Consider the following 142,005-nt stretch of genomic DNA (forward strand, 5'->3'; position numbering starts at 1 on the left):
ACCGTCTATGTACTGAATTTCTAAACTCCACAAGAATCAATACAAACAAAGTTTCGTAGCTGGATCTGCAAAATGTACCACCAAATCTCTTTCAAACCTTTTAACTTCTATACTCACAACTGTCAAAGAGGGTCTACAGTCCTACCACAATACTTGTAACTCCCATAGTGGTATTAATTCAATATGGATCCTGAAAAATTCGAAAGATCTTTTGGAGACAAGCAGTTCAAGGTTATTATCTGAATATAATAGCATTAAAACCTATGATTTTTCAACACTGTATCCTTCTATTCTCCATACTCAGTTAAAATCCTGACTTAAAAACATTATACATCGTTGTTTTTCCAAAAAAGATGGTACACCTAGATACAAATATATAGTTCTTGGTAGAGATTCCTCATACTTTGTAGGAAATAATTCCAAATCGTCTTCCAGATATACAGAGGAAGATGTTTACAAAATGCTGGAATTTTTAATCGACAACATATTTATCCAGTGTGGTGGACATGTTTTTTTTTCAACAAACGGTCGGCATTCCAATGGGAACAAATTGTGTTCCTTTACTTGCTGACCTATTTCTTCACTCCGATGAGGCTGACTTTATAGATGATTTGATCCGAAAGAAAGAATATCGTTTAGCTAGATCCTTTAATCTCAGTTTCTGCTATATAGATGACGTATTATCTTTAAACAATCCTAATTTCGGGGATTTGGTACATCGCATCTACCCCCAAAGAATTTGAGATAAAGGATATTACAGACACTGTGAATTCAGCCTCATATCTTGACCTACACTTAGAAATCGATGGTAAAGGAAAACTGTTGACCAAACTTTACGACAAACGTGATGACTTTTCATTCAAAATTGTCAACTTTTCTTTCATCTGTGGCAACATCCCTTCAGCACCTGCGTATGGAGTGTTCATATCACAAGTCATACGTTATGCCAGAGCTTGCCGAAACTACGCAGACCTTTTGTATCGCGCTAAAACTCTAACAAATAGGCTTCTGGAACAGGGTTATGTTGCTTTAAGATTGAAGTCATCACTACAGAAGTTTTATGGTCGTCATCATGAACTCGTGGATCGTTATGGTGTATCCATCTGCACCATGAAAACTGATTTATTCAACGGGTCATAGTTTTCCTTTTCTCGTTTGTCTACCCCGGACTTGACTTTTTATAAGCAACTCGGCGGGAAAAACAGAGGACGCTCACTCTACCGGTGCACCCGGTCCATGCTCCCAGTTTGAGTCCGAGTTGCTCATTTGCTTTTGTTACTTTGTATGTATGATTTTAGTTACTTTATGTTCTTTGTTTTGTATGTCTGTTTTCCATATCTGGTCTTTGTCCCTAGATTTTGATTTTCCCTACAATCTTGGTTTCCTTGATTACTCTTAGGATATAAATGTAGGTAAAACTGCACTAGCGTTTGTCACAGAACGTTGATTAGTTAGTTGTATCGATTGTTATGTACTTAACATAGTGAAGGAAACATTGCTACAACCTTGGTTCCCTTGAATACTCTTTCAATTCATGGTTGAGATATCTGTTTAACAGTTTTACAAATCTATGCCCATGTAGTACCGAATGGTCATTTTTGCGGGTGTAAAATTTTGGGATTTTGAGGAAAATGGTATACGAAAAATTTTGTCGTTTCTTATCTTGGCAGAACTTATAAATGCATTGAGTACAGAAGCCCAGAGTAAATATTTTGCAGAATTTATTTGATGTTTTTAGATAGACCAATAAAATACACCAAAATTAGTACCCTACAAAAATTTTCAAGCCATATGATATCGATCTGAATTAGATATCTGTATCCTAAAACAATATAAGTATATCTGCTGAAATAATGAAATAATGAAATAATGATTTTATGCTTTGCATAATGGTAATTGTTTTTTCATAAAGGGAGTTAAAATTCCCATTTTATGGAACAACCATTATACATGGTGGCCTAATCAAACTATGTAATATTTGGTGTTCGTTATCATTCATGTCGGCCATTGCAGACCTTATTGGACATTCTCTTTACGCTAAAAATATTTTTTGTGACACCAGTCACAACTCATTGTGTATGACGTATGGCATGAAATAAATCAACAAAACGCTTTTGAAATATTTACACATACGTATATATTTATTCTTGCAAGGCACAGCATTATCGCAAAAATATATAAACATCAGATAATCTTTATAAATGTCTATATTATGTGTAATATCGACAAACAAAATCCTAAAGCATCAGCAGCGGGTTAATTCAAATATGTAAAAATCCAAAATCATGGCCTAAACGTAAACACAGGAAACAAGGACGATCACATAAACAATGTAGCAAACTGAATAAAATAGATAACATTTGAAAACTGAAGATTACAAAAACAAGACGTCACACGAAAAAAATTTAACCACAAGCAATATGAACTCTCACAAAAAACTAAGAGTGATATCAGGTACTCTGGAAGGTAAGCATGTCATGGTCCGACGGCGACACCTGTCATATTGCATGTGAGAAAATTGTTGTAAGTATCTAGCTTCAATAATGCAGCAAACAAAGAGGTCCCGTCTAAATTACACACTAGGGCGAAGTCTTTCAATTCAACCAAGTATGATGTTAACATTGTAAATAATGTAGAAAGAGTAATCAAGGAAACAAGATTCTAGCGGAAATCAAAAGAATGTAATCCAGGGACAAATACCAGACATGAAAAATAAGACAAACACAACAAAGAGCAAAAAGTAACGAAAGTAATACAAAGTAACAAAAGTAAATGAGCAACTCGGGCTCCACTAAAATTGGGAGCATGGACCGGGTGCACCGGTAGGGTAAGCGTTCTCTGCTTTTCCAGATACCCCCACCCGTCGAGTTGCTCATGTTCTCATCAAGTCTATGACACGTTGAACAAATCAATTTTCATGGTGCAAATTGATACACGGTAACAATCCACGAGTTCATGATGACGACCATAAAACTTCTTATAGCAGCATAACCCTGTTTCAGAACCCTAATTGTAAGAAGTCTAGCGCGATACAAAAATCTGTGTTACAGCAAGCTCTGAAATAACGTATGTGATATGAAAACTTCATACACAGGTGATGAAGGAATGTTGCCACAGATGAAAGAAAAGTTGGCAATACAGAATGAAAAGTCATCACGTTTGTCGTGAAGTTTGGTCAATAGTTTTCCTTTCCCTTTAATCTCTAAGTGTAAGTCACGATATGAGACTGATTGGGTCAGATTGTAGTGACCCTTAGATATAAATAACCAAGTGATTCTGTCACAAGATTAAATGGAAAGGAACCTTGGAACCTCTCCGTAATATCACAATACTGTCGATCATTAAAAAAGATCTGCATCATTCAGACATATTTTAGACATTTAAATAAGATAAAAAGCCTAAACTTTTACAATATCAGGATATTGTAATAATCTAAAACACGAGTTAATGCATGTGAAAACAAAATATTATTCAAGATAGTTTCGACTCATTGGGTTTTATCTGAATAATCAAACTACTATTGTTAAAGTGATAAATTAAGCAATTAGAAATTTTTAAAATGTAGATTACGTCAAAAAAAACTTTTAATAAACCATGATCTACAAACAGTTTATTTGTTATTACACCATCAGGAAATGTAACGGCAATGGATCATCTCATCTCTTCTTTGAATTGTACATTGTATAGGAAGAATGCTCATGAATTAGCAATCAACAATTGATTATGTAAATTCGGTACCAATGTATTTCTCACAAGGTTTGATATTCATTATTATCTTTCATTTTTAAATTTTAATGTATACAGTGTTGTTGTGTGTTGGTGGCTTAAAAACCACAGGGTAGTGATATGCGTCTAGTGCAGTAGTGATCGAACGTCCCTAGATCGCTACTGACGCTGGCTAGTCTACTTGTAGACGAAAAGGGGAGCAGCGTAAGCAGAAGCCTTCCTCTGCCAGTACATAGCCTCTACACTACCAAGACTCCTTCAATTTGCCTCCCCGAGGTAACACACGGTAACTTGGGTCTAGTACTCAAGGCAAACATGAAGGGGATCTCGGAGTAACAAGGACCCTAGAGGTGCGGAGTGCAGGCCCACCGGCGCGTCGAACACGCCCTGGCTCTCACCAACCTTGCCCCACCTATGGGTTAAATAGATCGCTGCCTTGTGATGGACTGTTGAGTCAAAGGCTACGGGAGACAACCCAGACAGAAAACGATGGTCAGACTGGGATCAAACCTTTGGAAGGGAACCTGTCTAGGAGAGGAAACTCTGATGTAAAACCCGGCTAGAAAGGAGTCGTCACCCATGGTAGGGAACCTATCTAGGAGAGCAAACTCTGATACAAAAGCATGTGAGGGACTTGCTGACCACTACATTAAAATAAAGCTGAAGCTAGAGGGCCAACCCCCCACTAGTGGATACAAATGGTTACAGAAACGAATGTATACAGGTGGATATACATTGAAGGTCTTTATTATTGGTTCATTACTTATTTCACATCATGATGACGTCAACAAACTTTCATTTACACGTACAAGAACAATTGCAAGTATTTTTTTTCTGATCGCTACATTGTGTATGTAGATCGTCTTTGTCCCCACGTTTTTCATTCTAGGCCATGTACTTGGATTTTGATGTATCAGAGTAACCCTATTATTGACGCTTTGTTTGTTTTGCCAATATCCACACGTATCTTAAATACTAACACATTTGAATGGCAGATCAGTCCACCTTATATTTATTCCATTTCGTTGGGGTGTTCCGTTTCGTTCCATCTTCACCATGAACATTGATTTGTTCATTTGATTTGTCATAGTTTTCCTTCCCTATTTCGTCTACCCTAGAATTGACTTTCTATGAGCAACTCAGCGGATGTTTTTAGAAAAGCAAAGGACGCTTCTTCCCTTCCGCCGCACATTGTCCATGCTCCCATTTTTCAGCGGAGTCCGAGTTGCTCATTTACTTTTGTTACTTTATATGTATTATTTTAGTTACTTTATGTTCTTTGTTGTGTTTGTCTGTTTTCCATGTTTGGTCTTTGTCCTTGGATTACATTCTTTGGATTTCCGCTGGAATCTTAGTTCCCTTGATTACTCTAGATATTTTTATTTATGCATACAGACATTATTTAGCTTCAATATCTGTCTCGCAAATTTTTGTCAACCTTAATACACGAATGTTTTACAACATTCGTGTATTAAGACCAAACCTCTTTCAAAACTTTTATCTTCTATACTCACAACTGTCAAAGAGGGTCTACAGTCCTACCACAACACATGTTACTCCCGTAGTGGTATTAATTCAATGTGGATCCTGAAAAATTCGAAAGATCTTTTGGATACAATCAGTTCAAGACTATTATCTGAATATAATAGCATTAAAACCTATGATTTTTCAACACTGTATACTTCTATTCCCCATACTCAGTTAAAATCCCGACTTAAAAACATTATACATCGTTGTTTTTCCAAAAAAGATGGTACACCTAGATACAAATATATAGTTCTTGGTAGAGATTCCTCATACTTTGTAAGAAATAATTCCAAATCGTCTTCCAAATACACAGAGGAAGATGTTTACAAAATGCTGGAATTTTTAATCGACAACATATTTATCCAGTGTGGTGGACGTGTTTTTCAACAAACGGTCGGCATTCCAATGGGAACAAATTGTGCTCCTTTACTGGCTGACCTATTTCTTCACTCTTATGAGGCTGACTTTATAGCTGATCTGATCAGAAAAAAAGAATATTGTTTGGCTAGATCCTTCAATCTCAGTTTCCGCTATATAGATGACGTATTATCTTTAAACAATCCTAATTTCGGGATTTTGGTACATCGCATCTACCCCCAAAGAATTTGAGATAAAGGATACTACAGACACTGTGAATTCAGCCTCATATCTTGACCTACACTTAGAAATCGATGGTAAAGGAAAACTATTGACCAAACTTTACGACAAACGTGATGACTTTTCATTCAAAATTGTCAACTTTTCTTTCATCTGTGGCAACATCCTTTTGGCTCCTGCGTATGGAGTGTTCATATCACAACTTTTACTTTATGCCAGAGCCTGCCGAAACTACGCAGACCTTTTGTATCGCGCTAAAACTCTAACAAATAGGCTTCTGGAACAGGGTTATGTTGTTACAAGATTGAAGTCATCACTACAGAAGTTTTATGGTCGTCATCATGAACTCGTGGATCGTTATGGTGTATCCATCTGCACCATGAAAACTGATTTATTCAACGGGTCATAGATTTCCTGTCCTCGTTTGTCTACCCTGGACTTGACTTTTTATGAGCAACTCGGCGGGTGTTTCTAGAGAAGCAGAGGACGCTTACCCTACCGGTGCACCTGGTCCATGCTCCCAGTTGTTAGTGGTGTCCGAGTTGCTCATTTACTTTTGTTACGTTGTATGTATAATTTTAGTTACTTTATGTTCTTTGTTGTGTATGTCTGTTTTCCATGTCCGGTCTTTGTCCCTGGATTACATTCTTTTGATTTCCGCTATAACCTTGGTTCCCGTGATTACTCTGACAATCATTTCAGACTTTTTAAGAGACTCGTCTGTTGTCACATTCAAATTTGACATAGAAATTCGATTTTTTTTGCCATTCTGAGTTCTACCGTTTTAGAAACCTTTAAATTTAGCCATATTTGAACCATACAACATCGAATGACAACCCGATAATAATCTTAATAAGATATTGATTATTATTTAATGAAAAGCCTTTCAGAACAACTTCTCTGCAAAAAATAACAAAGACATTTCTAGCGCATGTGTGAAATAGAGTTCATAGTTGTCAATATAAACAAGGTATCTGAATATCCAATGAAGACCTACAGTAATTGTACCGGTCACATATATATTTAAAACAAATTTGTTAATAGCAAGTGGAAAGCCTTGTTTTTTTCGCGGTTCTAAGTCTCCTCCGTATTTCATTTTTTTGTCAAGTCTGTGCAAAGTTAATGTCTATATCCAACCAAACCACCCAGTCATCATTTCGCTTATCAAGCCCAGAATTCTTTAGGTTGCACCATACAAATGGGATTGAGGTGCACTGTTTCGTACACAAAACTGACCCGGTTTAATTTTTTTAAACTTAAAAATAATGGTAGAAACATTGACTGTGGGTAGTAGAACGTTCGTACATCAATAGATGCAATACTTCTGAAGGTAAAGAGGTGTAAAATGCATGCTTTAAGCTATCCGAAAGATTCAGTTCCTCACTGGATTGGGTTCTCTTACCTGCACCAACTTGCTGTTTTTCAAAAATGCAAAATTTTACACGAACTTTAAGAATAAAATCATGAACAAATGAGCAGAAAAAGGTACACTTTTAATTTGTTTTTTTTTTTAAATGATACCATGCCCGTTTACTTTTTCGGGCAGTTTTGAAGTGCCTGATATTTTAGAAAACCTGTTTTTTGACAAATGATTTTGGGAAAGCACCCCCCAAATTTGTTATGAAAACTAATATTTTTGATTATGTTACCATGGCTACAGATTTTCATGACAAAATAGAAAATAACATTTTTTTATGGATTTTCATAATGCAAGGTTTTGAAAAATATATACTTTTTACCGGACAAAAATGTGGGTTTGCTTGTTTAAGTGACTCAATTTAGCTTTATTTCCACAAATTGTCATAAAGTTATCTGCAGTGACCTATCTATATAGTGGAACCTTAAGTTTATGTGTTAGTCTTATACAAGGTGTATTTAAGGTGTTTGTCTATTGGTTTAGCTTTTGTCCATTGAATATAAAGATCATGCTCTTCGTTAAAATCGTATCCTTTCCTTTACTTCAAAATGTTAAAAAAAAGGGGGGGATCCAGGATTCTCGTTTTTCGGGCGTAATTTTAATAAAAAGCAGAGCGGATCGACGCAAGACCATTTAGAGGGAATAGTATTTGAAAATCAAGACTTTATCCATAACAATGTTTTCCACTATTTGAACAGATAATCTTTTCATGTCATCTGTTTCGGTATACCTACAACGCACGATTCCTCTAAAATAATCTATCAAAGTGTTTATGGGTATTTTAACCTGCCTCTAATAAATGCAGAATATCAGAAAACTCTACCGTATTTCACTTAGATTTCACTTTGATGAAGAAGATATTTGAAAATTGATTTAATTTATCTCTCAATTGACATATGATATAGCAGTATACACTCTAGGTCCATTTAAGGCAAAAACTGTCCTCAGCACTTTATGTATCATATAACATTTATCCAAACTTGCTGTGGAACAAAATTTGAAACTCCTAAAGTACTTAGGTTATATCATTTAAACTTCCTAATGCTTTGCTTCTAATGCTGATGAGAGGTTACCTTGAAACATGGGTACAGTATATCGAATTTTGCAATATTTGCATGATTGGTATTGCTCAATTCATACGATTGTAAAGTTCTGTCAAATGACTTCTTGATGATGTTTTTAAATTCTACATTGGAATAACACAAGAACCAGATCAACTGTGTGGATGTGATGTAGTCAATGGATCTAGCAAAGTTGATATTGTAGCCACTTGTCTAGAATTCATTGTTGGGAGGTTTGTCAAACTGGCTTTGATAAATTCGAGAGTTAACTCTTACATTCATCCGGGTGAAGTGGAAATATATGCCTACGTATGAAATTGATTTAGGAATATACCGTATGAACTATCTTGACAGCATATCGCACAAAAATCTGTATTGTTTAGTTTTGAATATGTATTAATAGGAGAATAATTTGACAGATGAAAATAATCGAAATAAGATCATAAGTGCTGTTGTTTGTTTGTTGGGGTTTAACGTCCGAGCAGCAATATTTCAGCTATATTCAGACAATGAACATGAAATTGGTGATAAAATGAACATAAAATGATGACGAAATGAAAAAGGGATGGGTAGGGTCGGGCAATTTAACCTCCTGTGGCGGAGCCCTATGGTTCCTACTCCGGGAGAATACCACAGTAGGGTTCTTTAACGTGCGAGGAACGTGGCATCTTTCCCAACACGGTGCACCACTATGGTTTGCGGTCAGGTTTTCTGTATTATAGCCTGACAACCCCAGCATGTAAGACGCCAGGGGTACCCCATTCAACCACCTGGGGCACACATCCCAGTTGCTCTGTGGGCAAAGCGCCCTAGCCCCCAGCTAGGATTCTGAGCACTATTTAGTCGCCTTTTGCGACAAGCTTAGCGCTGCTGCAGGCCTATTCTTTTAACACCCGGACCTGCACGGGAAGAACGCCTAGATTTTACGTGTGTGCAGAACTTGTTCCGTGAGCGAGTTAAAGTTTAAAGCGATCTTGGCACGAGTGATTATATCTTGGTTATTCACGATACTTGATTATCAGATTTATTTGATATCTTTTTTTTTCAAAATTTATTGATATTTTCGATATAAATTTTAAATGTTGTTGTCGGTGGATTTAAATTCGTGTTGTGACGTTTTTGCGAATGAATGTCCGAGAGTTAAGTTACGGAATTTATTTCACAGAGTGAATCATCGAAACTTTTTTTTACAAAGGGAACATTCAATTAATCACTGCCATCCATGTGATAAAAGTGTATATTTACTGGCACCTGTTGGTTTATAGACATAGAGAAATAAATAATTGTTGTGGTGATTTGTTTTTCTTTCTGCAGTAGATATATCTGAATTTAATGTTGGCAATGCTAAATTATATGACAAAGAATATCATATTCCCATTCTTATAGAAAATGACCCAAAGCTATAAAAAAAAAAAATAATAATAAAAAAATAAAAAAAATAAAATTATCATTTTCCTTCTTTATTTTTTTTTGGTGTAACAATATGAAAAACAAAATACATGTTCCAACAGCAGACTGCTAGTATTATAATACATTTTGATACATTAAGTATAAGTGTTTGTAAGAATCAGGCGAAATGGATGGAAGAAATAAGAAACATGCAAGTCAAAAAACCAACCGATCGGACAATGAAATATCACCCAATGATACTTTCTCTATTTGAAAAGACCATTATTTAATTTCTGCATCACAGGCTTTGCTAATAAATTTTTCAATAGAATGTTAGAAAAAATGATGTTTATGTTATCTGCCCATGAAATGTTAATTTTTAGCGCATTTCAATGAAATGATAACTCAATGCGCCAACAAGATATGGAATTATCTTATTATCTTATTATCAAATAATTTGAAAATGAAGATTTGAGGAATAACTGGGGATTGGAGGAAAATCGCAACTTATGATTTTTTTTAACGACAATAAAGATATTTTATTAAATTTGTGTTAAGTACCCAAGAGAATAATTCATGTTGTAGGCAAATCGTACTTATTGACTTCAGTTCCAATGTGCAGACTGGCTTATTCTGTGTGTGTTGTGGTTTGTTCTTCTTCTGTTGTCTTATGGATGTTCCCGGTTTTGTTTTACCCACAGTTTTCTTCCGAGCTCTGCGAAGCGGCAGACGTTCATTTCCTCTATTTCAAACGATAAAACAAAATAAACCTGTATGTCGACTGTTATTTTCACTTGATTATTTGACACTTTGACCCCTAAGAGTTCCTTTTTCGTTTGCTTTTGGTCACTGGTTTGATTTTGTGTAAACGAATAAAGGGGTTTGTTTTGTTTTATTCTCAGAAAAAAACAAGTTGTTAGTTCTGGAATGAATTAAAATAAAATAAAAATTGCAACCCGTTTTCCTCTTTAATATACATACATATAAAAATATATGATGTGCGCAATAAATCTGATCTCCGTTTAATGTTTATAACGGTGATGAAATATACATGCTGTACACATTGTCTACTTGCTGTGTTCAATAACTTTGCAAGAGATAGCGTAGATTATTAACGTCAGAAGACAAACAATAGGTCCCAGAGCGAATCGTTTCAATCGAATACGTATAAGCATCATTGCACTTGATTCATGTACAGTTATGCCTTTTAGGGATATTTGAATATGAAAGAAAATAGCCATAATATCTTTGGGTTTTACTTTTGTTCAAATTCATTAAAACAGTTGTATAGGATCTTTTGATAGCTCTGACAATAATTTTTCCATTAGAAAAAAATAGATTTTTGTTTTTACTTGTTGGTATTGAATTAACATTTTGTAATATCTTCACACAAAAAAAGAAGGAAAAACAAATGAAAAATTTACACGAAGAAGCACTGAATGATTAACAGACTTTTTATTTTGTAATCAGAATTTTTGGCTGATTAATGATTACAATGATTACTTGAAGAAATGTAATCAATTACAGCTGATTAACGAATAAAATTATAATTATCCCATCTCTGCAACAAAGGGACATACTCTTAGAAAAAGGACAAATGGAGCGTCTAATGTCATTGCAGTTTTTGGAAATGTGGGATTTCAAATGTGTAAGAAAAGATGTAGCAAATACTACGGTTGTGTTGAAATTAACTTTAGACGGGAAAATTTATATTGTGAATTGGTGAAAGACTTAACATCATTGAACTTTGTTGAAGACCAACATTTCGTATTTTCTGAAGTTAACACCTTTGAAATAGTAAGATTTGATAGCCCAGTATCTGTTTATTGACTTTTTAATCAAGAGAACAAAGATTCTAGCGGAAATGAAAAAGAGAGTAATCAAGGGACAAAGATCAGACATAGAAAACAGACAAACACAATAAAGAACATAATGTATCTAAAATATTACATACAAAGTAAAAAAAGTAAAGGAGTAACTCGGACTCCACTAATATTGTGCATCGGTAGCGTAAGCGTCCTCTGCTTTTTTTTAAAAGAAACATCCGCCGTGTAGCTCATAGAAAGTCAAGTCCGGGGTAGACGAAAGAGGAAAGAAAAGTATGACACGTTGAACAAATCAGTTTTCATGATGGAGATGGATATATCGTAAGGATCCATGAGTTCATAAAAAATAGCAAAAAAGTACAGTTCTGATGTATTGATTCAGCTCAATGAAAGGATTAGACCTTGGGTAGACTGTTCTCTGGTTTTTAGTCATTGAAACTCACTTATGTGTTTGTATATTTGTTAATTTGCAATAAGCTGTTTATTGTTAAGTAAGTTGGAAACCCTTCATATTTATATATATATATATATATATATATATATATATATATATATATTTTTTAATGCTGCAGTAAACAGAAATTAACATTTGGTTTTTCATAATACCTTTGAACTTAGGAGATAAAAATTAAAGAAGGTACCGTAGAATTCAAAATTCAGGGAGACAACTCTGTAAATGGCACTAAAATACAATAGAAACTGTTGGATTTTCATCATGGATTATCTTAAGGGCTGGCAGATTGGAATGAATAATTATATATTATTTTCTAAAAGCACTTTTGATTTTTCAGGGAAAAAGTATTTGTTGCCGAACCCTTGCTCTGATGAACAAAATTGCATCGAAACTAGATCTGGAAAGCATATATGTGAACAACACCTTCAGTAAAGCGTGAATGTGTGCACACCTGTAAAATTCAAATTTCCTACCTTTACATGTAAATAAAAAAAAAACATGTTATAGAGAATAATGACTTGAAGTGGTAATATTGTCAATTTTGAACAAGAATACACAAATATGACTCAAATTAATGAAATATTCAATATATGTCAAATTCCAATTAGGTATCAATGACTGCCTTGAGAAAAAAATCGGTGAATCCGTTGTAAAGGTAATTGTTATCACAATAGTTGTTTAATTGTGAGCAGCACAGCATTATAACACTACGCACCTCTACTCTTTATTTAGACCTTAATTACATCGTATTTAATTTTAGTTTTTATACAAAGTGGATACTCTGTCAACTCAGGTGCATGTTTTGCATAGTTTGCATACCAGTGTCAACGTAACAGAGATATAATATAAACAAATAATATAACTGTAACAATTGACAGAGAATCGGAATAATGAATGTTCAATAACGAAGAACGTTGATAGATTAAACCATCAAAAAAAGTTTAAATAGAAAAAATACATGAATGCGAAATTCACAACACTCTCTGTGCCATTCGTACCAATAGAAATATGGCGTTCCCCTCTCTGTTTTCTATGCTCATTGTGTGACCTATCGATTGAAATATAATGTTACTCTCTTTGAATCCTGTGCTCTGTGTGTGATGGATACCAATTGAAATAAGCGTTACTCTCTTTGATTCCTATGCTCCCTGTGTGACTGCTAGCAATTAAAATGTAGCATTCCTCTCTTTGGTTCCTATGCTTTATGTGTGTTAATGTTATCAATTGAAATATGGTGTTCCTCTCTTTGTCTACAATGCTCTTTTTGTGATGGCTTTTAATTTCAATAAGGTGTTTCTACTCTTTGTTTTAATAACTACTTCACTTATTTCGATATTGTTTTACTATGATATACTACCAATTTTATATTTCTTATGAATCATGGACTTATACAAGAATGGCTTAATAAACGTTGCACGTGGTAAGTTGGCATTCCAATATCTCGACGATGTAACCCATCAATATTAACTTCCAGCAGAATATGCCATTGATGGGAACCTGAATACCAATTCAATTCAATACGATGCGATAACTCACTTTCAAGGGGTGTACTGGGTAGTAGATCTGTTTGATTATTATATATCTAGAGGGTAGAACTATTCAACATGCATAATGGTATGCAATATTTTATGTAGCGTACTTGAAAAAGAAAACATATATGATGAAACGCAACAAATATACCATCATATACTTTAATTTCTTTTATGAATTAATCACTGATAGATAATTTACAATAGAAATAAATTTTCCTGGATATTTTTCTGCAATTATCGTACATTATTCGAATATTGTCTGTTAATGTGATACAAGTTCCTCTTCCATATTTGTCTCTTCATTTGAATGTTTCAATGTTGCTTTGTACGGAATTGATCTCAATGAGCATGGCGGTAGTCTCGCAAGAAGCAGGAAGGAACTACTCACCCTTCAGGAGCACTTGAATTCTCACCAAGTTTTTATTGGCGTTTGTGCTGTTTGTTTTCTGTGTGTATTTCTAAGTTCTTTATATATTTATATCATAAGTTTGCTGAAATATTTATTCTGAGAGGCATATTATTTATCTTGATAAATATCTAAAACATCACTACAAGATGGAAACTAATACGTATATTAATTAACAATGCAGAAACAATTATAAGTTCTTTATCGAATATTTAACTCACCTTTCATACATTGCATTTCAATCTTCAGTACTTACTCTTAAGTGAAAAAAAGTATGTATTTGTATTATTACGGAGTTTTTTTCTTTTAAAGGCTATGTAGTTCATACTCTTGGACACTAATGTGATTATGTAGGGCTCGGAGATTATAAACTCCACTTAGTCACAACTTGACCTGATGTCATGGTAGGGAAGTTTGTTGGGTTTGACAAAACTAGGACTAGATAGTTTAATTCATCCATCTGAGGTGGAGGTCTTTGCATACGTTTAAAGAAAATAGAACTCATAAGAACATTTCAGTTATTCGTATTTTGACAGAAATTTTTACTCTCATGGGGTGTAGTACTCGTGCAAATAGATATATACATCTATTCGAAATGGTGATATTCACCCAGTTCATACATATAACGGGAAAAATACGTTCTTCTGTAGATTGAAGTATATCATAATATTGATGAAACCTTTTGGATATTTATCTTTTAATGTTTTGTATAGGACTGTCTGTTATTTAGAAAAGAACATTATATTCCCATAGTAAGGAACAACCTATATTTATGTAGATCTGTTCAAGCTTTTGGATATCTGGCTTTTAATCTTATTCATGTCTTCAATTACACGTAAGTACAAAGCTTGTTATCACGGCAAATTAGATGTCAGAAAATGTGACTTAATAAGAACATACCATATCTTTCACATGAATTTGTTTTTGGTCATCTCGCTTCAGTTTTGATCCCACCGATATTACGATAAGATCACAGATTTGTATTCATGTAAGTTAATAAAGAATTGTCGTTTAATGCCATAATAAGCGAACTATACCTAAAACGTTTTCATACGCGACAAAAGAGAGACAAATTAGGTATATTATATGGATCATTCTCAAAATATGTGCAATGCCGGGGGTGGTGTTTTGAAAAAAATTGCAGAAACGAATAGTTCTTTGTTTTTTTTTTTTTGTTACGGATTCCAAATATTTATCATCCAAAATATCTCCACAGTAAGAAGAGTACAAATCCGCCAAAAGTTAAAAGATGTTTATTTATATTCATCAGCAAATGTCTTTGGTATAACACAGTTTGTTTTAGTTTAGTCATTATAAGAAAGGAATATGTCATAAAGACCATTTTTAAATATTTGGCAGTTTGCAATATGGGTTCAAAACTTTGAAAAAAAACTACATTTAAGCTTCATGATTTTTTGCTATTGGAATTTTTCATATCCAGGTCCGAAATGTAGTCAAAATCAACCACATAAAATCTAATGAATAATGCTTTATTTCAAAATATTATTTAAATTTCTGTTATGGCACCATAATGTAAGTGTGCAGCATCAATACAGTAACAATCATTTTAAAAAGAAATGTTTCATCATGCAATTATAGAACATTTTTTCTGTATGTTATACATTGGACTTGGATGTTACACCAAAGATAATTTTCAAGAATATTAACCGCCTATCAAACACTGTAGAAACTTCAATACCATTCAATTTAGATAGGGAAAGCAAAAACCAAAACACACACTGAAAACCAAATATATCTAGAAATGAAAAATAATTGCATCATTCATTCATAAATGTCCATGGGATAACATAATAAATGTCTTTTGTGTAACAACACTCGTCTTTGATATAGCATAAATATTGTAAAACCCCTTTCCTTTTCATATATTTTTTCCCATCTTTAGGCCAAAACACATCAGAAAACATAAATTTAATTTATTTAATAAATAATTTCCATCAACCAGCTTACATGGACAACACCAATGACCCATATATGTTTGCAGCGGTGTGAGCTCTACGGTTATTATATGCACTATTTAAATTTCCCTTAAGGTTCCCCAATATACTTACAAAAAAAGTCTTGTCCAGGAAGTAAAAAAAAAGTGACTGTCCTAACGGACAAAATAAATTCCTCGCTTCCTTAAACCAAAGAAATAAAATACATAGATTAAGATTACGTTACAGTAAAATATAAATTCATTTTTTCTTATAGTTTTTGAGTCTTTCTCTATTTTTTCACTAATTAGAAGAAGTGAATATGATGTTTTTAAAAAGTTCGCGTATTTTCTCTGTTCCACTGTAGCTGTTGCCAAATCGAAGCATAGCTTTTCTAAAATAGAAAAGGCAATCATGTTCTTGTCTGGAATTTGCAGCTATCGTCTGAATTTTGTTTACGTCACATGATATGTGTAAAATATTCCCACCATCCGTGGCGAACTGTAATATTTCCAGTATCTGTACAGATTGATCTGACTGGCCAAAAACGTACTAGAGATGTCCTTAAGAGATAAAATATGTAAAGTATTGCGAAGTGATATAAAGTTATCGACCATTCTGAGATCGAGGGGAAAAAAAAGGGGGGTATGAGGTTGGAATTTTGGAAAAACTTTTTTTCTCAAGTTATTCATTTATTGAAAAAAACTCCCCTATTATTTCACAAGGCAGATTTTCAAATAAAAATATCGATTTCGCTTGCTGCTTAAGTATAAATGAAATATTGCATTTGCGGAACAAAACATTTCATCCAGGTTGACCCCCTCTTTGTATTTTTACGAGTCGCACACAGACGGTACATATATGGTAAAGTTCATGGTGCTCGCTGATTTAGGCAATGCATACCCCATATTATTAATAGTGTGAGAAAAGTATATAACGTCATTATATAATGATTCTCTATTAAGCAAAATATAACGAGAATACGTAAGGTGATTTGTCAAAGAGACAACAACGGCACCGGGATGAAAATGTCAGCCCAAGGCCAACCACTGGTGTTTAATGAACGACGAAGAAATCCTCATACCATAGGGCAGGCTGCAGCTGGTCCCAAATCATCATTACACGCATGCACAGCAAAAAAGTTGATCCTATATACTCAAGTAACATAAAAAAATAAACTAAAGGTAAAAAAGTTTATATTCGCGCGTTCCTTTCAACAACATCAGCATCATTCCGGCCAGGTATTATGTTTTTAAGCCTAACCTAAGCGTTATTCTCATCAGGAACCCCCAAATAAAGCAAAACTTTCATTTCCGCCATTTATCACGTATTGACCATGAAGCATTATTTATGTAGGACATTAGACATGAATGTGCCTTGTTTATATACGACCTATACACATAAATTACGGAATAAAAGTGGCATAACTACATTAACAAATAAGGATCAACTCTAAGCTGCTAGAATAGTGTGAGTATTACCTGATTTTTTACCAAAACAGTCTTTGTTTAGAGAGAAATTTTCCTAATTGTTCGACTGAGCAAAACACTTTTCGTCTGTAAGATAATTTTATAAAACTATTCTGTTTCCGTCTTAACACACAAGACATTCCACAATGCTTGATTCCTTCGATGCATTGTATAACACATTGTTGATTTTTTCTTTTACAAGTTTTAATATTCAATCAAAGGATCAATCAATCAATATCTTTGTTCTGTGTGTGACATAACATGTCCGTGTTCTGTATTCGGAATAATTTCATGTTATATTGGTTTATTTACCTTCAATCCTGTTTTTGGAGAAATCCTCTCTAAACTTAAATCCCCATTTCCCAATGCAATGGGCTTCATCAAACACTATATGGAGTTTTTTTTTTGGAAAATATCATTTCCCAGAAATTTGAAGAGTGGTTTGTCCAAGAAGTTTTCTGGATGACCAATGAGTAATGTGAAATTTCCATTAAGAAACTGAGTTATACTTTAACCATTTTTACTTTATTCATATATTCCCAGATGTTTATTTCAGTATATATACTTACAATGTTTTAGAAAAAAAGTTGTATTCCCCATTATTACTGTTGTTGTAATAAATGACTCCATTAGGAAATGTTTACCTTTGTCAAATCTATTTGTACTTTCTGCAAATTAACTATGTATGAGAGTAATCAATGGAGCCATGGTTCGAGCCGGAATCATAAGAATATATTCCAAGGATAAAGACTGGACAGGGAAACTAAGCACACCCAACGAATATCAGAAAAATAACCAAAATAACACGTACAAAGAAAGAAAAGTAAATGAGCAACCCGGATCCACTATTAACTAGGAACATGAACCAGGTGCATCGGTAGAGTAAGTGTTCTCTGCTTTTTAAACATAAAATACATGAAAGTCATTAGGGCATATTGCGTAACGAAAAGCACACATCTCTTTTTGGTTTCGGACATTATGCATGCAGGAACATTTTTTATTTATGTGTGGCATCATGTGAGCGTGGTCAAGGTGATGTATGTCAAGTAGCCAATATTGACTTGGTACTTATATTTTTTTATGAAAATGATGTATTTTAAAATTTTGATATTTTTAAAGTATATTGTGTTAAATATTATATTCGTACGTGACACTCAAATATATAAAATATTGAGGTTTTCGTATGCATATCAATGGGATTCTCCTTTTCGTCGGCCAAATTTCGTGTCTTGGTCTACCCCGAAAACCACGAAAAATTGGTACCCCACGAACAACATTACTTTCACATTTATGTATATCACTGACTACACCTGCATATGATATGAATGGTATTCGAGTGTAAAACAACTAATACCATTCTCGTTATAATCATATGATAAAACCCCAGAAAGTTCGTCAAAATCTCGACTCTGTAAGAGTAATCAAGGGAACCAAGGTTATAGCGTTAATCAAGAGAATGTAATCCAGGGACAAAGACCAGACATGGAAAACAGATATACACAACAAAGAACATAAAGTAACTAAAATCATACATAGAAAGGTAACAAAAGCAAATGAACAACTCGGACTCCACTAAAAACTGGGAGCATGGACCTTGGCCACATGTTTTGATGAAACAAATGCAGTTTTCATCCTTTATAGTCTCCCGGAAGAATGAAAAAAATCGTTTACAGTTTATATACTTAAACTACAACTCAAAAGTATACATTTCCATTTATAAACATATACTTTAGACATTGTATTCATACTGTTCCCGGTTATACAGAAAAGATCTTACTGTTGGTGCCTACAATATAAAATTTTCCTGATAGCTATATTTGTCATACTATATGTCTATTTAAATTGTCTACATGAATCCATATACAATGATAAAAATCTGTTAACATGAATATTGTTATGCCTACTGAATAATTCTAGTTGTTCGTTTAAAAAAAACAGATAAATTATAAATGCATCAGTCGCAACATATATGTACCTTAATTTGATTGACTAGAAACCTAACGCTTTCATCAATACCGTGAAAATTATCGACAAATTCTATTGTTAAGCGTTAACGTTAATGCTGTTTCAATTTTTGAAAAGGTTGAAAATTATTTTCCATCAACAAATGATCGTCGAAAGTAAAAATTCTGATGGGTCAGCTGTAAACACAAATACTCAATACTATTATGACGGTGTGGCTAAACTGTAAAACAAACAATATAAACAACAACAAACAAATAAAACAAAACAAATGCGTCCTGCACGTCTAAAATGGCACCTGTTTTCTTAAATAATAAAAACAAAAACAAACAAACAAACAAAAACAAAAAAATAAAAAATAATAAAGCAAGAAAAAAAAAAAAAAAACACTGGAAAAAACAGAAATTTGCTGTTGGTCGCCATTACAAGGACAGGAATAATTCCAAGGAGTCCTTAACAGGATTAGGATTTATGTGTCGTGTAAATTATATATCGCCCGTTTTTTTTTTAAATAAGTTACCCTCTCCAAAAAAGTAAAGAGAGTAATAAACTCGAAGAAGTAAATTTTTTTTCCGTAAAAATTAGATTGAATAATGGCAAAATGAAATGAGGAACGATTAACGTTTTGTTCCACTTTAATTAAATAAGATGACTAACAGATTTAGAGTTTCAGAGCTATAAAGGTTCTGTCAGGGACCTTAGTTTTCAGTTTTCGTCCAAGTGCATCATGTAATACACAATGATGAGATTGACCAGTCAAATGGATATATTGTCTTGTACTTACAATATTTCCTGGCAGTTAAGAATCAACACACAAGCTCATTTCAATGACTCCCAACAGACCAGTTGTCACACTGTACACTATATACAGGGCAATCAGCAGTTTTATATGATGCGACAAGAAAAAAATATGTACCTTCAAAACTTGATATCAAATTACTATTATGTTTCATAGATTAATTCATAATTTAGTACATTTTGATTAATTCTTTTCATCTTTCTTATTAATAGCAAAATTACTCTATACAATTGATAGATAGAAAATATAGATTTGTCTGCGGTAAAACGAAACTATTGTATACACTATAGCAAGTATGTTCATCTTAAAAACATTAAAATCAGTAATGTGGTAAGACCTTTTTTGTGCTCGCGGGTGTTTCTAGAAAAGGGGAGGACGCTTACCCTACAGATGAACCTGGTCTCAGTTTTTAGTGGAGTCCGAGTTGCTCATTTACTTTTGTTGCTATGTATGTATTGTTTTAGTTACTTTATGTTCTTTGTTGTGTTTGTCTGTTTTCCATGTCTGGTCTTTGTCACCGGATTACTTTCTTCTGATTTCTACTAGTATTGGTTCCCTTGATTACTCTTTGTGCAGAATCTTTTATTGCCGAAATGCATTGCATTCAAACACTCTCTTGAGACAAATGTTATCACTTTGGCAGTCTGGTAATGAGAGAAAAATATGTACTAAGTATATAGAAAATTAAACAATGGAGAAACATTATGCTTTCATTTTATAATGTATTAGAATTGTTTTAATGGATATCGAATACATTTAAACAATCAAATAAAATCATTTTTGTACATCACTGTAACTACTGTAAATTTAATCATAGCAAAAATTGTGACGGTCTCAAAATCAAAGTAACAAAAATTTGCATTGAGGAACTGTTGACAATTCGTGAAAAATTATCTCAAAATCGAAAAAAAAATTGAATATTCAACTTAAATGACGAATTCGCAATAAATAATGCACATAATATTATTTTCAATTTACTGTTTAAGATCGGTATGATTCTTACATAGACATGTACTATATTTGAAACTGGGTTTTCTTTCTTTATTTTTAATATATGTATGTTTTTTTTCTTTTAATATAAAGAGAATAAGTATTGCGAATATATCAAAGAGACAATAATCCCACCGGGATAAAATTGTCAGCCCAGAGCCACACATTGGTCTTTTTAGTTTATTTTGACGTTTTATACAATATCTACAAGTTACTACACAATATAATTTGTTCAAAATATTACGTTTGCCAAAAGATACAATTATTTTCGACAGTTTTATCAATAAGATTTGCACGATAAGTTAAGCATGGTTGGCCCTGATTAACATATTTTTGTGACGATAAGAAAAACAGAATCATTTTTAAATGTCAAAACTTTTATTATACATAAAAATGATATTACAATTTAGTAAGTGGGAGGATACAATATGTCCTATATATGAACGGGGATAATTTCTTATACTTAATCGGTCCCTGAAGCGAAAAAAAAATATTGCCAAATAAAGACCGTGCTATACCCTGAAGATTAAAAAAGAAACTAAAATTGAAAATCACAAAAAAGTTCAACGAAGGGTAGAGGGTCATGACTTAGAATAAAAGATGCAGTGGACTAAAACTATTTTGACGTATCCAATCCTCCACCTAATTGTTGAGGAAAAAAAGAGAATATATCCTAAAGCCATTTTATTTTCAATTGAGAGACGGAAATAAGCAGAAACTCATTACAATTCTATGTTAAAAACAAAAACAAAATCAAAAACAGAAACCAAAAAAAAAAAAAAAAAAACATAAAAAAAAACAAAACAAAACAAAACATATGGATATCAGAGGAATAGGTCAGTTCAATTTTTGAAAAGCAGTGGACGCTTACCCTACTGGTGCACCTGGTCCATGCTACCAGTTATTTTATGTTCTTTGTTGCGTGTGTCTGTTTTCCTTGTCTGGTCTTCGTCCCAGGATTACATTCTTTTGATTTCCGCTAGAATCTTGGTTCCCTTGACCACTCTTTCAGAACGTTCAACGTTATTCGATACCAAAGTCAACTGAAGGTTAGTCACCGTTTTCCACATGACTGTCAACAAATTTCCCTTGAAAATTATTCAGAACTTGTGCTTATAAAAATGCAATACAATAGATATGATGCAATTATCGCTTTGTCTCTGTTTCGTAATACCTGCAAAATATACTGAAGCCCCAAACCAGGAGGACAATGTAGAGGCATAAAAATAAAAGTACATTGCCCAAACTAGGAAACAGAGACGATCTACATACACAATGTAAAAAAAAACAAAATCAAATTACAATTTAAAAAAATAAGAAGATAACAAAAATTACACAGCACACATACAAATCTTACACACTTCCTAAATGAAAACCAGGAAAAACACCAGGTAAACAAGACTTAACACAAAAAACTAAAACACACGCAATAGAAAAACTGGGGTGAAATCAGGTGCTCCGGAAGGGCAAGCATGTCCCGATCTGTCAAGGGTACCCGTCAAATTGCAACTGAGTAAAGGTATATCGTACTTACAGGCATCAGATCTATTCTATTTTCATTGTTTTGTTGCGACTTGTTTTTCTTTTGTTGTCTTTTGGTTTTCACGGTTAAGTTTTGTCCACGGATTTCCTCTTATTTGAACATTCGATGGATCTTAATAAAATCATGATTTAATTTGCTAATATGACGATATCAATGTTTCATGCAATTCCATTTAGTGATGTTTTTTTTTTTAAACATTGTTTATATTATTTTCTTATTTGATTCTCTTTGTTATTCTTTCATTCTTTGTTTTGCCTTTGTTCCTTGACTTGATTTCTCTTACGTTCAATGTTTACAGATTGTAACGGGTATAAAATTCACAATGTGTTTGATAAATATATTTCCCATTAAATATTAAATACGGTAATAAAATGCACATGGTCTAATTGCTGTGCACAGTAAATTTTATTCATTACTAGCATACAGTTAAATTGTTACATTGAAAAATATCTGTAAAGCAAATCGTTTCAGGCATATCATCTATCGAGGGTGATAAGAGACAAAGTAGGTGGAATGAAACCTTATCAAAGAATTGCATTATTTTGCAGCCTACTTAGTTGGTTCTTCATGAATATCACAAAGGGACAGGCTCTAAGAAAAAGGACAAATGGAACTTCTAATATCATTGCAGTTTTTGGAAATGTAGGATTTAAAATGTGTCAAAGGAGATGTAGCAAATACTCTGACTGTGATGGTATTAACTTTAGTCGGAAAAATTTATATTGTGAATTGGTAAAAGAAACATTAGCAAACTTGGTCAAGGATGAACAATTCGTATTTTCTGAAGCTAGCACATTTAAATTAGTAAGTTGTATCAACTGCAATATCGATGTCATACTTTTTAATTGATCAAAATTGCAATTAACCTTAAAAAAAGCTCAATGAAATTATCTATAATGGGTAGACTATTCTAACGGAAATAATCATACCATGGTTCTACGATGGGTGAACTATTCTAACAGAAATAATCGCACCATGGTTCTATAATGGGTAGACTATTCTAACGGAAATAATCGCACCATGGTTATATAATGGGTAGACTATTCTAACGGAAATAATCGCACCACGGTTCTACGATGGGTGAACTATTCTAACGGGAATAATCGCACCATGATTCTACGAAGGATGAACTATTCTTACGGAAATAACCGCAACATGGTTCAAAATGGGTAGACTATTCTAACGTTGACCTTGGTTCCTGCTTTTATAATTAGCCCCGCATATGCCTATTTATCTGTTAGATATTATTTGTTGTTCTCGTCTTGCTTCTGATATCTGATTTTCTGCCTTCAATTCACAAGCTCTTCTCTGAATGGTCACACTTTCCTTTCGTTATCGTTTGAAAAATGACATTATAACGATATTTAAAAAAAAAAACCAAATACATGTATACAAAAGAGAAAAAAATTGCGAAATGACGATAACCGAAAAGGTCTTTAACTTATAGTAAGATAAACAATAAATATTAAGCCTGGCCGGATGAAAAGATCATAAAACCTTTTAATTATCATTAACTGGTATAGTTGATTGAATTTTTAAAAGCACTCATGTTTTTTCAGGAAAACAGTGTCTGCTGGCCTAGTCCTTGTTCTGATGAAGAAAAGTGTATTGAAGCTAAGTCTGGAAAGTATATATGTACACAAAAACGTAAGTACACGATTATGTGAATACCAGGAAAATTCAAATTATAAAGAATTTAAAAATATTGTATAGAATTTAAATACAGAAAAAAATGACTTCAGTAAGTCATGTAGCTAATATTGAAGAAGGATACAGAAACACAAAATATTTATAAAATATCAAGAATATGTAAAACTCAATTTAGTTTGTGAGAGAATTTAAAAACAGTTCTCTTCTGGTTGTGCTTTGTTGTTTTTAATTCAGTGTTTCAAGATTCTAGCGGAAATCAAATGAATTTAATCCAGGAACAAAGACCAGACAGGGAAAACAGACACACACAACAAAATTCATAAAATAACCAAAATGATACGTACAAATCAACAAAAGTAAGAGAGCAAATCGACTCCACACTAAACACAGGGAGCATGGACCAGGTGCACTGGTAAGGGTAAGACGAATACGGTAGCGGTAAGTGGAGAATAGTTCAAGATGATGACACATGACGATAATTCTCTTTTATCCTATAGAATATATGTTATAGCAAAGTGATGTTAAAATACTCATCACTTCAGAAAGTTCGTATTCTAGGAAAAATTTACCATCTGACGAACAGTCCCGTGCTAAGTAAAAACTACCGTAGGAAAAGAGAGGAGTACTGGATACGCAGACTGGGTACTGCAATACCTTACGGATGCAATGACAACATCAAAAATATATGAAACCTTTCAAGCCAATATAACAACAGCATAAATTTGATGAATTTATTTGACAAAAATCCAAGACGTGAAAGGAGCCATGGCCATCGCCACTATACGTCACCTACGTTACATGATGTCTCCATAGATGGTCTTCTTCCTTTCATACAAAAACCTCTTGTACTTCATCACATTCGAACCAAACTCTATTCTATACCTCTCACTCTACAACACTCCTTTTACAAAACAAATCTTGACACTCCTGTTTCCGAGCCTACCACACCATTATACAGACACCATCATTTTGGATATTGGTTTCCACAGACGCTTTAAACCAGTATGTTTGAAAAGTCAAGTTGAAGAATAACGATCATTTCTTACACTATCCTTTGTCAACAAAGGTATAGATGCAATGAATTTGGCTAACATCCTCCATCACAAAAACGCAACCAACAAAACTCCCACATATTTCAAAGACAAATCAATACCGATTATTTCATATTCCTATACTTCACCCATTGCATCCAAAAATTTTCAATTATAAAATGCTATTGCAGAATCTCAAGATTGAGAACTTCAAGGCTAAACTGTTCTTGCAAAAAACTCCATCCAAATACGGTCCTTTCGGTGACGTCGTTACGGGAGATTTAACCATAACCGAAAACGAATCTCTGCATAGTATCCTTTGTAAAGGTCCCAAGTACCGTGAACCACGCTCCATAAATTGGAATTATAACTTTAAAGTTCTTATTGATGCCGTGGAGGACTACGCAAGAAAATGAATAAAACGAAAACAAGATGTCTTTAGTTCTGTCTTTAATGTCTGAGTGGTTAAAGGCCGTGAGGTCTTTAATTTTGAAACAAATGAAAGTTTTAGGTAGGTCATTGAGTGCCAATGCTACATCAATTTTCAAAGACCCTGATAAGAAAAAACATTGTCTACTATACATGACAAATATTTTGTCGTACGAGCAGACAAAGCCTAAAAACAACATTGTTTTTTTTTCTGCAAAACGTTTTACATGCAATGTTTATTGTCAGAGGTAGATGTAGAAAATAATAACTGTAATTAGACCTATACTGCTACCACAGTATCCAAAGAAGAAATTGTGGAAAACCATAAATCTGTGCTATCCCCTTTTGGTCTCTGTACCAAAGACGATGATTGTGATCTACCGTCTATGTACTGGATTCCTAAACTCCACAAGAATCCATACTAACAACGTTACATAGCTGGATCTGCAAAATGTACCACCCAAAACCCCTTTCAAAACTTTTAACTTCTATACTAACAGCTGTCAAAGAGGGTCTGCAGTCCTATCACAACACTTGTTTCTTCCGTAGTGGTATTAATTCAATGTGGATCCTAGAAAATTCGAAAGAGCTTCTGGAAACCTTCAGTTCAAGACCATTATCAGAATATAATAGCATTAAAACCTATGATTTTTTAACACTGTGTACTTCTATTCCCCATACTCAGTTAAAATCCCGACTTAAAAATTATACATCGTTGTTTTTCCAAAAAGATGGTACACCTAGATACAAATATATAGTTCTTGGTAGAGATTCCTCATACTTTTTAAGAAATAATTCAAAATCATCTTCCAAATATACAGAAGAAGATGTTTACAAAATCCTGGAATTTTTAAACGACAACATATCTGTCCAGTGTGGTAGACGCGTTTTTCAACAAACGGTCGGCATTCCAATTGGAACAAATTATGCTCCTCTACTTGCTAACATATGCCTTCACTCTTATGAGACTGATTTTATAGCTGATCTGATCCGAAAGAAAGAAAAATATCGTTTGGCTAGATCATTTAATTTTAGTTTTCTAGAGGACGCTTACCCTACCGGTTCACCTGGTCCATGCTCCCGGTTTTTAGTGGAGTCCGAGTTAAAATTTGCTTTTGTTACCTTGTATGTATGATTTTAGTAACTCTGTGTTCTTTGTTGTGTATGTCTGTTTTCCATGTCTGGTTTTTGTCCCTGGATTACATTCTTTTGATTACCGCTATAACCTTGGTTCCCTTGATTACTCTTCCGCTATATAGACGACGTATTATCTTCAAACAATCCCAATTTTGTGGATTTGATACATCGCATCTACCCCAAAGAATTTGAGATAAAGGATACTACAGACACTGTGAAGTCAGCCTCATATCTTGACCTACACTTTGACATCGATAGTAAGGGAAAGCTATTGACCAAACTTTACGACAAACGTGATAACTTTTCATTCAGAATTTTCCACTTTCCTTTCACCTGGGGAAACATTCCTTCAGCTCCTGCGTATAGAATGTTCATATCACAACTCATTCGTTATGACAGCTTGCCGAAAAGATTTCATATTCTTGTTAGAAGTAGGCTTCTGGAACAGGGTTACGTTGCTACAAGATTGAAGTCATCACTACAGAAGTTTTATGGTTGACATCATGAACTCGTGGATTGTTACCATGTATCTATCTGCGCTATTAAAACTGATTTGTTTAACGTGTCATTGTTTTACTTTCCACCTTCGACTACCCCAGACTTGGCTTTTTAAGAGCAACTCGGTGGGCGTTTCTAGAAAAGCAGAGGACACTTACCCTACCGGTGCACCTGGTCCATGCTCCCAGTTATAGTCCGAGTTGCTCATTTGTTTTTTTGCTTTGTATTATTTTAGTTACTTTATGTTCTTTGTTGTGTATGTCTGTTTTCCATATCTGGTCTTTGCCCCTGGATTACATTCTTTTGATTACCGTTTGAAAGGTTTACTGGTGCACCTGGTCCTTGTTCCCAGTTTTTAGTGGAGTCCGAGTAGCTAATTTACTTTTGTTACTTTATATTATTTTATTTATTATATGTTCTTTGTTGTGTTTGTCTGTTTTCGATTCTTTTGATTTCCGTTAGAATCTTGATTACTCTTAAGATGTTACCTCTTTGATTTTTAAACCTCGTCGCCTTAAATGTTGTTGGACTTTGATTTACATTCGATTTTATACTTTTACAGGCTTACTGAACGTTGCACGTGGGAAGTTGGCATTCCAATACCCAGAAGATTTAAACTACAGCTTTCATTATCCAGCGGGAAATGCTATTGATGGGAACCTGGAGACCAGATCTCATTCAAGTCATGTTGATAATACAACTCACACTAAAGGGATGTACTGGATGGTAGATCTATTGGGTTTTTATATAATTCAAAGGGTCGAACTATTCAACATGGCAAATGGTATGCAATATTTTTGTAGGATATTCAGTATCCTTTTATAGATTAATCACTGATAGTATCTATCTGCGCTATGAAAACTGATTTGTTTAACGTTTCATTGTTTTACTTTCCACCTTCGACTACCCCAGACTTGACTTTTTATGAGCAACTCGGCGGGTGTTTCTAGAAAAGCAGAGGACGCTTACCCTATCGATGCACCTGGTCCATGCTCCCAGTTTTTAGTGGAGTCCGAGTTGCTCATTTACTTTTGTTACTTTGTATGTATGATTTTAGTTTCTTTATGTTCTTTGTCGTGTATGTCTGTTTTCCATGTCTGGTCTTCGTCCCTGGATTACCTTCTTTTGATTACCGCTATAACCTTGGTTCCCTTGATTATTCTTAGATACCAAGAAAAAAAAATTATATTTCCCATTTCCTTTCTGCAGTAATCCTACATTAATTAGATGATTGTTTGTAAACATGTTACAATTCCCTCTTGAAAATTTATTACTTCATTTGAATGTTTACCTTCAACGGGCAGCAGACCGGGTATGTTGCAAGATGCAGGAACCACGCATATTTCCAGAGCACATGAGTTTACCACCAGTGTTAGTGACATTTATTCTGTTCATTTTTTGGTGTGTATTTCTTGTGTTTTTTGTGCTGTACTATTTCCCCACCTATGCAATTGAAACTTCTTTTAGATATATCTTTTTGTTATTATATCAATATCGGCATAAACAATACCGAAGCGTCAGCAGTGGGATGATTCAAATACGTAAAAATCCCTAAAACATGGCCTAAACATGAACGCATGAAACCGAGATAATTCACATAGAGAACCAAAAAAAAAAAAAGAAAAAGATGGCACATACAAAATAAAAAAAAGGGAAACAAGACGTCAGACAAAAAAAATAAAGCACTAGCGATATGAACTCACACAAAAAGACGTTAGTGACATCAAGAACTCCAGTAGGTTAAGCAGCGGTACGCGTCATATTTAAAGCGAATGTAGTCCGGTAATAATCTAGCAACAACCCCGACAAGTATCAAACCCACTATTCACACTAGTGCGAAATCATTCATTTCAATTAAGTATCATGATGTAAATGTAGCCAATATGTAGCTTAGAAGTAGTGGAAACGTATCAGATATTGACAAAATTAGATAATTATTTATAACAAGATATCAAAGCTATTGCATAAATAGTTAATCTGATGGTATATTATTAGTATAGATAAACAGTTGCTCATACAAACGTGAGAGAGCCGATTACTTTATTTTACTGAAACACAAATAATATCATATATATTACGTGTCCTTAATAAAAATATAGAAACAATTACGAATTCTTGAGTGCATTTTGACCAAACATGTATTAAAAATTCATATTTCCTACATTAAACTGAAATCTTTAACAGTTACAGTTGAATAAAACTTTGCTTTATTAGTCTTGTATAATTACAGAGTTTTTTTTATTTTTAAGGTGATAGAGTTCGAGATCTTGACATAACTATTGGAAATACCCATGAACCGAATCAGTTGTGTGGACATTATGTAGGACCCGGAGATTATAAGCTCCACTTAGTCACAACCTGCCCTGAAGTCATGGTGGGAAGGTTCGTTAAACTAAGTTTGACAAACCTAAATCAATATAGTTTAATTCATCCATCTGAAGTAGAAGTATATGCCTACGTATAAAAAGAATAAAAAGACAACACGTAAAAATATCAGATATCTGTTAATTGAAAATAAATTTCACTTAAGGCTAAATTCTGTAATAAGTAAGCAAATAGGTGCATAAATCTACTCTTATTGGTGGTGTTTAAACTCTCAAAAATGGTACTGATGCATTTCAAAAAAAAATGCACTCTATAGCTTGAAGTATATACTGGTTACGATGAAACATTCTGAAATGATATCATATTTTGTTTTGCATTTATATGTATGGTTTTTTTTTAAATAAATGATTCATATTTTGAGTTTTATTCATGTCCGTCCATTTGGACATCAGACATAAATGTACCTCGTATGTAACGACCAATATGCATCAATTATTGAAGTGGTATAATGAACATTAACAGATCTAAATCGACTCAAAGCAACAAGAATTATGTCGATTGGTTTTACCCTTCTTTTTTTTTTTTTTTATCTAGACTGACTTTGTCTATAGAGAAATTGCTCCATTTAGCAATCAAAGGAAAACACTGTCCTCCTGTAATATTATTTAATGAACCGATTTTTGTCTCAAGCATTTCTGTTTTAACACAGTAGAAACCCAATATTCCTTCGATACATTGTATAGCCCGTTCGTAAAATTTAGAATTACTTTAACATTCTTTTTAAAACTTTACTTGTATTTCCTGATGTTTATTTCAGTACGTATGCTACAAAATATTTAAGGTAAAAATATTGTATTTCTCATGACCACTATTATTGTAACAAATATTAACGTGATGACTACATCAGGAATTTTAACGCTTACCCTACCGGTACACGCGGTTCATAGTCCAGGTTTTAACTGTACTGCCAAGGCTGCTCACTTTTGTTTATATGTCGTGTTCTTTTTGTTATTTCATGTTCTTTGTTGCCATAATTATTGTAACAAATATCAAAGTAGAAGATTTAATCAGCAAGTTTTACTTGTTTGGGTACAATTTGTACTTATTGTAAAATATGTTTAAACTAGATATAAAGGTTACAAGGTCATAATGTTACATTCAAAGCACACATCTCTATATATGTCAGGCATCATGCATGCAGGATCAAATTTAATTCACGTCGGGTATCAGCAGGGGTAGAAATTAACCCAAAATTTCAATTAACCAGCAGGACCAGTACACTAAAAAATCTACTGGTTCTACAGAAAATATACTGGTCCTGCAGAAACTGGATATATGATGAAAATGATAATTTATTACCATTAGTATGTATCTACTTAACAATCAATAACAATTAAAAAAAAATGCAACAGCGAACGGCTCGCATATCTGGACTAGCGTTAGCTTGACTGGCGTCCTTTTTGCGCCGTGATTTTGTGTGCTGATCTGAAATTTCAGTGAAACTAGTTGAAAGTTTGATGATCTTGTTACAAAGATTGCCTTGCTTATAATATCAGTTCTGCCCACACTGTTCTCTTCATTGTTTTCAGGACAATATTCCAGCCATTTGCGTTTTTTGCCATAAAGTTTGGAATTTTATGTTATTACCAATACGAATTCTATAATGTGATCCCTGTGTGGCGCCCCCTGTATGGGCAGAATAATATAGATGACGTAGACAGGTGTAATTTTTTTAATCTGTTTGCAAGTGATTGGAATGCGACAGATTGTGCTACTTATTTACAAATAACTGATTCATTTTGCAACAAAGATATGTATAGTGGTTAACAAATAATAACTAGTGAAACATTATTTTGCTTTAGACTCAAAATTTTGTCCCTTTGTTTCCTCGCTTCAAAGTTTGGCTGGTTTTATTAAGTGTGTCGAATTGTGTGTTAAATCACAATCAATGGCGGTCGGACATGTAAACATTCAATCAGTGGGCGTGGCTTAAAGTGATAATATCACATGGGTATATTAAAGTTTAATGAATACACAGTCAATATGTTTTACTTGCGCAAATAGGGAGATTGCAGTATGGAAATAAATTATTAGAAGGGACATATTCGGAGAACAAATCTTTTTAGCCACATATTATTTATTCTAGCTAGCAAGATAAAATTTTATGTAAATGAAACCTTATCATAGAGTTGCGTTACTTTGCTGCCTACAGATGTTTTTTTTTCATGAATACAACAAAAAGGACAGACTCTTAGAAAAAAAACAAAAGGAACTTCTAATGTCATTGCAGTTTTGGGAAATGTAGGATGTTAAATGTGTCAGATGTAGAAATACTGTGACGAAATCGACTTTACATGGCAGAATTTGTGAGTCGGTAAAAGGTACATCATCATCGAATTTTGTCAAAGACGAAAAATTCATATTTTCTGGAACTAAAACCTTTGAATATTCAGTATTTATTTCAAAGATTCACCTATGTCGACACAACGTACACAGTGCGAAGATGTATTCAGCCAAAGCATCGTGAATCAAGAATAAAGCTGTATCCACGTAAAGATTACAAAACTTTATTCCAGCTAGGTATCAAGTTTAAAGCACACTTTTTACTCTTTATCAGCCAGACGAAATGTTTGAAACGTAACCTGCTAAACAAAGGGCTTAAAACCTAACATAAGTCTAATTTTCGCCTGGCATCAAATTTGAATCACATACTTATTACAAAAATCAACTTACGCTGGACATGAGGAATGCAATCTATGTCGGACTTCAATAATGCAGGAGAAAGCTACTTTATGTTTGGCACAAAAAATCATGATTAAGCTTAATTTATATCAGGAATACAAGATAAGCTATCGAACAATTTCTTAACTGTAAAATAATAAAAAATGTTAATATCTCTTTGTGGAAGGAAGATGGAGAGTGCTCTATTAACAAAGGGGTTGGTTCACTAAGTACCAAATTTGGCCCAAGCTCAGTTTTTGACAAATGCTTTACAGATGGATACATATTGATGAAATAAATATATAAAAATATATAAATGTCTGAATATCAATTCTGCATTTCCATGGCAACCGATTTAATCTATCAGAGGAAAATCACAATTTGTTTCATTAAAATGCCATATTTGGTCATTTTATTCATCTTTGGTAATGACTTTCCTTATAACTTTGTACGAGACTTTGTAGTAGAATGAATGGTATATAATGCAAAATGAACAATAATCACAACAAAAACTAATGTTAATTGTATGTTTCCATGGAAACCAATCAAGTTTTAACAACAGTATCACCATTTCTTACTTCTAAACCAGCACAATGATGACTCATCTATTTTAATATGTTGTCCTTAAAGAACTTCATTATTAATTACTTTCAGAGAAGCTTTATAGTAGTGAAAATTTTCTAAAATTTATTAAAACAATTTGCAAACTTGCCACTGTCATTTATGAGCAGGGTTAATGTTAGACGTGATGAAGTGTCAAACAATCAAATTAACGTCAGTGGAAATGAACTATCAATTCTTTATTATAATTTCTTTTAAAAACAACATTTGTTTCATTAAAAATATTTTTATCTGCCATACAAATTACTACCGTTTTTTCATTCAGCTGGTCAACATATACAACTGGTTTAATTCATAATACCTGAGGAATAATTTAGATAAAACAATATTTTACAAATGAACTCAAAATGATGTTAACAACAAAAATTTAAAACAATAACAATTTCAAATTTATTGTAAGTAAGAAGAAAGCTCTCTTAAATACATAAATTATGAACAATAGATTACCACAATTCACTTTTCACTCCTCTATCACATTAGCTACACTTTCAGTCTCAGATTCTGAGGAATCAATAGCTGGTGGCAAATCACTTGCATCAGACAAATAAACACACCAATCACGTTCACCAAATGTTTGTCTTGTTCTCTCGCAACACTCAAAAACCATACAACAGCAGCTACATGCGCACATACACCAACTACACGACATCCAGCACGACAAGTGCAGTACCATGACTGAACATCATTAACAGAAATCCTTATCCACACTAAATATTTTGTTGCAGAAATATGTCTACTTTGAATTTTGATTCTGATCAAGTTTTGTTCTTCTTTATGAATAAATATGGAAGACTTCCCATCAATGTACTCCTGAATGTAGTAAGGAGAGAGTCTAAGCTGGTATACCCCAAGGTTTCAACTTCGAAGCTGTTCTTCATTCAGTTGAGGAGACGTGATGTCACTCTCCTCAATTGCAACCCAATTGGCTGACCTTCTTTCCAAATGATTTATCTTCACATATTCTTTAAGGTATTGACCTACAACATAAGATTGTCATAAATAATCTGAATACATGTATTGGTAAACAAAATTGTGGGAGGGGAATTGTGACCATTGCTGGTCATACTGTTACTTGACAGTCAGAAAAGCTTGTGACATTAAATGAGGCTCCAATTTTCAACATACAAAATGAACACTTGTATTATGTGTCCACTTGTCGGTTTAAAATATAATGTAACTTGATATAAAATCAGTAAATCCACTAACATTTATCAAAATATTACCTCAGAAGCTCTTTGGAGCATGTCTTGAGCTAGTTCTTCCTCCTGCTCTGTAATCAATGGACTGCTCAGTGGTGGAAAATACTTATTGGAAATTGCACAAACAATTTTGACATAGTCTCCAATAAATGGAATCTAGCTGGTTGGAAGAACACGATCAAGGTATTTGAAGTTCTTAATCCTGGCATTGGCTGATTCAACTACCCATCTGATCTTAAATATAAAATGACAGAATGATGCATAAGTTGTTATAATAACATGATTTCGAGCAACTGATTTCGAGCAACTGAACTTCTGTGCTAATAATTGCAATTACAAAAATAATTTTTAAAACGTTGTTAAAATATCATCAATTCCATCCATTTTATGTGATACTATCATAAGATTATTACATTCATTTCTGCCTTGTTAATAATAAATTGTATTTCTAATCAATATCATACATGTACTTTGGTAAACACAAAGTAAACATTACTGTACATCAAACTGTCAGTAAAGTCCTGTGAAATATATTCACCAAAGCTCATGCAATAACTATAATGATTGTCTAATGATAGTCTTATTTTTTTTTTGTTATGTAGTATACTTTTAATAATCAATGAAAGCAGATGTGTGTCAGGTTATAAAATTGTAAATAGTACCACAAACAATTTTAAGAATAAGACAAAATTACCTTAGTGATCCATTCTGCTTGTATTGGCATCATTGTCTGACATTTGTTTCTCTCTTTTTTACATAAATGCTGGTATTTCTGTCTGGATACCTAAATCTTCTAACAATGACAAAGAGTCACTAAACCCACGATCTACTACAAAAATATCGTCTTCATTTATGAATTCTTTAATATCATTGATATTTCTTTGCAGCATATCAGTCAAGGTCGAAGCATCATTGTTTTTGCTAGGTATGGACCAAGTATTGCAACAAAGTGTCAAGTTGTTGTTACTACAACCATTGGTTTCACAAGTGGTCTTGTCTTACGGAGACTGAAAGATCTTCTCTGGAATGAAAAGTTATTGCTCTTTTGTATATATATATAAAGAAATAGTTGGGCCGAATATCTTGAAAAGTGAACCAACCCCTTTCAATATTTCATCTTCAGTACACTTATGATCAAGGTATTAATTCGCATACACTATATAATGTTTACACGAATCATCTATTGGTGTCTATAAGAAAATACGGTCAAGTGAAAAAAACGCCGTTCTTTAAATTAAGAAGTCACGTGTCATCTATTGTAACTCTATTGCCACGTGCAATTTGTCGAAGCTCGAGGCATTGTCACGTATCTTCTGTCGTTGTTCGAGATGTTACCTGTTTTTCAGACTTGTAACATTAGATTGTTTTTCCCAACAAGCGTTGATACTATGTAAACGAAACTTGTGTACAGAACGGTCAAAGTTTGTTATTAGATTTAGTGTTAAAAGCTCCAACGAGCTTTGCTTAAAGCTGACTTGAGCTCATCGACGAACTAATATTTCTTTTTTATGCATATTCTTATTTAAAAACAAAGACACTATTTACCCTATTTGTTCAAAATTATTGAAGGACGTGGAAAATAAGCGGAACAAAGGGAAAACATCCCTTGCCATGCCTTCAATTATGTGGCCAAGCGATGGCAGCCATATTATTGTATGGCATTTTACAAAGTTGTACCAAGTGTCGACACAAAGGCTTTAATACGGAAACCCATTAGTGCCTGGTGTTCACTTATATTTAAGTCATTATAACGACTTAATATCTCGTTCAAACAACTTAGCTAACTCGTTTAAACGACTTAGTTTCTCGTTATAACGAGATAACTGACGTTGTTAGCTATGTCGTTAAAATGAGATACTAAGTCGTTTAAACAAGTAAGCCTTTTTGTTAAAACGAGATACTAAGTCGTTTAAACAAGTTAGCTTTCTTGTTAAAACGAGATACTAAGTCGTGTAAACAATATCCTAAGCGACATCACGCGAGAAGTAACGGGAGTGATTAATCACATTCACTTCTCGAACTGCTTTCGACGACGACAGATCGTCTTATATGTCCTATCTTCATTATAGAGTTTTCGCGCCGCATGTGGACTTCATTTCATGAATTTAAATTCGTGTCTCTTAAGGTAAGGTAAGTTATTTTATTTCTTTTGTTGTATAAACCGAGGAGGGTTATTTTGCAATTTGTTTAATTGTTTAAAACCCGAAGAGGGTTGTTTCCTTTCTTAATTTTTCAACCCGAGGAGGGTTAGTGTTTCATTAATATTTATGCTTTAATCCGTTTGTTTGTTTGTTGCTTTAACCCGAGGAGGGTTAGTATTTCGTTAGTGTATATTATAACCCGAGGAGGGTTAGTATTTCGTTAGTGTATATTTTAACCCGATGAGGGTTAGTATTTCGTTAGGGTATATTATAACCCGAGGAGGGTTAGTATTTCGTTAGGGTATATTTTAATCCGAGGAGGGTTAGTATTTCGTTAGTGTATATTTTAACCCGAGGAGGGTTAGTATTTCGTTAGGGTATATTTTAATCCGATGAGGGTTAGTATTTCGTTAGGGAATATTTTAACCCGAGGAGGGTTAGTGTTTCATTAATTTTTATGCTTTAACCCGAGTAGGGTTAGTATTTCGTTAGTGTATATTATAACCCGAGGAGGGTTAGTATTTCGTTAGTGTATATTTTAACCAAAGGAGGGTTATTTTTTTCGTTAATACTTCATTTTACTCGAGGAGGGTTGGTTTTCATGTTTTTTAGCCCGAGGAGGGTTGGTTTTCATGTTTTTAAGCCTGAGGAGGGTTGGTTTTCATATGTTTCTTTAGCCCGAGGATGGTTGGTTTTCATGTTTTTAAGCCCGAGGAGGGTTGGTTTCATATGTTTTAAGCCCGAGGAGGGCTGGTTTTATATGTTTTTAAGCCCGAGGAGGGTTTGTTTTATGTTTTTAAGCCTGAGGAGGGTTGGTTTTATATGTTTTAAGCCCGAGAGGAGGGTTGGTTTTGATATGTTTTTAAGCCCGAGGTGGGTTGTTTTGATATGTTTTTAAGCCCGAGGTGGGTTGTTTTGATATGTTTTTAAGCCCGAGGAGGGTTGGTTTTTATGTTTTAAGCCCGAGGAGAGTTGGTTTTATATGTTTTAAGCCCGAGGAGGGTTGGTTTTATATGTTTTTAAGCCCGAGAAGGGTTGGTTTTGATATGTTTTAAACCCGTGGAGGGTTAGTTTTATATGTTTTTAAGCCCGAGGAGGGTTGGTTTGATATGTTTTTAATCCCGATGAGGGTTGGTTTTTATGTTTTAAGCCCGAGGTGGGTTGGTTTTTATATGTTTTAAGCACGTGGAAGGTTGGTTTTATATGTTTTTAAGCCCGATGAGGGTTGGTTTTATATGTTTTAAGCCCGAGGAGGGTTGGTTTTATATGTTTTTAAGCCCGAGGAGGGTAGGTTTTGATATGGTTTAAACCCGTGGAGGGTTAGTTTTATGTTTTTAAGCCTGAGGAGGGTTGGTTTTATATGTTTTAAGCCCGAGAGGAGGGTTGGTTTTGATATGTTTTTAAGCCCTAGGTGGGTTGTTTTGATATGTTTTTAAACCTGAGGAGGGTTGGTTTTTATGTTTTAAGCCCGAGGAGGGTTGGTTTTATATGTTTTAAGCCCGAGGAGGGTTGGTTTTATATGTTTTTTGGCCCGAGCAGGGTTGGTTTTATATGTTTTTAAGCCCGAGAAGGGTTGGTTTTGATATGTTTTAAACCCGTGGAGGGTTAGTTTTATATGTTTTTAAGCCCGAGGAGGGTTGGTTTGATATGTTTTAATCCCGATGAGGGTTGGTTTTTATGTTTTAAGCCCGAGGAGGGTTGGTTTTATATGTTTTTAAGCCCGAGGAGGGTTGGTTTTTATATGTTTTAAGCACGTGGAAGGTTGGTTTTATATGTTTTTAAGCCCGAGGAGGGTTGGTTTTATATGTTTTAAGCCCGAGGAGGGTTGGTTTTATATGTTTTAAGCCCGAGGAGGGTTGGTTTTATATGTTTTAAACCCGTGGAGGGTTAGTTTTATGTTTTTAAGCCTGAGGAGGGTTGGTTTTATATGTTTTAAGCCCGAGAGGAGGGTTGGTTTTGATATGTTTTTAAGCCCTAGGTGGGTTGTTTTGATATGTTTTTAAACCTGAGGAGGGTTGGTTTTTATGTTTTAAGCCCGAGGAGGGTTGGTTTTATATGTTTTTAAGCCCGAGGAGGGTTGGTTGTATATGTTTTAAGCCCGAGGAGGGTTGGTTTTATATGTTTTTAAGCCCGAGGAGGGTTGGTTTTGATATGTTTTAAACCCGTGGAGGATTAGTTTTATATGTTTTTAAGCCCGAGGAGGGTTGGTTTGATATGTTTTTAATCCCGATGAGGGTTGGTTTTTTATGTTTTAAGCCCGAGGAAGGTTAGTTTTATATGTTTTTAAGCCCGAGGAGGGTTGGTTTTTATATGTTTTAAGCCCGAGGAGGGTTGGTTTTATATGTTTTTAAGCCCGAGGAGGGTTGGTTTTATATGTTTTAAGCCCGAGGAGGGTTGGTTTTATATGTTTTTAAGCTCGAGGAGGGTTGGTTTTGATATGTTTTAAACCCGTGGAGGGTTAGTTTTATATGTTTTTAAGCCCGAGGAGGGTTGGTTTGATATGTTTTTAATCCCGATGAGGGTTGTTTTTATGATTTAAGCCCGAGGAGGGTTGGTTTTATATGTTTTTTAGCCCGAGGAGGGTTGGTTTTATATGTTTTGAAGCCCGAGGAGGGTTGGTTTTTATATGTTTTAAGCCCGTGGAAGGTTGGTTTTATATGTTTTTAAGCCTGAGGAGGGTTGGTTTTATATGTTTTAAGCCCGAGGAGGGTTGGTTTTGATATGTTTTTAAGCCCGAGGTGGGTTGGTTTGATATATTTTTAAGCCCGAGGAGGGTTGGTTTTTATGTTTTAAGCCCGAGGAGGGTTGGTTTTGATATGTTTTTAAGCCCGAGCAGGGTTGGTTTTATATGTTTTTAAGCCCCAGGAGGGTTGGTTTTTATATGTTTTAAGCCCCAGGAGGGTTGGTTTTTATATGTTTTAAGCCCGAGGAGGGTTGGTTTTATATGTTTTTAAGCCCGAGGAGGGTTGGTTTTATATGTTTTAAGCCCGAGGAGGGTTGGTTTTATATGTTTTTAAGCCCGAGGAGGGTTGGTTTTGATATGTTTTAAACCCGTGGAGGGTTAGTTTTATATGTTTTAAGCCCGAGGAGGGTTGGTTTGATATGTTTTTATTCCCGATGAGGGTTGGTTTTTATGATTTAAGCCCGAGGAGGGTTAGTTTTATATGTTTTAAGCCCGAGGAGGGTTGGTTTTGATATGTTTTTAAGCCCGAGGTGAATTGGTTTGATATGTTTTTAATCCCGATGAGGGTTGGTTTTTATGTTTTAAGCCCGAGGAGGGTTGGTTTTATATGTTTTTAAGCCCGAGGAGGGTTGGTTTTATATGTTTTTAAGCCCGAGGAGGGTTGGTTTTTATATGTTTTAAGCCCGTGGAGGGTTGGTTTTATATGTTTTTAAGCTCGAGGAGGGTTTGTTTTATGTTTTTAAGGCTGAGGAGGGTTAGTTTTATATGTTTTAAGCCCGAGGAGGGTTGGTTTTGATATGTTTTTAAGCCCGAGCAGGGTTGGTTTTATGTTTTTAAGCCCGAGGAGGGTTGGTTTTGATATGTTTTTAAGCCCGAGCAGGGTTGGTTTTATATGTTTTTAAGCCCGAGGAGGGTTGGTTTTTATATGTTTTAAGCCCGTGGAGGGTTGGTTTTATATGTTTTTAAGCTCGAGGAGGGTTTGTTTTATGTTTTTAAGCCCGAGGAGGGTTAGTTTTATATGTTTTAAGCCCGGGGAGGGTTGGTTTTGATATGTTTTTAAGCCCGAGCAGGGTTGGTTTTATATGTTTTTAAGCCCGAGGAGGGTTGGTTTTTATATGTTTTAAGCCCGTGGAGGGTTGGTTTTATATGTTTTTAAGCTCGAGGAGGGTTTGTTTTATGTTTTTAAGGCTGAGGAGGGTTGGTTTTATATGTTTTTAAGGCCGAGGAAGGTTGGTTTTATATGTTTTTATTTAGTTTACCGGAGAGATTGATTTTGATTGTATACCTTAGACTGTAAATGTTTTCCATCTCTCTTTTCTTTAAATGGTTATTTAAGATAAAAAAAAATTTATTTGGATTCGGTATTAACTATATTTAATATTTTATTCAACTCGGTAGTTTTATTTTGTGCTCTGTTAAATGATTTACAGTGCCTTGTTGATTGTTTGGATTCAATCGATAATGTCAAATATCAGTTCAATTTTGTCATGATAGGGACAGGTTAAGTAGGACATCTTGATAACATGTTTTAGAGAATGTTAATTATTTGAATGAATAGTGCGGAAGTGCGCATTTTACAGGTTGATTTGTCGGTGTGTCGACATGTAGTTTTTCGTCAATAAGGAGACCAAAGGTCATCCAGAGGCAAATGTTTTGCCGGATCAGCGAAATCCGCCCTATTTTTATCCTCCTTTTTATCCGCCGATGCCGTTTGCCCAATGTTATCAAGGTCCAAATTTTCCTCCGTTTATGGGACCCCGCATACCAGGCTTCGGACCTAGATTTAAGCGTGCAAGGGGTGCATGTTTTTTTCTGTAAAGAAACTACACACTTTTTAATAACTGCCCGAAAATGAAGAGGAAATAGACTGCTATTTGTATATGTTATAAATTGTGTATACTGAGTTTTTATGTTCCATTTTTTTTTTGTCAGATCGAATCCGTTTTCTTTCATATTTATGCATATTTTCTTACTTTCATTTCAAAAGGGTCTAATCCTTTAGTGGCTTTTGTCACGTGGAATGAAGGTTTGAAATCTTTTCTCTGTAATAGTTAAATTTTGTTTTTATTTTTTTGTAGGAAGGCCCAGTGAAGAGATTTAAATTTAATCTAGTCGTTCCTGATCGGAAAGTAGATTTGAAATTTTGATCTTTTAGAGATTATTGATGACAAAATGATGAAAATTGGGTTAATTACAGAGGAAGTGTTCTCAAACCTCCGTTTAATGTTGCTTCCGCTGAAGAGGTAGTCACCGGGAATCAATTGATTTTGAAAAATTTCGGGACCATTTACCTTGCTAAATTATGGAATAAATGTGATTTTCTGACAGAAGGTAGCGAATCCCATCAGGAAGCCGGCCTTGAAATCTTAAGTTTAGGGGTGAGTTTTGGGGATGGATGAGTTTTGGGATTTGTTGATTTTAGGATTCGCTGGTTATGCACCCAAGTTCATTCATTGCGGAACCAAAATTTAATGCCCAAACTAAATCAGCATTCAGTTACTTGGAATGCGGTGGCACTTAGGATAGTGTCATATCCTAAGCGACATCACGCGAGAGGTAACGAGAATGATTAATCACATTTACTTCTGGAACTGCTTTGGATGAAGAGAGGGGTATTTCAACTGATTGTAATGTTACTTGACACAGTTTAGGCATTTGCTGCAAATTCGCTTCCGATTGGAAGGTATTTATTTCCATCCTTGATAATTGACTTTTAACACCTGGTTTTGTCAAGCATTTAGACACTGTATGTCAGGAAAGTTTCATTTTACCCACCCACCCCCGCCCGTCTTCTCTAGTTTGTACACCTATGTTACTGAATGCTCCCCAAAATGTTATGCCCAAATTAAATCAGCATTCGCTTACTTTGAGTGTGGTGGCACTTAGGATAGTGTTAGATGCTAAGTCGTTTAAACGAGATACGAAGTCGTTTAAACGAGTTAGCTATGTCGTTTAAATGAGATACCAAGTCGTTATAACGAGATACTAAGTCGTTATAATGACTTAGAAATAAGTGAACATGGGCACTAATGGGCTTTAAAAATAAATTTCGATTTTTTATTCAAATTTTAGATAATGATCGATATAGTATGACCATCCATACCTTGAGATAAGGTTTGTTCACAATGTCGCAGTTTCCCTCTGTTGGTAGAACACACATGATTCTGCATCTTGTGAGCACCCAAGCGGGTTATAACAATAAGGAGAAGGCGCATACCTGGTGCACCTCGTTAAAGAACTCCAAGTTTTTGCTACAGTCCCAGATGCCAATTTATTCTTCAGTTTCTGAATGTATATATTTGTTAATTTGGGTTATAGGGTGTTTTGTCTTTGCCCCGAGATTACGGATTTACTGTTTCTCGTTCTAATCATGATATATTTGCTTTTATTCCCTCTTATATACTCTCCCAAAAAAGAAACGCAACATGCAACTTTTTTTTTTCAAAATATGAATTTAAAAAAAAAAGAAGTTGCTTGATACTGATTTGAAAATTTTCACATGTTAAATGTAAAATGCCCGACAGTTGAATTTAAACTTCTCATAGTGGCCCTTGATCATCTGTGACCTTTCCGGGTAAACGTAGGTAACGCTCCAAGAAGAAGGGGCACGGGAATAAAAAGGGCAGTCAATTACCCGTGCGAATAATGGCAGGTCTAGTGGGTATAAAGGACACCTACCCGTTTAAATGAATTCAGCCATTAAATTGTAACCCTTCTAAGATATGCCAAGACTATACACAATTTATCCAGAACATCACATCAGCAGACCACGATCCCTACATCCGGGAACCTCCCCTGAGAAATCGTACAGTGAAAAGAACAGAAACATCATGACGTCCCGTATCCCCGACAAATATCGACATATTCAGCCAGAAAATGTTTCCGGGAAAACGACGTACGTGTCTAGACATACTTAGTTTGGCGCAATACAGAGACGCAAGCATTAGACTGGTTCCCGATCGCAATATTCAGTATGTTACACATATACAAATTGAGTTACCCCCCTGGGAGTAGTTGTCGTAATTTTCAAATGTTATTTTATTAAAGAAGGGAACATGCTTACATGTATGTGTAGAATACTGTACATAGAAGAATTTAGGCTTTTAACTAGTTTCAAACTTATTTCCAAAATCTTTAAATGTTATATTTTTATTAAAAAGGGGAATGTTGCTTACATGTATGTGTAGAATACTGAGCATAGAAGAGTTTAGGCTTTTAACATAGTTTGAGGGACATGCATGTGATATTTGCATTATTGTAATTAAATATTACAATCTATGATAATCATGACTAAAAAGTATCTTGACAGGTAATGTTCTATATTATAACTTTAGCTTGCGATATCAAAATTTTGAAAAATGGAGTTTTTTCTTATAAAATACATGAAATATTTCCACTTTTAGTAACTAAAGCTGGCTCGTTCTCAACAAGGTCGTTAGGGGTGCGAGATTCAAGGCCGTGCGCATTTATCATTTGTAGCTAAAAATATTCAAATTATCACTCAAATCAAAATAAACACTCGAAAGCAAAACTGCAATTTCACTGAGTTATTTTTTGACACAAGTCTCAAGAATTTAGAACATTTGTTACCCTGAAACGGCTTTCCATCCACTTACTTCCGGTCCATTTTGAACATTGAAAATAACCCCGTACCGGGACCTCGTGAGAGAGTATTGCTAGTAGCTAATACCTGGAACGTAGTCCCGGGAACCAGGATACGCAAGCATCGACTTGCAAAGGTCTGATGGCGCAACAAAGTAAAGGGCTGGGAGCTGCAAAGTTGGAGGCGAGTCAGGTGTAGCGATGATTCAAGATTCATTTGGAAAGAAGAAATGGCCGCACACTTGCCTACAGACGCCGGAATGAGAGATTCGCAAGGAACTCCGTCCTTGAGGTCAACAAATCCGGCGAAGGAAGTTTAATGATGTGGGATGCCATTTCCTACGCCAGAAAAACTCAACTGGTATACATTTCTGGCAACCTTAACGCCACTTGATACAGAGATGAGGTTTTGAAACCACACATGCTGCCTGCAATGAACCTCCGTAGGAAAGTTTTTCAGCACGGCAACGCTCGCCAGTTCACAGCTCGTGCTGCTGTTGAATTAATAACTAACCAGAACGTAACAGTGCTCTAAATCGTCTAAATCACCAGATTTAAACCAAATAGAACATTTGTTTGATGATTTAAATCGACATGTGCGCACTCGCCAACCATAACCGCAATCTCTACAATAACTTCAGTAGGCTCTTAAGCAAGAATGGGGGAAATTCCGCAAGACCGTATTTGTCATCTGGTCCAGTCTATGAAGAGACGGGTCAATCCGTGATGTATTTCAGGCAAAGTGTGGGAATAACGGATATTGACTTTTGAAGAGATGAACGCTATGGACTTGAATTGATTAGTTTTGAAAAATATGAAGGTCTGAACAACATGTGCGCCAAATTTCAGTGTAATGTTATGCTTATTACTTGAAATGGTATTGAAAATTTCGAGTAAATTTATTTCGTGACATGTTTCTTTTTTGGGAAAGTATACAATTTCTTCATGCTCCCAGTTTTCATTGGAGTCCGAGTTGCTCATTTACTTTTTTTGCTTTGTACGTATCATTTTCGTTATTTTATGTTCTTTGTTGTGTGTGTGTGTGTTTTCCATGTCTGGTCTTTGTCCCCGGATGATATTATTTTGATTTCCGCTTGAATCTTGGTTCCCTTGATTACTCTTCCAATCATCACCCAGGTATGTTTGTTAACGTCATTGTAATGAAAACAGAATTATCTGGATTGTTATTTTGCTAATTCATTATCTTTTGTTCTGTCATAAAGAACTGAAAACAGAGTAATTGGAAAGGTTTATGTTTCAATTAATAATTTAATATTTCAGTTAAGAACAGCTTCGACAGATCTATGCAAATGCTCTCTTCCACCACGTTGTTGAGGTACTTTCATCAATATTTCATGATACCAAAGAATTCAAAATGAGTAGTTTTACGATATATGTAACCATTAGTGAATTTTATCGGGCTGTTCTTTTTTTTTTTTAAATATTATTAATAAAATACCAAGCGTCAATAATGGGACATTGCAGTTTCATCGTGTACGTGAAATGAGAGAACAGAAACTATCTGCATACATGATGTAGCGAACGCAATAAAATGCAATTGCATCACATAAAAAAAAACCAGCAATACGATCTCCAACCAAAAAAGGGAGTAACATCAGTTGCTCTGGAAGGATCAGAATGTCTTGCTTCGCCATCTACCCCGGTATCGGTATACTGCAAGTAAATAAAATCAAGTAAGAGTGTAGCTACCAAATCATTTACTCTATAAAAGCAACAATATACTGTATTGTTGTCAATGGATGGTATGCATTTTCTTAATTGTCATTTGAGCAATGGTTTAGTATATGAACGTAACAGTTATCTATTATTACCAGTTTTTTTAATACGGTTAAGTGAAGAATCATAGCAACAAAATGTTGAGATGTTTCATTCAAAACAATTCTTTTTCATGATTCAGTGATGTTTTCGGCTTACTTTTTCAAAATTTTGTTTTCAGTACTTCTTGTATGCAACTAAACATTGCAGCATGATTTTCATACATATTTGATTCTAAGGCTGCTGACAAGAGGTATTTTTGTATTAAAAAAAACACTGCGTCAGTGACAAAATGCCGTTAGACCAAAGGTCCCTCAGGGTATTCACCAACCCAGTAGTCAGACTTGTCTGAGCCCGAATTATTTCAGATTTTATTCACCACATTTATCAAATTTTGCAGTATTACAAATTTCGAAATACTTTAAACTCTGAGGCTTCATTCCTTGAAGTACACATGATGGAACCTCTCGGTGATGGAAACGGCTTTCTTTTCCGATGGTTTTTGTCTTGAGTACTTCCAACTAAGTTTTGAATTATGATCTTACTGCATATTTGATTCTAATACTGTTGATGAGAGATTACTCCTTGAAACTAGTGTTCAGCATATCGAAATTTATTATTTATGATTGTATTCTGTATTTACAACCAAAACTTTTGAAAATAAGAAAACAATTCACTTCCTTGGATGCTTAAAAGTAAGTAGGGGAAAGGGATATACACGTACAAAGAATTGAATATAGAGATTAAAAACTATAGATTAACATTTATTCCCAGTTGCACAACAAAGTTCAATGTACTTTCATGTCAGTCACATACAAATTGCAAAAATATTTCGTCTTCGTTAATTGCAGGAAAATGATTTGGACCAGGGGCATCCCAAAGCATCTTTACAGCGTCTCCATAATCATCACCATATCCCCTAGGGGTTTGAGTCGTTATTTTCAATGCCCCATCACATCGTTTGTATACTCCTGTGTTATTTCTACAATATGGCTGACACACTGTTCCGCACGGCGCATATGCCGTGATGACAACGTCCGTGTAACGTAGTTGAGGACTTTTAACAGCCATATACATAATTGACGAATCGAACGCTTGTCTAGCATCAAGTACGGCGAAATCGCGATAGCTCCCGTGATAGTTAAGGCCATCACTGTGTACAGCCACTTTTGTGAAGATGCTATCCATCTCTATGCATGTTCTAGGTTGTAGTTTAAAGGGAAACAACTCCCTAAGCCCGCTGTATCCATGGGGATCGTATATATCAAGCTTTGTTTGTAGCTGACCTTGGCGAATTTGAAACGAATTAAATTGGATCTGTTCTGGTTGTCGTTTATATATTATTTTCAATGGGATATACACCCAAACACGAGTATCCGATATTCCATTCATTAAATAATTGTTCTGTATTACGTTGTAGGATGTTGTTGCTGGACAAATGTCGTTCACTGGGCTTATCATTAAGTCTGTGTAAAAAGGACCATTATAGTTATCGGATTTTTCTATGTCAGAAATATTCATAGTCAGGTTAAATGTTGCTTGCCTTCTAGGACGACGGTTTCTTCGGTTGACAACACGACTTTGGCGCCTTCTTTGTCGACGGCCGATAACTTCTACAGACACACAGCGGGGTTGACCAAATCGCGTATCGCATCGAAGATATCGTGAGCCACAGTCCGTGTTCGTATATGAACACGTTGGAGACGGTTGATATGTGAATATTCTGGAGGAATACATATTGCTCATACCGTGAATATTTCGTAATCTGCCTAGTCTCATTGGTCGGTTTGGACCTTGAGATTCCGGTCCGTAATCGGAGGGATAATCAGTTTCCGGGTTGACACCAAGCCTCATTTGATTCCGACGGAAAAGTTCCCATATATAATCGACAAAGCAATGATGTAGGTAAAATATTGGGTCGAATCCGGCAGTTTCAGCTGGCTCCATTAAACCACCTATCCACTGATGGACATCTCCATGTCTTATTTCAAAATCAAATGGCGGGACTGCATTTGGTTCGGCTATTTCATGAAGGCGACTTCTGGTTAGCAAAGCACGCACAGTACCGTGATCGAAAAGGTCTCCATTTTGCCCTCCATTACGAACTAATGGTCCTGCTGGAGTATCCCAATTACGGAATGGACCACTTCTAACACGACCAGTAACTGAACCCATGAATGAGTTAGACCATATGATAGATCGTGTAGGGTCCCGAAGTGGCTTGTCCAGTCTTGAGTCCCAGTATGGGACCACGAGATTCGGAACTTTTTGACGAAGAGCATTTTCAAATCTGCAAAATAATTACTAAATAATAACTATGTCAATGTATGTAAGCACTTTAAGGAAATTTAGATAAGAACTCGACCCACAGACAAATCGTCAAATTCTACTAGGATCTTATGATAAATTCCATAATTTTTGACAAGGCATCTAGCTTTTAATTTCGTCATTTAAAACCTTCCTCAAATTAAACATGTGACATTACAAAAATGTATGCTTCATAAAACCTACAGTGTTGAATCTGGTACCTGTTACCAATCACCATTGATTTCCCGTAATTATTGGTATTTTATACCTTATAGATATTCTTTCAAATAAATCAATCATAAAAATTACATGATTATGTAGTTATGCTTTTAATTGTTGCTCTGCTTCGTTTATAGATATGATAAAATATAATAAACTCAGAGCGATTGTCATAAAATAATTATAGTTTACATATACTACATTTATCATAACAAATTATGATTTAACAATCGATAGAAAGCTCATATAGCCATCAACATGACTTACGAGACAATAAAATAATACATTCAGTAATTATATTTAATAAATAAAACTCGTATTTTAAACGAGATTATTTAGATAATATTCATTAGTCCGTTCAGGTTTAGAATGAAGAACAAATTAAAATGATTATCAAAAATAATATAAATATAATAAAAAATATTAATATAATTATAACATACAACTAAATGATAACTGTTAAATCTGTTAACTGTAAGAGGGTTGAATAATATATCACGAGATCAGGTATGGTGTATATGTCAAAGAGACAATAACCCCAACGGGATGAAAATGTTAGTCCAAGACTACCCATTGTCTTCAATGACCGACGATGAAACCCTCATACCACAGGTACAAACTAGTAATGAAACATAAATGGTTCAAATGGAAGAGACCAAAAAATGGAGCAACCCAGACCCAGCTTCTTTTCAAGTTTTTTTTTTTCCAAAACTGGGTCATCTCTTTTTTCAGTTGACAAAATATTATGTGTGGTGAGCCTTGCGTTGGACCGAATGATCGAAAAATAAAATGCTTGTCTGGATTATAAAGATTATAAGATTATAACCTAAATATGAAAGTATATATAATGACACTTACACTACAAGCATGACTCTATGAAATGGTAAGAAAGCGGCCCCGTGATGTACGTCATCAACCAGTCGTTGATGTAACAATCCTAAGGCGTCAAATCTGTTAGGCCTCACAGACTGAAAATTAAAAAGATCTATTTCGTTAAAAAAAAAACTCAGACTCATCTCCTTAAATTGTACTTTGTAAAGTCTATTTGGGTTCCCGTTTCGATTTTTTTTGTTTTGAATGAACTATTTTTGCGTATTTAGTTCTACTGATGCTGGTTACTCTGTGTACAGTATATATGAATTCGCAATATTACTATGTGTGGTATTTTCCGACTTTTTTCCTGAATTGCATAAAATTATTTGCTTAATAAAAATCAATTATGAAGAAACTCATAAAAGATGAGTAGAATAGAATAAAATGTTCGCCATATTTTTGCACAACACAATTGCAGTATCAGTTTTTGCAGCAAGGTTTTATTCTTACTTCACTACCATTATCAAAATGAACACACTATTTAATTATTTATTTCGTTAAAAGTTATTTATTTAATTATATTCCAAAATTTTCCAAAATGGGTTAGTATTTCTACCAATTCAACAGACCCTTATCCAGTAGCACGTCTTGATCTAAGACGTTTCTTTATTATTTTTTTCTTTGTCAACATTTTCTTTTTTTTGTGTGTGTGTGGAGTAAGATTTTATTCAATTTAGCTGCATTGTTTTACTTTCGTTTTTGTATTTTATAGTTAAATACTTCTCTACTATGTATGATTTAAGATATCCAATTTAGAAATCTATGTATTTCTATAATTCATTTATATCAGTTTGCTTTAAGTGTTAGTATTTGTAAGAATCAGGCCAAATAGGCAAAATCAGAAACATCCATTTTAAAACCCAACCGATCTGACAATGTAATATCACTCCAGAATGCTTTGTCTATTTCAAAAGACCTGTATTAGATCTCTGCATCATTGGATTTGCTCATAATTTTTTCAATAAAATCTTAGAAAAATGAGGTTTTTGACAGATTATCTGCCCTTGAAATTTTCATTTTCAGTGCATTTTAATGAAATTGTAACTCAATGGTCCAGCATGATATGGAAAATCTTGTCTTGTTTTCTTTGATTCTGATGGTGCAAATAGTCAAATTATACTTTCAAAATGATTGGTTTTTTTTTCATACCATGTTTCAACTACTTCCTGATTCTTACAGAGATTGACTCTTAACTCACAGTGTCTTCCTTTAAAAGATTGATAGCCCTATGGAAAGCAAAGCGTTCTCGATCGGACAAAAGTCGATATTCCCTCCGAGTCCTCAACGGTCTTCTTCGTCTTCCACTTCTATTGACCTGCCTTTTGAGCCTCAGACCTACAATTTCATATTCTGACATGCGCAGTAGCTCATCAATCCAATTTTCTGTTTCTACAGAAATGTTTGACCATGCTGTCCGGAGCATATGCCAATTATTTTTCTGTACACAATAAGCATGTCCATTGTCCCAGTGGGGATCAGAATGGTTTGTCTGAAACCTTTTCTGCTCAAAGCATCGTTTGAGATCGATAGGTGTGCTGATTTCATAGATTTTACAAAAACCTTGGATCGTTAGCAGTGCCAACGCCAGAAAAGCCAAAATAGCAGTCGTCATCTGAAAAAAAAAAGGCTTAGATATTGCGATTGTATACATATCAGTTTTACATACTTTTAAGAGTCAAAATCAGCCTTTAAATACCAATCTTAAATTTATACCGATAATAATTGTTGATAATACAATCCATTTAAAATTAAATCGACTTTATGAAAAGGTTTCGAAGAATCTTCCATAAAAGTGAAGTTGTTTGCATTCATTTAATGTTTTTTAATGTTTTAATGTATCCATCAGCACCATGAAAACTGATATATTCAACGGGTCATAGTTTTCCTTTCCTCATTTGTCTACCCTGGACTTGACTTTTTATGAGCAACTCGGCGGGTGTTTCTAGAAAAGCAGAGGACGCTTACCCTACCGGTGCACCTGGTCCATGCTCCCAGTTTTTAGTGGAGTCCGAGTTGCTCATTTACTTTTGTTACTTTGTATGTATGATTTAGTTACTTTATGTTCTTTGTTGTGAAGGTCTGTTTTCCATGTCTGGTCTTTGTCCCTGGATTACCTTCTTTTGATTACCGCTATAACCTTGGATCCCTTGATTACTTTTTCACATGTATTAGTGCTTGTTTTTTGTTTGTTTGGGATTTTTGATGTACAGCAGTTCCAAACTGTATCTCTAGGAATAATCTTGATTTCTTTGAACCTAAGAATACAACACTATGAAGAAGTAAATCAAGGGAACCAAAGTTATAACAGTAATCAAAAGAATGTAACCCAGGGACAAAGACCGGACATGGAAAATAGACATACACAACAAAGAACACAAAATAACTAAAATCATGAATACAAAGTAACAAAAGCAAATGAGCAACTCGGACTCCACTAAAACTGGGATCATGGACCAGGTAAACCGGTAGACTAAGCGTCCTCTGCTTTTCTAGAGAGACCCGCGGAGTTGCTCATAAAAAGTCAAGTCTGGGGTAGACAAAAGAGGAAAGGAAAACTATGACCTGTTGAATAAATCAATTTTCATGGTGCAGATGGATACACCATAACGATCCACGAGTTCATGATGACGACCATAAAACCTCTGTAGTGATGACTTCAATCTTGTAGAATAACCTTGTTCCAGAAGCCTATTTGTCAGAGTTCTAGCGCGATACAAAAAGTCCGCGTAGTTTCGGCATGTTCTGGCATAACGTATGAGTTGTGATATGAACACTCCATACGCAGGTGCTGAAGGGATGTTGCAACAGATGAAAGGAAAGTTGACAATTCTGTATGAAAAGTCATCACGTTTGTCGTAAAGTTTGGTCAATAGTTTTCCTTTATCATCGATTTCTAAGTGTAGGTCTAAGATATGAGGCTGGCTTCACAGTGTCTGTAGTATCCTTTATCTCAAGTTCTTTGGGGGTAGATGCGATGTATCAAATCCCCGAAAATAGGATTGTTTAAAGATAATACGGCATCTATATAGCGGAAACTGAGATTGAAGGATCTAGTCAAACGAAATTTTTTTCTTTCAGATCAGATCAGCTATAAAGTCAGCCTCACAAGAGTGAAGGAACAGGTCAGCAAATAAATGAGCACAATTTGTTCCAATTGGATGCCGACCGTTTGTTGAAAAACACGTCCACCACAATGGACAAATATGTTGTCGGTTAAAAATTTCAGCATTTTGTAAACATCTTCCTCTGTATATTTGGAAGACGATTTGGAATTATTTCTTACAAAGTATGAGGAATCTCTACCAAGAACTATATATTTGTATCTAGTTGTACCATCTTAATTTTTTGCTTGTGTAACTCTAATTTGGTTTTTTTTTCGTTTTATATTTCGGGTTTAAGACGTAGTCTATTAAATTTTGCGTCGCTGGCTTTGGTCTATTAATAGCATGTAACGGTATAAATATATTTATGTGAGTGATTTTGAACTACTTGCATGATTAAACATGATATAAAAGTAGTTTTGAGAAAGAGAAACGAATCTATTCAAATAACAAATATTATAAACTGAAAGTTAATAACGTCATTAGATATTGAATTTCTTACCACATTTATTGTGAAGATTCACTTAAGATAGTCCTCCATAGAAGATTTTGAAACAACTGCTGAATAGTTAATTACGCGAAACCACACGCGAACATTTTTCCGATGCTTTGTGTTAATCTAAAATATGATTAATTTTAGACGTTTGTAATGATGAACAAAGAAAGTCCCACAAATGTCATTAATTAGACAGGTATTGATGAATTTTAATTAAAAGTGAAATATATATTAATGTTCTGGAATTCCAACTGAAAAATATATTTTCACATTTTCTTTCTGTTTGTTTATGTATTTCTGATCTCAAGAATTTTTAATCTACAGATAAGTCCATGCACCTCAGCAGCTACGTCGTCATTGGAAGAGTGCAAATGTCGACAACTAATATATTGGACAATTGAGGCATCTAAACACCAAATATATTTTATTTCTACTTCAATATAGCACTACTAAATATTTTTATATTACGTGTTAACAAAAGGATGCATACAAATACGAATGAAATACTGTGAAAGTTCTTTAATTCGTGCGTACCAACTTTCGTTATTGAAGGAACAACTTCAAGTTCGTAGATTATTGAATTCATGGATTTGATCATACAAACAAATGGGCAATATCCTATTCGTTGGGAACGAAATTTCGTGTTTACCTCACGAATAATAATTCTTTCACAAAAGTAGGTTTTGACTAAAATCACCGGTTTCAATATTTCATTTTTTACAAGATGTTGCACCCCTGCGTCGTGCTAAGATTCTGTCATTTTTTTTGACATTTTAGAACTTATTCTATATGTATACAAGTTGTAACAGGAAGGAGACAAGCAAGGAACTTTTCAAAGGGGAGACAAGTCATCATTTAAAAATCAATATCACAAATATCTAAGCATTGCCTCCAAAGAAAGCTAATTAATCCGTTATGAAAAAAATTCGTTATGCATCACCTAAAAATACTAAGTCGGTACGGTAAATAGGAAGAGCAAGTAGCCTGGAAAGGGAAGACACAATCAAAGTCATCATGTAAAAGCAATATACCAAAAATCTAATTGACAATGGAAGCTGAGAAATCTGTTACGAAAATTTTCATTATGCCTCATCTAAAAGATTCAAAGATAAACAGTAAGTAGACGAGCGAGGAACATGGAAAGGGGAGACAAAGTACAAGTCATCATTGAAAAGCAATTAACAAATATGTGAGCATTCCCTCCAGTAAAAGCTGCGAAATATGTTACAGAAAAAGTATAACGGGTAGACGGATGAGCAAGGTGATAGTAATATAACCCCCATTCTAATGTAGATATCCTCCGTCTTCTTTCATTCAGTATTTGTTAATTCTATGATTATGTTATAAAACTTCATGATAAGCCTATTCAGAGTTATTAACACACATTTATTAATTGTCACATGTGCTTATGAATTTTGCTTTTGGATACTTCAAAAGTATTTAGTGTTTTTATCCTTTAATATGATAGTACATAAGAAGTATTTCATTACTCACTATCGTAGGCGGTTATTTCTAATAGCATGATAGAAATGTCTTCATTTTCGAAAAAAGGACAAATTAAAAAAAATGTTTTTTTAGAAATAAATACAAAAAAATGACAAATCTAAAAAAATAACATTTCAAAACTTACCATTGGTCAATTAAAGCCTTACAAGAAACAACTTTTCACATCCTATCTGAGTATTGAAAAGAATTAGTTATTTCCATACAATTATAATTAAAAATCTATCAATGATGTTTTCCCATATATCAATAACCTCAACTGATTTATATATTTCTTGTTAAAATTCAGAATTACAAATTTATTACTGTTGTATGACACACCAAATACGAGATAGGAGGTTGAAAAAAGGATCCTCGATCATTTAAGTAAAAAAATCTTTTCAAATTCAAAAGGCAAATTATAACGAATTGACAAGTTTTTGTATAGTGTAAATATACATTTTAGTTGATGCGAAAACACACACACACACACACACACACATACACACACACACACACACACACACACAAACGAACAAAAAAAAAAGAACTGCAAATAGAAAAGTTGTTCAGCTGTACTAACAATTAAAACAAATCATAATGATATTTAGATCCTTGTAGTTACACTTACGCAATATTTTTTCTATCGATATACGAATAACCCCGTGGTCTTTTTTCTCAGGGCAATTATTTTGAGGCACATTTTTTCGATCTTGTATACTGGTTTTATTTATATAAACAATAAATATCACTTTTTAAACAATATGTTTGTTGTCATATATACACCGCTTGGACTGAAGTGAGGATCGTCCATTGCTGCAACAGTGTGAACTCTTGAATCATGTTCATTCTTCACTCGGGGATCCTTCGGTGCTTAGTCTGTAAAATCACTTAATATTATTTGAAAGTTATATTTGTGTCACTCTTGGTCGATCTGTTTCTACACTCGTATGAAGCCAGAAAAAAAAAAGAATAGCGAGGAGCCAAGTCCTTCAATTTCACTTTCCGATGTAAAGATGATGTATTAACATTGAATAATCCCGGTTTCAAAGAATACTTACACCTAATCTCCCCAAATTGACTTAAAATTAAAGAAACAACTGATTCGCCTTCTTGTGCCTAAAACAAAGACATAAACTTCTTCACCAGAGGTACGTTCAGCCTTTGTCAATATCATCAACTACTGAAGTGTTACTGTCGTCATCACAATTTGATTAAGCTATATGAAGTTACTATCTCACAAATGTGACAAGATATGTTTTACTATATGTTTCTAGAAAATTAAAGGAAGCTTTCCCTACCGGTGCACCTGGTCCATGCTTCCATGGAGTTAGTGGAGTTCGAGTTGCTCATTTGCTTTTGTTACTTTGTATGTATGATTTTAGTTACTTTATGTTCTTTGTTGTGTATGTCTGTTTTCCATATCTGGTCTTTGTCCCTGGATTACATTCTTTTGATTACAGCTATAACCTTGATTACTCTTCCACGTCTCCCCGGAGTGACAATCCACCGAACTTTACACTTACTATCTGCAGTGGTGTAGCACATTTGACATATCGAAAGAAGTCTAAGGTGCTCGGTCATATGATTCACTACGGCATTTTTCAATGTCAGTTACATGTAGTAATCTCAAAACCGTCATGTGATGATGTTGAAATTACACAAATAACCTTTCATCTTCGTTTACATTTTCTATTAAAGAGTAATCAAGGGAACCAAGGTTCAAAAAGAATCAAAAAGCGGTAATCAAAAGAATATAATCCAGGGACAAAGACCAGACATGGAAAACAGACACACACAACAAAGAACATACGGTAACTAAAACCATACATACAAAGTAACAGAAGTAAATCAGCAACTCGGACTCCACTAAAAACTGGGAGCATGGATCAGGTGCACCGGTAGGGTAAGCGTCCTCTGCTTTTCTAGAAACACCCGCCGAGTTGCTCATAAAAAGTCAAGTCCGGGGTAGACAAACGAGGAAAGGCAAACTATGACCTGTTGAATAAATCAGTTTTCATGATGCTGATGGATACATCATAACGATCCACGAGTTCATGATGACGACCATAAAACTTCTGTAGTGATGACTTCAATCTTGTAGCAACATAACCCTGTTCCAGAAACCTATTTGTTAGAGTTCTAGCGCGATACAAAAAGTCTGCGTAGTTTCGGCAAGCTCTGGCATAACGTATGAGTTGTGATATGAACACTCCATACGCAGGAGCCGAGGGGATTTTGCCACAGATAAAAGGAAAGTTGACAATTTTGAATGAAAAGTCATCACGTTTGTCGTAAAGTTTGGTCAATAGTTTTCCTTTACCATCGATTTCTAAGTGTAGGTCAAGATATGAGGCTGACTTCACAGTGTCTGTAGTATCCTTTATCTCAAGTTCTTTTGGGTAGATGCGATGTATCAAATCCCCGAAATTAGGATTGTTTAAAGATAATACGTCATCTATATAGCGGAAACTGAGATTGAAGGATATAGCCAAACGATATTCTTTCTTTCTGATCAAATCAGATATAAAGTCAGCCTCATAAGAGTGAAGAAATAGGTCAGCAAGTAAAGGGGCACAATTTGTTCCCATTGGAATGCCGACCGTTTGTTGAAAAGCACGTCCACCATTCTTGATATGTTTTACTTTTTTCACATGATTTATTGATTTGTTTAATCAAGTTCAAGATCAAATGATGTTCAGAATAAAAATATAAAAACACATAACCAGTCCTACTTTGTCATTGGATGGTGGCAACTTTGAGGTAAACCACTTTATAATTTAAATGAAATTGACACGTTGCGAGATTTATCGTAAATGAATGGTATTTCTGATTTTTATACAGAGGGTTGTAGTTGTATAAATAATGTAGACAGAACTGAGTCGTTTGATTGTTTGTTTCTGCACTTTGTATCACATCTACCATTTGAAGAGCCCGTGCGGGTCCGTGTGTCAAAAGAATAGGGCCATGGCAGCACTAAGCTTGTCGTAAAAGGCTACTAAATAGTGCTCAGAACAGAGCAACTTGGTTGTGTGCCCCAGGTGGTAGAATAAGGTACCCCTGGGATGTTACATGCCGGGGTCGTCAGGCCATAATACGGATAACCTGACCGCAAACCATAGTGGTGCTACGTGTTTCCACGTTCCTTGCACGTTAAAGAACCCTGCTGTAGTATTCTGTGGGAGTATGAACCTTTGCGCTCCGCCACAAGAGGCAGAATTGCTCGACCCTATCTACCTCTCCCTATTTCGAGTGGGAATCAAAATTTGGCGACCCTATGTTCCTTGCGTCCCGTCCCATTTTTATGTCACCTGGCCGAAGGCCAGTTGAGCTATTGCCATCACTTGGCATCCGTCGCCGTCGTCGTCGTTAACAATTTTTCAAAACTCTTCTCTGACACTATTTGACCAACTGAAACCAAACTTGGTATGAATGTTCCTAGGGGTATGTTACATAGAACATATGCGGGGATTTTTGTTCCATCGGAAAACATGGCCGCCGTTACTGAAAATAGAACATAGGAGTCAGACAGTAGTTTTTCGCATCTATCTCCAAAACCGTTAGATTTTGCCAAATTTTGACAGAATAAAAGTGTCCAGCATTATAAACTCTAGCGGTGGTGAAATTTTCATTTTAATCTGTAAAGCCATGTTGGAGTTATTGCCCTTTATCGACGTCTATTTTCTATTTTTAATGTTATTTCTTTCAAAAATCTTCTCTTCTGACACTACTTTACCAATTGGAACCAAATTGGATATGAATGTTCCTTCTTAGGTTTAGTCAAATTCTTTCAATCGCTGAAATGATCCTCAATATAAGGTCTACAAAAGTCTCTGAGAGATCAAAGTTGTCAGACGTCTCCTTGTAAGAGTTTTGCCCTTGAAAGGTGAAAATAGACGCTTTTTAACAGTTTTCAGCCAATATCTTTAAAGAGTAATCAAGGGAACCAAGGTTATAGAGGTAATCAAAAGAATGTAATCCAGGGACAAAGACCAGACATGGAGAACAGACATACACAACAAAAAACACAAAGTAACTAAAATCATAAATACAAAGTAACAAAAGCAAATGAGCAACCCGGACTCCACTACAAACTGGGATCATGGACCAGGTGCATCGGTAGGGTAAGCGTCCTCTGCTTTTCAGAAACATCCGCCGACATAAAAAGTCAAGTCCAGGGTAGACAAACGAGGAAAGGAAAACCATGACCCGTTGAATAAATCAGTTTTCATGATGCTGATGGATACACCATAAAGATCCACGAGTTCATGATGACGACCATAAAACTTCTGTAGTGATGACTTCAATCTTGTAGCAGCATAACTTTGTTCCAGAAGCCTATTTGTTAGAGTTCTAGCGCGATACAAAAAGTTCGCGTAGTTTCGGCAAGCTCTGTCATAACGTATGAGTTGTGATATGAACACTTCAGATGCAGGTAACTATAATAGATTGAAAGAAACATTGAATTGCTGAAATGATCCTTATGACAATTCCTACCAAAGTATTCTTGAATCAAATTTTTTTGGACAACTCCTAGTTAAATTTATTGCCCATGAAAGAAAAATTTAACCATATGCGATTCAGGCTCCTGGGAGCCTCTTATTCATTTCATCATCATTTGATCATTCATTTCATGTTTGCCTGGATATAGCTGAAATATTGCTGCTGATCAATCAATTCATCAATACAATGGGAAGTAGTTGATATGAACTGGTATTGCAAAGAAATTTACCGTTACGATATGTCGGAATTAAACAAACTAAAAAAATGATAAGTGATAAGAAGCAATGCTGTCATAGAAACAATTTAGGATAAAGTCGTCTGTCAATAAAGTACAATTTTGAGACAATGGGATAAAACACATTTGACCTGTTCATGGCGACACCAATTAAAAAGTTAATAGTTATTTGAAGAATCTAAACAATAAATTTGTAATCACTTAACATGATTGACAGACATCTTGTAACATGCAAGATATTAAAAGGTAACTTGGTACAAATTCGAGAAAAAAATAACTTCCTATTTATTCAGACCATTCTGTGGCAATACTACAGATTTATTTCAAGCAGAGCACGTATACAAAATGAGTGATTAAGCATAAAATATGGAATACTAATATATCAACAGGGACATTAAAATAACGGAACACAAAACTTATTTTTCCGACAGGTACATAAACATGATACACTCAAGATCCATATTTACGTAAACAAAATTTACACGTACTAACTGACGTACGCATAAAAAAGAAGAAAAAAAACTGTTATTCGACTTTGTGTTGAGAGAAGTTTGAAATGCTCCAATTGATATTTTTAATACTAAGAAGAAAAAAAAACATAGATTCCGGTATAGTTGGTATAATTATAAGTTCTTTTCCTCCGAGGCTATGCTTATTATGCCATTGTGAAAAATGCTAAATACATGCATCATTCTAAACCCTAAAAACGTATTGTTAAAAAAATATTTCCTTACCTCGCAGCCATATTGAAGCAGACGACAAATAAGCAGAAATTTGGCATGTGCAATGTTGCTTATTTCTTGACCTCATTAAGTTTGTAGTAATATCACTAGACAGCATTATAGTCGATTATCTTGTTAAATGTTGTTGTAAACAAATAATTATATGTTGGTAAACAAGTTTCCTTGTCTTTTGTCTTTGATTCATAGGTCATGATGGAAGTTGTGTTGTCGCTACATATATAAGCGGTATTTAGTCTACAAATGTACTACGTAGCGTACACTATATTTAAGTACACGTACCTGCGCTAGATTGTTGTTTTTTTCTATGTGACCTTCCTAGTTATTAACCATGGAGAAAGTAGTCCCTTAAAGAGATCTTCATAGACCTGGATTATTGTCATATTGTCTTGTTCCTAAAAATGAGATCAAGGTTAAGTGGTTGTTGCTATAAAAAATCGAAAGTCACTCTCCTGAAACATATCTTAACCTAACAGTTTAAAAAAAAATAAAATAGGTTAGATTTGGACGAAGGTTCAAAATACATTGAAAATATTGTAGTAGGACTGAGTCTGGTTTAGACATGCTTTCGTATCTTTTAGGATTTGGTTTAGACAGGTTTTCAGTAATTGAGGATTAGGTTAAGACAGGTTTTCGGTATTTTAGGGTTCCGTTTAAACAGGTTTCACTGTGCGTGTAAAATAACATAACTGAAATTAAAAGAGACAAATAGCAAACGAAAAACTGTAACCAAAAACTACAGAAAACAAAATATTAGTTTAAAAACTGGATTCCGTCGAAACATTGACGTAAGTGCTACGGTCAAAATTGAAAACAGTCATATTGTATAAAAAAATGTAACGTCATCTCCTTTTGTTTAATTTTCAATTATCTTTATATAGTCTTTCCTTTTGACTATGGCCTAAATTTTATCAGTTATGTAATTAATTGTTTAACGACATACTTATCAAAATCTTACAATTACCATCATTTTAATTCAGTGCTTTTTATTTCTTCTTCGAACCACAAAAATGGCATAGATTTTTTTATCGAATAGTTCAAGTATAACTATTCATAATTACACAAATTTTAGGGGAAAATGTTATTTGATGAATCATCTACAACCGATAAATATCATAAAAAAATAAGTAATATGATTTGTACATAACCACAACACTTGTTATTTTCGAACTTATAATGATTTTATCCTAAAAATTATGACACTTTACATCAATAAAGTAAACTTGTGAAATAATGATGAATAATAAACACTGTTTGTTAACTTTCAATATTTCTTTTATTTAGAGTTAGAAGTAAGATCGTGAAAGTCTACATATTGGATAGAAGGTATTGAGACGCCATCTATGCCTAATGAAGAAACTGGATCCAGCTGTAAGGCAAGCAATCATCTGTAACCATGGAAAAACCGTTTTTTTTTTGGTATTTGATCCACACAAACAATAAAAGGAAACAAACAAACCATAAGACAATAAAACGGGAAAATCAAATGAAATTGTTTTAAAATTCACAACACTAGTTATAAATGACACTAATGAGGGAAAATGTGATTAAAGGAAAGGTTTGAAATTTAGTTTAAAAAGAATGAATACTGTACTGTTTTTATTGTAAAGAACAATTATCTACAATTATCTACTTATGGGGTGTTAGGGAGAGAGATTATGGGCGGAACCAAACGATACAGTAATCATTTTATCTTTCAAACATGTGTAAACTTGCATCGATGGTCCTAAAGCTAAGAGCTTTCCCTCATGGAAAACGTTTTAGCCAAGAAATGTGGGTGTCGACTTTTTTTTAAAACAAAAAGAACGTTAGGGTTTTACCATTGAGCATGCGTGGTGACTTTGACATAATTGTTATTCCTAATTTTAATTGACGAAATAAATAGTCTCGTTTTGTCGATTATTACTTTGCATGTATGATTTTAGTTACTTTATGTTCTTTGTTGTGTGTGTCTGTTTTCCATGTCTGGTCTTTGTCCCTGGATTACATTCTTTTGATTACCGCTATAACCTTGGTTCCCTTGATTACTCTTTTAAACAATCTATCATTAAGTCATGCGACACTTAACTAGGTAGAAAAATAAGATCACATGAGATCACATATCCTTCTAAAATACTTATCAGCAGGATACATGACTATACAACAAGGATCTCTGTAATTCTAAACACTTACAGAAATTAAATGTATAAAAAGAAATTTAACTAAATATTTTAGTGACAACTTGTTTGAGAAACAAGATATTACATTGACTAAATAGGTATGTTAATTTTTTATTAGAAAGTCGTGTGTAGAAAAATAACAAACTAACTCGAAAAATCGTTCTCCTTCATTTCATGCTAAAAATGTGAAACCAAAGTAATAAATTTACATTACATTACATTACATTTTACATTATTCCATAGTCGATCTATAGACAGACATTTCAATCGTGAGTTTAATATTTTGGAGAGTACTTTTTATTCCATAACGTCACTAGAGTAAATCAAGACTTAATATCCGATAATTCAGGAATTACATAAAATCTAACACATTTTTTTAATAAGAAATAGTGCCTTGCATTATGACCCTTGAATCGTCTAAAATGTCTTCACTTTATTCGTATTAAAGGATACACAAGTTACCATAATTATTTTTTAAGGAATTCCATTGTTTTTTAGTATGGCAAAGTGGGTTAAAACTACAGCCAATAACATTCCAGATGGTGCTATGCGGGGCGGTTACGAAGCGAACGGAGATTCGCTCTTTATTGCGCGTGCTCCAACTCCAGATGGCTACGTCTCGGCGGGAAAATGTAGTCGCTATTTGGAAGGGGCACGTATTCCTTACGGAGGGAAGGAACTAACAAGGAATGAATACGAAGTTCTGGTCTTTCCAATTGCTGACAATGGGTATTACGAATACCAAACAGCGACACTAGATAAAGTCCCAGCCAATGCAGTACCGTCTGATGTGAATGCTAGTAACCCTAAGGTCTTTGTTGGGAGGTTTATGCATGAGAATAGTCTTGTTCCCGGGAAAGTTTTTATCCCAAACAAGGTCTGCTATGTCTCCTACGACGGAAAAGAGTACCCAAACGACAAATACGAAGTTTTGGTTAAAGTGAAATAAACTTGATTAATTGCACATATACAGGACGCAGAAACCACCGCCGCTGATTCGCTAGTTTTGTTCTCAACATGCTTTAAGTAATATATCCCTTAAAATGCTAAATTAACTTTATGTTTTACGCTTATATATATGAGTGTTTACTTAAAATTGAAAAAAAAAATACTGTGTACAATTATGTCTGCAAAACTTGTCTCAGCGTCGTCTATGCTCTTCCTTTTAATTATGGTAACATTTATATGCTGTCATATGTTTGTGGTTCTTTTTTCACAAACGTGATTTTAATTTTAAAATCCTCTTCTACATATATTAACTGTAGAAAACTACAGTTTGCAAAAAGAAACAAAACAAAAAACAAAGAACAAAAAACAAAAACCAAAAACAAAAACAAAAAACAACAAAAAAAAACCCAAAAAAAAAAGAAAAACAAAAGAAAAACAAAACAAACAAACAAAATGGTAAGGACGCACATAGAGCTTGTTAATAAATAGCTAGCTAATTTACGAACAAGGAATCTACAAACTAGGAATCTGTTCTAAATATTTACAGAAGGACACACACACACACACACACACACACACATTTTATAATTATATAAGAATCTACTTTAGCTCGAATTATGTAATCTGTCTCAAAAGGTTCAAACAAATGGGTTTGAAATCGAAAATTAAATACATAAAAATGTTCAACAGGTCGTGAAATGGAACTGTAGATGTCCGAAGTCCTTAAATGTTAACAATTGAAAATTTTATCGTGAAAGTTGGAGGCTTTTTTTTGCTGATAAAATATTAATGAAGAAAATGTTTGAAATTCTGTTGACTATACGTTTATACAAATCCTTCTTTATTATATACGGGTCTGATATTTCTAAGTATTTAGCACCTCTGTGAAATACAGTTATCACTTTCTTTTTACGGCATTTTGAAAAAAAAACTACTGATCGCAGCTTAAAATTGTCCGTTTCTGTTTAGCATTTACAAAAGGCAAATTGACTTCGTAGCTGATCTGATCCGAAAAAAAGAAAATCGTTTAGCTAGGTTTTTTAATCTCAGTTTCCGCTACATAGTTGATACATTATCGTTAAACAATCCTAGTGTCGGGGATGATGTTTATCGGTTGTAGATGATTCATCAAATAACATTTTTCCCTAAAATTTGTGTAGTTATACTATTTGATACATCGCATCTACCCCAAAGACACTGTAAAGTAAGCCTCATATATTGACCTACACTTAGAGATCGATAGTAAAGGAAAACTCTTGGCCAAACTTTACGACAAACCTGATGACTTTTCATTCAGAATTGTCAACACTTTCCTTTCATCTGTGGCAACATCCCTGTAGCACCTGCATAATGTAACTCATACTTTATGCCAGAGCTTGCCGTAACATCGCAGGCTTTTTGGTATTGCGCTAAACTTCTTACAATAAGGCGTCTGGAACAGGATCATGTTCCTACAAGATTGAAGTTATTATTACAGAAATTTCATGGTCGTCATCATGAACTCGTGGATCGTTACGTTGTATCCATCTGCATCATGAAAACATATTTGTTCAACGTGTCATAGTGTTTTCTTCTTCCGTCTATCCTGGACCTGACTTTTTATGACCGGGTGTTTCTAGCAGAGGACGCTTACTTTACCGGTGCACCTGGTCCATGCTCCCTGTTTTTAGTGGAGTCCGAGTTGCTCATTTACTTTTGTTACTTTGTATGTATTATTATAGTTATTTTATATTCTTTGTTGTATTTGTCTGAATTCCATGATCTTTGTCCCTGGATTACATTCTTTTGATTTCCACAAGAATCTTGGTTCTCTTGATTTCTCTTTGATGAGTGCAAATTGTGTGCGAAAAATTTAAAAAAAATAACTTCTGTTGACAATAGGAAAGGTATTAACGAATTACAGACTTTGGTGAGTGTAAGTTGTGTGCAAAAAATAAAAATGAAATTCTGTAGACAAAAGAAATGAAATAACGTACAAAACTCATTGATAGTTGCAAATTGTGTTCGGAAAGTAAAAATGAACATTTGTCGACAATAGAAATGAAATAAACGTACAACAATCCTTGATGTGTGCAAATTGTGTGCGAAAATCCGAAATTTATTTCTATCAACAGTAGAATAAAATAAACATACAACACTCTTTGATGAATGCAAATTGAGTGCGAAAAGTAAAAAAAATGAACCTCTGTGGACAATATGAACGGCATTAACGAATAACATTCTTTGATGAGTGCTAATAGTGTTCGAAAGGTAATAATGAACTTCTGTCGATGGTAGAAATAAAATAAACATACAACATTTGATGAATGTAAATTGTGTGCTAAAAGAAAAATGAACTGATGTTGACAATAGAAAAGGCATTAACGAATTACATTCTATGATGAGTGCAAATTGCTTTCGAAAAGTAGAAATGAAACTTAACATATGAACTCTTTGATGACTGTAAATTGTGTGCGAAAAGTAAAAATCATCTTCATCTGACAATAGAAATTAAACTTACGTACAACAAACATTCTTTGATGAGTTTAAATTGTATGCGAAAAGTAAAAATGAACTTCATCCGACAGTAGAAATGAAACTAACATATAAAACTCTTTGATGAGTGCAAATTGTTTCTTAAATGCGGTGAAAGCGTAAAACCAAAGGGAATCATAAGTTCAATTTGCAAATGAGAGAACTAACCCTAACAAATATACAAATAAGAGAGAGAAAGGAAATGTTGAACAAAACAACAAAATTTTGACTCAAGGAGCACACAAAACAACATATGAATATAAAACATCAAACTACCAAAAATAACAAAAAGAGTCAGAGAAGAACGAACAGCTCGAACTCTATAAAGAGTCACAGAAGAACGAACAGCTCGAACTCTATAAAGAGTCAGAGAAGAACGAACAGCTCGAACTCTATAAAGAGTCACAGAAGAACGAACAGCTCGAACTCTATAAAGAGTCAGAAGAACGAACAGCTCGAACTCTATAAAGAGTCAGAAGAACGAACAGCTCGAACTCTATAAAGAGTCACAGAAGATCGAACAGCTCGAACTCTATAAAGAGTCACAGAAGATCGAACAGCTCGAACTCTATAAAGAGTCACAGAAGATCGAACAGCTCGAACTCTATAAAGAGTCACAGAAGAACGAACAGCTCGAACTCTATAAAGAGTCACAGAAGATCAAACAGCTCGAACTCTATAAAGAGTCACAGAAGAACGAACAGCTCGAACTCTATAAAGAGTCACAGAAGAACGAACAGCTCGAACTCTATAAAGAGTCACAGAAGATCGAACAGCTCGAACTCTATAAAGAGTCACAGAAGATCGAACAGCTCGAACTCTATAAAGAGTCACAGAAGAACGAACAGCTCGAACTCTATAAAGAGTCACAGAAGATCAAACAGCTCGAACTCTATAAAGAGTCACAGAAGAACGAACAGCTCGAACTCTATAAAGAGTCACAGAAGATCAAACAGCTCGAACTCTATAAAGAGTCACAGAAGAACGAACAGCTCGAACTCTATAAAGAGTCACAGAAGAACGAACAGCTCGAACTCTATAAAGAGTCACAGAAGATCGAACAGCTCGAACTCTATAAAGAGTCACAGAAGATAGAACAGCTCGAACTCTATAAAGAGTCACAGAAGAACGAACAGCTCGAACTCTATAAAGAGTCAGAGGAACGAACAGCTCGAACTCTATAAAGAGTCACAGAAGATAGAACAGCTCGAACTCTATAAAGAGTCACAGAAGATCGAACAGCTCGAACTCTATAAAGAGTCAGAAGAACGAACAGCTCGAACTCTATAAAGAGTCACAGAAGAACGAACAGCTCGAACTCTATAAAGAGACACAGAAGATAGAACAGCTCGAACTCTATAAAGAGTCACAGAAGATCGAACAGCTCGAACTCTATAAAGAGTCAGAAGAACGAACAGCTCGAACTCTATAAAGAGTCACAGAAGAACGAACAGCTCGAACTCTATAAAGAGTCAGAGGAACGAACAGCTCGAACTCTATAAAGAGTCACAGAAGATCGAACAGCTCGAACTCTATAAAGAGTCACAGAAGAACGAACAGCTCGAACTCTATAAAGAGTCACAGAAGATCGAACAGCTTGAACTCTATAAAGAGTCAGAAGAACGAACAGCTCGAACTCTATAAAGAGTCACAGAAGATCGAACAGCTCGAACTCTATAAAGAGTCACAGAAGATAGAACAGCTCGAACTCTATAAAGAGTCACAGAAGATAGAACAGCTCGAACTCTATAAAGAGTCACAGAAGAACGAACAGCTCGAACTCTATAAAGAGTCACAGAAGATAGAACAGCTCGAACTCTATAAAGAGTCACAGAAGAACGAACAGCTCGAACTCTATAAAGAGTCACAGAAGATCGAACAGCTCGAACTCTATAAAGAGTCACAGAAGAACGAACAGCTCGAACTCTATAAAGAGTCACAGAAGAACGAACAGCTCGAACTCTATAAAGAGTCACAGAAGATAGAACAGCTCGAACTCTATAAAGAGTCACAGAAGAACGAACAGCTCGAACTCTATAAAGAGTCACAGCAGATAGAACAGCTCGAACTCTATAAAGAGTCACAAAAGAACGAACAGCTCGAACTCTATAAAGAGTCACAAAAGAACGAACAGCTCGAACTCTATAAAGAGTCACAGAAGATCGAACAGCTCGAACTCTATAAAGAGTCACAGAAGATCAAACAGCTCGAACTCTATAAAGAGTCAGAAGAACGAACAGCTCGAACTCTATAAAGAGTCACAGAAGATAGAACAGCTCGAACTCTATAAAGAGTCACAGAAGAACGAACAGCTCGAACTCTATAAAGAGTCACAGAAGATCGAACAGCTCGAACTCTATAAAGAGTCACAGAAGAACGAACAGCTCGAACTCTATAAAGAGTCACAGAAGAACGAACAGCTCGAACTCTATAAAGAGTCACAGAAGAACGAACAGCTCGAACTCTATAAAGAGTCACAGAAGAACGAACAGCTCGAACTCTATAAAGAGTCACAGAAGAACGAACAGCTCGAACTCTATAAAGAGTCACAGAAGATAGAACAGCTCGAACTCTATAAAGAGTCAGAAGAACGAACAGCTCGAACTCTATAAAGAGTCACAGAAGAACGAACAGCTCGAACTCTATAAAGAGTCACAGAAGAACGAACAGCTCGAACTCTATAAAGAGTCACAGAAGAACGAACAGCTCGAACTCTATAAAGAGTCACAGAAGAACGAACAGCTCGAACTCTATAAAGAGTCAGAAGAACGAACAGCTCGAACTCTATAAAGAGTCACAGAAGAACGAACAGCTCGAACTCTATAAAGAGTCAGAAGATCGAACAGCTCGAACTCTATAAACAGTCACAGAAGATCGAACAGCTCGAACTCTATAAAGAGTCAGAAGAACGAACAGCTCGAACTCTATAAAGAGTCACAGAAGATCGAACAGCTCGAACTCTATAAAGAGTCACAGAAGAACGAACAGCTCGAACTCTATAAAGAGTCACAGAAGAACGAACAGCTCGAACTCTATAAAGAGTCAGAAGAACGAACAGCTCGACCTCTATAAAGAGTCACAGAAGAACGAACAGCTCGAACTCTATAAAGAGTCAGAAGATCGAACAGCTCGAACTCTATAAAGAGTCACAGAAGAACGAACAGCACGAACTCTATAAAGAGTCACAGAAGAACGAACAGCTCGAACTCTATAAAGAGTCACAGAAGATAGAACAGCTCGAACTCTATAAAGAGTCACAGAAGATCGAACAGCTCGAACTCTATAAAGAGTCACAGAAGAACGAACAGCTCGAACTCTATAAAGAGTCACAGAAGATCAAACAGCTCGAACTCTATAAAGAGTCACAGAAGAACGAACAGCTCGAACTCTATAAAGAGTCACAGAAGAACGAACAGCTCGAACTCTATAAAGAGTCACAGAAGATCGAACAGCTTGAACTCTATAAAGAGTCAGAAGATCGAACAGCTCGAACTCTATAAAGAGTCACAGAAGATCGAACAGCTCGAACTCTATAAAGAGTCAGAAGAACGAACAGCTCGAACTCTATAAAGAGTCACAGAAGATCGAACAGCTCGAACTCTATAAAGAGTCACAGAAGAACGAACAGCTCGAACTCTATAAAGAGTCACAGAAGAACGAACAGCTCGAACTCTATAAAGAGTCACAGAAGAACGAACAGCTCGAACTCTATAAAGAGTCAGAAGAACGAACAGCTCGAACTCTATAAAGAGTCACAGAAGAACGAACAGCTCGAACTCTATAAAGAGTCAGAAGATCGAACAGCTCGAACTCTATAAAGAGTCACAGAAGAACGAACAGCTCGAACTCTATAAAGAGTCACAGAAGAACGAACAGCTCGAACTCTATAAAGAGTCACAGAAGATAGAACAGCTCGAACTCTATAAAGAGTCACAGAAGATCGAACAGCTCGAACTCTATAAAGAGTCACAGAAGAACGAACAGCTCGAACTCTATAAAGAGTCACAGAAGATCAAACAGCTCGAACTCTATAAAGAGTCACAGAAGAACGAACAGCTCGAACTCTATAAAGAGTCACAGAAGAACGAACAGCTCGAACTCTATAAAGAGTCACAGAAGATCAAACAGCTCGAACTCCATAAAGAGTCACAGAAGAACGAACAGCTCGAACTCTATAAAGAGTCACAGAAGATCGAACAGCTTGAACTCTATAAAGAGTCAGAAGAACGAACAGCTCGAACTCTATAAAGAGTCACAGAAGATTGAACAGCTCGAACTCTATAAAGAGTCACAGAAGAACGAACAGCTCGAACTCTATAAAGAGTCACAGAAGAACGAACAGCTCGAACTCTATAAAGAGTCAGAAGAACGAACAGCTCGAACTCTATAAAGAGTCACAGAAGAACGAACAGCTCGAACTCTATAAAGAGTCAGAAGATCGAACAGCTCGAACTCTATAAAGAGTCACAGAAGAACGAACAGCTCGAACTCTATAAAGAGTCACAGAAGAACGAACAGCTCGAACTCTATAAAGAGTCACAGAAGAACGAACAGCTCGAACTCTATAAAGAGTCACAGAAGATCAAACAGCTCGAACTCTATAAAGAGTCACAGAAGATCAAACAGCTCGAACTCTGTAAAGAGTCACAGAAGAACGAACAGCTCGAACTCTATAAAGAGTCACAGAAGAACGAACAGCTCGAACTCTATAAAGAGTCACAGAAGATCGAACAGCTCGAACTCTATAAAGAGTCACAGAAGAACGAACAGCTCGAACTCTATAAAGAGTCACAGAAGATCGAACAGCTCGAACTCTATAAAGAGTCACAGAAGATCGAACAGCTCGAACTCTATAAAGAGTCACAGAAGAACGAACAGCTCGAACTCTATAAAGAGTCACAGAAGATCGAACAGCTCGAACTCTATAAAGAGTCACAGAAGAACGAACAGCTCGAACTCTATAAAGAGTCACAGAAGATCGAACAGCTCGAACTCTATAAAGAGTCAGAAGAACGAACAGCTCGAACTCTATAAAGAGTCACAGAAGATCAAACAGCTCGAACTCTATAAAGAGTCACAGAGGATAGAACAGCTCGAACTCTATAAAGAGTCACAGAAGAACGAACAGCTCGAACTCTATAAAGAGTCACAGAAGATCAAACAGCTCGAACTCTATAAAGAGTCACAGAAGAACGAACAGCTCGAACTCTATAAAGAGTCACAGAAGATCAAACAGCTCGAACTCTATAAAGAGTCACAGAAGAACGAACAGCTCGAACTCTATAAAGAGTCACAGAAGAACGAACAGCTCGAACTCTATAAAGAGTCACAGAAGATAGAACAGCTCGAACTCTATAAAGAGTCACAGAAGAACGAACAGCTCGAACTCTATAAAGAGTCAGAAGAACGAACAGCTCGAACTCTATAAAGAGTCACAGAAGATAGAACAGCTCGAACTCTATAAAGAGTCACAGAAGATAGAACAGCTCGAACTCTATAAAGAGTCACAGAAGAACGAACAGCACGAACTCTATAAAGAGTCACAGAAGATAGAACAGCTCGAACTCTATAAAGAGTCAGAAGAACGAACAGCTCGAACTCTATAAAGAGTCACAGAAGATAGAACAGCTCGAACTCTATAAAGAGTCACAGAAGAACGAACAGCTCGAACTCTATAAAGAGTCACAGAAGAACGAACAGCACGAACTCTATAAAGAGTCACAGAAGATCGAACAGCTTGAACTCTATAAAGAGTCACAGAAGAACGAACAGCTCGAACTCTATAAAGAGTCACAGAAGATAGAACAGCTCGAACTCTATAAAGAGTCACAGAAGAACGAACAGCTCGAACTCTATAAAGAGTCACAGAAGATCGAACAGCTCGAACTCTATAAAGAGTCACAGAAGATAGAACAGCTCGAACTCTATAAAGAGTCACAGAAGATCGAACAGCTCGAACTCTATAAAGAGTCACAGAAGATAGAACAGCTCGAACTCTATAAAGAGTCACAGAAGAACGAACAGCTCGAACTCTATAAAGAGTCACAGAAGAACGAACAGCTCGAACTCTATAAAGAGTCACAGAAGATAGAACAGCTCGAACTCTATAAAGAGTCACAGAAGAACGAACAGCTCGAACTCTATAAAGAGTCAGAAGAACGAACAGCTCGAACTCTATAAAAAGTCACAGAAGATCAAACAGCTCGAACTCTATAAAGAGTCACAGAAGAACGAACAGCTCGAACTCTATAAAGAGTCACAGAAGATAGAACAGCTCGAACTCTATAAAGAGTCACAGAAGATAGAACAGCTCGAACTCTATAAAGAGTCACAGAAGAACGAACAGCTCGAACTCTATAAAGAGTCACAGAAGAACGAACAGCTCGAACTCTATAAAGAGTCACAGAAGAACGAACAGCTCGAACTCTATAAAGAGTCACAGAAGATAGGACAGCTCGAACTCTATAAAGAGTCACAGAAGAACGAACAGCTCGAACTGTATAAAGAGTCACAGAAGATAGAACAGCTCGAACTCTATAAAGAGTCACAGAAGAACGAACAGCTCGAACTCTATAAAGAGTCACAGAAGATCAAACAGCTCGAACTCTATAAAGAGTCAGAAGAACGAACAGCTCGAACTCTATAAAGAGTCACAGAAGATCAAACAGCTCGAACTCTATAAAGAGTCACAGAAGATAGAACAGCTCGAACTCTATAAAGAGTCACAGAAGATCGAACAGCTCGAACTCTATAAAGAGTCACAGAAGATCGAACAGCTCGAACTCTATAAAGAGTCACAGAAGAACGAACAGCTCGAACTCTATAAAGAGTCACAGAAGAACGAACAGCTCGAACTCTATAAAGAGTCACAGAAGATAGAACAGCTCGAACTCTATAAAGAGTCACAGAAGATAGAACAGCTCGAACTCTATAAAGAGTCACAGAAGAACGAACAGCTCGAACTCTATAAAGAGTCAGAAGAACGAACAGCTCGAACTCTATAAAGAGTCACAGAAGATAGAACAGCTCGAACTCTATAAAGAGTCACAGAAGATAGAACAGCTCGAACTCTATAAAGAGTCACAGAAGAACGAACAGCACGAACTCTATAAAGAGTCACAGAAGATAGAACAGCTCGAACTCTATAAAGAGTCAGAAGAACGAACAGCTCGAACTCTATAAAGAGTCACAGAAGATAGAACAGCTCGAACTCTATAAAGAGTCACAGAAGAACGAACAGCTCGAACTCTATAAAGAGTCACAGAAGAACGAACAGCTCGAACTCTATAAAGAGTCACAGAAGAACGAACAGCACGAACTCTATAAAGAGTCACAGAAGATCGAACAGCTTGAACTCTATAAAGAGTCACAGAAGAACGAACAGCTCGAACTCTATAAAGAGTCACAGAAGATAGAACAGCTCGAACTCTATAAAGAGTCACAGAAGAACGAACAGCTCGAACTCTATAAAGAGTCACAGAAGATCGAACAGCTCGAACTCTATAAAGAGTCACAGAAGATAGAACAGCTCGAACTCTATAAAGAGTCACAGAAGATCGAACAGCTCGAACTCTATAAAGAGTCACAGAAGATCGAACAGCTCGAACTCTATAAAGAGTCACAGAAGATAGAACAGCTCGAACTCTATAAAGAGTCACAGAAGAACGAACAGCTCGAACTCTATAAAGAGTCAGAAGAACGAACAGCTCGAACTCTATAAAGAGTCACAGAAGAACGAACAGCTCGAACTCTATAAAGAGTCACAGAAGAACGAACAGCTCGAACTCTATAAAGAGTCACAGAAGATCAAACAGCTCGAACTCTATAAAGAGTCACAGAAGAACGAACAGCTCGAACTCTATAAAGAGTCAGAAGAACGAACAGCTCGAACTCTATAAAGAGTCACAGAAGATAGAACAGCTCGAACTCTATAAAGAGTCACAGAAGAACGAACAGCTCGAACTCTATAAAGAGTCACAGAAGAACGAACAGCTCGAACTCTATAAAGAGTCACAGAAGATAGAACAGCTCGAACTCTATAAAGAGTCACAGAAGATAGAACAGCTCGAACTCTATAAAGAGTCACAGAAGAACGAACAGCTCGAACTCTATAAAGAGTCACAGAAGAACGAACAGCTCGAACTCTATAAAGAGTCACAGAAGATCAAACAGCTCGAACTCTATAAAGAGTCACAGAAGAACGAACAGCTCGAACTCTATAAAGAGTCAGAAGAACGAACAGCTCGAACTCTATAAAGAGTCACAGAAGATCGAACAGCTCGAACTCTATAAAGAGTCACAGAAGAACGAACAGCTCGAACTCTATAAAGAGTCACAGAAGATAGAACAGCTCGAACTCTATAAAGAGTCACAGAAGAACGAACAGCACGAACTCTATAAAGAGTCACAGAAGAACGAACAGCTCGAACTCTATAAAGAGTCACAGAAGAACGAACAGCTCGAACTCTATAAAGAGTCAGAAGAACGAACAGCTCGAACTCTATAAAGAGTCACAGAAGATAGAACAGCTCGAACTCTATAAAGAGTCACAGAAGAACGAACAGCTCGAACTCTATAAAGAGTCACAGAAGATAGAACAGCTCGAACTCTATAAAGAGTCACAGAAGATAGAACAGCTCGAACTCTATAAAGAGTCACAGAAGAACGAACAGCTCGAACTCTATAAAGAGTCACAGAAGAACGAACAGCTCGAACTCTATAAAGAGTCACAGAAGATCAAACAGCTCGAACTCTATAAAGAGTCACAGAAGAACGAACAGCTCGAACTCTATAAAGAGTCAGAAGAACGAACAGCTCGAACTCTATAAAGAGTCACAGAAGATAGAACAGCTCGAACTCTATAAAGAGTCACAGAAGAACGAACAGCTCGAACTCTATAAAGAGTCACAGAAGATAGAACAGCTCGAACTCTATAAAGAGTCACAGAAGAACGAACAGCACGAACTCTATAAAGAGTCACAGAAGAACGAACAGCTCGAACTCTATAAAGAGTCACAGAAGAACGAACAGCTCGAACTCTATAAAGAGTCACAGAAGAACGAACAGCTCGAACTCTATAAAGAGTCACAGAAGAACGAACAGCTCGAACTCTATAAAGAGTCACAGAAGAACGAACAGCTCGAACTCTATAAAGAGTCACAGAAGAACGAACAGCTCGAACTCTATAAAGAGTCACAGAAGAACGAACAGCTCGAACTCTATAAAGAGTCACAGAAGAACGAACAGCTCGAACTCTATAAAGAGTCACAGAAGAACGAACAGCTCGAACTCTATAAAGAGTCAGAAGAACGAACAGCTCGAACTCTATAAAGAGTCACAGAAGAACGAACAGCTCGAACTCTATAAAGAGTCACAGAAGATAGAACAGCTCGAACTCTATAAAGAGTCACAGAAGAACGAACAGCTCGAACTCTATAAAGAGTCATAGAAGAACGAACAGCTCGAACTCTATAAAGAGTCACAGAAGATCGAACAGCTCGAACTCTATAAAGAGTCACAGAAGAACGAACAGCTCGAACTCTATAAAGAGTCACAGAAGATAGGACAGCTCGAACTCTATAAAGAGTCACAGAAGAACGAACAGCTCGAACTCTATAAAGAGTCACAGAAGATAGAACAGCTCGAACTCTATAAAGAGTCACAGAAGAACGAACAGCTCGAACTCTATAAAGAGTCACAGAAGATCAAACAGCTCGAACTCTATAAAGAGTCACAGAAGATAGAACAGCTCGAACTCTATAAAGAGTCACAGAAGATCGAACAGCTCGAACTCTATAAAGAGTCACAGAAGATCGAACAGCTCGAACTCTATAAAGAGTCACAGAAGAACGAACAGCTCGAACTCTATAAAGAGTCACAGAAGAACGAACAGCTCGAACTCTATAAAGAGTCACAGAAGAACGAACAGCTCGAACTCTATAAAGAGTCACAGAAGATAGAACAGCTCGAACTCTATAAAGAGTCACAGAAGAACGAACAGCTCGAACTCTATAAAGAGTCAGAAGAACGAACAGCTCGAACTCTATAAAGAGTCACAGAAGATAGAACAGCTCGAACTCTATAAAGAGTCACAGAAGATAGAACAGCTCGAACTCTATAAAGAGTCACAGAAGAACGAACAGCACGAACTCTATAAAGAGTCACAGAAGATAGAACAGCTCGAACTCTATAAAGAGTCAGAAGAACGAACAGCTCGAACTCTATAAAGAGTCACAGAAGATAGAACAGCTCGAACTCTATAAAGAGTCACAGAAGAACGAACAGCTCGAACTCTATAAAGAGTCACAGAAGAACGAACAGCTCGAACTCTATAAAGAGTCACAGAAGAACGAACAGCACGAACTCTATAAAGAGTCACAGAAGATCGAACAGCTTGAACTCTATAAAGAGTCACAGAAGAACGAACAGCTCGAACTCTATAAAGAGTCACAGAAGAACGAACAGCTCGAACTCTATAAAGAGTCACAGAAGAACGAACAGCTCGAACTCTATAAAGAGTCACAGAAGATCGAACAGCTCGAACTCTATAAAGAGTCACAGAAGATAGAACAGCTCGAACTCTATAAAGAGTCACAGAAGATCGAACAGCTCGAACTCTATAAAGAGTCACAGAAGATAGAACAGCTCGAACTCTATAAAGAGTCACAGAAGAACGAACAGCTCGAACTCTATAAAGAGTCAGAAGAACGAACAGCTCGAACTCTATAAAGAGTCACAGAAGAACGAACAGCTCGAACTCTATAAAGAGTCACAGAAGAACGAACAGCTCGAACTCTATAAAGAGTCACAGAAGAACGAACAGCTCGAACTCTATAAAGAGTCAGAAGAACGAACAGCACGAACTCTATAAAGAGTCACAGAAGATCGAACAGCTTGAACTCTATAAAGAGTCACAGAAGAACGAACAGCTCGAACTCTATAAAGAGTCACAGAAGATAGAACAGCTCGAACTCTATAAAGAGTCACAGAAGATAGAACAGCTCGAACTCTATAAAGAGTCACAGAAGAACGAACAGCTCGAACTCTATAAAGAGTCAGAAGAACGAACAGCTCGAACTCTATAAAGAGTCACAGAAGATAGAACAGCTCGAACTCTATAAAGAGTCACAGAAGAACGAACAGCTCGAACTCTATAAAGAGTCACAGAAGATAGAACAGCTCGAACTCTATAAAGAGTCACAGAAGATAGAACAGCTCGAACTCTATAAAGAGTCACAGAGGAACGAACAGCTCGAACTCTATAAAGAGTCACAGAAGAACGAACAGCTCGAACTCTATAAAGAGTCACAGAAGATCAAACAGCTCGAACTCTATAAAGAGTCACAGAAGAACGAACAGCTCGAACTCTATAAAGAGTCACAGAAGAACGAACAGCTCGAACTCTATAAAGAGTCACAGAAGATCAAACAGCTCGAACTCTATAAAGAGTCACAGAAGAACGAACAGCTCGAACTCTATAAAGAGTCAGAAGAACGAACAGCTCGAACTCTATAAAGAGTCACAGAAGAACGAACAGCTCGAACTCTATAAAGAGTCACAGAAGATAGAACAGCTCGAACTCTATAAAGAGTCAGAAGAACGAACAGCTCGAACTGTATTAAACAATCTGTTAAGTTAAAAGTCGCTCAATGATTTAAACCCGAATAATTTTACCTATTTTTATCCAAACTAATTTATTTCATTGATATAATTTCAAACACAAATTTTCTTTTTATGGAGAGAAATATATAATAGTTTCACAAATTTACAATATATATCGAAGGCACAGCCTTCTTCGTCAGTTTCGTTTTAAAAATAAATCACAACGGATACAAAAAGAATACAAATTAACATCATAACCATGTATCCAATAAAATAGGTGAAAATCTATTTTCGTCATATTTGTTCTGATCTTATCTTTTTTTTTTTAGTCGTGAAGAAACATCCTTTAGATTGTATTTTGTTTATTCTTTAGCCTTAGAATATATCCTTTTGATTTCATGTCGAATCTTGGTTCCTTTGATTACCTTTTGGCATAAAACTTTTGAACAAATTTATTATAATTTATGTTTTTGTTCAGTGTATAAAATGCTGTATGGTACAATTTTCATCACTGACATCACATAATCAATGGTTTATCCGGTGAATTATAAAGTTTATTTGTATTTTATCTATACAACTCTTTTAACTATCAAATGTGGTACTTTTTACTTATTTAATACTGATATTTAAAAGTAAACAAAACCGAAAACCCATTATTGGCTATAGCAATAATACAAAAGTGTTTCTAGATGTAAACTTCACAAGTATACAAAGCAATTGGGGTATTAAACCACTATTTGAAAATGCTGACCCCTCAGTACTTGAGTTCCTCTTTTACTTCTCATGACGTCTTGTATCTTACTAAAGTATTTGGAAGCAGGATGATCATTAGGTAAGTTTAAATTTTACATCATTAAATTGAATTCCTCTTCAAATTACGAAGAGATTTGACTTTTATATTGAAGTTTGTCTAGGAGCCAGACCTATCAGAAAAGGTGAGTTAACTATTTCTTTTACTCATTGAATTTTAAGAATGAAATCATTAACAGCTTATTTTGTTTTGTTTTTTTTTATTTATTTAGAAATCTAGCACGGTAAAAAAAGTCCACGTATTTTCGAAAACTACGGCATAATGTTTGAGTTGTAATATGAAACCTCCAATGCTGAAAGGATGTTGCCACATATTTAAGGATGGTGACAATAAGGAAGGCATCCTATTCATTATATAGTTTGGTTATGAATTTTCCCTTTCCAACGATCTCTAAGTGAAGGTCAAAATACGAAGCTGCATTCATAACTAAATACATCGATACGGCTTTTTTTTAATTATTATTTAACGGTTATCTTTTTTTTCTTCGTATGTGTTATTTTGAGTATTTCATGTTCCTTGTTGTGTGTGTCTATTTTTCCTGTCTAGTCTTTATCTTTTGGTTATTGCTCGAATCTTGGTTCCCTTGATTGCTCTTCTTAACTGTTACATATTGGGATGGTATTGACTCTTCGCCCAATGTATGCTTGCCGAGCAATCGATGGACAAATAACGATTTGTCTTTCATAAACTGCTTCAAAGCATTACATAAAGTGTGAAAGATAAAACGATCTTTCTTTGAAAACATACACGGTGCATCATATTACCTAAAAGATATATTAATATTTTTTTATAACATTGATTTGCTTCCTCCTATTTCAGTATGGCAAAGTGGATTAAGACTTCAGCGAATAGAATTCCAAGTGGCACGATGCGGGGCGGTTACGAAACAGATGGCAAATCACTTTTCGTTGCGAGGGCCCTAATGCAAGATGGGTATGTTTCAGCAGGGAAATTTGGTCACCATTTAGAAGGAGCTCATATTCCTTACGATGGGAAAGAACTCAGTATTCATGAATACGAAGTACTTGTCTTTTCAACTGAAGAAGAAGGGTTTTACGATTGGCAATCAGCAACGTTGGATAACATCCCAGCCAATACCGTGCCGTCTGATGTGAATGCTAGTGATCCTAAGGTCTTTGTTGGGAGATTTATGCATGAAAATAGTCTTGTTCCCGGGAAGGTTTTCATCCCACACAAAGTCTGCTATGTCTCCTACGCTGGAAGAGAGTATGCTAAAGACACATATGAAGTCTTATTTAAGTAAAATAAATTTGTTTTTGAACCAAGGAAGGAAGCTATTATCCCGTCTACTACATGCAAATGTTCTCTTCTTAATAACTAATTTATTTATTCTCATGTTTTGTGCTTTTACAAACAATTGATATGTGCGAGTGTATTTTAGAAAAGAAAATAAATGACGGAGTTTCTCAAAATATTTTTGTGTTTATCTATTCATCGTAAAGGAAAGATGTGTACAAAATTAGACTGATTCTTTATGGTTTTTTTTAAATTTTTAAATTGGAATATTTCAAAAGAATTTCTCTTCTGTATTGCGAACAGAAAATGAAATATCCAATGTAATAAAGAAAATAATATAAATGTAGATTAGAGGGTGATAGGAATTTTGTTACCCCTTCAAAATACATTGCCATGCCTCTGGATGACAATAATTTTTCTCGAGATAACAAACTGCTCTATTACCCTTTTAGCTATATGTTATTCATATGATATTTTAGCCATTTGCATTACTACAATAAAATACAATATAATATTTATATTTACATCTCATTGTTACAAAATTAAATCAAGCATTCATACATGCCACTTTTTTTTATAATAAAAGAATAATAGTGGACGACATTTTCATGAACATGTTTTAACATTACTAGAATTTTACAATATTCAAAAATAATTTCTAGAAATATAAAGGAATTATTTAGTCACATTATAAGTAGTTCAAAGAGTAATCAAGGGAACCAAGATTCTAATGGAAATCAAAACAATGTAATCCAGGGACAGACACCAGACAAGGAAAACACAACAAAGAACATAAAATAACCAAACGAACAAAGGTATATGAGTAACTCAGACTCCACTAAATACTGGGAGCATGGTCCTGGTGCACCGGTACGTTAGGCGTCCTCTGCTTTTCTAAAAAAATCCGCCGAGTTGTTCATAAAAAGTCAAACCATACAACCTGTAAAAATTCAGTGTGACCGTTGCATTGTTGCGAGACGTGAGCTGCGCAGACGTGGAATCTGACATGTATCTATCGGTGAATCAAACGATCCAATTTGAAGATGATTAGTTACACGTCAAAACAGTCACAACGAAAAACCAAATCGAATGTCGGGGTGTGTGTTTGTCAGTCTGGTCATCGAATAATGTTCAATTAGAGTACTCAGTTTAAATACACCATCAGGTATATGTATTAATTGATGAGCTAATTATAATCTACACGTAACTGTAAACAAATGAAAAAATGTATTTCAGTGTATAAAAATAAACGTTTCTATATGTTTCTCAATTGCTCCCCATATGCATCCTGTTAAAGAAAGTTGAGAAACAATATAAAAAAAATTCTTGAAGCGGTACTCAACATATATTTTGTTTGTGAAAGGATCCTTTTAAATGAATTCATCAACAAATAATACTTTATTGAATAAAAAGTCAATTATATTAAGTATTTACAAACGTGACATGTAAAATTTTCACATATGAAAAAAAAACACTTTGAGCCAATACATGTATGTTAATGTATGTTGCATCAGGTTAAACGGATTTTTACTACTTCATCTCATTTGGGGCGTAGGACAGTATCCTTTCCTTTCCATTTCTGCAGTTCCTTTTGTTTCTTTCCGGGTCTGATCAATTTTATTAAGTTCATTTGTTTTTGTGTTTTTTTATGTATTTTTTTTTGTTTTGTTTTTTGTTTGCCTCCCCTTTCTTCTTGTTCCAAGTACTAAATATTATTGGTGTTTTTCAAATAGTTTTTGATGATGACTTTTATTAAAAAATCCTTTCCCAGACGATTAGGTAACTTGACTTTATGGTGTGGGATTTCTGAAGACCGTGTGGTGACCTGTGGAAGTTTATTTGTTCGTTGATTGGCTTTTGGTGGATGACTTATTGGCAATCATACCACATCTCCTATTTTTATAATTGGACATTTAAAAATTACATATTTTGATTTTTCTATTACCGCTTTGTACCCGATGTTTGTCAACCTGTTGGTTATTGTTCTTTTTTTTATAAATGGGATGTATATGGTCAGCGGTTGCGTAAAAACAATCTGATCGGATATTAGCTGATGACCAGACCCGACATTCGATTGAGTTCTTCGTTGTGCATTGTTGTGACGTGTAACTAATCATCTTCAAATTGGATCGTTCCATTCATCGGGAGGTACGATGTCAGATTCAACGACTGCAAAGCTCACATCACGCAACAAAGCAACGGTCACACTGAATTTTTGTAGCAACATAAACCTGTTTCAGAAGCCTAATTGTAAGACGTCTATCGCGATACAAAAAGTCTGTGTAGTTATGGCAAGCTCTGGCATAACGTATGAGTTATGACATGAAAACTCCATACGCAGGTGTTGAAGGGATACTGCAACAGATGAAAGGAAAATTGACAATACGGAATGAAAGTCATCGCATTTGTCGTATAGTTAGATCAATAGTTTTCCTTAACCATTGATCTCTAAGTGTAGAGATATGAGGTTGACTTCAGAGTGTCTGTAGTATCATTTATCAAGTTTTTTTGGGGTAGATGCGATTTTAAAACCTAGAATCTGGAATTGTTTAACGATGATACGTCATATATATAGCGGAAAATGTGATCGAAAGATCTAACTAAACGATGTTACTTCCTTTGGATCAGATCAATATAAAGTCAGCATCATAAGAGTGAAGATATAGGTACGCAAGTAGAGGAGTATAATTTGTTCTCATTGAAATGTCGAGCGTTTGTTGAAAAATGTGTCACATCCAGCATTTTGTAAACATCCTCGGTATATTTTGAAGATGACTTGGAATCGTTTTTACAACTATATATTTGTATATAGGTGTACCATCTCTTTTTTTGGGGGGGAGGGGGAGTAACAACGATGTATAATGTTTTTGAGTCGGGATTTTAATTGAGTATAAAGAGTTGAAAAATCGTGTTTTAATGCTGTTTTATTTTGATAATAATCTTGAATTGAGGTTCAAGAAGATCTTATGATTTTTTAGGATCTACATTGAATTAATACCACTACAGGAATAACAAGTATCGTGGTAGGACTGGAGATCCTCTTTGACAGCTGTGAGTATAGAAGTTAAAAGTTTCGAAGGAGGTTTGGTGGTACGTTTGGCAGATCCAGCTATATAGCGTTGTTTGTATGGATTGTAGTGTAGTATAGGAATCCAGTACATAGGCGGTAGAAAGAATTAGCTTACAAATTTTGCACTATGTGTCAATTTAGCAAAAGTAAAATATGATCCTTACTCTGTTGGTTAATTGTTTTGTCGAAGGCACTAAAGATTTCCCTTTATATATATAAAAAAAACCAATCAAAATAATGGATGCAGTTTTAGTTTGATAAGCGGAGTCTTATATGAATTCAACCAAATCACATAACATAAAAATGCATCCTACCATATCTGGTAAAAATCCAAAATGCAGTTTCCAAGGAAATATATGCATCCTCGTGATTTTGCTGATGGACGGATACCCCTTGTCCTTTTGCGACAAGGACAAAGTTATACGTGAGCAAGATTTAGTTGAAAGATAAAACAGTATACCTTTGCATCGCTTATGCTACATTTTGAAATATAAGTGTATGCCATATCTGACTTCGAAAAGTGATATAAATTCCATGCTGATATATTATTCTACAGATTACATTACCGGTACGTAATATTAAAATGTCAATGACTTCATGTCTTGGCTGAATCCACTAAATATATTGATTCACTTCACGTTGACTTTCTATCAGTCATTTGCTAGTATCTTAAGCTTCACTCAAAGTTATATTTATTTTGTTTTATGTAGCCAATCATTCTTTTACTTTCTTTTTAACACGACACTAGTGGTTTCCAGTGTTTACCTGGTTCAGAGTGCTTTGTATTCTTTTTTGTAAGTGATCGCCACACTACTTTTATTTTCTCGTTCTGATAATCGTATACGTATATCAGTTGATATTTTGTTTTCTTCTACATTCTCAGCAGAGATTACCCTATCAGTGCACTTGATCCATGCTCTCAGTTTTTATTGGAGTCCAAGTTGATCATTTACTTTTGTTCCTTTGTATGTATTATTTTAGTTACTTTATGTATTTCGTTGTGTTTGTCTGTTTTCCATGCCTTGTCTTTGTCTCTGGATTAAATTTTTAGAACCTTGGTTCCCTTGATTACTATTCTACAAGTCTTTCTTGTTTATTATGCTTGTTTATTTCTCTTAACTGAACACTTTTTCGTCCATGCTGCGAAATAGAGAATAAAATAGCAAAGGTGGAGGTCCTACAATCTGTTAAGCTGTTGTGGATACAACGAGAATTTTCTGTCCGCAATGTTGTGGATATTATTAATAGAGGTTCGAGCAGAAGCATGAAAGTTTATAATTGGTTGATGTTGTCCATGATTGTTATGTTTAAGAAGGCAGAGTAATTTGCTTTATAGGTAATTAGGAAAAAATGAAGGAAGATAACAAAATTACCGAACTGATAAACTCTAAAGTAATAGCTGATAATCAAACGGTAAGTCTGTATAAGAAAGGTCAATATCAAGGTAAAAAGTTGGAAACAAATGCAATGATCTTGTCTTAGTACATGCATTTCCGATGGAAGTGGTGGGTTTAAGCAGATTAACAGACAGCCCAAAATTGCCGTTGGGCAAAGTTTGTAAAATAAGTACATTTGTACAGTATTGATGATATTATAAAAATTCATTGAAATTATGTTTTATCAAGCAGCCTTATATGTGTAGTCTTTGTCTTGTATTTTGTATTCATTTCTTGATAAGGACTTATGAATTATATTTCCAGACATTTAAAGTGTTTATGTGGTCTTGACGCAAACACCATATCCCGACTGACTCAAGAGTTCTTCAGCGTGGTGAATAGCTCCGTTAGGATCCAGAATAGAGTGATCAGGATTTAAATGCAAGACCTCGCAATGGTAACCTAAAATAAAAGGGATGTGATGTGCAAATGATTTGAATTGTTAACTAAAATTTCAAAATGTTTAAATATGTCTAATACGCATTTCAATATTAAATCTTTTATTGCCCCTTTTCGATTGGAATACGAAAGACTCTTTGAATTCCATCTAAATTGATTTATAGTATTTCTACAGAAAAAAGGCACTAATACCGATATTATACTTTTAAGTTCGTGTAAAAGTTATATATAAAACAAATAGTACGCATACCCGATGAACAACCACATTTATACAAATGCATTGTGTGTCCTGATAGATGGCATGGTTGAGTCTCATTCTGGTAATGGAAGCAGTACTGTCCCTTCAAGCTGTCATTTACACAACAGTGTGTATTAGGACAATCAGCATCCGTCGAGCATTCATGTTTCTTGTCCAATAGAAAAGCCTAAAAGAGTAGGATTCTGGACGTCTCAATAAATGTGAGCAAATAATGAAAAATTGGACACCATTCCTCCTTGACTAATTTCATTAAAAGAGGATCAGAATAACAGACACTAGAGCATGGATGGTTTCGACCATGACCTTTTTTTATTCAGAACAATTATTTTTGCCTGAAATGTTAATTTGATGAAAAAAATCGTATTTTTGGAAGTTTCTGGGAAAGCCGAATACCACCATCTAATTACAAATGTACTTAGGTATTGGTAAAGGGATATGAATGTGCTCCAAAATTGGAGAATACGATTTTTAATCAAATTAACTAATCAGGCGTATCATGTGGGTGAATGCTGTTCGTCTCACTGAAATTCAAAAGGTGTAGGGGCACAGGGCTAGACAATATTCCCTATAAACTTTTTTGTCATAACATAAAAAAAAACTGTTCGTAACATAGTAAATATGTAAATATTAAGAAAAAGAAACGTTTTCACTGGCATTAGTTAATTATAATGATGGCATAATGGTGCCACAATTATACGTCATTTCACAAAAACTGCTTAGAGTAGTAAATTTGTTGGGTTTTTTTTCGGGCATATTTTATCAAAAAGAAAGATCTTCATATTTTCATATGATTAACTATGTAATTATGAATGTATTCTCTAGATATGAAGTTGTTTCATGTCTTTAACAAAAATATGAACAGAAAGTGACCATAAACAATTGAAAGAACATCTGAATTTTGAAATTTTTTTATGTTCTTTTAATGCAAGAACTATCAGCATTCTTTATTTTTTCTCATTTCTGACGGATTAAAATCTCCAAATTCACAATTAATCTTTCAACATTTTATGTTTTATTTTCAGTTGTATTTTAGGACTAAGACCTTTTATCGCCCCATTTCTTTTATTTTTAAAACGGTAGTTTTGTTTTAGGTTTTCTAATTAATTAGTTAATGAAGATAAGTAAAATATTTGGTTATTCAAATTAACATGGTTTGCTCAAAGAAAGAGAGCCATCGGGGAATTTTGTTACAAACTATAACAACATTGAGTAATCAAGGGAGCCAAGATTCCAGCGGAAATCAAAGGAAAGTAATCCAGGGACAAAGTCCAGCAATGGAAACAAAAACATAAAATAACCAAAATAATACATACAAAGCAACAAATGTAAATGAGCAACTCGGACTCCACTAAAAACTGGGAGTATGGACCAGGTGCACCGGTAGGGCAAACATCATCTGCTTTTCTAGAAACACCCGCCAATTGTTCATAAAAAGTCATGTCCGGGGTAGAAGAAAGAGTGAAGGAAATCTATGACACGTTAAACAAATCTGTTCTCATGGTGAATATGTATACACCGTACCGATCCACGTGTTCATGATGCTCCATAAAGCTCCTGTAGTGATGACTTCAATCTGGAAGCTACATAACCCTGTTCCAGAACATTGAGATTTATAAAAAAAAAAAAAAAAACCCGATAAAATATCGCTAGACAGATAAATAAGCCTAAATTTTTTTTCGTCTTCGTCATGTATGTCCATGTTGTGATTTTAGAAGAGGTAAACTACATAAACTACCTTGATTTCAAATAAATTAGATGGCGTCCTGTTGGAATTGATGACAAACACGCATCAAATTAACGTTATCAAAACAAATGGTATATCCAGTACACTAGCAGGTCATAATAGCAAATGTGACTCCTTTAAAATATGGTTTCGGTTTAACCCAACAATTCGATGATGTTCTCCTGAATGATTCATAAATATATATAAACCAAGTATCATAATGTATTCGTTAATGCAAAAATATCATTTGGACGAACGGACCATAAAAATTATATTAAAACTTTTAACCAAAATGAATTACATATAATAGTTTATTACCTGACAGGCGACGAAGATTCCGACTGCTATTAAAATCTGCTTCATGTTCAGTGCCGGGTTTCCTTATCTCGGATTGTTAAAAGTACTATGAGGTGATAATAGACCTTATATAGATATGGATATTCTAACCTATGTAATCATTCGATCTAGAAAATGACTGGATCTACGGCTATGCCAGAAATACATGTTTACCTTAACGTACTAAAGTTCAAGACTCTTTTATAGTAGTTCCTGCAAGGCATATTTCATCCGTAGTGCAGACGTCGTCTTCAATGAGGGCTACCAAAAACTTGTTAACTTCCTAAAGTGGTAAAATCAAGGATGAATTAAAGTTGTCCACGGTATAACGACCAAAGTACTGGTTATGAAGTTGTAATTACACGAATTCAACAAAAGGCTCTAGGTTGACCTTCAACACAGAAAAGAATTCGTACAAAAGAGGAAGGCAAACTGGTCTCCCATCTAAAGTTTACAAAGACGCACAAACATAATTTGATACAGTAATTACAAAATTTTAGAAAAAAAGCAATAAACAAAATTAGAAACAAAATCAAAGCAAAACCGAGACAAAAACCCACTAAAATAAATAAGAAAAAAACACAAAAACAAAAAAACAAAAAAACAAAAATACAATCACACACAGAAACAAACACGGAAGGCATCCGCCTCAATGATTCCTGTTTAGACAATCACAATTTAAATACAGTATACCTTGATAACAGGTCGTTGTTTCAGGCACCAAGTTTCCTTTGTGACTTCGACAATAAAACAAGTTTTGAAGGGCATCCTAAGCTTTGATGATGTATTTCTGATTAATTGAGTATTTAGTTATAGGACAAGATATGTCGCTTATCATAAGTTGGTGACGTCATGTCTTAGTAGACTGGGCACGACATGTTTGCGGTCCGTATTCTGCATTCGCAACACATTATTTCCAGTAGATCACTTCTTGCAAGATATATACTGTTAAAAGAGAAGAGCCTGGTGATTGTAGCTACTTGCCACACTAAATTCAGACCGTCAGTGATTCCAAGATCATAGACATAAAAGACAACGATAAGTTTTAATAAATTCTGTTTGAAAAACAAATATTGACATTTTTGTCTTTGTAACCAATTACACAAACTTCTCTGTGTCAAAGACAAATTAGAGAAGTAAGCACGATCAAGGAGAAGTTTTTGCTCATTTCTCCCTCTAGATTAGACCTTGATCACGATCAAGGAGAAGTTTTTGCACATTTCTCCCACTAGATTAGACATTGATCACGATCAAGCAGATGTTATTGCTCATTTCTCCCTTTAGATTAGACCCTGATCACAATCAAGGAGAAGTTATTGCTCATTTCTCCCTCTAGATTAGACCCTGATCACAATCAAAGAAAAGTTTTTGCACATTTCTCCCTTTAGCTTAGATCCTGGTCACAATCAAGGAGAAGTTTTTGCACATTTCTCCCTTTAGATTAGACCATGATCACGATCAAGGTGAAGTTTTTGCTCATTTCTCCCTCTAGATTAGACCCTGGTCACAATCAAGGAGAAGTTTTTGCACATTTCTCCCTCTAGATTAGACCCTGGTCACAATCAAAGAAAAGTTTTTGCACATTTCTTCCTCTAGATTAGACCCTGGTCACAATCAAAGAAAAGTTTTTGCACATTTCTCCCTTTAGATTAGACCCTGGTCACAATCAAGGAGAAGTTTTTGCACATTTCTCCCTTTAGATTAGACCCTGATCACAATCAAGGAGAAGTTTTTGCACATTTCTCCCTTTAGATTAGACCCTGGTCACAATCAAGGAGAAGTTTTTGCACATTTCTCCCTCTAGATTAGACCCTGGTCACAATCAAAGAAAAGTTTTTGCACATTTCTTCCTCTAGATTAGACCCTGGTCACAATCAAAGAAAAGTTTTTGCACATTTCCCCCTTTAGATTAGACCCTGGTCACAATCAAGGAGAAGTTTTTGCACATTTCTCCCTTTAGATAAGACCCTGATCACAATCAAGGAGAAGTTTTTGCACATTTCTCCATTTGGATTAGACCCTGATCACAATCAAGGAGAAGTTATTGCTCATTTCTCTCTCTAGATTAGACCCTGGTCACAATCAAGGAGAAGTTATTGCTCATTTCTCCCTCTAGATTAATCCCTGATCACAATCAAAGAAAAGTTTTAGCACATTTCTCCCTTTAGATTAGACCCTGGTCACAATCAAGGAGAAGTTTTTGCACATTTCTCCCTTTAGATTAGACCCTGATCACAATCAAGGAGAAGTTTTTGCACATTTCTCCATTTGGATTAGACCCTGATCACAATCAAGGAGAAGTTATTGCTCATTTCTCTCTCTAGATTAGACCCTGGTCACAATCAAGGAGACGTTATTGCTCATTTCTCCCTCTAGATTAGACCCTGGTCACAATCAAGGAGAAGTTTTTGCACATTTCTCCCTCTAGATTAGACCCTGGTCACAATCAAAGAAAAGTTTTGCACATTTCTCCCTTTAGATTAGACCCTGGTCACAATCAAGGAGAAGATTTTGCACATTTCTCCCTTTAGATTAGACCCTGGTCACAATCAAAGAAAAGTTCTTGCACATTTCTCCCTTTAGATGATTAGACCCTGGTCACAATCAAGGAGAAGTTATTGCTCATTTCTCCCTCTAGATTAGACCCTGATCACAATCAAAGTAAAGTTTTTGCACATTTCTCCCTTTAGATTAGACCCTGGTCACAATCAAGGAGAAGTTTTTGCACATTTCTCCCTTTAGATTAGACCCTGGTCACAATCAAAGAAAAGTTTTTGCACATTTCTCCCTTTAGATTAGACCCTGATCACGATCAAGGAGAAGATTTTGCTCATTTCTCCCTCTAGATTAGACCCTGGTCACTATCAAAGAAAAGTTTTTGCACATTTCTCCCTTTAGATTAGACCCTGGTCACAATCAAGGAGAAGTTTTTGCACATTTCTCTCTCTAGAATAGACCCTTGTCACAATCAAAGAAAAGTTTTTGCACATTTCTCCCCCTAGATTAGACCCTGGTCACAATCAAGGAGAAGTTATTGCTCATTTCTCCCTCTAGATTAGACCCTGGTCACAATCAAAGAAAAGTTTTTGCACATTTCTCCCTTTAGATGATTAGACCCTGGTCACAATCAAGGAGAAGTTTTTGCTCATTTCTCCCTCTAGATTAGACCCTGGTCACTATCAAAGAAAAGTTTTTGCACATTTCTTCCTCTAGATTAGACCCTGGTCACAATCAAAGAAAAGTTTTTGCACATTTCCCCCTTTAGATTAGACCCTGGTCACAATCAAGGAGAAGTTTTTGCACATTTCTCCCTTTAGATTAGTCCTTGATCACAATCAAGGAGAAGTTTTTGCACATTTCTCCCTTTAGATTAGACCCTGGTCACAATCAAGGAGACGTTATCGCTCATTTCTCCCTCTAGATTAGACCCTGGTCACAATCAAAGAAAAGTTTTTGCACATTTCTCCCTTTAGATGATTAGACCCTGGTCACAATCAAGGAGAAGTTATTGCTCATTTCTCCCTCTAGATTAGACCCTGGTCACAATAAAAGAAAAGTTTTTGCACATTTCTCCCTCTAGATTAGACCCTGGTCACAATCAAAGAAAAGTTTTTGCACATTTCTCCCTCTAGATTAGACCCTGGTCACAATCAAGGAGAAGTTATTGCTCATTTCTCCCTCTAGATTAGACCCTGGTCACAATCAAAGAAAGTTTTTTGCACATTTCTCCCTTTAGATTATTAGACCCTGGTCACAATCAAGGAGAAGTTATTGCTCATTTCTCCCTCTAGATTAGACCCTGGTCACAATCAAAGAAAAGTTTTTGCACATTTCTCCCTCTAGATTAGACCCTGGTCACAATCAAGGAGAAGTTATTGCTCATTTCTCCCTCTAGATTAGACCCTGGTCACAATCAAGGAGAAGTTTTGCTCATTTCTCCCTCTAGATTAGACCCTCATCACAATCAAGGAGAAGTTTTTGCTCATTTATCCCTCTACATTAGACCCTGATCACAATCAAGGAGAAGTTTTTGCTCATTTTTCCCTCTAGTTTAGACCCTGATCACAATCAAGGAGAAGTTTTTGCTCATTTCCCCCTCTAGTTTAGACCCTGATCACACGACTTTCAAACAATAATTATCATAGGATTTTCATATAATAATGAAATATATGTATATATATATATATATATGACTATTCCGAATGGTATTTTGACTATGTTATTGCTGGTTTCCCTTTGAGTGTGTTATAAAATTTGTCACATAATAGACAATGAAGATGCAGGTCAACCAGAGGAGGTACCCACAGCTTATTTCCTTTTAGAAAACCAATTCCTTCTTATCATATCTGATAAATATGTTTCTGGATAAAATTCAAGTGTGATACATTTTAAAAGTGACACGGGGTTAATGTTCAATAAAAAATAAAACAATATTTTTTTCCACAATATGATACATTGGAATCAAGGTTTTTACCAATTAAAAAAGTTCTTTCGAGACCAAGTTGATTTAGGGTAAGCATACCAAGATATTTTATAGTTAATAATTTTTCTGTGTAGCGAATTGAAGAATATTTTCATAACAGGTAAATTAAATAATTTATCGAATTTCACTTCGTTTAAGTTTTATTTATTAGTAGACATACATTAACATCTGTTTCGAGGAAAAAATGGAGTGTGGATAATGCTTAGACGACAGAAATTACTCTGTTGTGATAAGAACATTTTCACTTTGTGTAATAACACTCGATATTTTCATTTTATTTGCCATTTTTCAGGAGTTTTATTGATACGAAATAGAAATATCAAAATTAATATAAGAGTGCTTCTTTCTCTAGTATTTATTAGGTTTATATCTTTTATTGAATATGCATCTAGGATGATTATGACAGTGTTAGTACGATATTTCCAGATATTGATATTACTGACTAATTTCTTCGTGGCAAACTGCAACTTATTTCACTACTTTGTTGACCCAAACCGCACAGTTGACGTATTGAGGTCATCGCACATCTATACAAAACCTTCAGTGCCATTTGTTCGTTGTGTAGCATTTTGTGCAGCTACTGTTGATTGCTGCAGTGCAAACTATGACATAATCAGTAGTGATTGTACTCTGTACTCAGACTGTTGTCCAGTCAGAACGGAAAATGTGGGATCAAGCATAATTATGAGGGACAAGACTAGTCATCGCAAAGGTAATTTTGGTTTTCATATTCTACACAATGTTGTCGGGGATAAACTTTGTATGTATGATTTTAGTTACTTTATGTTCTTTGTTGTGAATGTCTGTTTTCCATGTCTGGTCTTTGTCCCAGGATTACATTCTTTTGATTACCGCTATGGCCTTGGTTCCCTTGATTACTCTTGCGTATTCACTTGCAGCATGGCGAAGAAGTTCATATTGCAAGTGCTTTAGTTTTTGTGTGCTGTCTTGTTTTTCCTATATCTACTTCTTATTTGATTAAGTTAACAAATCAAGTATCTCTCTTTCAATCGTACATCACATGATATATTAGAAGATATATACAAAAATACATATCAATATAAATATTCAAGGTTCTTAAAAGATATTTACACAGAGTGTAAACTTAAATAACCCCTCCGCAGAAATGTTTTAACCGCTTCCAATTGAGATGAACAGGGGAACCGCGGAGTCCTAACTTTTCATTTAATAGATAAAATTGTTGACTAGCACACAGGTGTATAACATTGAAAACCTATCGAATACTTTTAAAGATAAATTATTTGAACTAAAATCATGTTCAATTAAGGAATAGAAATGCAACTATCAAAAAATATATGTCACTTTTTAATACCCCTTTTACTTACATAAGCTCTCTTCCGAATATTGCTTTACAACATATAATTAAGGTACTGTGGGGTAAATACTGTGATCATTATAGAAGGTTTCACTTACGTACAGACACGATTTTTTACGCAAACGCAGTCGACTAAGGTATTGAAACAACAAAACGCCAATAAAATAACATCTCTTCCGAATACATTACTACATAGAAAGAGAAGGTACCGCGGGGGGGGAGGGTTACATTTCATCTATTTAAAAAAAAAATAAGTTGCTGATGTGATTTTTTATACAAATGTTTCGCTTACTTTAATACATAAATGATTTCCATGAACAACTAATAGCCAAGGACGTTAAGAAATCCCTTAGTCGGTCATGATCATAGATTACAAATACCACATAAGAATGCAAAGTATCGAGTATATATTCTTAGCACGAAAACGGCAATTACACAAAGTATAGTAATTTTTAAGGAATGTTGAGCGGTGAAAGACAACTATAAGACGATCAACTTTCTATACGTTTAGTTTCTAGATGTTCCATATAAGAGTTGCCACTTCCGCTGGCGACGTAGCAATTATTACGTTACAAATTGTGGGAAATAATGTTACCGTCTTTGGTTCATAAATAAAAGATAATTGAAACTCAGAAATAAAGAAACTATTCACAACAGTAAGAATCAGCTGATCTTCAACATCAATCATATCGCGCGTTTGTCTAGTTAACACTGCGTTACAAATGATTTTTGGGGATTTTTGTGGTACATATTTATCTCTGAACTGTGTTTTTTATTTTTATGCTTCAATATGTTTCGGCGACATCAGTGTACTAATTTCACTAATAGACAAAATTAGTGTGGATAGTCAAGAACTAGTTTATGACTTGGTTTGATTTTATCTCAGGGAAAAGTATGTTTGATTTGGAAAAAAAAACATAGTACATATTTCAAAATCAAAGTTATTGGTCCAACGTTTAAAGATCTAATACGAAACCTGAGTTGTCTAAATGAAAGCAAAAATATGTCGAAATCATTTTATGTTAGTATTAAGCGTTTTCAATGCGTGCAGTAATATACTTCACCAGTAGGTCGACTGTTTAACATATTGTATTTATATAAAGAAATAACACCGATTACAAATCTGGACCTCAGTGCGTCATAATCATATATGCGTCAGTAATTAAATATCTTCAATATGTATAAAGCTTATTCAAAAACCAATAGTATGGGTTACCGCAAATACTTATGAAAGCGTACTTCTTTTTTTTATCGAAACTGGCTAATATTACTCATTTACTTTTGTAACTTTGTACGTATTATATTGATTATTTTATGTTCTTTGTTATGTGTGTCTGTTTTTCATGTTTGGTCTTTGTTCCTGGGTTACATTCTTTTGATTTTCGCTAGACTCTTATTTTTTCATTGATTATCCTAAAACAAGAGTTGCACATTTTGAATATGTATATACACACTAAGTTTGAAACTGAACTCTGTAAGCTTATTAACTTTTCTGTCAAGAGGGCATGTTCGCAGGTATTAATATTCTTGGTTTTAAAGAATGATAATCGTTTCAATGTGTTAAAAAATCGAGGGAACTATTACCGCGCTAATCTGTCCACCGCGAAAAAAGCAAAAATTAGTACACCTTGAATTAAAAATAAATATGTTTACAGTTATATTGGTTCAATATTCTTCAAAGTAGTGTGTCCATATACAAAGATTTGATGGTGAAAATTTTGCTCGGATTTATAGCATCTTAGATAAAAACAAATATTCTAAAATTTGATTGAATTAGATGTCAATTATTCCAGGTACCCCGTTTACGAGTTGTCAACCTAATTGGCAGCTTTTTGAAGGTCACTGTTACCTCCTTGAATGTCAGAAACAGGTCACTTGGATTGAGGCAAAGGTAATACTATTACTGAAAACATTCAAATTAATTTAAAACATAACATTTAAACAACGGCCACTCCGAGATGTTACTTGACTAGAATTAAAATAATTTATGAATTGACCAATAACATTGAAGAATAATTAACGGAGATCATAGGTCGCACCTCAGGCTTGTATTTTATGTCAACGACAGCATTGCCGATGAATTGATAAAGACATAAATATCCACTATAAATAGGATACTATGGCGTGAATTCCATTCACGCATGTCCCATTTCCCCTGGTATTATTTCCAAAGCCTCATTGCCCTGTTTCCCATTCGCGTTGCCCTATTATACCATGTCTATTCCATCGGTCCCACTTCTCGTAGCCATATTCTCCCAGGCATCTTTGCCATATCCGGTTGCCATATTTCCAATGCCCAAAGGCCCCGTTCTAAATTGCCCTATTGCTCTATTCTAACACGAAAAATTCCTTATTCCCTTCGCCTAATTCCAACACGACCCATTTCCAATTGTATCGTTCCCTATTTCTCCAATCTGTATTCCCTTTCCCTTATTTTCCCATGTTTCGATACCTCTACCTGTTGGCACTAAGGCCCTGTACCATCCCCATTGCCCAATCGCCTTATTTCCCATTCCAGTTGCTCTATTCCCCCTTTCCCTATATTGTCTCGTTCCTTACTTCCGTTGCCCTATTACTATTCATATTAACTTTTTCAATACGTACTTATCGTCGATTATACATATAAGTAATTTATTTGGTTATTGGTTATCTATTTAGAATTTTGGTTCCCTTGATTACTCTTTATTTAATTTACACTTAAAGCAAAGCTCTGTTTCTTGCTATTGTATGCTTAATTCATTTAGATTCCCGATTTCCCCATGTGAGGCATGCACCATTGCCTTACACCCCATCACCTTGCTTCATTCCCAATTACCAGAACTCACATTAAAATGGAAAGTTTACTTCACTAATATACCGCGTATTGTGGACATAGAGGACTTGGGTCAACATTTATAGAAAAGTACTTCCAACCAATTCCTTGCACATTCACATTTACAGTGACGGTTGTACTATAGATTTCTATGAAAATTCAGGCACTGAAGGCCTTTTTTGCTTTAAATTTTCCTATTTGTGTTCTGAAATACGAGACCATGATTTTGTATAACTGATTGAACTACAACGTGAATACAAGTACAGCGAAAAAGTATATCAGAGAGTGGATCCTTTTTTCATTAGATTTCATGTGAAATACTTTAATACCATGTTAAGTTCACAAAACTTGACGTGAACAATATTTTTATGTGTACTTATTTCCTCAATTCCCGAAAGTGTGTTTTCGCTGTGAAAAAAAAAATTATTTCAACACTTCTAAATACTTCTAGGATAATTCAGTAAGTAGCAGATCGTTAAAGATAGTCTGTACTTACATAAATAAAAAGATTAGTCCTTGTTTCTATAGCCCTCCCTCGTTCCCTTTCAAAGTGTTTCATTATCACCGATTTCGGATGTTTAATTTTGTCTATTTTTTATGTTTGTCCACTACTTCAAATTTGTATGTTTCGCTTGCATCATGATACTTGGTTAGAAATGAATGATTTCGCCGTAATGTCGATGTTGTTTATTAATTCGCGTAGTTATTTCACTTTTTAGTTTATTTTGAATGAGTGTCATCGTTCCGTTACCGTTGATTTTGTAACTTTTGTTATCGGGGTCCTTCAGATCTTACTTGGAGGTGTGTTTACACTTTATACCTTCTGGTGATCTCTGTAAGCATTTAGTATTTTATAGAGGTTATATGATGGTGCATTTGTTTCGTTTCACCATATCTGTTCCTTTTTTCTTTGTTATTACAGACAAGATGTGAGGGATTCCAATCTTATCTCATCAGTATAGATTCACTACCTGAAAAAGAATTCTTTCAGACAAACCTGACTTGTTCAAAAAGTATGTATTGTAAGACACTGTTTCAATTTTCAATTCAAATTATTATTTAGTACAAATAAGGTTAACAACAAAATTACCGAACACTATTCTGATCCATAATAAAGTCAAATCCAAAATAAATCTGGCAAAAATAGATAGTACGTCACCGGAGTAGCTGGTACCATAATAGTCCTGACTTGGTACAGGCAATTCAAACGACATAGTGGGTTAAATCTAGGTTTTACAGCGCGCCAAACCTCCCTCTTCTATTGCGGTGTGAATATACCGGTGATGATTAAATAGCATTTGCATGGTATCGTGTTATAATCGGCGAATCGATGGTCATATCAGTACAAAGAATAATTTACAAGAAGCAATCACTACTCGTAGTCTTGGAGGAAACTGAGTATTTTCCAACCAAGGACTGATATCTTAAAAATAATTTGGTAAGAGGCCTTTTGAGACGCATTTCCGGATAACATTGATTCAGGAGTCTGTTACGCAGATATTTATAGTGTTTAAAGAGTAACCAAGGTTATCAAATAAATCAGAGTAGTTAGTACTTACTCTAGCAAATAAATAAAGCACCATATGAAGAAGGTATATTGCTGCACAGTTAGGACAATTTATAGTAGTCTATTTTATCATAAATCTTAGAACTGAGATACAAATTATTGTATGGATCAGGCAAACTTTAAAAAAAAATGAATAAGTGCATTTACATTTTAAGGTTCCCAGTGTTAAATTGACATTTAAATTGTCTATCCATACTGGCATTTTAATATCAAAAGAATGTTTAAAAATATATTATTTTGATAGAAATTGTTCTTCCTGAATTATTCGTACTATTATAACTCGTTTCACTAAAATGGTTTTTTAAGAGTAATCAAGGGAACCAAGGTTATAGCGGTAATCAAAAGAATACAACCCAAGGACAAAGACCAGGCATGGAAAACAGACATACACAACGAAGAACATAAAGTAACTAAAATCATACAAACAAAGTAACAAAAGCAAATGAGCAATTCTGACTCCACTTAAAACTGGGATCATGGACCAGGTGCACCGGTAGAGTAAGCGTCCTCTGCTTCTCTAGAAACACCCACCGAGTTGCTCATAAAAAGTCAAGTCCGGGGTACACAAACGAGGAAAGGAAAACTATGACCCGTTGAATAAATAAGTTTTCATGGTGCAGATGGATACACCATAACGATCCACGAGTTCATGACGACAACTATAAAACTTCTGTAGTGATGACTTCAATCTTGTGGCAACATAACCCTGTTCAAGAAGCCTATTTGTTGGAGTTCTAGCGCGATACAAAAAGTTTGCGTAGTTTCGGCAAGCTCTGGCATTACGTATGAGTTTTGATATGAATACTCCATACGCACGTACTGAAGGGATGTTGCCACAGTAATCCCTTTTGGGATTCAGTGTCCGGAGCTATTTTCTGATTTGGCCGCCCACTGAATCCCTTATCAACGCCGCAAATTTCATTCTGGAAAATTGGAAAATTTTACCTTACCTCGGAACAGAACGTTTTACATCACATTCTTCACTGGGCATACTCAAACAAGGTAGGGGCTCGATTCTATATACATTTTTCTCTGTGAATAATCTTGGTTTATGATGTTTACTGCCATATTTTAGCAGATACAGCCAAAAGTTTTAGCGATATCGTTTCGTTTCAATCGGGCGCCGCCATTTTTGTTTATATTGAAAGTAGATCACGTGCATCAGTTTGAATACGAGATGAGTTACAGTCTGTTTCTTACTTTCACTTTGACAATGCCTTACATGACACCGGGCGGGAGCGGACGCTGCTGCTTAATGGCATTAAAGGTTTTAACGGAGTACTATTGCTGTTTATTTTTTTGGGTAGGAAATACTTTTATTTTAATGTGTTTTGTTTTGTTTTATTTTTAATGGGGTATTTTTCTTTGCTTATTTTTTAGATTAGACTTTGAGTAATATATTTTTATTGGGGGTCTGTTTTTCTTGGATTTTATCAGATAACTTTCTTTGTTATAACAAGGGGTCTCTATTTCATTTTTTTTTTAAAGTTTTCATTATGTGCTTCAACAGTTCTACAATATTTATTTTATTTTTTTTTATTTTTATATATTTTATTTTTTTTGGGGGGGTGGGAGGGATAATTGTTATTTTTTCAGTTGTGTCTGTTTCACCTTCTTTTTGTTTTTGTTATTTAATCCTTACTGTTCAGGTGTGACTGTTGGTTTGAAATTCAAAAGGGGGGCTATTTTCTCAGATGTGGCTGCTTTAAGTTGCCTGGTTATAATGGGGGGGGGTGTTTTATCAGATATGGTTGCTTTACATTGCCGGGTTATTATATTGGGGGAGGGGGGGCTATATTTTATTGTATTTTAGCTATTTAAGCTAGTTGAGCCATTGCAATCACTTAACGTCTGTCATTGTCGTCCATCAAAGTTTCTTCTTTGATACTGTCACACCATTGGACAAATTAGAACCAAATTTGATATGAATTTTGTCTTGATCTGATGTGGAGATTTTTTGATATGTAGGCAAATATAACTTGGAGTAATCAAGGGAACCAACTTAAAATGGAACAAAGGGATCAAACAGAGGTTTTTATCGTACATTTCCTAAACAATTTTGTGTGAATCGAATATAGCCGTGTTGACATTTTTGCCATTTATTGACATTTTTTTTATATAATTTTTAATGTTATTACTTTCGAAAAAAAATTCTCCTCAGAAACTACTGAATAGAATTCAATGAAAGTTGATTAATTGTTCCTTAGGTATGAGTGTTAGGAATTTTTATCCTAGAAAAAAACATGGCCAGTTATACAAAAAAAAAAACCAAGCCAGGTGAACAATTCAGGCTCTTTATTGAACTTCTAGTTATCTTTATTTTTCGATATATTTTTTTTCAGATTTTGGTCTTCATTATTTCATACTAACATTAAATGTCTGTATAGTTACTGATTGAAATATTCCTTACTTTTTGTACTTTTTTTTAGGTATTCATAGTTTTAATAATGATTTATCCAACATATCTGATCAATTCTGACACTTGGATTTCCTTTTGGTTTGTTTGTTTGTTTGTTTGTTGGGGTTTAACGTCCGAGCAGCAATATTTCAGCTATATTCAGACGATGAGCATGAAATGGATGATAAAATGAACATGAAATGATGATGAAATGAAAAAAGGGATGGGACACAAGGATAATGGGGTTGACAAATTTTGATTGCCACTGGAAATGGGGAGAGGTGGGTAGGGTCGGCCAATTTAGCCTCCTGTGGCGGAGCCCTATGGTTCCTACTCCGAAAATACCACAGTAGGGTTCTTTAACGTGCGAGGAACGTGGGATCTTTCCCAACATGGTGCACCACTATGGTTTGCGGTCAGGTTTTCCGTATTATAGCCTGACAACCCCAGCATGTAACACGCCAGGGGTACCCCATTCCACCACCTGAGGCACACATCTCAGTTGCCCTGTGGGCAGAGCGCCCTAGCCCCCGGCTAGGTTTCTGAGCACTATTAAGTCGCCTTGTACGACAAGCTTAGTGCTGCTGCAGGCCTATTCTTTTAACACCCGGACCTGCACGGGGCGATTTCCTTTTGGGAGACAATTACTACAAAAATGAAAAAAAATAGGAATTTTCAGAATTTCAGAATTCCTTCTACATGTACATCACCAGTTATTGTCATTTGTTTCAGAATACCGTACTTTCAGACAAACCTGTGGGTAAAACAGTGCATTTATAGTGGTCTTAGCTTCCAAATGAGCCCAAGTAATAAATATTTGAACTTTTCCAAGTCAAGTTAGGTGAAAAACTGCCATCCCATCAAATGGAAAAAAAAACTTCAACATGAACTAAAATGTTAATTTTTTAGCATATAAACGGCGTTCAATATATATGTTGGAACTTTTGTTTTAATTACCAATACATCCAACATATCTGCTCAATTCATGTGCTTATTATTCAGTTTCAATATGACAATAATAAGTTTGTCATAAAAAGGGAGATTTTTCGAAATATCATATTTTCTCTCCCATTTCACCGGCATTTGGCAATTTTATTCAAATACTGTCCCTAAAACAAGTTTTTGAAAACTAGTATTGAAATACAATGATATAGTGTCTTAGCTTTCTAATGAGCCAGTGTAATAAATATTCCAACTTTTCCAAATCCAATTGAGTTTCTGTCAAGTGTATTCATGTCACAACATATATTGCATATTGAGTTTCCTTTACAACATAACCTTGAAATACATGTAGCTGTCTGCTGTGTATATGGTAAGAACAAAACAAAATAAGAATTTCACTACATTCACAAAAAAGTTCTTCAATAAATACTGTGCCTAAAGCAAGAGTTGACACATGATTCTGTAGATAAAGGGTATCTCAAAAGATTCACGTTTCCCTACTCTAAAAAGATTTAAGTTTTTCTTTTAAATGTCAACTACATGTAAGGAATGTGTTCTTGTTGCCATATCTGCTTTGTATAGATGGAACATACATTGTAACTTATGTAAGTGATTTTGGGTACTGTCAGCTTTCTGTTTCAAATGCCATTTTTCACTATATTTTTGGAATGAACTGAAAGATTTTCTTCACAAAAATATCAACTCTTTATAGAAAGAATTTAAATCTCTTCTAAAATTTGATTCTCACCCATCAACAAAAATATATTTAAAAAAAAATCTGTGAGTGATGGCACTCTAGTGATACTCCCGGTTTCAATCACGATATAAAGAAAATAAACAAAGTCCTTGGTAAGCAGTAAGTTATTGTTGATTTTTTTTCCCAAAATAGATCCAACCATACAACATACAGGTCCTACAGGAAGAATGTGTTAAATTTCAAGCCACTGTGATGTGGCCAAGAAAACTATGGTGGAAAAAATTGTTATGGTAACATGGACAAGGGTAAAACAGTTTACCCTCCTCTTACATGATTTGATGACAAAATTTGTTAAGTACAAAGAAAGAATCCACATTAAAGCAAACAAACTCCCCAAAAATGTTCAAAACAAAACAAAACAAACTATCTTTATTGCAACATGGATAATACTGATTGGTACAGTCAAAATAAAACCCCCAGGTCAGTGTAAAGCTGCCACATAAAAAAAATAGCCTTCCCCTGAATTTAAAAACAGCACCCACACCAGGACAATAAGGACAAAATAGCACCCCAACAAAAAGAAGGCAAAATAGACGCACTTAAATAATAATACTATCCCCTCCCCCTGTGGACTACCACCCAAAACAAAACCTAAATATAACATAGTAGAAATATTGTGGAACTAAAAAACTTAAACACAACTAAAGAACCCCCCCCCCCAAAAAAAAAAAAAAAAATTAAAAAATAAAATGGAGAAACCCCCTAAAATAACTAAAAATAAATAAAATAATCAAAAATAACAATAAAAATAGAGCAGGCACATCTGAAACAAATACAAAAGGAAAAATAGTCCCCCAGTCACAAAATAAATAAAATGAGAACCCAGAAGGCTAATAATTGTGTAAAAAATTATTGGGGCACATACAAAACTAAAAGAAAAAAGAACCAACCCCCCTATTTGATAATAACAATAAAAGTATATATCCCCCTAAAAAAATATACAACCATAGTACTCCGTTAAAACCTTTTATGCTATTAATAAGCAGCGTCCGCTCCCGGTGTCATGTAAGGCACTGTCAAAGTGAAAGTAAGAAACAGACTATAACGCATCTCGTATTCATACTGAGGCACGTGATCTACTTTCAATATAAACAATAATGGCGGCGCCCGATTGAAACGAAACGATCGCAAAAACGTTTGGCTGTATCTGCTAAAATATGGCAGTAAACATCATAAACCAATATTATTCAAGGAGAAAAATGTATATAAAATCGAGCCCCTACCTTGTTTGAGTGTGCCCAGTGAAGAATGTGATGTAAAACGTTCTGTTCCGAGGTGAGGTAAAATTTTCAAATTTTCCAGAATGAAATTTGCGGCGTTGATAAGGGATTTAGTGGGCGGCCAAGTCAGAAAATAGCTCCGGACACTGAATCCCAAAAGGGATAAGTTGCCACAGATGAAAAGAAAGTTGACAATGCTGAATGAAAAGTTATCACGTTTGTCGTAAAGTTTGGTCAATAGTTTTCCTTTACCATCGATTTTTTCAGTGTAGGTCAAGATATGACTTCACAGTGTCTGTAGTATCCTTTATCTCAAGTTCTTTGGGTAGATGCGATGTATCAAATCCCCGAAATTAGGATTGTTTAAAGATAGTACGTCATCTTTATAGCGGAAACTTAGATTAAAATATCTAGCCAAACGATATTCTTTCTTTCGGATCAAATCAGCTATAAATAATGTCTTTATAAAAGCATTCCGGTGGTACAGGTAGTCAAACAAAAGTGATAACGTAGATAGATAGTGGTCTTTGTCAGCATCTGGCAGTAGGTGATTCATACACGTAAAAAAATACACAGAAATAGTTACTGATCACTTAAATTTCTAGTTCAGAAACTATTACAGACCACACAACCAGTTTTAGTTTGCCATTTGGTTATTGCGCTTTCGAGATAAAAAAAATCTATATAGATTGTACACGAAGTTGACACTTTGCAAAATTTATTGTCTTTGACTTTGTTTAACTTGTTTGATTCTAGTTGGTGATAAATGTATGTTTTCCATATCTGGTCTTTGTCCCTGGATTACATTCTTTTGATTACCGCTATAACCTTGGTTCCCTTGATTACTCTTTCTCAAAAGGGCATATCTGAATACTGAAACAATTATCGTTATGTGAAAATATAGATATGTAGACTGAAAAGCATCGTTTGTTTGGTGGTTTTCATGAATCATGAATCACTTTTCCATTGGCAGTGTCTGAATTTTATGTGGAATGGTACTCAATTATTCTTACAGATATTGCTACTGACACTTAAGGTCAATGTTATAAACGGTATAACATGAGCTCTGAGAAGATTTTACAAACAAAAAAATACTGAACATTAAAAACTATCATTGCCCTGAGGAGATTTTACAAACAAAAAGACCTTTGCATTAACAATTTCGTTTGTCTTCTTTTTTATATATATATAAAGGCGCAACGTGCAGATGCAAAACTAAGACTGGTTACGTCATCAGTAACTGTTTCTGAACAAGAAATAAAAGTGAGTTCAGTGGGTTTTTAACATGCATGAATCACCTCCTGTCTGGTTATCAATTAAGATCGAAGATCAAAATTGATACAGCAGTCATCAGAGCCTTTAGATTTGTAAGGCCTGATAGCATCTGCAATTATCTTACACTGCCACAGTAAAATAGTATCATTGGCAAACTACATTTAGGTTCAAATATAGATAGTTAGGTCCATTTTACATGTATTTCTAATATATAAAATTTAATTCTATGTTATTTACGCCAATAATCAATCCCCCCCCCCAAAAAAAAACCAAAAAAACACAAAAAACACAAAAAAACAAAACACAAAAAAAACCTTTTACTGTGAACAAAATATGCTGATTAAGTAGTACTGTACATTTGTATTAACAACGATCCAATTCAAAACAGTTGAGCTCTAACCACTTATCAGTACCTGTTTATTTCTATGCAACCAGTCATTCATTTTCGATATATTAAAGTTGTCTCTTTATTGACGCATAATAAACTATTCAATGTTGAGATAGAAATGAAAACCCTGCGAGAATATAAATATTCATCCATCATAGAAATGAAATATAAAGAGGAATGCTGAAGCGGTCTTCAAATATTTCATGCAGGCCCTGGGGGATCCAAATATTTACATGGAGCTCCAGGCACTCCAGGGCCTTAAAAGTGCATGGCTTGTATCTGCACTAGACACAATTGTTGAAGTTTTATTCTAAGACTTTGGCGTTTTTGTTAATGTCCGTGTGTCTTGAACTACGTGCCTAAGAAACTATGCACTTTTAATGACAAATGTGTCTTGACTTGTAGCACTTGCTCTATAAAGCTCATCAACTGAGGAATATAGCTAGTTGAGAGTGGCATGCATCTAAGGAGGTGGTTTATTTCAATGAGTGTGACGGCTTAAGTTTGAATGATTTGACGTGGAGGTCGATAAATTTAATTTCGACTTGAGAATTTAGAAACTGGGAAAGTCCAAATAGTAGTTTGTTGTTCAATTACGCAGTATGTCGGATGTCGGAGAGTATTGTGCGTTCCGTGTAAACCGACATCGAACCTGAATATTACGCAAACTGCCGCACTACTGCGATGCATAATGAATATGGTGTGTATTTTTATAATGATCTTCATAATCAGAATGGTGAATTTAAAAAAAATCAATGAGTTCAATAATAATCATTTACAACAATAAGCTTATGTTTAGGTACGTTTGAATTCGGCCCTTTGTTTTCCTTTTATCCGGCCCTATTTTTTTTTGCAATTTGACGATTATTTGTGGAGACACCGTACGTATCATTCTAAAAGATAAATTTTCAAGGAATGGGCACTACTTATGAATCTGCGAAGCTCTATAATAACTCACATAAAGAGATCGGGTTTAGCTGTGTATGCTAGCAAATGTACATCTATGCATGCGCAGGAGAATATGAATTGTACACTTAGAAGATCTAACAACATCAAATTAGAATCATGTTACATGAAAACATAATACCTGACCTAAAATGGAATAATGTAAAGTCTTCTACTGACTAACAAATCAGTGGCGACTCACTTATCATATTTCTATAATTTCAGGTGAAAACACCTGGGTGGGTATTTCAGACAAACAAGAGGAAGGTCGATGGATAGTCGATCACACGTGTCGCGATGTCAACGCCACCTACATGTTTTGGAGTGAAAACGAACCGAACGGTTATGATCCTTCTGAGGATTGTGTTGCAATACAGCCCACAAGTCGGTTAATGAATGATGATGGCTGTGGAAATAAAAGGGCTTACATATGTGAAAAAGAACCATCAAGATAAATTTGTAAAACTGTTTATGACATTGTATAATATATATAGTATGCAAATTTAGCTTAACTAAAATTGGTAGTTTTCATCAGCTATAGCATCAATGTATGATTTAGTATCGTCACCTGGTAATTTGTTTGCACATGTGTATCATGCTTTTATCTTGCTTCAATTACTTTTTTAGAGAGCTTGCATTTTATGAAAATGTTTGCCAAGTCTCTTACAGAAAGCTCATGGAGTAGATGTTTGTTTAATTAATATTTTAGACACCCCTATACAAATAAAGTTCTACCCTCGCGTTTCTGGGCTTGACATTGTCGACATTATGTGTTCATCCTCACTATAAGGGTTGATTTTGTTCTATTCGTCATTTTCTTCTTGTGTTAAAAAAACTGACACGAAATCACATAAAGAACTTAACGAATGTTTCAAATGTAATAGAGACATGTGTTTCTGTAGGAAAAGTAGAGGACGCTTACTCTTTCGGTGCATCTGGTTCATAGTTCAGTGGTTTCCAGGTTACTCATTTAGTTTAATTTTGATTGTACTTATTATTTTGGTTCATGCATGTTCTTTGTTGTCTAAGCCTATTTACTTTGTCTAGTCGTTATCCTTGGGGCAAATCTGTTTGATTACCGCTCGAATCCTGGTTCATATGATTTTCATTACTTTCTTTCTTCATTTAGTCTGTTACATGTATAATACTTTATCTAGTTTGTCAATTTACTTGGAATTTTTCATTGCAGCCAGATTTCGTTATTTCTGTATTTATATCCATCCTTATCAACTTTGTCTTCATTCCTTTAATAGTTTTGATTTTAAAATCTTCTTGAGCAAACACGTGGTTACTACTACTTAAGAATTATATAGTAGCAAGGAAACAATGAAACATTTGTAATGCTTTCTTGTTTGTAGCGATAGGTGAACAGCGAAACATTGGTTAGTAACTCGTCAAAGTTAACTTATCTAGCGATAGGTGAACAGCCAGACATTGGTCAGTAACTCGTCAAAGTTAACTTATCTAGCGATAGGTGAATAGCCAAAAATTGGTCAGTAACTCGTCAATGTTAACTTTCTAGCGATAGGTGAACAGTCAAACATTGGTTAGTAACTCGTCAAAGGTAAATCACCTAGCGATAGGTGAACAGCCAGACATTGTTCAGTAACTCGTCAAAGTTAACTTATCTAGCGATAGGTGAACAGCCAAACATTGGCCAATAACTCGTCGAAGTTAACTTTTCTAGTGAACATGGATTGTCTGACCAGATAAACAAATTATCTAGAGGTTGAAAACCTGATGAATATGAACTTTTGGTTTTGAGTGCGAACAATCTCATTTTGCATAAATTGAAATATTTCAGAAATCAATAATAACAAAAGCAATAAAACTGAGAAGACGATTTGTCCAAAAGTAACATGAGTGTACAAAGGGAAGACAAATTTCAAGAAACCTGAGACAAACCGAAATCAAATGATTCCAGAAAAGTTCATTAATATTGGAGATTGCAATTTTATGGACTATCTAATTCCTGGAAAAAATAATCTGGGTAAAAAGGAGTACCGTGGCATACTAACAACCAGAGAAGTGGTATCACATGGTCAATTTTAAAACTATCTTGTATAGAAAATGACACAATGGCTTTTTTGCTTTAAAAGCCAAGTTGGGTAACAGACTAATGCTAGCTAAAGACAAAGCCTGCTTTTTAACACTAAATGTAAATCAAATGCTAGGTTAAGTGTTATGGAGTGAGGTAGGAACAGATTGAAATCTTCAAGGTTAAACAGTTAGAAAGCAGATTACGTTAAGTAGGACATGAAGAGCACCTGTCACAAGTTATGGTTTACATTAAAATGAAGAATAAACTGATGTCTTCAAGTGAACCTACTAAATAAGACAAGGTGACACTGTACTATATAAACGTCTCAGAATGTGACAACTCTATTCGCTACACTGCTCCATCGGATCAGATTGATACAGGGAAGATATGTAAACGTATAGAAAGGTATGAACAATTCCCAACGATGTTAGAACTGTCAAATTTGCGATGCAAATTTTTGGTCGTTCCCTCCGCGGGACTCGAACTCATACCGCTGTGACATCTATGGCAACACCGCCTGCACAAGGTCCAGCCCCTAGACCACTCGACCAGCTACGCTCTATTAAAATATAGCTTTCGCTGACCGGGTCATTCCTCCTCGTGGATTAATCTAGGGCTGTAACTTAGTACACGGTGTATTCTATTCGTACACTGCCCCATCGGATCAAATTGATACAGGGAAGATGTGTAAACGTATAGAAAGGTCTGAAAAATTCCCAACGATGTTAGAATTGTCAAATTTGCGATGCAATTTTTTTTATCGTTCCATCCGCGGGACTCGAACTCGTACTGCTGTGACATCTATGGCAACACCGCCTGCACAAAGTCCAGCGCCCTAGACCATAGTGGTCTAGGGCGTTGTCTTTGTGTAGGCGGTGTTGCCATAGATGTCACAGCGTGGTCTAAGGCGCTGGACTTTGTGCAGGCGGTGTTGCCATAGATGTCACAGCGGTACGAGTTCGAGTCCCACTATGGTCCCACTACATCGTTGGGAATTGTTCAGACCTTTCTATATATATAAATATATAGAAGTTCTGGAATTATTCGAGTTATGGTTGATAATACATAACAGTTCTGGAATTATTCGGGTTATGGTTAATAAAACATATGAAATCTGGAATTATTCGAGTTATGGTTGGTAATACATAACAGTACTGGAATTATTCGAGTTATGGTTAATAAAACATAGGAATTCTGGAAAGACTCGGGTTATGGTTAATAAAACAAAGATATTCTGGAATGATATGAGTTATTTTTGATAATACATGTACCTTGAATGTCTGGAATTATTCGGGTTTATGGTTGAAATTAAATCATAATATGATAATGTTGATTTTTTTTATGAATTGATATTTTCAAATGAGAGTAAATAAAATATCGGCAAAAAAATACCGGAACATCAAAATAAAAGGACAATACGGAGACATCAGAATCCAAAGGCAGAACCAAAACTTGAAAACTGGAAATAGAGATGACCCATATGTACGGTAACATAATCAAATGCAATTACATTAATTACTGAATATTAGAAACAAGCCAGCACACAAAAGTACTTACGCGATTCCAATATGAAAGGTAACAAAACAAAAATGGGACGGTATCATGTGCTCCAAAAGGGTAAAAATGTCCTGCTCCAACAACGAATCCGTCATATCAAGTTGCAAGTGAGTAAAATCCGGTAAGTGCTAAGCAGAATGGGCTGTTAATCCGTTAAGACATGAAATCTATATGAATCCATCTTGCCTCGTCCGTAAGGTAGAACTTTCATACCAGTCAACACAATTAGGCAAGCAGCCAAACTGTGGTGATAGAAGCAAAGGGTAAACATCCTGAAAGCTTATTTGACAGTATTCTCAATCTATGAAGAACATATTTTTGACAAATGACATTGAGTAAAATTGGGTCATTTTTCATAAATTGTCATACACTTCACGTAGTGAAATTACGTTTTCGCTTGTTTTCGTATGTATTCATGGTTAGTAACCATTTTGAAAAGATGTCTCAAAACAACGTACACTGTCTGTTTGAAGAAAATGACATGATTGGTACACTTTTCTAGAAAAGCAGAGGACGCTTACCCTACCGGTGCACCTGGTTCTTGCTCCCAGTTTTTAGTGGAGTCCGAGTTGCTGATTTGCTTTTGTCACTTTGTGTGTATGATTTTAGATACTTTATGTACTTTGTTGTGTATGTCCGTTTTCCATGTTTTGTCTTTGTCCCTGGATTGCATTCTTTTGATTACCGCTATAACCTTGGTTCCCTTGGTTACTCTTTGACTGAAATACAATATATATATAATAAAAAAAATACACATCTGAAATTTCCTTCTTTCAAAGTCAGCTTTCTATTATTAAAGAAATAACATCTTTAGTTGAATTTGAAGAGATATTCTCAGATCAGATTCATCCCTGTTATTATATTTAGTGGTGGCACTTAGGTTGTGGAAATTTGTTAAGACAAAAGTGTTATAAGGTAGATAATAGTAAGTCTTTTAAAAGTCTGGAAACCTATGATATTTCTACATTTAACTTTTTCCTTCTAAAACCTATAAATAAGCCTGTTTGAAAGTAGTATCTCCTTTACAAAGTTTAACCAAGGAAATATATGACGATTTTGTGAATGCGTAATGTGCAATAACTTATACGCAACAGAAGATAATTTTAACAAGTGGATATCATCAAAGTTTACCGTATATCATACAATTTGGCGTTGTCATTTTCGAATTCAGTAATAATTTAAGATGTACTCTATCAACACAATGAATATTACTAAAGCCACAGACTTCTGCGCCATATAGAAAAATGGGTTTTACAGTCTTATCAAATAAATCTAACAGGAAATTGATAATTGTGATGTTTACTTCTTCTTAGGATTTCATACATGATCCTTCGACCGTTTATATGTTTGCAATTATACTGCATTTGCAAAGTTGCAAATTTTTGATAGAATAGTATCACTAAATAGTAAAACTCATTCACAATGTCAATTTTCCTGTTATATAAGAGTCTTAAAAGAGTAATCAAGGGAATCAAGATTCTAGCTGAAATCAAAAGAATGTAATCCAGGGACAAAAAACCAGACATGGAAAACAGACAAACACAACAAAGAACATAAAGTAACTAAAATCATACATACAAAATAACAAAAGTAAATGAGCAACTCGGACTCCACTAAAAACTGGGAGCATGAACCAGGTGCACCGGTAGGGTAAGCGTCCTCTGCTTTTCTAGAAACACCCGCCGAGTCAAGTCCGGGGAAGTCGAAAGAAAAAAGGAAACCTATGACACAATGAACAAATCCCTTATCATAGCGCAGATGGATACACCGTAACGATCCACGAGTTCATGATGATTACCATAAAACTTCTGTAGTGATGACTTCAATCTTGTAGCAACATAATCCTGTTCCAGAAGCCTATTTGTTAGAAGTCTAGCGCGATACAAAAAATCTGCGTAGTTTCGGCAAGCTGTGGCATAACGTATGAGTTGTAATATGAACATTTCATACACAGGTGCTGAAGGGATGTTGCCACAGATGAAAGGAAAATTAACAATTCTGAATGAAAAGTCATCACGTTTGTCGTAAAGTTTGGATAGTTTTCCTTTACCGTAGGAGCATAAAGGTCAGCACAAGGTCTCGCCAATCAGTTCGTCTCTTTGTCTTTGTCTCTGCCTCACCCTATGTCATCTGCAGTTCCTCGAGTTCGTTTTCTGTCTTTTGCCAGGTTGTTTTAGGTTTTCTTCTTGACCTCTTGTCCTGTGGTGTCCATTGCAGTGCTGTCTGGTAATACTTGAGCTTTCCATTTTGAACACATGACCCAGCCAACGGAAATTTGTTATATTATACAGATGGACAAAAGGTTGCAATTTGATATTTTATTGGGCAAAAATAGTCTGCAGATCCGTCGAAGGCAGTTGTGATGAAAACTAGACAGTGTTCTCATGTCGCTTTTGTAACTCTCCAACATGATCCTGTTACTGTTTTTAAAAGTCCTTGAAAAAGTCATAATGTATATCTATAGGAATGTTTGTTTGTTTTTTTCCCGTCTACCCTAATTAAGTACATGTATGTTCTTTTCTTTTGGGTTCTGACATCTCAAATTCTTAAGTTTTCTACCCATTTCAGCCTTATACTGTTTTTGGTCTTATTCAAAAACCCTTTTACATTTAATGAATCCTATTCTCAAAGCAGGGTAATGAAATCAACAATATAAAAGTCGCACGCACCTATTTTTTTTCCTAATCGCACGGACACCTATATAAATGTTTTTCGCTAATTCATGAATAACTCACCTCTAATATGGTTATACAAAAAAAAATACTTCGGGTGAGTCGGGTGGCCACTGAGGTACGCCAAGAGTGTAATGTACACTGTGGTAATGTAAAGCCCCTTGGTATGCTTATTTACAAGCGTAGACAATAATGTTCCGCACCCGGTTCCGAACCTTAACTGTGGCGAAAAAGTGCAGGGACGAGCTTGCTACAAAATTTATAAACAATCAATGAGGAAAAATATGCACATGAATTCATTCATGAAGGTCTAGAATCAAACCAAGCGCATCAGACAGTGACATTTTAAAACTAATATCAGAAGCAGTGGCCTGGATCGGTAGGGAAAACACCACAGTGTAAAGCAATATACTGACTATATATAAATATCAACATACCTGTTAGTCACGGTGCACGAGTACTATAAGTCAAGTGACCGTTACGTGACCTTTTGATGTCTGCCTAGTCTAGGTAAGTTTTCATACAAATTATGACCAGATGCATCTTAGTGTAGATCGGGTTGAAATTCTTGGTATGCGCGGGAGTTGAAGGGAATTTGACATTTCGCAATGGAGATGCTAGTCATGCACAAATACACCCCTATCGGCATACATCAATGCTTGTTTTTACCTGGGACTTTATATTACACTCCCTGTTTTTATTAAGTGAAATACAGCCGGGGGTGTATTTTAGATATTAAGTGCTTGAATACAGGTTACACACATTCCATTTGATTTTTGTAGATGTAGATGTTGAAGCACCTAGGCCGGGTGAGTTATTTATGAATACAACACATGTCTCAGATATGTACAGATATGGTGTCATTGTTATCTCATGCACTAATTGCAAATTTTAAAGTCCTTTTACCACTTTTATTTTGGTCAGAATCTAACATCACAATCAGATTTGAGAGCTATAATGTATATATTAAGTTTAAATTGTGTCCCAATTGTTCAAGGCGTATCTCTACTGTTGTTTCATTGTTTACTTACTAATTGATGACATTTGACATATTAATAATGATTTGAAATCAAAACTTTACTTTGGTGGGGAATATGTTAATCTGTTGATGTTAATTATGTCAATTAATGCATTGTACCAATCCAGACTATACAAAATAATTCAAAGAGAACCAACCAATCAGAAAGGTTGTTACAAATTAAATTAAATTGTATACATGTACATTTATGTACATGTAACTGTATTTCATGTATTGATCTCAGTTCTAATGACCATTTCAAAGGCGAGACAATAACTATAACATGTCTAAAGGAGCAGGATTAATAAATATACTAAATTTTGTTCATCCAAACTCTTTTCTTAAATTAAATGCATTAAGAATATTAGATAAAGTTACACTATCTAATTCTTAATGCATTTGACTGCTTAAATATGGCTGGTCTCTTTGTGGCATGCTTGTCTTGAATGTAGAAGTCATATTTAACATAGACTTAAGTATGAGTCTGTCTAAAAATCAGGCAGGGGGTGATTAATTATTTCTTAAGATAATCAATGAAACCATTCAAACACATTTGTTACGTCATAATAACAACTCTTCTTGCATAAAATTCCTTGGATCTATACTAAATAAGCTGAAATAATTTTTGACTGAAAATTGATATGATTGTCCTTGAAGTATGAGTGTTAGGAATTTTTATCCAAGGAAAAACATGGCTACTTTTACAAAAATAGAATGTTCCTTATCGAGTCAGATTAATGAATCAGACTCTTTAAAGCCTCTAGTTTTGTAACAGATTTCTCAGCTTCTACTATTTGGTATATTGCTTCTGCATGATGTTTGTACTGTGTCTCTCTTTCTCATCTTTGACTGAAATGGTTGAGCGGGAGTATTCTTAGCACGACATAGTGTGCAACATCTTGCTAACATTTAGGTATGCATGATTCACTTATCATATTCAGCTTCTGCTTGGTTTTAAGGCAGAGCTGTAAATGCACTTAAAATTGGTAGTCACTGATTCTCAGTCAAGTACTTTATATTTTATGGATAGAGTGATGTCTGATGTACTCAAAGTCAGAATAATGTGTCTAAGTAGGGTAACATGGCTTCTTGCAGGCTGGTACATCCATAAAATCTGGCTCAGCATGCTAGAGAATTTCAAATTAGGGTATGCTCAATTGACTCAACATTCTTCTCTAAGACCTCATTTAATATCTGACATAGGACGTTGAACGAAAATCAATCTATCAATTATTACCACTGATATTTAATTTTTGTAGATATTGTAATTAGAAGAAATGAAGCTGAAGTATTTCTTGATAGAACTTGACCGTCCAGACAAAGTATATCTGGTAGGAAGTACCCTGAGTGGGGTGGTTAAAATCAACTTTGAAGAACCTACCAAACTCCAAAGTAAGTAATCTGTACATTGATCTCAAATTCATTTTGAAAAAGAAAACACTTGATGTGTAAATTTTTAACTCATTAATGATAGTGGGAGTCATTTCTTTTACATTTTTATTGCCCAAACTAAGTACTAAGATGTTTGCGACTGCAACACAAAGCAGGGACATACATTTAAGAAATGCTACATGTCTGTTAGTGAATCCATCAAAACATTCTAAGCAATAAACACCCTCATACCTACATTTCTTTTTGAATATTCTTAAAATTTATACTAAAATTTGCTAAGTACTACCAATAGCTTTAACAAGCTTGTAACAATGTGCTGACCAATTATTTTTGTGAGAATTATTTCACTTTGAACTTAGAAATCTCACGTATTTTCATCCATATGACATTAATTGTGTGCATTTAGGCCAACATTTCTTTTTTGAAATTAAAAAAAAATATACTATAGGTCTTTACCCACAATAGCTGGAACAAATTTGAAAAATTATGTTGATTGATCTCATTGAAAGAGTAATTGCCCTTTAAACTTTGAAAATATTGCTTATTTTGCTCTCTGACCTTACTCTCTAATTTTCACAGGATTTATACTTTAAATTATAACCAATAGGTGATCTAGATTTTATCTAGGGATTCAGAATTCTTGACTTTTGATGAGATAAACATAGAAATGTGGATTCAACTGTGAATTATTTTATGTAGTTTTATTTTGTTTATAATGGGATAATGGGGTTCAGTGAAGAATTTTTTTTTTGCATGGGAAGAGGATGTTTAAATCCAAGTATGATTGAATGATGAATGATTGATTCATCTGAAACAGTTATCTCTTTGTCAATTATTGAAACAATACATATACATGATGGTTCAGTCATTGTATTTCAACTGCTATGACAGCTTGAGGGATGACTAAAAAAAGGTGGGTGTCAAAATAATTATTTCATTACAAGTGTTAGCTTTCTTCCAAAAAGGCCTGCCTGACCTTAGCAGTAATTAAAATTGGTTTCATGTTATTATACCCCCCACTATATAGTGATGGGAGTGTCCATCCGTCATTCTGCCCATAACAATTATTTCCCTGGTGTCACAGATTTTTTGCCTTCTACTGGAATGAAATGATAAGATATTTGGTATATGGCTGACACATGATGACTTGTATCTTGTCGCTCTTTTCCAGCTTTCAACTTCCTGTTTTCCAAGCGACTTAGAATTTTTACTTCCAAGGACAGTATTTGGAAATTTTCAATTGCAGATATCTCAGCACCCATTGGAAGGAATGATTAGAATTTTGGTATATGGCTTTTACTTGATGACTGTCTCCCCTTTCCAGCTTTCCCTTCCCCCCCTCCCCAATTTTTTTATTCGGTTCTATACCTAGCTAACTATTAAGATTTCTGTGTATATGGTCATTTTTGGAGGAGCAGGGTATTTAGATGTAGTGAGCATTGCTCACATTTTTTTTATTTTATATTGGTTTTGTGTGTAATTTTTAGAATCAGCGTTTTATCAATAGGAAGTAAATAGAATTTTGGAATAGAAATTATTTCGATAATTAAGTTTCATTGAATAATTGATAAATTAACATTGGTAGTCACATTCAAAATGTGACCTTACCCACACCAATAAATGGTTATGATTTATTGCATAATGGTAGCTGCATTCCAGCTATGATAAAATAAACAAGGTCAACCACTCTTTCATGCAGTTATTAAAATCTGCACACCCATCAAAATCAATTTAAATTTCACATTTAAAATGTGTATCGTTATGGATTAAATTAAAGTCAGTAAATTTTTTAAAGAAAACCAGATAATGATTACCGAAGAAGAACAATCAGTGCATATAATAGTTTTTTTTTAAATGCTACAGAAGTGTTCATATGTTCCTCCAATATTTGTTTATATCGGAGACAATATATATAGTACATTGGTGTATAAACATTATGCTCTGTTGAATATTTGTCATTTTACTGCTGCTAAAATTAGATTTCCCAAGTAAATTATCTGCATATGCTAAAATTACTACACCAAAAACTGATCAAAAGATTTATTCACTGTATCCCCTGCAATGTTTTGGGGTATGTAGGTTTCATCCAGTCTGTTTGTCTGTCTGTCTGTCTGTCTGTCCAAACTGTTTTTTTTAGCAGTTTCCACCATTGTTATGACACTTTGTTTGATGTAATATAACAGATGTGCATACTGACAGGAAATCATGTTTGACAAAAGTTGTAGAAATGATGGTTGTCAAATTAAGGCGTTTTTTTTCAAATTCATTAAAACTTGGCCTCATGTGTTGTCTGCAACTCTTCAACAACCTTTTGCAGGATTGTTAAGAAATTTAATGGGGTGTTAATGGGGATTACCATATTAGGATGTGCATATTGTCGAGAATTTATGTTTGGCATTTTTCAGCAGAACTTGGTCTCATGTGTTGTCCGCATCTCTTCAACAACTGCCTGGATTGTAGTGAAACTCAATTGAGTGTAAAATTACCATATGGAGGTGTAATTTATGTTTAAAGTGAATTTGCAGTCATATTCTGTTTTTGTGTTATCTACAAAAAATAGTACTGATTTCAGTTTGGAGTTGGATGTTTTAGAAATGGCAGCAAAATTGTGTGTCAAAAGTCCTTTGACTATTCCTTATGTAAATTGAGTCCAATATAAAATCATGTGTCTGCATTGGTCCTCATATGTACAGGATTCAACAGGCTGCTTAGCCTAACGATGTCTCATGAATCTGTATTAAAAATGACTGTGTATATGAATTTCAGGGTTAAACAGAATATGTTTTTGGTTCATTGGATATCTGGGTATGAAAGAAAATTTTTAATTTTGATGTTTGGCCTTTTTGTAGCGATAGAAATTAATGTGACAGGGAAGGCTAAAACACATTGGAATAAGGATGATATGTCGCATGATGATATTGATTATTATGGTAAAGAATACTACATCCAGGAAAATATTAAACTGTATGGAGGTAAGTCCTATTTTTTACTATACCCCCGTCTTACTGTTTGTCCTTTCTCCACCCATCTGTCTGTCTTATTTCTTATGTTAAAATTTTCTTTGCAGCTTCTTGTCACATCTGCATGACACAAGCTTAATAGAGATGTATGATATTTCATCTCGGGTGACAACAAATTTTAGTTTTTGCTGACAGTCCAGTTTATATTTGACCATATACTAAGCTTGGGTGCTAGAGTATCACTAGTGGGCATGGACTCATGGATTTCTTGTTTTTATATGGCCCCAAAAATTTTGTGGTAGTATAATGGTGTCATGCTGTTGTTGCCTGTCATCATCCATAAACACTTGGTTTTTGTGCTATAACTTGAATATCAGTTCGTTGATATTTATGAAATTTAATAATAAGGTTCTAAACCAAGAAAAAGGTTGGTATTGATTTTAGGGGTTATGGCCTCAACCATTTTAGAATTAGGGACCAAAAAAGGGTCCAAAAACAAGCACTTTAAAGAATTTAATTACATAACTCCAGTGAAAGAATAGTAATGTCTAGGATGTTGGTCTACAATATTTTACATCACAATAATCAGACTGGGATTGATTTTGGGTGTTAAGATTTGAATATTTTAGTAATTAGGGGCCAAAGAGAGGGACAGAAATATGCATTTTCCTGTAATAACTTGATATTAATCAGAGATGTGGTAATTGTAATTGTAATTGTTATTCAGGTGTCGTTGATTACATTTTTTTAAGTAACCATTGTACTCATTTATCATTCAAAAATCTTATTAAGTGTAATTTAATTTAATTGATTACTTTTCAAAATACTGTGTAATAATGATTACATTCTAAATACAGTAGATCCAGATATGATCAATGTATTAAAATATAATGTTCCAAATGGTTCAATTCAGTTTTCAAATTTAATAAGTAATTATCTTGTTAAGTATTACAAAATGTGAATAAATTGTAAACAAATGTATTATTTGTAGAAAAAATATTTGAGAACTGTCAAAAAGTTCGCAATGGAATTTCCAGACTCGCTGATACTCCTGGGAATGGGTCATACTTAGTAACATGGTTTTAAGTTTATCTTTACAATATTTCTGTAATTTCATTGTATTATTGTTCAATGTCTACAGTACATAGTCGAGACATTTAATGCTAGTTTATCATTCAATTTTATCATTAGCTCTAAACATTCCAAAATAGAATACAAGTTTTTTCACGTTATTGTGTGCCTAGTTGTACATTTATTCCATTAATTTTTATTTGGTAAAATTCATTTGTTAATAAATCAAAAATATCTCCCTAAAGGAAGATGAAAGGACTAAATTTATTATTTAATAAACATTTTGTTTGACATTTTCTTACTTGCATTATTATACAACGGTATATGGAATTACATGTACTTATGAAGTTGTGGAAATACTTTTCTCCCATTCATAGGCTTCGTTCACACCGCCCGAGCGAATGATTAAAAATTTGTAATTTCCTGCCAAGTGCCAGGAAATTAAAATGTCATGCAAAGACTCCCATGCTTACCATGTTTACAGTTGTTATTTGTATTGTTGATCAATTAAATACTTGTTGATTTACGAATGTTATTCCTATTTTAAAAGATTAGTTGGTAGTGTATCAGCTAATCATAATGGTAGCAATATCGATGACGCAATAACTTGATGACTGGAGGGGAGGTCTTTATTGACTGAGTTGAATTTGGGAGAATTTAGGGTGTTGTTTTAATTATTTTTATTGTTTTATTCATGGGAGAAACATATTCTCCCTCATTTATCTCAGGATTAAAAGATTTCTCCACTCTCGGTAGTTAAATTTTAGATTTTAACAATCTGGAGTGGAGAAATCCTGTAATCCCCTTGAGACTGAAGGAGAATCTATATATCTATAACAGTTCAACAAAATAAAGAATCCGACTTTAGTTTAAAAGGAATAGAACTTTTCATGATAGTTCATGCACATAACTGGGATAAGATACATTTTTTGGATTATTTCAATATGTGGAAAAATAAAAGTACAGTGTGCTCTTCCCACCACTGTTATATTTATAATACGCCATATAGTTGGAAATACAAATAAAACATTCATTGTAATCAGATGTAATCATGATTACTTTACTATTAGAAATACTGTAATATTAATTGTAATTTAATCATACATTTGGTTGTTAAGTAATTGTAATTTAATCAATTACTGTGATTGTAATGGAGACCAGCTCTGCTATTAATGAAGTGATCTCTTTAAAGTTGTACTACAAGGTGCTATACTACCAAGAGAAGATTAGGATTAATTTTTAGATTTGCGACTTGAGCCTTTTTGGTATAAGGCACCAAAAAGAGGCCTGAAAAAAATTTTTATTTATGTATGGACAATAACTTGAGTTAAAAGTGAATGGAGCACATAAATTTTAATACAAGATGCCATAAGATAAGGTTGGGTTTGAGAGATTTTAGGTTTTAACTGGACCCAATTAGGGATAAATCTTAAGGACAAAAAGTAACCACTTCAATTCTCATCAAATTTTTATCCTGTGTCAAGTATCTAATAATAAAAATCAAAATTTCAAAGCCATATCAAGTTTGAATGGTGTGTCCATACTTGCCCCAACTGTTCCGGGTTTGACCTCTGCAGTCGTATTAAGCTGCGCCCTGCTAAGCATAAACCTACAGACATATTATATGTGTAGAGTTGGATTATTATTTTAAGAGAAGATGAAGATTGTTGTCATACTAAAATACTTGTCTGTTTTTAGATGCCTCAGGAGAATCTACAATGCATCCAGCAGGAGACTTTTCCTATCCATTTACTGTACAGCTTGGGAATGAAATTCCTAGTTCCTATGAGGGAAAGAAGGGTTACATAAGATACACTACGGAAGCCAACATTACAAGACCGTGGAAGTTTGACCAAGGATATAAACAACCGTTTACAGTCATCCGCCATCTAGACTGCAATAAGTTTCACCAAGCCTTGGTAGGTATTATACATGTACTGTAAATAAAAATCAATTCACTCATACAATTTTACTCACTTGTGATTGTGCTTATTTGTTATTGCACTTTGTTATTTCATCACAAGTTATCTCAAGTTTGATGTGTAACATATATGTAACTAAATAAGATTTTTACTTTTTTTAATAACTTTGTTACACTTTTTGCCTCAGTTATGGAAGAGTAAACAAGGGAACCAAGGTTATAGCGGTAATCAAAAGAATGTAATCCAGCGACAAAGACCGGACATGGAAAACAGACATACACAACAAAGAACATAAAGTAACTAAAATCATACATACAAAGTAACAAAAGCAAATGAGCAACTCGGACTCCACTAAAAACTGGGAACATAATTTAATACTCTTACAAACAAGTCAAAGGTACATAGAACGCACATGTAAAATATGATTTTCAAGTTAGTTTGTCAACTCCTTTCCTGATAAAAAATCCAAAGCTTTCCAGACCATTAGCCAAATGCTTACGGCCATAAAATCCAAGTCAAGTTAGATTTGTGTATACTGTATTTACTGTTCATGAGCTGTGACCTTTGTACACCTAAAATAAATTAGAATGTGGTTTTTATATATGATATCACAATGCGAGGTTATATGTGATCTGCAGATAAACTTTCTGAAGTCAATTATTGCAAATGTCACTTTTTTGGAACAACTTTGTAATAATATCTAAGTTTGTAATACTTGTATCTGCATGAATATTTTGAAGATAGACTTATATCAACAAGCAGAAACTGAATATCACTTGAATTCTAATCACATGAGATTAATTTATGACAAACTTAAAACTTATTATAGCCCCAGCTAGGTTTCTGAGCACCATTTAGTCGCCTTATACGACAAGCTTAGCGCTGCTGCAGGCCTATTCTTTTAACACCCGGACCTGCACGGGGCCCCATTCATCGGGTGAAGCTATGATAAGTTTAAGACTAGTTTAATATTAATAGGGTAATTAATTGGAGTGAAATGTTATCACAATTGCTGAAGAATGCCTAAATTTAACGAGTGTGCGGAACTTGTTCACACATGAGTTAAATCCTCGAGCTTTCTTGGTACGAGTGATCATATTTTGGTTATTCACAATAACCTATTTATTGTATAGATCTTCATTGTAATTTATCGATATTTTCAACATGAATTGTAAATTCTGTGATTGGCGGATTGATATTAAAGTTGTGACATTTTGGCGGGAGAAGGCCATAGAGTGAAATTACCGAATTTATTTTGCAGTGTGAATTACTGAAATTTTTTACACTGGGAACATTCAATCAAACACAGCTATCTATATAATAATATATATAGATATGATATCAAATTTTATATGTAATACAACATGTATTAGAATTACGTTGTCCGTCCGTCTTTCAAAATTTCATCACAGTCATCTCAGCTCCAATTGAATGGCTTGATTTCAAGGTTGATGTGTGGCTTTATGTAGATGTAGCATATGTATTAACCAATTTTAAGTGCCGTACAATTTCAACATCCTGTTTTGTTGGACTTTGCTGTTTTTCACAATAAGGAATGGTAGAGAAAATTTTCATCACAATGGATTGATATCAAATTTGGTTTGTGGCTTTATGTAGATGGTGGCTGGCTTACTTCTTGCATTAATTTTGAACTAGATTTTTTACATAGAACTATACTTTAAACCTTACCAAATATTTTTGGATACAATTTAGAACTTGTTTGTTTCTTTAGAACCCAATTGTTGATAGTGTGGATCAGAAGATAGAAGGATTTTTTTGTTGTAAATGCAGCGAGGAAGGTATGATGACTGTCAAACTAAACATCAACAAAACTGCCTATGTACCTGGGGAGCCTCTTGTTTATGAGATTTATGTGGATAACAGAAGTGACAACAATGTTGAAGATATGGATTTGATACTGCGGCAAGTAAGATATTCTTTTTTAGATATTTTTCTTTTCCAACATACTGCTGTCTGTCTGTGCACCAACATTCAACAACAAAAGTAACAAAAACAAGCATTTTATAGAATTTAACTGTATAACTCCTGTGAAGGTATATGGATGTCTGTGTCATTGCTCTACAACATTTTGTACTACAAAAGTCAGACAAGGATTGATTTGGGGTAAAGACTTGAACCATTTAGGGGGATTTTCCTGATATCAAGATATGAACTTCACTATAAGTAATTGGATTTTGTTTTAAGACTGCACCACAAGGTGCAAGTGTACCATTAGGAACCAAAGGAAGACTTGAATTAGTTTTGGGGCTATGACATGAAACAATAATGGAGTTAGGGACTTAAAAGGGACCAGAAACAAGTGTTTTCCTGATATCTAGACAGTATCTTAATGGAAAAGAAATTGTCTCTCTTTTAAATTGTACTAAAAGGTGCCATTCCTCAAAAGGAAACTGGGATTGATTTTGTAGGGTTGCGTCTTGAGCCAATTAGTAATTAGGATCCACAAAGCAGCCCAAATCATGAATTGCTCTCATTTCTGGATGATAACTTGAGTAAAAGGGAATGGATCTCTTTGAAATTCTGCCACAAAGTACCATGCTGTCAAATGAAGGCTGGGATTAATTTTGGAGGTTGTGACTGGAACCTTTGAGGAATTAGGAATAAAAAAAGGGTCAAGTGTCCAATTACAATAAATAAAATCAAAGCTGTATCTAGTTTGAACGGTGTGTCCATACTTACTGAAAGAGTAATCAAGGGAACCAAGGTTATAGCGGTAATCAAAAGAATGTAATCCAGGGACAAAGACCGGACATGGAAAACAGACATACACAACAAAGAACATAAAGTAACTAAAATCATACATACAAAGTAACAAAAGTAAATGAGCAACTCAGACTCCACTAAAAACTGGGAGCATGGACCAGGTGCACCGGTAGGGTAAGCGTCCTTTGCTTTTCTAGAAACACCCGCCGAGTTGCTCATAAAAAGTCAAGTCCAGGGTAGACAAACGAGGGAAGAAAAGCTATGACCCGTTGAATAAATCAGTTCTCATGGTGCTGATAGATACACCATAACGATCCAAGAGTTCATGATAACGACCATAAAACTTCTGTAGTGATGACTTCAATCTTGTAGCAACATAACCCTGCTTCAGAAGCCTATTTGTTAGCGTTCTAGGGCAATACAAAAAGTCTGCGTAGTTTCGGCAAGCTCTGGCATAACGTATGAGTTGTGATATGAACAACACTCCATATGCAGGAGCCGAAGGGATGTTGCCACAAATGAAAGGAAATTTGACAACTCTGAATGAAAAGTCATCAAGTTTATCGTAAAGTTTGGTCAATAGTTTTCCATTACCATCGATTTCTAAGTGTATGTCAAGATATGAGGCTGACTTCACAGTGTCTGTAGTATCCTTTATCTCAAGTTCTTTTGGGTAGATGCGATGTATCAAATCCCCGAAATTAGGATTGTTTAAAGATAATACGTCATCTATATAGCGGAAACTGAGATTGAAGGATCTAGCCAAACAATATTCTTTCTTTCTGATAAGATCAGCTATAAAGTCAGCCTCATAAGAGTGAAGGAATAGGTCAGCAAGTAAAGGAGCACAATTTGTTCCTATTGGAATGCCGACCGTTTGTTGAAAGACACGTCCACCACACTGGACAAATATGTTGTCAATTAAAAATTCCAGCATTTTGTAAACATCTTTTTCTGTATATTTGGAAGATGATTTGGAATAATTTCTTACAAAGTATGAGGAATCTCTACCAAGAACTATATATTTGTATCTAGGTGTAAACAACGATATATAATGTTTTTAAGTCAGGATTTTAACTGAGTATGGGGAATAGAAGTATACAGTGTTGAAAAATCATAGGTTTTAATGCTGTTATATTCAGATAATATTCTTGAACTGATTGTCTCCAAAAGATCTTTCGAATTTTTCAGGATCCACATTAAATTAATTCCACTAAGGGAGTAACAAGTATTGTGGTAGGACTGTAGACCCTCTTTGACAGTTGTGAGTATAGAAGTTAAAAGTTTTGAAAGAGGTTTGGTGGTACATTTTGCAGATCCAGCTATGAAATGTTGTTTGTATGGATTCTTGTGAAGTTTAGGAATCCAGTACATAGAAAATAAATCACAATCATCGTCCTTGGTAAAGAGACCAAAAGAGGATAGCACAGATTTATGGTTTTCCACAATCTCTTTTTTGGAGAGAGTGGTAGCAGTGTAGGCCTTATCACTGCTATTATTTTTTACGTCTACCTCTGATAATAAACATTGGATATAAAACGTTTTGCAGACAAAAACAATGTTGTTTTGGGCTTTGTCTGCTGGTACGACAACATATTTGTCATGTATAGTAGACAATGTTTTTGCTTCATCGGGGTCTTTGAAAACTGATGTAGTCTTGGCACTCATTGACCTGCTTAAAACTTTCATTCATTTCAAAATTAAAGACCTCGCGGCCTTTAACCACTCTGACAGAGAATCAATGTCTTCTTGTTCTCGTTTTATCCATTTTCTTGCATAGTCCTCGACAGCATCCATAAGAACTTTAAAGTTATAATTCCAATTTATGGAGTGTGGTTCACGGTACTTGGGACCTTTAGAAAGGATATTACGCAGAGATTCGTTTTCGATAATGGTTAAATCTCCCGTAACGATGTGACCAGAAGGACCATATTTGAATGGTGAGGTTTTGCAAGAACAGTCAGGTGGTTTAGCCTTGAAGTCCTCAATCTCGAGGTTCTGCAATAGCATATTATAATGGAAAATTTTGGATGCGATGGGTGAAGTATAGGAATATGAAATTATTGGTATGGATTTGTCTTTGAAATATGAGGGAATTTTGTTGGTAACGTTTTTGTGATGGAGTATGTTAGCCAAATTAATTGCATCTATACCTTTGTTGACTAATGGTAGTGGAAGAAATGATCGTTTTTCTTCATCTTGACTTTTCACACAAACTGGTTTAAAGAGTCTGTGGAAACCAATCTCCAAAATGATGGCAACAAGTCTGTATAATGATGAGGTGGGGTCAGAAACAGGAGTGTCAAGACTTGTTTTGTAAAGGGAGTGTAGTAGAGTGAGAGGTATAGAATAAAGTTTGGTTCTAATGTGATGAAGTTCAAGAGGTTTTTGTATGAAAGGAAGGAGACCATCTATGGAGACATCATGTAACTTAGGTAACGTATAGTGGCGATGGCCATGACTCCTTTCCCGTCTTGGATTTTTGTCACATAAATTTATCACATTTATGCTATTATTATATTGGCTTGAAAGGTTTCCTATACTTTTGATGTTGTCATCGCATCTGTAAGGTATTGCAGTACCTAGTCTGTGTATCCAGTACTCCTCTCTTTTCCTACGATAGTTTTTACTTAGAATGGGACTGTTCGTAGGATGGTAAATATTTTCGAAAATACGAACTTTCATGGAGATGATTGAATGATCTTGTTGATTAAAGTGTTGATAAATTGTCGGGAATTTGGTGGTGATAATTCCCAAATGATGACCGCACATTCTTTTATTTAATCGTTCTTGCGTTTCTCCGACATATATTAAACCACATAAGTTGCATTCTAATCCATATATTAAGTTTGTTGATTTGCAACTTAAGTCATTGTGACTTCTTGTATGGAAGGTTTTGTTTGTAAGGGAATGAAACTGTAACACAGGGTTTTACTTTTGCGGTTGTATTAAGCTGAGCTTGACAAGCATTTCATTTTAATTAATAATCTTAAAATGCAGCAATGATATGATACATTAAAAGATTTCATTTTAATCCAATTTGATTCTAAACTAAATATTTCTTTCCAGAATGCCACATTTGCTGGTGAATCAGATCGAGTATTTTCATCAGGAAAATTACACTACTACACGAAGAAAGCAGCATTCAAGCTTTTCAATGAGAAAGTAAACATACCAAAAAATCAGAGTCAGACGTTTAAAGGAGCTGCCACTGTACCTGCTCTGCCACCATCAATGCTAGAGGGATGTAATATCATTGAACTGCAATACAATGTTATAGTAAGATTTCTTATTGAGGCCAGAATGTCTAAAGACCTACTGTACTCATTTTCACTTTTTTTGCTGGGGACAGAAAACCGCGAAAAACTGTACCTACCAAATTGATTTTTAAGACTGTATAACGCTATCCATTTTTTGAAACTACGAAAATTGATACCTGCGAATTGACATAAACCATGAAAATTAACATGTTTACAGTATTCTTATAGGGTTCTTCATGCAGTTTCATTAAAATTTCAAATGTCTTTGTCAACTGTTTCTAAGGTGTTAAATTTTAAAAAGATGCCAATATAGTAGTGATAAATAGTGTTGATTCACATTATAACAAAGATTTATAAGGTCTTAATTAGGCACTGTTTCAACCAAGATATACAAGGTATGCCTTGTACTGTCTGAAGAATTGATTTGTTTCACTCACAGATGAAGGTCTGAAATAGCATTACATTCTAATTTACTCATAACTTCAATTACTAGAATAAGCACCTGAAGAATTAACTGCAATACTTTTATATTTCCTCAGCTGCAACATCTTGTTTAGAATTAATAAGGCTTTGCATCTCTCAGTATCCATTCAGATATTTAATGAGGCTGGTGATCTGATTTTACTGAAATTTTGTAGGGTATCCTACATACAGGTACTTTATCACATTATTTATGTCACATATTTACATGAGTTACAGGAACTCTAAAACTTGCAATTAAACATTACATTGCTGAATCAAAAATTACTTTTGATGAGACCAATAATCTTGTTTTGATTGGAGTGTGTGACATTGTTTTTCATTGGTCACCTTACTTGAAAATGTCCATTTACAGAGAAAAAATGGGTCTTTTAGATAAATCTTATTTCATTGCCACTTTTAAAGTACTCAAATCTATAAGAATTGGGCAAAATTGAAAAATAATGATTTTTTTTTTCACCATATGATTCACCCACTGCCTGATTCTTGCAGAGAATAGCACTTAATCTCTTCTTAAATGTACCTCTCTGTTTTACAGCTTGTTGTTTACAACAGTTTTACACCTGTAAAGATGAAACATGAAGTGATCATTGGAACAATACCAACCAATGAGGGTGGATATCAGTCTCCAGCCCCGCCCACTATGCCAGGAAATCCAATAGGTTTCCAGTCACTTGCTTCTGCAGATTATACTTCCTCTCCATCTGACATTGGTCTATCAGTACAGCCTTCTGCTCCAATGGGACGTAAGTTTACTACAGTACTAATGGAATGATATTTAAACAGTAATGAAACCCCCTGTGTAGGAATCATTACATTTGTACATCTGTCCATCCATCCATTTGTCCACATTTTTTGTAAGCACAACTAACAGCTGAAGGGATTCTGATTTTTTGGAAGGTTTTTCATTACAATTAGATTTATGTTCAGGAAGGAATATAATAACTGTTAGATGACTGCAAAGGGAAATAATCATACTATGTAAAGTAATTTTATTTGTGGGTTGCCAATTTTCATGGATTTTTTGGTTGACTCAAACCTTGAAATTAAATTTTGGACAAAATTTTCAATTTATTTATACTCTGGGAAATGTCAAACCATAATTTTAAGAATCCACAAACCAACAATTTGTCACCAATCCACAAAAATTAATATTGATGAATGAAAGTATTTTACAGTAAATGGGAGATAACTCTGCTGAAGGGTTTTATTTTAAATATTTTACTCCATTTTAAGCGGGGGTATTCTCATTTTCACTTTACTGTATTTTTAGTTGATGACTGTATAGAAGTTAGTCTGGAATCATGATCTCATGGTACAAAGATACTTCAGTTCAATTATAAATGGGTTAAAGAAATACACTAACTACATTTTTCTCCACATATTTTAATTGGCCATTTCTGATTTATTGTTTACTCATTTGATTTAGTGGTATTGGACATTTTGTGAATATGATGACAAAGACAACCAAAAACCAGCATTTTTCATTCTCATTATATTCTAAGGGACTGGAGATTTCTTGATTTTACTTTGATGGATCAGGCCCATATGATATAATGAGAACAGAAATGGTGAATATGTCAAAGAGACAACCCCTCTGGGATGAAAAATGGTTGCTCATGGCCACCCATTAGTCTTCAATAAATGACAATGACACCCTCACACTATACAGGGCAGGTTGCAGTTGGCCCAAAAACAACATTATACACAGGTACAGCAAAACTCCCATTTACAGTGTATGTTTATAGGCAGATACATGATACGGTTACATAAATTCTTGTTGGTGTTAAGATTTTTTTTAAATGTAGGCAGTTTTGGTTTTCCTCTGTAATTTTTGAAATTATTTCTTTGAAGCATTCTGAATGTGGAGGCAATTCAACATTTAACAATGGAAAAAACGAAAAAAAATTCTTTGTTTCAGTGCCACCTTCCTATGCTGAATGTGTGTTTGGCAAAGTCGATATCAAAGAGAAGGAAGACAGTGACCATACCACCTCTCAGACCGGATGGGCCCCCTCCTACACCTATTATGATTGGAATCAGAGAACAGATTATGGTGGACCTAGTCCTATAGCTGTTACACAGTCTGCAAAGTCATATGATGACATTTAAACTAATTGAAAAGTGCTTATTGCTTCAGTTTCATATTCTTATTGTATAATAAATCTGAGTTTTTGGTAAGTAACAATATATACTGCTTTTCTTTGACCGTTTTTATTATGATATTATGATTGAAGGATCATTTTAAGAAAGTAACAGGTGTGATTGAATTTAACCAGAAATTTATGACAGTTTTACATACAAATTAAAGTTCAAGTTTTTATGATATTTACTCCTATTCATTTCTCCTTGTCAAATCATTGGTTTAAGTCTGCTTTACATGGAAGTAATTAATGCATAATTATTTGAAATGACTGACGGGTCAATTGCTTTGTTTTTGTTATCTTGCTTGTATGTTTTAAATTTAATGTAAAAATAATGTTTTGAAAGTTCAAAGGGCATTGTATCTTGAGAAAGTTCATTCTCAGTGTGTAGAATCTCATTGAATTATTATGACCAGGGTATGATGGAGTCTCACTGTAGTTAATTGTTAATAGACTGAAGAAAAACAGGCCTATAGAAAGTGAATTTTATTTTGTCTTAAGCTAGTATTTTAGCTTTTTTTTATGCAGCATCTTTGAGGTTAATTTATATGCTTAAAAATATTCCCATTATATCGCTGAATGAAAAGGAAAATTCTCTGAAATGATTTGTAAAACTCTTACAATGGCAATTTTTCAGGATGCGTTTCAACAACTTTTAAATTGATGATGATAACTTTTTAATCCAAATTTCATCTTCATTAGACTTGACAACAATTTTCTGTACATTACCAAAACAAAATTTTATAATGGCTGAAAATGATGTAAAAATATCAAGGTTTGTCCCAAATTTTCCTGTCCTAAGAGAAACTGGATAGATATGTGGTTTACATTGGCCCTATGTTAAACACAAATACTGGAAATGTGCATTGTTCCATGTTGTTGTTCTAGCAATGCCACAATACAGTGGGATCTTTTATGAAATTGAAACAGAGTATACATGTATTTTGAGTTTGTAATGTCTTTCAGAATTATATTGACATTAATTGGTTTGTGACATCTTGTCTAAATGGAACCTAAAAGTATAACAGAAATACTGCACAACTCTCATGGTAAATTCTGAAATAATTGTGATGTTTATCATTGTCTAGAAATGTGATTAGGTAGCAATCCTAATAATGGAATTTGCATTTTGGAGTTTTAATATGAATAAAGCAAGAATATCTTTAAATTTGCAAAAACTGAATGCATCTAAATCAACTGCAGATGTTTTCACCTGTGTAAACCAGACACCTGCCATAACAGATAATGTCAAGGTCATTTAATATCAGTTTTGCTTCATTGTATTGAGTAGACAGGTTTATTTTGAATGACAAAATTATAATTTTTGTACATTTGCCAAATAATGCTTCATCTTCTATGCACTGTATATATTTTTGACCAAAGCATTATTTATATTTCTAGTATTTTTATAATATTTCTTAATTGAAGCTGATATTATAATACCTCTGTTTAATGTATTCTATCAGAAACTGTACTCTCCAATTGATGTAAATTTGAACTCCTTAAAAGTGTCTGTGTAATATATATATATATGTTCAATTTTTTTATTGCAAGATATTAAATAAAATTCATTCAGTTGGTTTTTTTTACAGAAATTGTTAAATTAAGAAATGCATTAATAATTTTAAATCTTACTGATTTCTTTTATTGTTGTTCTTTGCATAGCAAAATTGAACAATTTGTGGGTATGATTATATAATTACTGATGAGACTGAAATTGAATTGATAAAACTTGAAGTGGAAATTTATATGATTTTATTTCTTCATTTATAAAATTAATTTCCTTTTAAATTTCTGAATTTATAGTGACACAACCAAAAGTACCACTTATGATAGTTTATATATGATTGCCATTAGATTCTCATATGTAGCTTACATATGATTATCATATGTTTTTGAAAAAAAAAAATGGGATTCACATATGTAGTTGTGATTATCATATCTACCGTAATCTGAAACATATGCTTTTAAGGTTTTTATTTCATTTTTTCTCAGATTTATCTGTCAGTCCATAAAAAGTTATAAGTCCATATAAAGTTCTATGGACCACCTCACTTTAAAATAAAATCGTGAATTATTAGTTTTAGAAGTTATATATTTGTTCTCTTTTCTGCAATATAATACAGCAAATAATTGATGATACACTTCAGATCAAATTGCAATAAATATGACCCTCAGTATCATAAACTATTTGCTGAATAATATTTCATGTAATCAAGTGATAATCCTATGTTGTATATCATATTATTTTTATGCGTGACACTTTTTTTCTGTGTAGAGTTGAACACTGGGGTGGATTCAGACACTTTGAAAAGGAGGGGTGTCAGTTGAGGTTCTTCAGAAAAAGGGTGTTGCTAGGACATTATTTGCCATTTTTGTCAATTTTACACAAGACAAATTTTCCATGAAGAAGGGGGATGCAAACCCCCTACACCCCCTCTGGAACTGCCACAGGGATAGTTGTAAAATAAATGAGGTTGATACAAAGCAGAAAGTTTAAGGTTGTTTTATAGAACTCACCCAGATTGATTATGTTTTTGTTTAATAGTGGAATTAACCTTCATTTTACAATAATGTTGGGTTTAGTGTATTTGTTTATGATCTATTTACCATTTCCCAGTGATGTAATAACAATTATTTTTTATTTATTTTGTGTTTTAATACATGAATATTGTTAAGAACTCATCAATGCATGGTCAAGTAACTACGTATCTCAATGTTGTTGAACAAATATTTAATGTTCTTATGTATACCTCATGATACCAAGAGTTACTTCCCTTCACATGATTAATAAGCATAATCAAAAGTTAGTAAAGAGGAACTGCAAAAGTAGGCTAGGATCAAACTTTTCTAGTCAAAAAGTCCTAAGGGTAAAATTAGTCCTGACTCCATAGTAATGATGTCACTAAAGAAATCAGTACTTATAACAAATTTGACAATTGCGAATTTTTGTGAAATTGTTTAGAGCAACAGATGTTACTGTAAAGGAAAGACAAGCTATTGGTATGAAAGTCATATACCAGTAGTTAAAAAAAATATCAGGAGAAAAAAACTTTGATCCTATCCCCCTAAAATAATGTGGTTTATCCCATAGGTGTATATTTGTTGTCCAGCCTTCCTTTGTCTGTGCATGTGAGACTCATAAGAGATGTCAAGAAAGCTAAAATGATCATGTTTGACATCAGAATGAGTTTTTTTATTTTTCTTATTCTTTCATCCTTGTTCTATGTAAAAGTCTGTATTTTATTCTATTTTTATATCTGAGAGGGGAGCTTAGGGGTGGTGTTTTGGTGCAAGGACTTGTAACCATGGTTCTCAGAAAGGCTGTTTGTTGAAGTTGTAATAATTTACAATACATTTGATGGTGCTTTACCCTGCAAATATAAACTTGTTATGCTTTTGTGCTTTTATGTAATTTATTTCTTATTGTTATTGCTTTTATATGCTGTTTTTCTACAAATTGAATGCTTGTACTAATTCATTGTATTCTAATTAAAATGGTGTTGCCATGCTTTTAAAGCTGTTTAGATTTTATTACTGGTATGTTACATGGTTATTTAATAATGAACAAATTTAGATGGTTTGATTTAAAAGAAAACACTGTTTTACTTTTGAATTTTATTGGATGCTGTCAGTTCAGGAACTATTGCAGTGTATTTTTATCACAAGTTTCCAGTAAGTTTTGGGTGTATAAGAATTACCCTGTTTTTCTGTCCATCCTGTAAACTATATCCTGTTAAACTGCTTGACAGATTCCATTAGGCGCGATTGAGATAATTACATACTGATGCCTGAAAAGGGAGACAATCCAACTAAAGGGTTGTACATGGTTAAAATGGGTAGATGCATTTCTTCCTGACCAGCTCTATGGTTTTTAATGAAATTTTTTCGGGATATTAAGACATGAAATGTACATATGCTTATATGTATTATATTACAATAGCTATTATTTATCATAAGTTATTTAAGTTTTAATATTTTATATACTTAAGCAGGATCTTTCTAAAGGAAACAAAAATAAAAATCAAATTTTGGTAAGAAATAAGATAAACTCACAATAATGTTGCCTTTTTTCATCAAAGTTTTTATATGGAGAATCTTGATAGTGAGGTAGAATTCAGCAGTTTGATTAAATGTAATCATCCTGTAGACATGCTGTGCAATAGGGTCTCCAAGGCTCACTCCAGTTAAATTGTTAGCAGTTTGGTTAAGGTGCTGTAATCATGAAGTAGACACCACTGTGGGTCTGAGTCCCAGAAATGTCCAGACTTTGTTGAGCCCCAGATATATCCAGATTTGTTGGAGCCCCATATGTGTCCAGGCTTCTTTGAGCTCCACATGTGTCCAGACTTGTTTTCCAATAACCAGTACCAACCAACTTTCTCTAATTGTACTTCTTCTGGTTTGTCATCTGAGATGAACCACTAGGTACAAACCAATAATGGACATAAATCTGTGTTTCAAGTGGTACAAACTGTAAATTGAAAATCACCCTTAGTTTCCAGGCTACCCTAGGTTTTATTGATTTTCTAACTTGGAATATTGGGCTTTCTTCCCTTATTGTGTGAATCTGGCTTGTAGGTTAGCTTGACAGAGCTTATGTTAAATGTTGACATGTACATGTATGTGTAGTCAGGGATTTTAAATAAACCTTACATTTACCTAACATGGGTCTGCCTTCTACCAATGGTATTTTATTCTATGTTGTTACATGTGTCAATATATAGGGTAATAATAAAATTAAATGCAAACTCTAGGCAATATTCAAAAGAATTAGTCAAAAGAAGTCCATATAGAAAATAGCAATATAAAGACAAAAAATGTTACACAAATGTAATGGTCCTGACTTGGTACATGCATTTCTGATGGAAATGGTGGGTCATCCAAGGTTTTTATTTCTTGTATTAGGAACTTCCAGTTTTAAGCTGCCCTTCATACCTCCCCACTAGAAGAGTTATTTTTTTATCTACCTCTTTTGATTGATATAATCATTGCACGTTATAAAGGAAAGAATCTTTTACTTGATAAGTAGTTAAAATGATATTGGGCATAATCGTCTAACAATTATTTAATTGATTTGTAAAAAGTCTTCTGATTGGTTACCTTTCTTTTGGCAACACAGGTTTTTTTGTTAGAACTAATTTGGTACTTTTATGTCATAAAGGATGATCAAGTCAAATTATTTTTTTGATAATGGATTAACTATAATTTGAAATGGATTTTTTTTAGGTTTTCAAATATAAGTTTTGTTTTTAATTTCTGATCAGATTATGCTTGAATAACCAACTTTTGGACAATTTCCACAAATTTGTAAACTGGTTCATAAGCCATGAAGTGTAAACTGTATCCAAGTTTGGCTATGTCCCATAAAGCAATTCTTAAGTAAACATATATTAACTTAAGAAGGTAGACCTAGGGTAAGGGACATTACTCTTGAAATCAGTGATATGTTTGTATCATATTCAATTTCATCAAAGCTATCAAGTTTTCATTTGAAACAAAATGTAATCAGTCCAAATTACTTTGATGGTTACATAAGATTGATGTAAAATACTGAATAACAAACATTCCATTGATTTGTTAGAGTTGTGTCCCTTTCCCTAAATCTACCTCCTTAAATATCTGTTATAGTATTTCAAAGTGTTTTCACCCATCATCCAAGATCACAATTTATATGTTCATGTATTAACTAAAATCTTCTTAGATTAGTTTCTTTGTATCTACAAAATGTATTGTCTGATATTTTGTTCATCCTTATTGTAATCATTTAGTAGATTTTAACCAAACTTTACTGGTTGATATGTTCTTAATTCATGGATGGTAAGATTTTCAAAATTTATTTGAGTCAGTTGTTTTGAAACTTTTATCAGATCAAATAGTATAGTGTGAAGTCACTTTCAGGTGATACTTAAGTACAGGCTTACCTGAGAAGCATGCAGAGATGGACTTAGTACAGGTTTACATGTACCTAAGAATTATGCAAAGGTGGACCTAAGTACATATTTACCTGAGAATCAAGCAGAGGTGGACTTAAATACAGGTTTACCTGAGAATCATGCAGAGATGGACTGAAGTACATGTTTACCTGAGAATCATGCAGAGATTTTTTTTTTGGGAGGAGGTTACTTCCTTACTAGTGTAAATGATTTTGTATTGTTATTCTTGCCAATCAATTATAAAGTGTATGATTCTATATGACATTGATGTACGCAATGTATGGATTTATTTTAGATTTTGTATGTGGCTTACAAATGCCGTAATTTTGGTTGCTGTCTAACATCAACTTCTTGTATGAGTGAGGTCTACCTAGCATGACTACGGGGGCAAAGTCAAGTTTGCTTTAGATATTGTTTAATGTACATGTAGAAGCTAGTGAAAATACAGGCATTTTTTTGCTTGCCCTAATGGGGGTGTTGTCTTCATATAACAAAGTCATTTTTTAGGCTTTTTTTCAAAAGTAAATACAAAATTAAAATCTTGATAAGTGCTACTTTGTTGTTTTTTATTTTTTATTTAACTCTTACATGTATTTTTCTTTGTTTTTTTTTAATAAATCTATGAACTTGTATTTCTACAGACTGTTTCGATTTTACATTAAACATGCTCTAAATAGGTTTTTTGAGTTATTTTACACATGACCTTGGTCGTCATGAAAGTACACTGAACCCTGCTTAAACTGAATTTGAACACACCAAACCTTGTTTAAAGTTTGGGTACACCAAAACCAGTTTAAACTGAACCCGTGTACACCAATACCTGTTTATTATGAACCTGAATACACCATAACCTGTTTAAACTGAACCTGAGTACATCAAAACCTGTCTAAACTGAACCTGCATGAACCAAATCCCGTTTAACCTGAACTTGCATGACCAAATCCTGTTTAAACTGTATTAGAGTCTATAAAAACAGGTTTCAACTGAACCCTAGTGCAATTGTACATCAAAACTACTGAAAAGGAACTTCAGTTCACAAAACATGTCTAATCTGAACCAGACTACAACAAAACATGTCTAATCTCAATACACCATAAGTTGTTTTAACTGAACCCGACTACAACAAAACATGTCTAATCTCAATACACCATAAGTTGTTTTAACTGAACCCGACTACACCAAAATTGTTTTAACTGAAACCAACTACACCTAAACCTGTCTTAACTGAACCTGAATATGCCAACACCTGTCTAATCTGAACCCGAATACACCAAAACCTGTCTTTATTGAACTTGACTTTACCAAAACCTTTTTTTTAATTGAACCTAAATACACCAAAAGCTGTCTTAACTGAAACCAACTACACCTAAACCTGTCTTAACTGAACCTGACTACACCAAAACCTGTCTTAACTGAAACTAACTACACATAAACCTGTATTAACTGAACCTGACTACACAAGAACCTGTCTTAACTGAGCCTGAGTACACCAAAACATCTTAACTGAACCCAACTACACCAAAACCTGTCTAATCTGAACACGAATACACCAAAACTATCTATATTGAACTTGACTTCACCAAAACTTTTTTTTTATTGAACCTGAATTCACCAAACCTGTCTTTACTGAAACCAACTACACCTAACCCTGTCTTAACTGAACCTGACTACACCAAAACCTGTCTTAACTGAGCCTGAGTACACCAAAACATATCTGAACTGAACCCTACACCAAAACCTGTCTTAACTGAACCTAACTACACCAAAACCTGTCTTAACTGAGTCTGAGTACACCAAAACATACCTTAACTGAACCTGACTACACCAAAACCTGTCTTAACTGAGCCTGAGTACACCAAAACATATCTGAACTGAACCCTACACCAAAACCTGTCTTAACTGAACCTAACTACACCAAAACCTGTCTTAACTGAACCTGACTACACCAAAACCTGTCTTAACTGAAACTAACTACACATAAACCTGTATTAACTGAACCTGACTACACCAGAACCTGTCTTAACTGAGCCTGAGTACACCAAAACATCTTAACTGAACCCAACTACACCAAAACCTGTCTAATCTGAACACGAATACACCAAAACTATCTATATTGAACTTGACTTCACCAAAACTTTTTTTTATTGAATCTGAATTCACCAAAACCTGTCTTTACTGAAACCAACTACACCTAACCCTGTCTTAACTGAACCTGACTACACCAAAACCTGTCTTAACTGAGCCTGAGTACACCAAAACATACCTTAACTGAATCTGACTACACCAAAACCTGTCTTAACTGAGCCTGAGTACACCAAAACATATCTGAACTGAACCCTACACCAAAACCTGTCTTAACTGAACCTAACTACACCAAAACCTGTCTTAACTGAGTCTGAGTACACCAAAACATACCTTAACTGAACCTGACTACACCAAAACCTGTCTTAACTGAGCCTGAGTACACCAAAACATATCTGAACTGAACCCTACACCAAAACCTGTCTTAACTGAACCTAACTACATCAAAACCTGTCTTAACTGAACCTGACTACACCAAAACCTGTCTCAACTGAACCTGAATACACCAAAATCTGTCTTAACTGACCCCGACTACACCTAAACCTGTTTTCACTGAACCCCACTACACCTAAACCTGTCTTAATTTAATCTGACTACACCTAAACCTGCCTAAATTGAACCCGACTACACCAAAATCTGTCTTAACTGAACCCGACTACACCAAAACCTGTCTTAACTGAACCCGACTACACCTAAACCTGTTATCTGGGATTGGGTTGGTTAGTACTTTGCTTTTAGTATAACGAGACGTTCGCTTCATTCAACTCTGACGTTACAATAGTTAGACGTTTTACAATAATGACGTTATGTAGTAACGTCGGTAAAAAGTGTCCATTGTGATATATTCTTGACACTTGGGCCGAAGAAAAGTGGAAAATCATCAAATGATTAAAATATTTAAAAGAAAATAATTGAAGTGAAATTATTGTACAATAATGATATTGTCAATTAACGTTAACTTTAAAGTCTTTGGGAGGAAATAAAAATGAAATCACTTTGAACTTAAAGTCACTCAATATTCAAATTTTCACTATGATCACGAACTGGTTGTCAATTATGAAGTCCATTCTCTGATTCTTTGCATGGCTATCATCTTGGCACATCTGTTGGTATGTGTCATCTTAGTTTGGTTTGAACAAACTTCTAACTGGTACAATTTTGATATTTAGCGGTTCGTAGTTCCAATCTTTGTAACAAGTTTTACCGAGCAGACTATCCCATCTTTACCAATCACTAGTTCTTGTATTTTAGCCAGTTTCCATCATGTTCTTGGTGAGTCGTCTGCTATTTGGACAATGTCCCCGACGACGACACATTGATCGTTTTTCTCTTTAGTCGTGTTGAATTCGCGCAAGGATGTGACGTATTCATTTTTCCAATGTTTCCAGAAGTGGCGAATATTGTTTCTAATATGATTCACTTCAGCATTTAGTTCAGAATGTGAACGATTAGTATTGTCACTATTTGTAGACTCTCTGTATGGTAAACATGAAATTCTCCGGCCGCACAAAAGATGACTCGGAGTTAACGGTTCTTGATCTTTGATGTCGGTTGAAATATATGTAATTGTTCTGTCGTTAAGTACGGCTTCAATTTCTGTGATAATTGTCTGTAATCTTTCCATTGACACGCAAGAACGGCCCAACACTTTCCGTAGATACATTCCCAAAATCCCCCGTAGCACGGGACACGTTTTGGTATAAACCTCCAATTACTTCCAAGTTTACTTAATCGGTCCTGGATGGTGACGGGACGAGTTAAGTCCATTATTTCCTCTGATGCTGATGCAAAAGTGGTAGCATTATCTGATATCATCGTAACTGGTACGGATCGGCGGATTGAGAATCGTCTAAATGCTAGAATGAAACTTTCCTCTGTAAGGTTGGGAACATTTTTTAGATGCACGGCTCGGAATGACGCGCATGTAAATAAACAAATGTATGCTTTCGACTTCTAACGATAAGGGTTTTTAACGTACAGTGGACCGGCAAAGTCAACTCCTGTTACTTTGAATGGTGCGTTGTCATGTAAGCGGACTTCTGGTAGAGGAGGAAGGTCCGGTTTAGAATACGGTCGCCCTGTTACTTTTTGATAAATAACACAAGTTCGCAAAATGTTCTTCACACATTGTTGAATTCTGGGTATCCAGTATATTTGACGTAATTGAGTAATAGTCGAATTTACTCCTCCGTGAAGCTGTCGGTCGTGAGCATCCTTTACGATTAAAGTTGTAAAACAATGTTTCGTCGGTAGAAGGTAGGGATGTGTTGCATCTTCACTTACAGTTGAGTTATCGATTCTTCCTCCACAGCGCATCGTATCTCTGCCTAAATACAACCCTAACTGGCGGATAATCGATGGTTTCTTACAATTTGAAGTTTGGTTCATGTATTGGATTTCTTCCTGAAAACTTGAACGTTGTACATTTTGTAGCCACATGGTCATCGCTCTATTTATTTCATCTACGGTGATTGCTCGAATATTGCGGTTTGATCTTGATCTGCAGTTCTCTGTGAATCGCAATATATATGTGGTCCCTCTCAGTAATTTTCTCAAGTTGTTGAATCGATTGAGTTCTATAATGTTTTGCAATCCATTGACATCTGTCTGAGTTACGGATATCATTGTACATGTATCTACTCCTGTATAATCACAATATTCCTCTTCATTTATTCCTAGCATTGCTGTTGTTACATTACCATCCCATACAGGCCAATTCCTTTCATCAGTTAGCCATTTTGGTCCATATTTCCAGAGGTGATTTGTCATGAAGTTTTTAGAAGTGATGCCCCTCGTAAAAAGGTCTGCTGGATTCGTATTAGTGGGACAATATCTCCAATATTCTGTTGATCAACTGATTCCTTGATTTCGGTAACACGGTTTGCTAGAAGTGTCTTCAATGGTTTTGTGGAGCTTATCCATTTCAAGACAATTTGGCTGTCACTCCAAAATGTGATGTGCATAGGTTCTATATTGTCTATCAAATGTTTAGCGAAGCATGACTGCTACAGTTGCTTCCATTAGTTCCAATCTCGGTAAAGTTACAACCTTAAGTGGGGATACTCGATTTTTTGCCATTATAAGTGCTGAATGATATCTCCCCGAACTATGTATGCACAAGCACCATATGCTTGCTGGCTGGCATCTGTGAAAATGTGTAATTTAGTTACTATATTAAAGTTGTCTGAATCAGGAAAGTAGTATCTCGGCAGCTCAAGTTTAAAACATTCATTTAAATCAGTAAGTACAGATTACCACTCACTACGCATGTTGTCAGGTAGAGGCGTATCCCAATTTAATTTGTGTTTCCATAGCTTTTGAGTCAGAATCTTCGCTCGAACCGTAATCGGGCTAAGTATTCCCAGTGGACCAAATATCATTGAAGATTCTTTTAAGACATCACGCTTTGTAACCACTTCTTGGGGCTCTGAATTTTGGAATAAGATTTTATCTGATTTTACTTCCCAATGTAGTCCTAATATATTTTCACCAGGTCTTCTTTGTCGATGGTGTTTTCAGATTCTGCGGCGGTGCGTAGCAAGGTGCTGTTAGATGACCAAGAGTGTAACTTGAATCCACCATTCGCAAGTACCGAACGTGATTCTTGTAAAATGTCATCATCTGAGTTTCATTTTCAAAGCTCGAAAGTACGTTGTCAACGCATATATCTTTCTTCAATGTGTCTGTAGTTTCACATGGATTTGCTTTCAGGTGCTTCAGCATTGTTGCATTGAGAATGTAAGAAGAACAAGTAGTCCCGAAAAGTATGGCCTTAAAATGGTATGTCAGTAACGGGCTTGTTACATCTTCTGGGTTGCTTAATCAGAAAAACCTAGTTACACCACGGTCATCTTTGTGTAATTCGATATGTAGGAAAGCCTTTTCTATATCTGTAGACACTGCATATTTATGTAGACGAAAACGTGCAAGAATTCCAGTCAGATCATTGAGTACTGGGGTAACAGACTTAAGACAATCATTCTAACTGGCACTAATTTGTGATTCCTTACAGCTGCAGTCATATACTATGCGGATGGGCGTAGTTAATGAATCTTTCTTTACAGCGTGGTGTTGTATGTAATGAATTTTTTCTGAGGTTGGTTCATCTTCTGATACTCACTCTATAAACCCACGCTTTTCTTGGTCACTTATCATTTCACCATACATTTTGAGCATATTTGGATCTTTGCTTAGTCTATTAATAACATTTTCTGTCCGTTACAGTACGATATTTTTGTTTGTTGGAAGCTCAGACAATCATCAGTCCACGGCAATTTTGCACAATATTTCTTGTCTTTTACTGTTATTCCAGATTTTTCGTAAGACTCGTAAAAGTTGACTGCATTCTTTGGAGTATCGTGTTGAGATATGCCCATCGATTCTAAGTTCCAAAATCGTTCTAAGTCGTATTCCTCCAATTTATAGCCTAGCAATACATTCAGCATCATTGTTGTCATTGTAACTGCTGTTCTGTTCATTAACGGACCGGAAATAAGATAACCCAGTTTGGATTTGACGGCTGTAGGGCCTTGGCCTCGAATGATCTCATCTTGTACTACTTGCCAGCAGTGATCAGCACCAATCAACAGATTGATTTAAAATAAGTGTCTCTTGTGATCGGATGTGCTAGTCTAAGTCCTCTTAAGTACGCAGCTTGGCGGCTTCAAAATGAGCTACATTGCTGAGTGGAACAGCTGTTCTTGGCACAAAGGGTACTTCTGTTGGTAATACTTCACCATTTTCAGTTTCTAGGTAAATAGTTGCTTTGTACATGTTTCTGAGGTTACGAATGGTGGTTCCAAAAATTTCTAAGTTTATTGTTGTAGTTCCATGGTGTTTTACCTACAATTTCGTGGCAAGATCTTCAGAAATGAACGACTTTTACGATCCCTCATCAAGTAAAATGTTAGTCATAGTTGTACCACACTGGAGAAATGGCAGTTTTTCACAAAACCTCTGTAGAAACTGGTACAGTTTCAGCTCTGGTAGAGTTTACTGCGTTGACCCACCCGGTTAAGCTTGGTCTACTGAATTATTTCTTTGGTTACATAAACTAGTATGGTGTTTCTTTTCACAAGTTCTACATGTATAACGAGAGCGACATTCAGATGCCTTGTGTGTACCCAAGCAATTGTAACATAACTTTTTCCTCTTAGCTATCGCATATCGTGCTTTGGTCTCTTGTACTTTTGTGCAATCATTTGATGAGAGTGGCAAGTCGCAGTATGCGCATAACTTCGTCGTATTTGTTTTTGGTGTATTATCTTGCCTCCTAGACTGTGATTTATAACTATGTTTAGAAACGCTCTCGTGACAAAAGATGCGGTAGGAGTTATATCATCATTATTAACTAATTATTAACTAATAAGTCATAGCCTGCTTCTTCTGATTGTATTTCTTTTTCGAATGCCTCTCCGAGTGAATTAATGTCCCAATTATTACTATTGACTCCAGTAAGATTTTTTCTCATTTCTGACGGTAACTTTCTGAATATGATGGGAGTTAAAAGTGCGCCATACGGTTCATGACTATGTCCGAGGGATTACAAACCTCTGATACTTGTCCCTATCTTATCATAGAAAATACTTAAACTTCTCAATGACATTGTTGGACTGGAAATATCAACTAACTTTTGCATATGAGCATCAATTATTTTCTTCTGTTGGCCAAATCGTTTCTTGAGTAACAGTTACTGCTTGGTCATAATTTGCATGCGTAAGGCCTAATCCGGATATGCATCTCTGAGCTGCATCATGAAGTTGAGCTTTCAGGTATGTGAATTTCTGAATATTTGACAGTAAGGGATTATCGTGTCCAGATGCTTCAAATGATTCCCAAAATATTTGCCATAACATAACATCCCCGGAGAAGATCAGAAGTTCTAAAGTTCTGAGTGTGATGAAATCTTGTGGCATTATTACTATGATTTGTCCTGCGGAATGATTCAAGGGGTCCACGGGTGGGTCAGATACATATACTGATATTTGCTGTGGTAGGTGAATAGGGGGATTGATATTTTGATTCATGTCACAGGGTGGGTATGACAGCTGTGCATGAGAGAAAGAGCGAATTTGAGGATTTGAGGGTGAACTCACAATTCCAGGTGACTGTGTTATTTTCTTGAATTTCCGAATTGTCACTTCCACAAAAAGATTATAATCGTCAGTTTCTGAGATATCCTGTTCCTTCTGTTTCTTCTAGTATCTGGTCATCGTCAGTCTGTAAAACTTTCTGCTTCTTGGTAAGAGTATCAATGATTGCCGACAGTTCTGCTGTGCTAATATTATCGTTCCGAATTTTCTCTTCTGTTTTGTTGATAAGTTTAGTAACGGCACTTCTGTGGTCTCGTCTCACGTTTTTGAATTTCTCCATTAGTCACGGCATCAATATCTGGGATTCGGTTGGTTAGTACTTCGCTTTTAGTATAACGAGACGTTCGCTTGATTAAACTCCTATTCAGTTTCAACGTATGTATACAATCTCACGTTACAATAGTTAAACGTTTTACAATAATGACGTTTTGTAGTAACGTCGGTAACAATTGTCCATTTTGATATATTCTTGACACATGTCTCAACTCAACCCGACTACACCTAAACCTGTCTTAACTGAACCCAGACTACACCAAAACCTGTCTTAACTGAATCCAACTACACCAAAACCTGTCTTAACTGAACCCGACTACACCTAAACCTGTCTAAATTGAATC

At 34.8% G+C, this 142,005-nt stretch overlaps 6 protein-coding genes, 1 long non-coding RNA gene and 1 pseudogene across 11 annotated transcripts; 5 read left to right on the plus strand and 3 right to left on the minus strand.

Annotated features, from left to right (window-relative positions):
* Positions 1-23,063: 23,063 nt before the first annotated feature.
* On the plus strand, positions 23,064-30,116 carry LOC148618051 (uncharacterized). Its single transcript, XM_088581680.1, has 4 exons — positions 23,064-23,436; positions 24,192-24,279; positions 27,940-28,161; positions 29,627-30,116. Exons 1-4 carry the CDS (start codon positions 23,146-23,148, stop codon positions 29,839-29,841), a joined length of 816 nt encoding a protein of 271 aa, XP_088437806.1. The 5' UTR covers positions 23,064-23,145; the 3' UTR covers positions 29,842-30,116.
* A 3,388-nt stretch (positions 30,117-33,504) lies between these two features.
* On the minus strand, positions 33,505-35,219 carry LOC148618052 (uncharacterized; annotated as a pseudogene).
* Positions 35,220-46,196: 10,977 nt separating this feature from the next.
* LOC148618053 (tyrosinase-like protein 1) lies at positions 46,197-59,785 on the minus strand. 4 transcript variants are annotated; one of them, XM_088585902.1, is made up of 5 exons: positions 59,396-59,647; positions 52,448-52,564; positions 50,043-50,456; positions 48,830-48,939; positions 46,197-47,735 (listed from the first exon to the last, which is right to left on the minus strand). In XM_088585902.1, exons 3-5 carry the CDS (start codon positions 50,454-50,456, stop codon positions 46,250-46,252), a joined length of 2,010 nt encoding a protein of 669 aa, XP_088442028.1. In that variant the 5' UTR covers positions 52,448-52,564; positions 59,396-59,647; the 3' UTR covers positions 46,197-46,249. The 4 variants fall into 4 exon arrangements, with proteins under 4 accessions (XP_088442028.1, XP_088442030.1, XP_088442029.1 ...); XM_088585904.1 differs by lacking the exons at positions 52,448-52,564; positions 59,396-59,647 and adding an exon at positions 59,684-59,785; XM_088585903.1 differs by lacking the exon at positions 52,448-52,564.
* Positions 59,786-61,493: 1,708 nt separating this feature from the next.
* On the plus strand, positions 61,494-62,695 carry LOC148618054 (uncharacterized). The gene is made up of 2 exons (XR_015922618.1): positions 61,494-61,658; positions 62,059-62,695. It is a non-coding gene; the product is annotated as an uncharacterized LOC148618054 (long non-coding RNA).
* A 15,607-nt stretch (positions 62,696-78,302) lies between these two features.
* On the plus strand, positions 78,303-78,698 carry LOC148618055 (pfs47 receptor-like). The gene has a single exon (XM_088585162.1). It carries the CDS (start codon positions 78,303-78,305, stop codon positions 78,696-78,698), a length of 396 nt encoding a protein of 131 aa, XP_088441288.1.
* Positions 78,699-83,361: 4,663 nt separating this feature from the next.
* Positions 83,362-86,045, minus strand: LOC148618056 (uncharacterized). The gene is made up of 3 exons (XM_088585905.1): positions 85,897-86,045; positions 83,847-84,021; positions 83,362-83,599 (listed from the first exon to the last, which is right to left on the minus strand). Exons 1-3 carry the CDS (start codon positions 85,939-85,941, stop codon positions 83,475-83,477), a joined length of 345 nt encoding a protein of 114 aa, XP_088442031.1. The 5' UTR covers positions 85,942-86,045; the 3' UTR covers positions 83,362-83,474.
* A 4,683-nt stretch (positions 86,046-90,728) lies between these two features.
* LOC148618057 (CD209 antigen-like protein C) lies at positions 90,729-106,906 on the plus strand. Its single transcript, XM_088585906.1, has 4 exons — positions 90,729-91,109; positions 93,527-93,624; positions 95,468-95,558; positions 104,263-106,906. The coding sequence occupies exons 1-4, from the start codon at positions 90,791-90,793 to the stop codon at positions 104,490-104,492; spliced, it is 738 nt and encodes a 245-aa protein (XP_088442032.1). The 5' UTR covers positions 90,729-90,790; the 3' UTR covers positions 104,493-106,906.
* A 3,628-nt stretch (positions 106,907-110,534) lies between these two features.
* LOC148618058 (arrestin domain-containing protein 17-like) lies at positions 110,535-130,797 on the plus strand. 2 transcript variants are annotated; one of them, XM_088585909.1, is made up of 9 exons: positions 110,569-110,817; positions 111,090-111,116; positions 112,585-112,717; positions 115,567-115,689; positions 118,447-118,667; positions 120,403-120,597; positions 124,464-124,673; positions 125,673-125,880; positions 127,056-130,797. In XM_088585909.1, the coding sequence occupies exons 3-9, from the start codon at positions 112,603-112,605 to the stop codon at positions 127,244-127,246; spliced, it is 1,263 nt and encodes a 420-aa protein (XP_088442035.1). In that variant the 5' UTR covers positions 110,569-110,817; positions 111,090-111,116; positions 112,585-112,602; the 3' UTR covers positions 127,247-130,797. The 2 variants fall into 2 exon arrangements, with proteins under 2 accessions (XP_088442034.1, XP_088442035.1); XM_088585908.1 differs by lacking the exon at positions 111,090-111,116 and having other exon boundaries at positions 110,535-110,817.
* The last annotated feature ends 11,208 nt before the right edge of the window (positions 130,798-142,005 follow it).

This window comes from Perna viridis, chromosome 5 (assembly GCF_037379345.1).
Source record: "Perna viridis isolate PV_CMFRI_1.1 ecotype Kerala chromosome 5, ASM3737934v1, whole genome shotgun sequence".
In the NCBI taxonomy this organism is placed as follows: domain Eukaryota; kingdom Metazoa; phylum Mollusca; class Bivalvia; order Mytilida; family Mytilidae; genus Perna; species Perna viridis.

What these genes read in the sequence shown, in the direction of transcription:
- LOC148618053 (XM_088585901.1), bottom strand. An exon ending in ATCTTTTAAAGGAAGACACT is followed by an intron (nt 48,940 to 50,042) that starts GTGAGTTAAGAG and finishes TTTAATTTTCAG; the next exon opens with TCTGTGAGGCCTAACAGATT. An exon ending in CATAGAGTCATGCTTGTAGT is followed by an intron (nt 47,736 to 48,829) that starts GTAAGTGTCATT and finishes ATTATTTTGCAG; the next exon opens with ATTTGAAAATGCTCTTCGTC.
- LOC148618057 (XM_088585906.1), top strand. Translation starts at nt 90,791, where the DNA reads ATGATTATGACAGTGTTAGTACGATATTTCCAGATATTGATATTACTG. An exon ending in TCACTTGGATTGAGGCAAAG is followed by an intron (nt 93,625 to 95,467) that starts GTAATACTATTA and finishes TTGTTATTACAG; the next exon opens with ACAAGATGTGAGGGATTCCA. An exon ending in AAACCTGACTTGTTCAAAAA is followed by an intron (nt 95,559 to 104,262) that starts GTATGTATTGTA and finishes CTATAATTTCAG; the next exon opens with GTGAAAACACCTGGGTGGGT.
- LOC148618055 (XM_088585162.1), top strand. Translation starts at nt 78,303, where the DNA reads ATGCGGGGCGGTTACGAAACAGATGGCAAATCACTTTTCGTTGCGAGG.
- LOC148618058 (XM_088585908.1), top strand. Translation starts at nt 112,603, where the DNA reads ATGAAGCTGAAGTATTTCTTGATAGAACTTGACCGTCCAGACAAAGTA. An exon ending in TGGATTTGATACTGCGGCAA is followed by an intron (nt 120,598 to 124,463) that starts GTAAGATATTCT and finishes ATTTCTTTCCAG; the next exon opens with AATGCCACATTTGCTGGTGA. An exon ending in GCCTTCTGCTCCAATGGGAC is followed by an intron (nt 125,881 to 127,055) that starts GTAAGTTTACTA and finishes TCTTTGTTTCAG; the next exon opens with TGCCACCTTCCTATGCTGAA.
- LOC148618051 (XM_088581680.1), top strand. Translation starts at nt 23,146, where the DNA reads ATGAAACCTTATCAAAGAATTGCATTATTTTGCAGCCTACTTAGTTGG. An exon ending in AAGCTAGCACATTTAAATTA is followed by an intron (nt 23,437 to 24,191) that starts GTAAGTTGTATC and finishes ATGTTTTTTCAG; the next exon opens with GAAAACAGTGTCTGCTGGCC. An exon ending in GTATATATGTACACAAAAAC is followed by an intron (nt 24,280 to 27,939) that starts GTAAGTACACGA and finishes ATACTTTTACAG; the next exon opens with GCTTACTGAACGTTGCACGT.
- LOC148618056 (XM_088585905.1), bottom strand. Translation starts at nt 85,941, where the DNA reads ATGAAGCAGATTTTAATAGCAGTCGGAATCTTCGTCGCCTGTCAG. An exon ending in GAATCTTCGTCGCCTGTCAG is followed by an intron (nt 84,022 to 85,896) that starts GTAATAAACTAT and finishes CTACTCTTTTAG; the next exon opens with GCTTTTCTATTGGACAAGAA. An exon ending in TAAATGTGGTTGTTCATCGG is followed by an intron (nt 83,600 to 83,846) that starts GTATGCGTACTA and finishes CTTTTATTTTAG; the next exon opens with GTTACCATTGCGAGGTCTTG.